This window comes from Oryzias latipes, chromosome 10 (assembly GCF_002234675.1).
Source record: "Oryzias latipes chromosome 10, ASM223467v1".
Classification (NCBI taxonomy): Eukaryota; Metazoa; Chordata; class Actinopteri; order Beloniformes; family Adrianichthyidae; genus Oryzias; species Oryzias latipes.
The window spans coordinates 17,626,455-17,737,680 of record NC_019868.2 but is presented as its reverse complement, the minus strand read 5'-3'; the positions used below and the strand labels follow the sequence as shown (position 1 = coordinate 17,737,680).

Genomic DNA, 111,226 nt, shown 5'->3' with positions numbered 1-111,226 from the left:
TACAACAATTTGGTAAAGACAGATTATCTCAATGTTCTATATGTCTTTTGCAGCATATTCCAAGTCATTAAATAGCTTACAGCATTTGTTGTAACAAAGATGTCTTAAAATGTTTTGCATTCATTTAAAATAAAAGCCATGTTCTTTTCTTATTCTTGTTTCAGAATCACACCAAAAGTTCCAACTGTGCACTGAAAGCCAATCACAACTTTACAGTGATGGCATTTCTAAAGAAAATGGAGAACTGTGTATCTGAAGCCCTAAATGAAACTGTCTACTGATGTCTGTATCTCCAAGTTAGATTTCAAATATTTAAGTATTATTATTTAAGTATTGCTATTTATTAATTTATGAAGTTTTTGTATTTAATGTCAAATAAAAAGGGCAACTATTTTGTTGTTATCCAAGTCTATTTAACAAGTCTTTTCTTGCCGCATTTGTTATCACTGTAAAACTGTTCGGCTGTGAGGGCAAATGTTCAGTTAGATGCTGAAATGGTTAAGAAACTTCAAAAGATCTCAAATCTGAGGCAGGAAAAGCAGTTGATTTTAAAGTCAGAAAAGTTGGGAAATGATTTATTTAGTAAAATCATAGGGTTCAGTAAACATTCAACATAGAGAATAATAGTCTTTAACAGAACTTAAACTTAAAAAAATCAAATTATGGCCACAAAAGTTCTATAATATTACAACACAGAGTTTGCTTGACATCTCAACTGAACAATAGTCAGGACATGTTTTGTTTTTAGTTTAGAAGCTGGCTGGCATGCATTCAACACTCAAAATGAATGCCAGATCAAAAAGTGTTGAAGTGGTCATAAAATTCAAACTTGATTTAGCCACACTTCCTTTCTCTATCTTGTTTTCCTCTTTACATCTGATATAAACAACGCAGCCTTTTGCTTTAATGATGAGTATCTTGGACTGGAAACAGACTTACTAAAGGGGCAGGCCAAACCTGACCTGTGATGTGGTAAATTTGAGCAACTTGACGTTTGTAGGACATGACCGCAGATCAAAATACATCCTGACTAATAATCTCCTTCAAGTTTTCTGTGAGCATAGTGATGCAGCAATCTGAAATATAGGTCAACTTTTCTTTTGACCACTTTTTCAAAGTGTTCTCCTTCCGTACGACAGGAACAGCTCTTTCACATTTAAAATCTCACATGACAAATGCAGCAAATCTGACAGTGTTCAAGCAAAAACCAGTCTAACAGGCTTTTAGAGAACATGAGAGTTGCAGAGAAAAGTGTCCTCCCCCTCCTCAACAGTCCTCATTGCAGAAGGGATTCGATCACAGCCTTTAGATTCACAGAGCTTTTCCTGTGTGGAGATGGGTGTAAGATAAATGTCAGCTTCAGGGAACTTTTAGCCACCTCATTTCTGAGAACAGCGGCATATCACACCAACGCTAAAAAAAATATCAGCATCTTAATTTCAACACTAGATTACATAAATATTTTACACAACCACAATAATTTTTTTGAAGGGGGAAAAAAATCAAAAAGATATTGAAAAATGAAATAAGACAGTCACGGTGAGGCCCGTCTTTCCATTCAAAAATATCCTTTAAAGTTTGACCAGATAAAATGACGCTATAAAAGAAAAAAAAAAATTTTATCCATTACAATGTTATGTACCTAGATGTTTTAACTTTTCAAAACTATTAACGCTGCGCTGCAAATTTTGAATCATTAAAATTTAAAATGACTGATTAAATGCTACAGTTGAGTATTAAGACCAGAACACTGAGCTGATTTTGATGAGTTTATAATTCAATTAAACAGTGATTTATTTGTAAAATCTTCATTCAAAATAAACATGATTTGGTCATGAAAAACATTTTTTTCATAATAAATAACCCGGACACAAAAAATGTAGAAGTTTTGTTCAAGAAATCATAATTGTTTTACATTTCAAATCAACCAAAAACCAAAATTCTAGGCACAGGGGGAACTCAGGATACTCAGGCTGCTCAGATGATGACACTCCGGCCAACAGAAGGACAGGGTTGACGGCACCTTCTGGGTTCTCTCTTCTTTAGCTTTTTATAATTAGTTCTCTTTTTTTGTGTTCGTTTTTGTGTATTTTATTATGAGGGGCTCATTTTATTCTATTATTGCTTGTGTAGGGATTGTTGTTTTTGCTTTCCTATTGGCTTTATGAACAGGCCTTTGAGCTGTTCTTTTTTCATGAAAGGTACTTTAGAAACAAAAATTAATTTGAATTTGAATTTAATGAAAGGATGGAGACTCCATTACTGCAACTGCAGTAATGGAGTCATTTTAGCAATCTAGAAACAACCACCAAGTTAAGGATACTGTTTAAAACACAGCCAAATGTAAAATAAAATGTAAGAATGCTCAGACAGCATAACAACAATTAGTAACATTCCTGTTAAATCCCAAGTAAAATATCTTGGTATTCACCTAGCCAAAGACTCCAAATCATTAGAGGATCTAAACTTTTGGACTACTCTAGATAAATGTAAATTAAACCTAAATTTGTGGTCCAATCAAGATATTTCTATTCTGGGTAGAGTTTTTCTATTAAAGATGGAATCTCTATCAAGATAAATCTACCAAGCATATTCTTTATCCTTCCCTAAATCTGCAATTAAAGACATAAATCAGATTAAGTTCATTTGGAAATACAAAACTCATTATATTAGAAAAAGTCTGTTTAAAACACAGCCAAATGTAAAATAAAATGCAAGAATGCTCAGACAGCAAAATCCACCCACAACCACTTTTCGTTCAATGGCATTCTTCTAAAATATAAATGTTAATAAATGTCCCCCCCGATGGTTAGTATGCTCTAAATTTGTAGCATTTGGGATGTAAAAAGACAAATGTTTTAGACTGAAATAAAATGAGAAAGGCCAAAATGATATTCGCACAGACTATGAAGCCTTTCAAACTGTTTTGGCATTGGCTATTAGCAAAATTTCTTTTTGATCTTTCTTTCTCTTTTGTTTTGTTTTACAAGCTTTTAACAAGGAGTTAAACCAAAATTATTTTTTTACACTTTTCTTTGACCTAATATGCAGCAAGCAGAGCTGTAAAAACAACTACAGTCACATAGATTTCAGCATCCAGAAACAAATTGAGGCTTACAATTGTTTTTTTCTCTAAACAAGTGAGTGTACAAACCTTTGCCTGCACAAACAAATATTAGCTGCATTGAGAATGTAGAAGAAAATAACAATCCGATACATGAATTCTACATTTTTTTATTTAAATAACCCAAAAAAACAGCAAAGAACTCACCATAATGTTAAACGTAATTCCCAGTTCAATGCAGAGATAAAATTCTTCCCGCTTTCCCAGGGCTGTTTCTCGCAGACAAGTAATACACTTTTTACATTTAAAAAGTTCAGAGTAAATATGGGATAACTTATGTACAAATTTATTCTAACAGTTCATTAGATAAGTTTAAACTAAATAATGTACATGCTGTAAAGTATTTTGAAGGTCCAACTCCAATCATCTTTTACGAATATGAAAACATTCCCAGTGGTCAAACGATTAGGATTTTTAGCCAAAGTAAAAATGAAAAACTGTCGTTTTTTCAAGAGCAGCAGAGCGGTTAATCATAAATTCGCCTCCGAGTTGTGGGTGGGACTGTTGATGCAGAGTAAGACTGCCCCGACTTCCCGTCATCCCTTAAACACAATCTCCCTCTAGCTTACAGCCCCTCACAACCCCGACTTTACATTACGGGTACAAAAAGAAAATGATGAACAATATTTGAGCTGTCCAGACGTACACTTTCGAGCCAGATGCCAGCTCAGAGGAGTAAAACAAAGACATTAATAGATTTATTTGTCTATTCATCTAAGGAGCTTGTGGCCAACCAAACATTTTCCAATGGTATTTTTTCCTAAATCAACATGGTTTGAATAAAGAAACATTCAGACCCAGTTTAAAGTGTAATCATCTTACTATACACCATGTCCTCCATGAGAAAAATGCAACAAGAACATGTGAAAAATACCAAAAACATAATTTTCGTTGAATTAGGTCTATAAATTATCCTTAAAGTGAAAATATCAATTTAAGCACAACCTAAGACAAGACATTGTATATTAAAACCTTACTCGATCATTCATTCATCTTCTAAACTCGTTTTGTCCCATTCGGGGTCGCAGGTCTTGTTTGATTATCATACACTAAAACAAAAAGAAGCAACAAGTTAGTGCAACAGCTGCAAAAGTAGATGGGGAAAACCTTTATTTTTATTTCATGTCAGGAAAGATGGTATTATTGTGTGACACTGGAATCATGAAGTTTCCCACTCCAACCTCTTTCTCCTTGAGAGTGTTTAAAACAGGACGTTTTATTTCCACAAGGAGGAGGGAGAAAAAAAGAGAATGACACATTACAGAACAACCTGAAATCTTCCATTGACTCTAGAAGTTGCAAGACAACTCATAAAGCTTTTTTAAAAAAAAGAAATCTTCCAGTAACACCAGGTAAATGTCCGTCAATAAGCATTGTACTAAAACTGTATGGGTGCATTGTGGCTTTGTGATTGGGCAAGAAATGCACAGAATAAGCAAGACATTGTTATACCAAGGTAGAGGACTTGGTAGATTTCTTTGTTGCAACAACTCCAAATAAAACTTGTCAAGCTGGCAATTTAATTCCCAGGACATGGCGCCACACATAAATGTGATAAGCATCACAGTTGAGTGTGACTCTTATAGAATCCTCTGTCACTGTTCTACTGTTGGTTCTTGTTTTGGAAGACTATTGTGTTCAAATTCAAAAACAACACACTTGTGTACAATGCAGAAATTGATTAAAAGAAGTCTTAGCAGTACGTGTGTCATTAGTAGGCGAGACAGACCCAGACGCTGGAACCCGGAAGGAAAACACAGGTTAGTAAGATGGTAAGTAATAGGGTTTATTTTGATCCGGCATGGTTAGGATTCGTGGCGTGACTGGAGGTCTTGGCGTTTTCAGGATTCGTGGCGTGGCTGGAGGTCTTGGCGTTTTCAGGATTCGTGGCGTGGCTGGAGGTGGTTTGTTTTTCTCAGGAGTTTCAGGATCGTATAGCGGCTGCTCATGGAGACATCTTACTCAGGTGACACTCGTGGTTTGGAGTCCAGAGGCAGGAGAACAAAGTTAGTGAGGAGCCAAAACATAGGAGCAAGACATGACTCTATAGACCAGACTAAGCACCATCAGGGGCAACGATGGAATAACGAATGCTGGTGAGGAATCCTCTTTAGTAGAGCTGGCAGGTGATGAGGTGAGTGGTCACAGCTGTGTAGAGTCAGGAGCAGAGCAGAGTTGGGAGGGGGAGGGGAGACTGCCAGAGGCACCATGACAACGTGGAAGAATTGCAAACAACTTTTTTAGTGTAAGAGGTTGCTGCTTTAGACCGTCACACTGGCTCCACTAAAGGATTTACTTTATCTTTGTTTTCCTCTAAATTCAACTGCCACATTGAAAATCTGGACCAAAGCTCTCAGATGGTCTCAATCCGGTTCTACATAACAACCAGGTCTCTTTCAATCTCCAGCTTGGGTTACCAGAAAAGAACAACCGAACGAACTGAACAGCACTAAAGCATGGGATCTTCTTGCAGAGGAAATTAAGGAATGGCTTTAAGGGGAAAACCCACAATAAATGTTTTTCACCAAGGATGCGTCATTTTTCAAAAAACGAAGTTGTCTTTTTTAGATATTAATCGCATTTATTGCCAAGGAGCATTGTGACAGGTTGCAAGGGTTGCAAAATACAACAGAAAATAGCCTTATTCATAAATGTGTTGTCATTTCTTAATGCACTAAAATATTTACATTTTTTTAAACTATTTACTTCTCCATAGAATTTATAAGAAAAACACCCCAATACTGTGGAACAAATATATCCCTTGCAACCGAAGACACACGTAGTAACACAGAGTAATAATATCTTTCACTGATTGCAACACAAGATCTAGCTTTAGGTTTGTGTCATCTTCCAGTCAGTGATATCTGATAAAGGCATGCAACAAATTTCATAAATGACACTTAAGCAGATGTAACTAACACCAGAAGTAAGCTGAATTTAAAAATGTAATGTTTTGTATGACCTGACTGTAGTTTTCCTTGCGCCTTGTTGCAAATCCATTAACAAAGAATTAAGTTTCAGAGCCCCAAATTTAAGCAAGAGGCTAATTATGAACTAGCTTTAAAGCTCATTAAATAATTGACATGCAATTCAGTTTTATGTGTTATTAGCTGCTGACAGTTGTTGTTTCCACTCGAGCAACAAAAAATGTGTGATGCTCTCTTTCTAGAAAATTTTGTTGTCATTTAAAAAAATAGATGAAGACTTCTGGTTTGCAGAACATAACATGTTCACTGTCAGTAAATTTCTTTGTGACATGAGTCAATTAAAAACTTCTTAATAAAAAAGGGGCACCGGTCAACATTTCTTTGTCTTCTTTTTGTCCAGTTGATTTACAAAAGCTGTAATGTAGTAATATATATATATATATACATATATTTATTTATTTTGTATCAACCAAATCATCATGTGTAAAAACAAAACCTGGAATTCTAAGAATCCCTCAAAACCCACACGAAATGAGAGACAAAGAGCAGCAAAGAGAATGTGACAGCAAAAAGCAGGTTAATACTAGAAGCACACTAAAAGAATCACATATTCTATTGTGACGAGAAAAAAGTAACAAAATGAGCACACATGAACTTGCTTCACTTTATTTTTAGTATGTCTAAAACTTAGGAATACCAGGGTAGTTTCTAAATTTGCACATTATTACACTTACGTTGGTGTGACAGCAGGGCCTATGAAGTGATGTCAAACTTTTGCCTGATAAAATTCCAAAGAACCGAATGCTGACTCATTCAAGCTGATAGACGATTTAACATCAACTAATTTGATGACAGATTTCAGGTTTCCAACCACAAATCAACCTCAAAAGTCATACTGATCTCACTTGGTGTCAATCATTTGGGGTGTAAAAAGTATCAGAATACCAGGATGTCTGTGTTTTTACCCAGAAAAAATGGGTGTGAATATGTGTGACGTCTGAGATTAGTGATTTGCTCATTTCTTTAGTGGTGTTTAGTAAAAATACAGGCAATGTGATTACTCTAAAATTACAGAATAATGATGGATTTTGAATATATAACTTAAACAAACCGTACGTGCTACTGTCACCAGAAGTGAATTTATCTTAGAAGTAAAGCTTTTAAGTGTTTTTAGTAGATTAAAATAAAATGAGAATGAAGTTTAGTTTACTAAAGTAAGTTTTGAAAAGAACAGTTGTTTTAAATATAGTCAACAATTTGAATACAAACTTCAATGAATGTGAAATAGGAATATTAAGAACATCTTAATCAATGATGTGATGCTATACGACTGCAAGGATGATGGAAAAGGCGTACTGGAACGCACCTCCAAAATGTTCATCTAAAACAGGAGTCTGCAAACTTCAACACATAAAGAGCCACTAGGGTTGATTTCTTACTCACTACAACCCATAAGAACCACAAAGTCTTACTTCACTCTTTTGAAGACTAAAATAAAACATTGGTTTGTATTTATGTCACTGCTGTTGTTTTTTTGGCATAAAGTAACATAAACCTAAAGAGAAAATTGTTTTTCATTTTCCAAAAGTTGAAATGGCTTCTAGCTTTTGACAGAGATTCATGTGACTTCCTTTCAAAATAAGACATCGTGGGCCACATGGGAGCATCTCAATGCAGCACGACTGCAGAACCCAAGTAAGATACAGACTTAGCTGGATAATATTTACTGTCTCTGTAGGGGGAGCAGTGAGGACACAAAACAAGAAAGGTTTATTAGCAACCACTCACAATAACACCAAGAAATGTCAAGGCAAAAGGGTTTGTTCATTAAGGAATCTCCAGACCAGGAGGAAGCATACGCAGGTCTTTTAGCTCAGGTAATCCAAATACAATGATGATCTGCATCCAACTCCAGTCCAAAAGGCAAAATCTAAATCCAGAAATACAAAAACAGTCAGGGCATAGGACAAAACTCATAGGTCAGGGCAGAGGAGAAGTCAGAAAACAGGTCAGAACATGTAAAAGGTGCATAAGCCTTAGCAGGCAGGAGGAAAAGGCTACATGCACTGTATACTCTGGCAGCAGGTGAAGTAAGAGAGCGGTTTAAGTAGAGGAAACCACTGGTTAAATAAGTGAAACAATGAGCAGAAACAGAGCGCAGACAACAGAGGAAGACATAGCAGCTGTTTAGGCATGACAAAATGTAGTGTAATGGCACCACTGGAATGGAGCGGACCAGGGTGCAGGTTGCTTGCTGATTGTAGCAAGTATGCTACTAATACAAGATTTTTCCAATTTTTCGTCCACTCCTGATTCACAACGATTTTACTAAAGAAATACTAAGAAATGCGATTTTTTACTTTCTTTGTATCCATGTTCTCTATCATGAGAAAAATTCTGTAAGAACATGTTAAAAACACCAAAAACATTATTTTCATTGTAGTGGTCCTTTAAATAGTAAGAATCATGGTTTTATCTGTGATCTTGATTTGTAATTCAAATGTAATCGCCACATAAGTAGAGATCCACATAGGCCTAGTCATTGTTCTGGTGTCTGGTTCCTACGCTTACTTCTCCTGGCTCTCCAGCTTCATCGTCACCTTCTTCCACCTTCTTAGATCCACTGCCCTCTGACCCAGAGATCTCTTCACCTAAGATTCAAAAAGCACAGATTTCTCTGAATATCTTCACTTTAAAATAAAAAGAAGCACCAGTGCTTTAGCCTCTTGTGTGTTGATTACATGCTTGATGATTGGCTTCTTACCCTCCTCCAGTTTATTTAAGGTTCTCAATCTCTTTCTGAAACTGTTGTATAAGAGCCTCTTTGGAATCCTCATTGATAATGGCTTTGTTTGTTTTTTATGTTTTTTGCCCTGTTAGCATAGCGCAGGGTACATATGGTCTCATCATAATTGTAGTCTGCGGGATCAATGTTTTTGCACTGGAGGAATGACAAACAACATTTATCAAAATTCATATTTGTTATTAGGCCTTTATTGTGTTGGTGAATTTTGACCTAACTTGTCAGTTTGCATTGTACAATGAAACAACCAATCTTCACCAATTGGATCAACTCCATCATCTTTTTTTTTACTTCAGCAGAACCATAATAGTCTTGGAGTTTCCTCTTAGTGAATCCGGAAGCAGATGGGTCAGCTTGAAATTCTGGAGGAAATATGGGTGCTCTTGCCATTTAGCAGGGCTGAGATGAGAGTGGAAAGGGAGAGGCTGATTTTTGTTGCCTCCATCTGACCTGTGGCTCCAGTTTTGCCCTTTCTCTGAACTCTGCGGGGACGGAAAGCAAATGTGGCAGATAAAGAAGCAGAAAACGAAAGGGAAGGTATCTGTTGAGATACTTATACAATTGACATCAGTGTCATCTCATTCTGAAAGATTTTTTTTTTCATATACATACCGCCAGATCAACCAGATGCAGCTTTCCCATTCGCACACATTTGTGTCCGTCCACCCCTTCTCACTTTACTCAATAGTGGCGGTGAAAATAGCATGAGAACTGGAGCTGTGTTTATTCATGTTTGTAGCACCAAGATACTAAATGTTGGAAAAAAAAAAGGTTAATAAAAATATAGAAACCTAAAACCTGTTAGATCATTGTGAGGAATAATCTATCACTTTTAACATTTTTTTTTCATGTAGAATAAGAAAGATCCCAAATGAGTTATTTAACTAAGGTACATACATATGTACTGTCAGTTTTTGTGCTTATGGCCCACTGTCATTATCCTGTCTATATTGTCAGCATTGTTCGCGATTTAGCTAGACAGGTCTTCGTCCATGGTGCTTGAAACCCTTCATCTTTTTCCTTTAGTTGAGTGGGCAACGTCTTACTAACACCTTGATGTTGTCATGGACTTCCTGCTTTTCAAGCCAATTGCTCTGGAAGAAAATGTATGAAGAAGTGACAAATGCAGAAGGGATACTGTGCAGAGACTATGGCAAACCTGATCAATGCCTTATTTTTATCATCAATATTCTGATTATTTAGTAAGAAACATTTCTATAAGAGGACTGGAATGAGGTCATTTAGCTACAACCACATCTAGCTCGATACTAACCCTGATGAACCGTTTGAACTGGTGAGAGGACTAGCTACCATTATCAGATTTGAGGTGGCAATCTGTGTCTGATGGGTTGCAAGGCAGGCACAAGGAAACAGAAATATGGCTTTATTTGACATGCATTGCAGTGCATTGAAACATTAGTATAAAAAAGACTTAGATGTTGTCACTCACAGCGGATGTTTTACATCCTAAGACACGAGTCTGCAACCTGAGAACCTCTGGAACCATACGTGTGTCATGACTTGTAGGATGGACAGACCCAGATGCTGAAACCCAGAATCAGCACACACATAGGTATGAGGTAAGTAAGAGTATTTATTTTCCTTCCAGGTGAGATGGTTGTGGCTTGGTATTAGTCTGATGATGAATGCGGCTTGAGGCGTGGCTGGAGGTAGTAACACGACTTGACAGAGCATGGTGTTTCCACCAGAATGCAGGAGGGCTCGATCTGACTTCCACACAGGTGACACTTGGAGGCAGGAATCCTGAGGCAGGGAGAATAACGTTAGTTCAAGGCAAGACTTGATTATACAAAACATGAGCGAGACTGAGACCAGGCATAGTCACCATAAGGGGCAACGAACTGGCACTGAATACTGTAGCTGGGTCTCCTTTTGGAGCTGCAGTAGGTGGTGAGGTGGATTGGTCACAGCTGGTGGAGTCAGGAGTAGAGCAGGAGGGGGAGGAAACTGACAGAGACACCATAACAATGTGGCCCCTTTCATCCCTCCGTTGTCACTTTTTGATATAAATAACAACAAATACACAAATATAAAAAAAGTCATTTACATTTAGAATTTTAACATGTCAGATAACAGAGAAAAAATATGGTAAGAGTGTATTATTGATGTAAGCTTAAAGCAGTAATAGATGAAAAAAAATGGATCTATGTTTATATGATAGTAAAATGAAAGAGAAAAATGAAGGTGCACCAAAGTCATAATTAAATAAATTCCACTTTGGATTTTGGTTTCCTGTAATTCTAATTTTAGTAAATATGCTGCAGCAGGAGGATCCTATTTGACACAAAAGGTGTATTTTATTTTCCTATTTGACACAAAAGGTGTATTTTATTTTGAAAAGAACTTGTGCGAGCTGCTGTGAAAAGCATCACATCTGAAATGGCTGTTTCCAGGCCTCTTCTGAGAACAGGACTTCTTCCTTCCTTGAGAATGATCCCTGGTCCATCTCTCCCCAGCTAGCTTTCAAAGTATTCTGTTCATTTCAGAAAGTTACACTACTGAACTCTAAGAGGTGAGGATGAGCAAATTTAGAAAGGCAAACTGTCAGGTCAAAAGTGGAAAAAATATAAAGTAAGCAAAAAACATTTTGAACTTGTTATCTTTGATCTCAACTTTCAATGGTTAACACACAGAGATTTAGAGATTAGAAACAAAGTGGAAAAAAATTCATTTATTTGCTGTGCTAAACAGATTGCACCCACTTCCTGCTGCAATTAAATGTGGTACTGACCCACTTAAGTTCAGTGACTTCTCATTTTGCTTGATATATTGTCGTCTGTAAGATACTTAAATATTCTAGTCAAATTGTCTAATTTATCACCTTTTTGATTGGTAATGCTCTAGTTAAAATCATATATTTCAACGGCATTTTCATACTCTTCGTGTGACGAAGCTGTCACATTATGGGGTTTGCAAAATCTATCTCATAATAGATCTCAAATGTCAGTATATTATTTCAGTCTCCCTGACTTCAAATTTCTATTTTTCCAATTTTCCTGAATGCTTGACAACTACAGTATTCTTGTACTTATATGTAGTAAAATTTGCTTCTTGTTCTCACATTTTAAATACTTTACCCCCAAAACTGCTACTGTCTTAGTTTTAACATTTATTAGGTGTGTAGTAGTTACAATTGGTAGGCTATTACAAAATTTTAATGGCAGAAATTGAACAAAAATGAGGTTTAACATTTTATATGCCAGCTCCTTTTAAATCAAACTGAACTTAAAGATCCACTTCAATGAAAATCATATTTTTGGTGTTTTTAACATGCTCTTGTGGCATTTTTCTGATGATTGGGGACATATAATAACCAAATGTTTAATCCATTTTATATAAATCATTGTGAATCAGGAGCAGCTGGAAAAAAAATGCAATCTTCTAAAAGCTTGTAGCTTTGACATACACTCTGTGGGCCACAAGATCCCTGCCACACTCCATTCTAATGCATACCATACACTTGCAGACAAATAGATCCACCTTTGACTAAATCCCCCTTGTCTGAGCTGGCTTCTCATTGAAAACGTTACGGCTCGATAGATCCAATATTGCTTGCAATTTTTGCTGCACCGGTAATTCTAGGTTGAGGGTGTGAGAGGCTATAGGCTAGCTGGAGAGAGAGTGTATAATCAAACGGATGGCAGGAAGTCAGGGTAGGATTACCCTGCGCCAATAGTCCCACCCACAACTCAGAGGAGAATTTCTAAAGAAGTACTGCCCCTCTGCAGAAATTATGTCCTACTTTTGGTCAAAATCATAATTAAAAGACCACTGGGAACGCTTTTAAAATAAATCAAAAGATTATTGGAGTTTAAGTTTAAAAAATATGCAGTAAAGATTTCTGATTTTCAGAGCTGCCAATTAACAAGTTCTTTGTGGTCCACATAAAAAATACCCAACTACAAATGGTTTGGAAGTATACTTTATGAACACGTAGGCGGTATAGATACTTTACCTCAAGATTCCTCTAGACATATTTAATACAAATAGTTTCCTTTGTAGGTTTTGACAAAGGCACTCAACACATGGTGTAACAGTTTTGGAACAAGAAACACTTATCTTAGAACAGAATATGTCACAACAACATTTGACAGAAGGGGTCACACATACTGAGGGACATTAAAACATCGCCAGTGAATTTACACACATTCGCATTGGCAGTCAGGACCAAAACAATGACCTTTCATTTATCTTTGGGCCTTAAACATCCAATTGTTCAGTTCTATCAAGTTGTTTGGCAGTTTGAATGCAAAGAATTGTGCAAATGTACATTATTACAAAAGAAATACACAGTCAGCTGAGCCTCTCAAGGCACTGAAGAACACCGCTGTGGAATACACCTGTCTGCCCAGTGCTCTCTTGAGTAAGAAGCACCCGGCCATCAGCTTGAGGCCTGTGTACGAGGACCATCTCTCCTTGAAGCAGGCTGATTTCAGAGTCTGTTTGGGCTAAATGTGTCGCGGTCATCCTGTGTCTGAAAGAAAAGAAATACTTAAAAGTCTGACTCATCTCTATTTAAATTTCAATCTAGGTCTAACACACAGATCCATCTCTGAGTATATTGATTTTAGTAGGAGAAATTATTTTTTTGTTTACTTGTTTATTGTATGTGTTTAAGTATGTGCATGACACACTTTGGTTAGGGGCATATGTTCAGCTCACCTGCTGGGACTGTACTGAAATGACAGGGCGGACAGTGGTGGCTGTGAAGGTAGTGGTTTTGTGTTTTTCACATCTGAAATGGCTGTTTCCAGGCCTCTTCTGAAAACAGGACTTCTTCCTTCCTTGAGAATGATCCCCGGTCCGTCTCTCCCCAAGGTGAGAGACGGGGCCCAAACTTCTAAAGGACGTGGCCCAGGACGGCCAATCTGGGTTCCGGACGACCATGAGGACGTACGACGTCTTGGGGGCGGGGAGTCTTCTTCTGTGACAAACCGCACTGATTTCTGAGGCTGTGAAAACACGATTGTTAAAACCCTCCATAGCAGGTATGACTAAGCAAAACTGAGGCATTTAAAGGAAATTGGAAGCATAATATTACCTTGTTGGAACTACACTTGTGTGTGTCCGGTTTAACCAGAATAGACTGAGGTGCAACTGTAGGCTGCCTGTAATGCTGAAATGTTGATTCATGGGAGGTAAATTCTCTATCTTTCAGCACTCCAGCAGCAGAGGGTGCTACAGGCTCAGTCATCCGACTCAAAGCTTTGATTGGGTTGGATAAGAGGCTGTTGTTCTTCTTCCTCTGCAGGGCGGGTGAGTAGCCTGATGCCTGGACCTGGGCAAAGTGTTGCGAGTTGGATGGGACGTTCAAAGTGGACAGCTGAGAGGCGTAGTTTGAGCCTGAAAAGGAGGTAAAAAATAAATACAGACATCAAACATTGTAAAATCTATAACACAATGAAAATCTGAATAGACAGCTGCCTTGGACTCACTTCTGTGCGGGTTAAATATACGCCTCACTGTGTCCCAACCTTGAGAGCTTCCATAAAAAGATGGCTTTGCATGCTGAGATCCATTTGCCACAGATGGAACTTGTCCCGCTGAGTACGATGCTCCATCACCATTCACCCTGTCAAATGCAAGGACCACAGCGGGATTGTTTGCAGCTGTGGGTTTCTTCCCAGTTGCTGGGTTGTACTGTAAGGATGCATTAGCTGTCTTGGTCTCCAGGAGTCTGGCCGAGGTTCTGTAGGTGAGCAAGCAGAAATATTAGCATAAAGGAGTCTCCATAGTATACTAAGACATTTTAATCAGTCACACTGTGATACTGCCACTTAGGGAGGAATTTTTAAAGTCCCACTCTGATCATCTTTTGATCTACTTTAAAAGTGTTCTCAGTGGTCTTTTAATTATCATTAATGCTGTTTTTAGCGATTATTACAAAAAACAACGTCTTCTAGGACATTGTTTTTGCAGAGTGGCAGTTGTTCATTAGAAATTTGCCTCTACGTTGTGGGCAGGACTAAATTAGCCTGCCCTGACTTCCCACCATCCCTTTGATTACACTCTCCCCAGCTAGCTTACAGCCCCTCACACCCCCAACCTAACATTAACAGTATGTCCTCTTTGGCCTGTTAGACCTAAACTGACATTTTTTTTCTTAATCCGCACTCACACACATCCCAGCCTCTCACCTGAGCACAGGTGTGACGTAGTTGCTAGGCAGAATGCCCACTTTGCCTGTTCTGAGCGACAACCCACGCAACCATCCCTCTTTGAACTTTCCGTACACCCCCACCATCTCTCCTTTCCTCAGCTCCAGTTCCTCTGCTCGTCTGGGTTTGTAGTTGTACAGGACGGCACACCTGTTGAGTCACACATTAGGTTCCCATCCGGTGAGTGGCTGTCACCTTTTGTGACCAAAACTTTCTTTCCATCCTTTTCTTACACATAAGATCTATTTTCACACCATTAATATAGTGTTAACAACCACTGTGACTCACACACTGATAGAGAGCTGCTGTGTGGAGGAGTTCTTGCTGTCTGTAGAGGCAGAGGTCATCTGAGGGTTCAACAGAGCCATGGTGATCGTGGGTGGGGTTTCACTGGTCATCTTTATCTCACTCTGAAATGCAAACAATTTGTAATTATCATGTAGAAAGCAAAGCACAAGGCATAGACATTAAATAAGCAAAACCACATCCAAGTATAGTTCATTTTGTGTGAATACATATAAGAAATGGCAATTGCTCAACCAGAATTAAGTCTAAACTACAGGTTACACCTCCTCCTTTTTTAAAAGTAGTCATGAATGTTTTTAGTTTCTTACATAGCTATAAAGGAATTTTGGTCCAATTTCCTGTATGAGTAATTCGCTTTATTGAGGTTCTTTGGCAGCCATGTATAAATGGAAAAAGAAACACAAACTCAGTCTTTTTCTAGCGGGACAATTCCAAACACCACAAAGCTCAGTTATTCAGGGTTTAGATGAACGATCAAATGAAGACTGCATTTACAGGTCATGTTTTCAGACCGTAACCCCAAACTAAGCTGATTTTTGGTCTAAAATTACTCATTTCAAACAATAGAGGAAACTATGTCACGGTTCATAAAAACTGCAATTACAAATGAGTTTTTTATAGGATTTTTTTTCTACATTGGTCCAAACATTAGCAATCTAGATGTAAAACAAACATCTTTTTCCATACTTTTTTTTTAAACTGCATAATTTGATTTCCTGGATTCTTTTTTTGTCTCTTACAGTTGAAGTGCATCTATGATCAATGTCACAAACCTCTCATGTTTTCAAGTTAGACAACTTACAGAATCTGTGACTATAGGGAGTCCCAGCCAAACTCCTTTACTTACTTGAAAAATAAAATAAAAAAATTTTATGTTTTGATTTACCTGGTTGGTTTCCTCTTAGGATCAAACAGCCTCGTCACACATAAAGCTTTCCTACAGATTTTCTTAAAAGGGTAAGAAATATCTTTGCTACAGCCCATTATTGTTGCCATGACGTTAGTTCATGCACTGCTATTCATAGCCCCACCACTCAAAGACTACTTCAAGTATTTATGCTTGCCCGTGGGCATGGTGTTCCCTTGATGCACTTTATGTGCCTGGTTCCTGCAGTCCTCCTGGTATTATGCTACCCTTCATTCTCACAAACCTTTAAGGGTATAGAGCAGTAATAAAAAAAGAAGTAACCAGCAATAGACGGCTGCAAAAAAAAAATGGAAAGGTTATGTTTCAGCAGCCATCCACCTTCCGTGAAAGAGAATTTAAAAGCATCAGATCCTGTTTTTGATTTTTTTTTTAAAAGTACAGTATAGAATTTTAGGCACAGATTTAACTGGGGGGTGAAAAAGCAGATTTATAAACTACCACAGCTTTTACAAAAAAAGTTCTGGCTTCTTGCAAAAAACATCAGTTGCTAGAAGAAAAAAAAACAGATATCTTCATATGTTAAATTATTTACTTGTTTTTTTCCCCCCACAACCTCTGTCCTTTCCGTAGTCTTTGCTTCTTTTTACAAAAAACACGAGTCACTCTCAGTCACGCAACGCCTAGGTGCTTCGAACAAGCACTAACCTAGCAGAGAGTGTAGAACAAAAACCTTTCATTTAAAAGATTAAACATCTGTTTAATATATTATAAAAAGAGACAATAATTACAATTATCTGCTATTTTTGTTGAACTGCTTGTAGACTGTATGGAGAAAAATACGATTGACAAACCAGTTAACAAAAAAATGTAAATATTAAACTTAAATCGTGAAGATGTTTAAAAACACATTTTGAAAAGTTTTTAAGACTAACTGTTGGTTCTTGTCTAAAGCACATTAACTTTTGATTCAGTTTTTTTTCCTCTTTTTTTTTTTGAAAACCAGTTTAAATTTGGGATTGAAATTTTGTTTTATACACCAAGTTTATAGATTTTGATATATTGTAAAAGCCTTCCAAGTGGTTTCTTAATTATGATTATGTCATTTTTAGCCTAAATCTAAACAACCTGTGTCATTTTCAAGGATATAGTTTCTGCAGAGTGACAGGAGTTTGTTTAGACATTTGCGTCTGAGTTGTGGGCGGGACTGTTGAAGCAGAAGTAAGCCTCCGCCGATACCCCATCATCCATCTATTTACACTCTTTTCCTCTGGCTTACAGCCCCTCACAACCCCACGCTAACATTAGCGGAGCAACAAAAATGGCGAGCAATATTGGAGATATCCAGCTGTAACTTTTTTAACCAGATGCCAGCTCAGACAGTGAAAGTGAAGACATACAGGTACATGGATCTATTTTGTCTGCAAGTGGATCCATCAGAATGGAGCGGAGAAGGGAGACTTTGGCTCCTCTGTTGCAGTTCCTGCGTCACAACTGAGAACTTTTTGAGACTGTATTTTTTAATCTGCACCTGATTGAATAAAGAAATACTCAGAAATAAAGTTTTATTCTTAAATTCTTTTGTATATGTTCTCCATGAGAAAAATCCTACAAGCACATGTTACAAAGACGAAAAACATGATTTTCATTGGGTATAGACGGCGCATCTGTCAGAAAATAGGGAGAATGAGGAAGTGGCTTCTTGTTTCTATGTGTAAAGTGATCAACACTCCATGCAAATCAGTCCTTGCATGAGAGTGAAAGGTCTGATCGGCAGAAGCACTTTAGAGTTCAGCTGTTTGCTCCAGACTCGAATACTGTGCTGTTGATTCTAAGTGATTGACCATTAACTGCACACACATGTTTGACCAAAACCTTCAAAACACACCAAGCTGAATGCTACAGACTATAACAGACAGTGTAGTGGAGGATGTTCTCATACACACACCCCTACCACACACACATACACTAGTCAGAACCTTACCTGTAAATGAAATCCATTTGTCTCTCCTTCTGGACAAAAATCGTAGTGACTTTAATATAAAAAGTGTCATGGTTTGGGTTTGTTGTCTTGTTTTTCGTCCTTGTTCTGTCTTGTTTGTTTCTGTTTCCTGTTTTATTTTGAAAGTTCCCCTGTCTCGTCTGTTTTCTTGAGTTTTACTTCCTTTGGTCCCCATCTGCCCTGATCGTGTTCACCTGTGTCTTGTCTGCCCTGTCTGTATTTAAGTCATGTCTTTGCCTTCCTCCTGTGCTGGTTCATTAGTCTTGTCATGGTTTTTCATGTCATGCTGTCTCTTGCCACGTTCCATGTTTCATGTTCCTCGCCACGTCAAGTAAGTTTTGTTTGTTCAGAAATCCTGCTCTGCAGCGCTTTGTGTTTGGTTTTTGTTTATTAAAACCCCTAGTCCCTGATCCTCGTGCCTCTGCCTCTCCTACTGGGTCCAACCGGCTCTCAAGCCACCCCACAACCGTGACAAAAAGTCCTCCTTTTCTTCTTTTAGTTATAAAATTCTCAATAAAGATGTGTTGTTCAGCATTGGTCATTCATTAATTATTACTTTATGTTTTGAATAAAAGTCCACCTTTGAATCATTTTTAATGAGTTTACATCTGCCATTTTTGCAGTCATTAAAAATTCCTACTCGGCTTAATTTTCTTGCACCACTTCATTGTGAGAGTTCTCCACATCCTCTGTCCCCAGCTCTTTTTTTGTGTTTCGGTTATCAGTTTAGTCATTTTAAAACAGTTCAGTCCTGTTTTTCATAGTTCTTCATTTAAATCCTACATCCAGCTTTCAGCTATAATTGTTAAAAAAGAAATGCTGCTGGTAACCCCTTTTATTTCCAGCTTACACTGGCTGTAACTGGTTGAGCGGTACCCAACAGGCATTTTGGTTGGACATTTTGTCTCTCATAAGTAACATGTTTTTGACAGACATGGACTTTTTTTTAATCATATAATAGTGAAGTGGAATGCATGCTGCTCCTTTTTAGGCTATTTTCCACAAGTGATCTGTGGGTACTCGATCAGCTGTAGTGGCTTATCAAAAAAAAGCAAATTTGCAGCTTAAAAAAGCAATTGGAGATCACAGGAGAGGCTGAGGAGACTGAGGTCCATCAGAGTTTGCAGGACTCTTAAAGAGCTTTTTATCATGCCGTTTTTGCTTCAACCCTCTTCTACAGTGTGAGCTGCTGGGTGAAGGATACACTGACAGGAACGGGAAGAGGATCAACAAACTGGTCCAGAGATCCAGCCCTGTTTTGGGATATCCCCTAGAGTCTGTGACTGTGGTGGGTGAGAGGAGGATGGACTGAGGAGCTCATTCAGTCAGAGACTTTAAAATCCTTGCTGCACGAAAGAGTGTTTTGGCAGATCTGTCTTCCTGTCAGATATAACACTTTCTGGCAAATTGTACAGACACTTAACAATATTTTTTGTTGTTATTAACACTTGGTAGTCTGAGGCCTTTTTGAGCATTTTTCTACTTTGCAATTTGCTAAAATATTTGATTTTAAAACAGTTTTTTATGGCAATGCTTGATATCAATCTTTTGAATACAACCCCAGCTTCTTTTTTTACTGGTATATTTTTGATTATATTACACTATAATTCCACAATGAACTTGAAACTGTCCAAAAAACGAAATTCAGAGTGGTACATTTAGTTTTTTCACTACAAATATCCCCAAAATTCAAATAATTTGTTTTCTCACAAAAGATCAAATATTTAGAGACAAAATAAAAATTAAAAATTAAAAAATGTCCAAACAATGTGAAAATATGCCTAAAAAACAGGGGGCGCTCCACTTAAATGTCAAATGATTTAATCCAAAAATATCACCATTATGTGTCATAACTTTTGCTATGTTTGTTTTAAACTAAAAATATCAAAGTTAAAAACTTTTTGAAACCTTTACATTCATTTTTTTATGAAAACTATGCTAAAAGATGGGTCAATGACCTATGCCAGTGTAAAAAGCCAATGTGATTGGCAAGACAAGTCTTTATAGAGAAAACTTCTTTACTGATTTAAAAATCAGTAAATTATCAAGAACCAAGTCACAACAACAGCTGTCTAAATCCTTCAAGTGCTGAAAAGAAGAAAGTTCTGTGTTTATTGTCAAGTCTTCTTTGGATAAAAAAACAGTTATTTTGTGGAAACAGATAACTCTGTTCAGTAATTCCTTAGAAAATAAAAGATTTTGCAAATGTTATCTTGGATAAAAGTATTTGTAAAGATGAAGCTGTTACGTCTGAAATAAAGTCTAACTAAAATTCCTTACCCTATTAACATTTTCCACAGCAGTTAAAGAGCCAGGAGGAGGTATTATTTTTAACTACTCTGCCAGCCCTCCCACACTATAATGACACATCATTTCAGTCATTAGGTGTGGGCTCCTCTAAAAAGCATGTTTAATTGCATCTGTTGTCTCCTTTAACATTTAGATTATTAATCAACATCTAATTTTGTTTTTTTTTTCAAAGAAATGACACAAATAAATAGCATTTTGTTCAATATTCATATATTCCAAGTAAACTGTTTTTTTGAACCGTTTATAAACTTTCGTAATCCTAACTTTCCTATGTGGAATAAAATGTGCATTCTGTCCAAAAAAGGATATTAATTAATCACTATTTTTTGTTTATAAATAACATTAAAAAATTACTTTAAATTTAAAAAGTGGAGTTTTTATCTTTTTTTGGCTTATAAGAAATATTATACCAAATACATTAAAATCCAGATTTTTCTTATTATTATTATTTTAAAGTTTTTAACATTAGTGACATTTTGACTTCTACCCATCATTTTTAACATTTAACAATGAATTTCAAATATTTTGAAAAAAATCCTGAATTCTTGTCAAGTGATGCCGTTGTGAGCGACCTCAACCAGCTTCAGTTTGGTCAGCAGCCACTGCAAAGAGCATTTTTGAGTTGAGTCTGCCAAACATTTCTGCACTCCTCTTTAGAAACTCAGGACAAGCCTGGCCAGTTAGTGTGTGACATTTTGATTCCTGTCCAGTTTGATCTTGAATCACTGTGACATCATGCCAGCATCATCTGCAGCTGCTGCTGCTGTTTTTTGTGGTCTCTCTCAAATGACTGTACATCCTCTGAGCATGAAGGGAAAATGTGTAACTTTCCCGTTCTTTAACTTGCCATCGAGCAAGGTGAGATTTCAAGTTTTCACTATTACTCTTTTTTTCCCCAATCATTAATCATTAAGCTAAATGAATTTACACATTTGGAATTGCCACTGAACCCATTTGCAGTACGCACATCCTAATTATATTCATTATTAAAGCTGACATTTTCTTGACACCAATTAGGCACTACTTACTATTTTGTCTTAATCCCATAACAATCCATGGTAACGTCAATGTAATAGAAGAACATCAGAAATGTGTTCTGTGAACCACTTCGTCTGTGGTTCCACATATTTCTCTTTTCAGGAAAAATTAGTCTGGGTTATAAGAACCCAGTCCATTTATATTTATAAAGAATATTTGGCTTAAAATTGTAGTTCTGAGTATTTCTTTATTCAAATTTTTGTGAATCAGGAGCACACAAAAAATGACATTTGAAAAAGCTTGGAGATGTGATGTAGAAGCTACTACGGCAAGCAACAAGCTCCTTGCTCCACTCCATTGTGATGGATTCACGTGCAAACAAAAAGATTCATGTACGCCTTCTTTTTCCTCTTCTGAGCTGGTTTCTGGTTCTGAACTGTTCAACTGGATAACTCCAATATTGCTCGCCATTTTTGTTGAACTAGTGATGTTAGGTTAAGGTTGTAAGTGGCTGTAAGCAGGAGAGAGTGTAAACAAATAGATGATGGGACGTAGTGGCAGGCTTACTCCGCAACCAAAAGTGCATAAATAGTCATGAATTTCTAATAAACTCCTGCCGAGCTGCAGAAACTATGTACTAAAAAAAACGACAGTTTTTTTATTTTGGCAAAAAATGGCATAATCATATTGAAAGACCACTGGGAACAATTAAACAAAAGATAATCAAAGTGGGACTTTAAGGTGCTACACAGTTATTTAGAAACCTCTAACCAATGAAAACCATTCATTTCAATTCATTCTAGACAACATAAAACTGAAAGCAGCAGAAAAAGGATGATGAGGAAGGATTCCCCCATGCACCACAGCATCAGTTAATACATTTTGTCAGCTACTGACATGAAAGCAGCTCCGGCATTTATGCCTGTGAACATCAGTGACTTTTTATAGAGGGACAAACTGTGCGGTGACATCTCCCGTTAGTCAGCGGTTGTAGCCATTTTTGATAAATGTGATGGCATTCAGCCTTGATTCTTCTCAATATTGACGAATAGCCTGATCAATAGAGGATTTGACAGTCATTCAAAAGGCAATACTTCAAAATCTCTTTCAATAAAATCTAAAAATAAATTGTTCACAAAACTGAAACTCAGAACAGTTATTACCAATTCAATTTCAGTCTAATTTATTTATAGCTGAGGTTTTAAGATGCTGACAGAGGTGTCAACTAAACTGCAAGTATATTTGCTTTTGTTAAAAAGTCACATGGTTAAAGTTAACAAGGACTAACTTTTTTGTGTCGCCAGCCACCTAGTGGCTTTTTTTTGCTTTGAATTTTAGTGAATTGACCTACCTTATGGTAGTTTTTGTTTACAAACCTTGCCAAAATGTTCAAATGCCTAAATGTATGACGCTTCTCTGTTCTTTTATGTAAGTTGAGCAAACAAAAATTAAATTCTATGTGCAGCTGGTGATTTATTTCCAGATCCCTTCTAAGCATTTTACTATATTTCTCTGTTTGTTGCGAACTATTTAATGGGAGCTATGAAGGCAAAGAAGCTTGTTTCCCCATGAATTAAGAAATATGCATGTAGTACCTGTTAAATAAACATTATTAAGTAATAACCGATTTATCAACGTGTCGGTTATAAATCAAAGACTTTACGAGTTTTGCTTTTGAAAATCAATTTTTTTTTTATGTTTCCATTTATTGTCAGACCAGAAGCATGGAACTTGCAGCTATTAATGCATTTTTAAAATTTCCTCGTTAAAGTTATTACTGAAAAAGAACAACAAAGTTAGAATTAAACTTTTATCCCACCCAAATGATAACCTCTTCCTAAAGCTGCTCCATAGAAATCCTTCATGCACCAGCAAACCATTTACCTTACCGTGTTGCCAAGCAGGATTTCTTTAAAGTCCTACTCCAATCATCTTTTAATCTCTTGTAAAAGACGTTCCCAGTGTTTTTTTTAATTATAATTATGTTGTTTTTAGCCAAAATTATAAAAACTTGTGTTGTTTTCTCTGACATAGTTTCTGTAGAGCTTTAGGAGTTCATTAGAAATTTACCTCTGGGGCGGCATTGTTGGCGCAGCAGAGTAAGTCCACCCCTTCCCATCATCCATCTGTTTACATGCTATCTTACAGCCCCTCATAACCCTAGCCTAACAGAATTGTTGAGCCATCCAGCCGTACAGTTTTGAGGCAGAGGTCAGCTCAGGCAAGGAAAAGAATGACATTAAATCTTCAATGTTTTTTTCTATTCAAGGTGATTTTCAGCGCCATTTATGTGACGTGTTTGTGATTTATTTTCAGCAATGTTAGAATCTAAACTTGGGGAACAATTTATGCTTTTTATTTTTGAAGTCAGTAACTTCTGTAAGAGACGGGAAATGTTTTTGTTTGTTGGGATTTTCAGCGTGTAAATTTACAGTTGTTGTTTTACCACTGTGTGTAGGGATATCATCGTTTGCACCACTACCAAGGCTTTCAAACGAGTTCATTAGTTTATTCGAATTCAAGATTAAAATAAGCGAAACAAGAAAGTTTAATGAAGAGGAAAGTTTAATAGTGAAAGCTCTACAGTGATGCTAAATTAAAATATGTCCTGTATTTAATGGTTTGCTGTTTATTAGCAACACACAGCAGGAGTGGAGGTTAAAGCAGCAAACTCAAGTCATTAGATGTAAATAAAAAATAATCCAACCCCATCTCAGTTTGTTAATTCTCTGATTTTCTCTGACATTTTTGAAACATGAAACTCATCACATAGATTTACGGACTGTTCTAAAAAAAAGTACATTTCTGTCTTTTTCTGCTGATTTCCACCTGAATTATCAGTTTTAAGATTAACAACAGCTAGACAGTTTGTTCAAAGAGTGAAGAATGACTCGGTACTGAACCGTTTTGGTTCTTCTCTTTCCTAAATGTTTTTTTTTCTTCTCTTACATAACCATGCCAATATTCACATGATGTGCATTATTTAAGCCACAGTGGGAGGGAAGCTGCAGCTCTCTGTCAAACAGCAGAGCCAGAGGTGAGAGCTGACGGAAAGTAATGCTAAGAATAACGCTGGCTTGGTCACTGGGAAGGCTCAGCATCAGCTTCAGGGACGCACGCCTTCAAAAAAAAACAGGAGTGTGTGGCTTGTCTGCCATAAGTTGCCCACTGATGTGCGAGTGTTACCTGCTTAGTGAAGGGGAAGGAGTTTGAAGGCAGGGGATAGGGCTCTGTTATGTAACCGACTTCACAAGTGACTCATCATCATCAGCATGAGAGAGATAAGTAGACACACAGAGGGACTGTTCTAGCCTCCCACTCCCTACATCTATTTCTCATTTGTCCTCCTCCTTCTTTCTCCCTCTTGTGTTTCGCATTTTTGTAGCCTGTAACTTTTAATTCTTTTCAACTCCAAGCCCTTTGTTCCCCCCTGTTTTCCCATTTTATCTCACCCATTTTGCCTTCCTTATCTTAAGTCTTAATTTCTTTTCTCCTAAACCTGCATGGTTGATGGGATTCTTTTGTCCTGACGTTCCTAAATGAACAGGAAAACTAAGAAATGCCAACAAAATCAAGGGACATTTTTAACGTCGCAGTTGTTGTTTTTTTAAATGAAGTAAAACAATGTCTTTGGGTAACATGTTTTGTTCATCACGATGCTTCTAATAACCAAAGTGGGAGGAAAAAATGTATCATTTTCCATCCAGTTCTTTTCCCGTCGACACAACCAGCTGGTCAAACCTGACTCAGAGGTTAAGACATAAAAGCTCTAAATCACAAGCAGAGACTTGTTTAACGTTATGATAAATGCAAAAGCTGGAACTTGGACATGTTTTAGAAAAAGTTTTAATCATGTTTTTACAAGGCTACAAAAAAGAAACACCAGCTGAGCTAATGACAGGAAAAGAAATGCACACACCCTTCTGGACGGTAACCAGATGAAAGAAAAACTTGGCTCCTTTTCTCAAGACTTGTATTAAAAAAAGGCCATTTCAAAGAAATAGTCAAACCTGCATCCCTTTTCTTTTGTTGCTTTACTGAGAATGTCTAATGACTAAGACAAGATGCTGAGGATTCCCTCCACACATATCATTGCTTGAAAAACCGGTTTGATTTTCACAAACTAAATGGCTTCAGTGAAGTCAGTCATTATTCTACGACAGAATCAAAGTACAGATGTCACCAAATCCTAGAGCAAAAGGAAGCCCAGCATGAAAGAGGGGCATGCCACTCACCTGTAAGTGCTGTCGATGCGAGTCGGAGTGCCGGCTTGATCGTCGAACACTCACTCTGGAGTGATGAGAGTGCCTCAGTTCAGCAGAGGGTAGCGGGAAGCGCTGAGGCTGACCCTGACGGCTGAAGCCATTGGAAGTGCTGATGTTTGTGTGATGGAAGTTGCTGCTGGCTGAAGGCTGTTTCCTCAGAGTGGGGAGAGTCGGAGTTTTTATAACGAGAGTCTTCACCAGGACTTGAGGGACTCCGTAATGGGAGGTCCGGTTAGGTGCATCAGTGGCCCTCTCAGTGTGATGCTGGGATTCTGCTGAGTCACTATCACTTCGAGTCCTCCTTTTTAGTAGCTTAGCAGCAGCAGAGTTCGGCTGGAAAACATCAATGCATTAAGCTCTGAGCTTTAGGGAAAATCCAATCACACATTCCTAACCGAGAACCGAGAAACTGAGAAAATCCCTTCTGAGTTTTTGTACCTGCCCATCGAATCTGCAGATCTCTGCTCCAGCTGATGAGCTATGCAGCTGTCCAAACACTCCCACTTCTAACTAAAACTTGTTGGTAAAACGGGCTGAGCCACACAGGCATGATAGGTACCAGTGGATGAGCAAAGTAACCAAACAGATAGGCAGGCTCAGGCAGGGTTAATGCTTTCACTCGGAACACGACACAAGGAGGGAAAAAAATGCTCTGAGATGAGGAGGAAGGTGGGGAAAAAAACCTGAGGTAACTAAGGTAGGGGTCTGCAACCTTTAATGCTTAAAGAACCATTTGGGTTCGTTTCTGTGTTTTTGTGATTATTAAACCTTTAATTTAGAAATACATAGTGTTTTATTATTTGCACTAATTGAATTATAAAAGTTTTTTATTTAGAAATTTTAATTTATTTATTTTTTGACAGCAGGTTAGACTTGGTTCACTTTCATCCTTTTTTTCTTTTACTATCAAATATTAACATGATAACATTGGTGTAGAATCCAATTTCTAAAAAATCTAGATGTGCTTTAAGCTTCTTCTAAGAATAAATCAATCTGATAATAGATTAAACCTTTTACTATCATTATGCTCAGTTTTCTGACATGTTAAATAAATAATGAATCATTATTAACTAAAAGAAATTAACCAAAACAACAACAAAAAAAACATTATTTATTTAAATCATTTGCATTTTTTGAAGAAAAAGAGCTATAATGGAGGGGTAAAAGAGCCGCACATTGCTCCAGAGTCTCAGGTTGCAAACCCCTGAACTAAGGCAAGACATACAAAGAAGTTTTTATGTGAAAACGTGAGAATGCACAAGTGTTCCAGTTAAAGAAAAGAAGAAACCAATAAAATACTGATTTGTGAGGTGAGTAAAAGAGAATGTGGAGCAACTGTGAGAGCAACAAACAACTCTCTCCCCTCCAGCATGCATGAAGTTAATTCCTTCAGGCAGAACACACTGAGTCAAACAAATGACAGCATGACAGCAGCCAGCTCAGCGAGCCTCGTAAACCTGAGTAAGCCACACAGTCACACGCTAATGAGCAGCTGCAGACACGGCAGGACTTCACAGACGGACTTTCTGCCTCGGTGCGTCGGAGGCACGCGTTCTTGGGTAAATCCCGTTGATGGAAGTCGAGGCTGCATCCATTACATCAGTGACATCAGCCGACATCATCTGTACAGTTTGATAAAAAAGGAAGGAACAGCTTACCTCTAAGAACTGCAGAGGACAATATCCAACTTTTTCCCCAAGCTTGGCTTCAACCCAGTGCTCATCCGCTTGTCTGAAAATAGTCAAAACGTCCCCCTGCAAACCAGAAATAAGTTAGAGGCGCACAAAAAACACCAGATGCTTGAAGTAGAGAGCGCTGGCTGAAGACAATGAGCACTCCGCAAAGAAACTCCGAGCCCCGTGTTTCTGACAACATGTGACATCAGCTCCCTCAGTGACTCCCAGGCTCTCTGAGGCCAGCCTCTCAAACCATTTGACCACCTGCATTAAGAGAGGACCGCAGGCTCATGTGTGCTTTCATGGAGAGCACACAAGAACAGAAACCCTTATGTAACAGTGATCCATCAGGGTAAGTAACAATCTCTGCAGCTCTGGCCTGAGCCTTCAGCTCAGTTTGTAGCTGAGAGTGAACAAAAAAGCTCTGACCGGCGCGTTTAAGCCAAAGGAATTTAGTTTATTTTAGCACAAACTACAGAAAACTCACAACCAATACTTGTGTGGGATTTCAGCTGGATGAAAACATAAGCTCTTACTGCAAATCATAATTTATATAACGTCTTTTTTTGTTTGTGCTCTTGATTATAATGGGATTTTCTACATTTAACTCTTTATGAAAGAATAGACCCTTTAAAAAATAGATTATTATGGAATAGTATATTCATTTTCATAATTCCATTCAAAAATTAAAACCTTCATAGAATCTATATTCTGGGCCTATTGTTTATTGATTTCAAGTATTTGCATTTATTTGTTTATTTTTACATAAATTGGAGTTGCAGCTCATAAAACCCACGAAAACAGAATTTCAGAAAATTACAATACTTCTGTTTTTGAAAAAAACATATAGGTTATGATCACATTAAACAGTCAAAAATAGCACTTCTAAATGTCTATATATAGAAATGAATACACTTTTACATTATATTCTATTTTTTGGAAAAGGGGTCTATAGTTCTTATTTAATTATTTAAAATGTTAAACTTAGATCAATAATCTTTCTCAACTGATCACATTTTTGTATATGCAAATTAGGGTTATTACATAAACCACATTTATGCCTGTTAAATAGTTGAGATTAAATATGAATTGTTAGATAATAAGAAGAGTCATAAAGTCATTTAAAACTCCAAAACAGGTTTAAGGATGAGATAAAGTCAGAAAAGGTTTGGAGAATGGCCCCTTTTTTAAATAAATCAGTCTACAGAACAAGAAAGAATAGCTTTTACATCCCATATTTAGCACCAATACTCCAAATCCAACTAGGAAAAACTTTAGGAAGAGCAACATCCCTGAAAGTTCCTGAAAGTAAGCACCATCTCTGTTTTTGGACAAACATCAAAGCCCAGAACATGCAAGAAGATCCAACAATTTTGCATCATAGAAGAAAAATGTGAACTTAAGAACAGAAAGACCGCAACCAGAAAGCGATTATGATTGATGACACTTTCTAAGATTTCTACTAGATTTTCTTCTCTTTCATACATCAAACATTCTTATCTGATTGCATGTACAAATACATTTCTGACACCTTCCATTTAAATTAGTCACATATTTTAGCAAAGCACTATCTCTTTGAATCACAAAATAAAAATGTGTGAGTTTTGCCTAACTTGTTTTAGGTTCCTTTTAAGAACAGAGTTTCATCTGCCTGATGGGACAGTCCAGATAACTGCCTAAGCTTTAGTATGTTTGAAGTATATGCACACAAAAAAAGTTCTTTTTTACTTCTGCAATAGCAATAATGTGAGGTGCAGACCTTGCAAAAGCTGAGACAGTATTTATTATCTTCCGCATTCATCTTTTCTGGAATGAAGTCGCACATCGCCCTGCAAAGAGGCGTGCTGCGCTCACTGAGGTCTGCATGTTGCCAGCTGTCGTCCTCTTTGTGGTTTGGACCGATGCATTTTGCAGGATTGACGTCCGTCTCTGCTGATGCATCATCTAGTTGGTTATGCATTGATGTTCTGTGAGCAGGCTGGGAAGTGAAAGAAAATTATTTTTGGTTAAGATGAGTGAGAATTAAGTAGGTTAACTGTATGTTAAAAGTCATAATCTTGGTTTACACAGTCTGCAAGGTATTGCAAGGTTGGTTTTGTTTTATTTCTTTTTATTGACAATGCTAAAAAAGTGGCTAACTCGCTAACTTTTTATCAATCAGGAAATTTAAAAAATAATAATAATTGTTAATGTCAAACCAACGGATAATCCAAAAACGCTTTAATGTCAAAGACAGATGTGTTGGAAAGAGGAATTTCTAAAACTAAAACCCCACATCTTGGATTTTATTAAAAATTAAGAACAGTAGAGGTGTTAAATAATCATGACAACCTTAATTTAAGTCTGTTTCCACTGGATAGAAAAAAAAACATAATCTTTGAAAATATCAACCTACAATCTTCATAAACATTAAGTGATTTTCATATCTTTATTCAAAAAACAACATTCTCTGCTTATGAAAAACATGTTTTAACATAACTAGTGATCACAACTGAACAAGGGAGGAAATTTCATTCAAAACAAAAACAAGAATTCTCACCATAAAAACAAAAAACAAAAAATCTCTTTATTGCCTCAAAATGTTTTAGTTGCTGAAAGGGAAATAGACCAAATATTTAACATACTTTTAAGATTAAGATTTCCTAATCAAATCTATTTAGGCAACTCAAAATCTTTCTACATAATATTTTACTCTAAAAATACATTTACAGTGTTCTGACATTTAAGAACAAACGTACTTGTATTTGTGTTTGAAATTGCTGGAGATGCCGCAGGGAGCATTAATGCTTTAAAAAAAGGCTAAAGACCCATCTTTTTAACCTGGCTTTACTTGTTTAGTTATTCATTTATTGATATTTATTTATTTGTCCATTTTATCTTGTTTTATGAACTTAAACTAGATTTTCAGCCCGTTATTTTAATTTACCTTATTTCAATGTTTTATTGTTTATTGCTTTTATCATAATGTTTAATTTTTCATTCTCATTTATATTTTACGGTAGGGGAGGGGATCCCTTTTTTTATTTTATTTTGTGCTTGTTTATTTTAATTTTCATGCTTGTTTTTATATTATTTTGTTTTGTTTCAATGTAAAGCACTTTGTGCTATGCTTTTATATTAAAAGTGCTTTATGAATAAAGTGTGATTGATTTATTTCTTGCTTGCTTGATTGATTGATGGAGCAGTAATGTAAAAATTGCACTGAATATCACTATATTACAATACTTTTTTTGTGTTTTTTGTTGCATAACTTTTGAGATATATTGCAAAACAATGAAACCCTGATAAGGTAACAATTTAAATAACTTCTTTTATTTATTTATTTTTTTTTTTTTTATTATTTTAACTTGTCCTGTCCAACAGCTGGGCAGACAGATGAGAGCTGAGGGCCTCTTGTGTTGGACATATTTTACTTTAACAAGAGGGGTTATTAATCTTCAGACAAACCAAAAGTATGTCTGAATAAACCCCTTTTGTAATTGAGGCCAGACTTTATTAATTTCAATCATGTCTGAAAATCTTTGGTGTTGGACCGGACGGAAAAGGTAAGAGGGGAAGAAGAGAGAGGGACGTTAGAGAGAGGGGGGGGGTAGGAGGGTGATAATAGGAGGGGAAGGGGGATAAGACCATGAAGCAGCATAAAGCAACAAGTTTACTGGTTGTTAATCATTATGGTAAGGTTCAAATGCAGTAAAAACAAAAAAACAAAACAAAAAAGGGGCGGAGCCTGTCCACACACACACTGAAATGTATTAAACACACCTGCTAGCTGCAAAAATGTCCACCTGTCGACATGTACACAAAACAGATAGTGTTTACACGCATACTTATGCCTTAAAACCAACTAGTGTGAAATATTTCAGTCATTCAGTCATGCAAACTGTTAGTGCAAAGGTGAGCTAACACCAGTGCTCAGGTGAGTGTTTATGTTCTTCTAAAATGGGTGGTGGAACGTGGAACGTGCCCAGCCATCCCCACCCCAAGACCCCCACCGCAGCAGCAGCGGCAGCCGGAATCCCCCCAACGCCACACGGGAACCGGCAGGGAACAACCGCCGCCCGGGCGACCAAGCCCGCCACCCAGGCCAGGGCCAGCAGGGCCGCCGCAAGGCCCCCAGAGCCAGAGGCCAGGGAGGCACGGAGGGAAAGAGAGCGCCGCCCCAGCCCAACAAGGAGAGCAGCCCCCCCGCCGCGCCGGGAGAACCCAACGCAGGGCCCCACCGGAGAAGGACGCCCACAGCCCCAAACGACCACCCCACCACCACCCAGGAGTTCCGGGCCTCCCCCCGCCCCAACCCCAGATACGAGCCAGGACCCCCCAAGGGAGACCCGCTCCGCACTCCAGGCAGCCATCCGCCCGGCCCACGGTTGGTCCAGGGAGGAGCGAGGCAGGGGCCCGCCGCCCCCGCCCAGGAGGGGGGAACCCCGGGGAAAAAAGAGGGCCCACAAGGGTTGTTGTAAATATGGCCCGACCAGGCTCGGCCACAGTTGGAAATTTGGCGGGGCCCAGCACTCAGGAGCGAGGACCAGAACCCACCCCCCAGGGACCAGACACCCCCGGCTCAGATGTAATGTGAACCCCCCCACCGCGCGGAGAGAGCACCGCCGGGCCCAGGAAGCCGGCACCCCGGGGACACGGCCGCCGTTGCAAAGGGGCCCGTACCCCCCACCAGGGAAGAGGCAGGGGACAGATGGACCCAGGTCCCACCTTCCTTGCAAAATGTGTGTGCGTGTATGTGTGTTTGAGAGGGTGTGTGTGTGCATGTGTGTGTGTGTTTATGTTGGGATGTATATATTGAGGGGGGAGGGGTGTGTGTACTAAGGGGGGTGCAGTTAAAATTGGCGGGTAGGGCACTAAGGGGACATCTCCTGATTACTCACAGTGACGTCCCCTCACCCTCCCCACCAAGGGGCCCTAAATGTCTAAGGTGCGGTTAAAATTGGCGGGTAGGGTGCTAGGAGGACATCCGCTGCTTGCTGGCAGTGATGTCCAAGCACCCCCCCTACCAAGGGCCCTACATGTCTAAGGTGCAAATAAAACCGAAAGAGGGGGGGCCCACTCCATACGGCAACCATAGGAGGGGGGCCACTGCCTAGTAAACCCCCCCCCCAAGGCTAAGCCCCCCACCCCCTCACCCTATTATGAAGTTATATGAGGAAGGGGGTAAGTTGGGGACAGCTGATAGACTGTCCCCCCGGTGGTCAAACAGCTGTCCCCCGACCCCCCCCCCAGCAAGGGGGCCAGGCCCACCCAGCCCAGGGGCCCCACCCCCGGAGGCGCCGACACCCCAGGCCCAGCACCCCCCCCCCCACACACACACACACAGAGAGAGAGAGAGGAGCCAGAAAGCGCCGCCCCCCCCGGAGCAAGTCCAGGCCCCCACCCCCAAACGCCGGCCCTAAAAGAGCTCTGGCCCGGCCTCGACGGGACCGAGGCAGCCAACCGGCCGGGGAAACCGCCGATGGCCTCAGCGGAGACCCCGACCCGTCAACCCCCCCTGCCCCGTACCAATAGCGCCCCTCCCCCAGAATGCCCCCCCACAGGACAAGGCCGACAAGACCCCCCACCCCACCAAAATAGCTTCTTTTAGAGAAAGGGATAAAGATGCATTGGTTGGGATTCATTAAAAAATAGGGAACCCTGCCTGGAATGTTGTGTAATTTTCCAGGTAACTGGTTTTGTATTGGACTGTTGCTAACAACTCATTTTAGTCAACTGGGAATAAACTCAGCAGCAGAGTTACAGCATCCAGCTGCACAACAATAACATTACCCTCACAAGTATTGTGGGATATTGATGTTTTTTTGGACCTTCTGGTGAAGTCACTCAGTGACTTCATCTTTTACTTTCTTTTTTTCTTCTTTTTTGAATGTTTAAAATCCTTTTGTGACCATGCATGAACAAAAAAATAATGACACACCTTCTAAATCCCCAACCTAATGTGTTCAATTAGACTTTTGTGAAACCAAAATGACTAATGAAAGCCTCATTGACTGACGCTGTGAGAGTCACATGATTGATTCTGTCCATGCTGATATGCCAGAGAGGTGGTATTTGAGAGCCAAAAGAGTTCCAGAACAAAAGAGAACGATTAAAGGTTGGATCTACTATGGTGTGTAGCACATAAGTCGCACATTAAAATGTGAACAGACATTAAGGATATGCATGCAGGACTCATAGAAGCAGGTTGTAAGGTTTAGTGTAGCGCAACCAGTGTAGTGTGTAGTAGTGGGGAACATGTTCTATGAAGGAATGAATCACAGTTCTCTCTTTGCAGCCAGATAGAACAATTCCTGTTTAGCTGCATTGCATTAATTGAACAGTATGGTGCAAGAATGATACTGGAATGAGGCAGGGTTTAACACTTTGGGCTCTTTACTTTCAGAGGAAATCTTGACACCTCGGGGACCTAATAACCTAGATAAATGAGATCTAGGAGATAAAAGATAATCTATGTAAGATAGTCAGTAAATACAAGGTCTTCAGTCAGTGACAACACAAACAAACAAGTGCACACACTCCTATGAGGTCATTTAGAGTGACCTACCAACCTATTATGACTATTCGAAGCTGAAGTGTCCTGAGAGAACCAATGCACACGGAGAGTATTCAAACAAATCCTCATCCTGGGATTACAACCAGGATGTCCAACTGTGAATGGTAGGATTAACACTACCTCCAATAAAAATAAGAAAACATTTGATTTGACAATTTTTTTTTTAAAGTCCTACTCAGATCATCTTTTGATCTATTTTCAAGACCTTCCCAGTGGTCTTTTAATTATAATTATATCGTTTTTAGTCAAAATAAAGAAAAGTGTGCTGTTTTCTTGGATAAAGCTTCGGCAGACTGGCAAGAGTTCATCAGAAGATCAACTCTGAGTTGATGAGGAGTAAGCCCGCTCCCACTTCCCGTCAACCGTCTTTATATGTGCTCTTCTGCTAGCTTACAACCCCAACCTAATATCACTGGTGCTACAAAAGTGGGGAGCAATATTGCAGACATCCAGCTGTACAGTTTTGAGTTAGATGCCAGCTCGGACGAGGAAAAGGAAGATCTACGTGGATACAATCGTCTACAAGTGGATGAATCAGAAGGGAGCACATTGTAGTTTGCATGAAACAAAAACAACTTTTTTACAAACTGCATTTTTGGTCTGCTACTGATTCACAGCTATTTGGAAAAAGAAATACTCAGAAATGCAATTTTAGTTTAATTCTCTTAATACATATCCTCCATCATGAGACAAATTTTACAAAAATGTGTTCAAAACACAAAAAAACACAATTTTTCTTGTAGCGGGTCTTAAAAGCTTGTACTTCTTTTTATTGAGGTTTTAGTGGGCACATGCATGATAAAGTAAACTACTGTATTTGCATTGGAAAACTCCAAAGCACTATTTTGGGGAGAAATCTTAATGTGAGAGAGTTATAGTAGCATAAAGACTGAAGGTTAACCCAGGAGAAACAGCAAAGGTCAGTCAGAGTTCCTGTCAGTTAAAAAGAAAACACAGAGTAAATGTGAGGGTCATGCACTGACCTCACTGTGTCCCTGACTATCTCCCAGCTGTTGATCTTCACTGCCTCTGGCTGAGGATGGCGGATGGTGGACTCTTTGCGAGTTTCTGGGAGTCTGCAGCCCCTGTAGGAGCTGCACCAGCAGGAGGTTTTCCGGGAGCTCCTGCACCGTCTTGACCGGCACAGGGGCGCCACACTCTGGGCAGAGCAGCTGCGCGTGCGCCGCCTCCTGCCTCTGCAGGCAGGACACGCAGAAGGTGTGCTGGCAGGGCAGGACCCTGGCTGAGGCGTCCAGCTTCTCCAAACAGAGGGGGCATTTTAACAAGGCCATTAGAGACAGCTGGTCCATTTTGGAAAGTAAATCCGTCATGCTGCAGGAGAGACAAGACGTTGTCAGAAATTTAGTTTATTACCCCTTAAAGTCTCCTAAAAAATAAATAAATAAAAATTACGTCAGATTCTTGTCATTTAATACGAATGAGGAGCGAGTTTTTCCCAACATCTGAGCCGCGAGTTACAGGTGTTGATTCACCTGATTCACCTGGCTGCATACGTCAGACAACAACAGGAAATACACGCGCATGCGAGCTGATGTTTGTCCGACTTTAAAAAAGAAAAAGTATCACATCTGATCTGTCAGTAACTTACTCATTTGCAGCTCTGTTGTCTGGTGGAGTGATCTCCTTAAACTCCACTTTTAGGAAATGCGGGACTGCGGTGTCGCCATGGCGCAGCGCGATCTCCCGAGGCGCGCTGGCGCGTTACAAGAAGTTGACCCGTGCATGATGACGACATACACCCGCATGGAAGCAGTCTGAAGAGTTAGGCAGAGGCAACCTGCATTCACCAGGAAGTGTCTCGAGTTTCACACATGAGCTTTAACCCTTTTGTGCTGCATTACAACATTCCAGCTTAGACTTGGAGGAAATCCAAAAACCTCCTCAAAAATCATTAAGAGTGAGCTCCTGAGGGGTATTAGTTTGAACACTTTATCCCTCTTTTCAATTTAACTGAGCCTTAAAAGTGTTTTTTGGTATATATATATTTTTTAAAGTAAACTTTAACTAAAAGTGAAAGGAAAGTTAGACAACCATTTGGCCTATTTAAGTCTTCTAGTTTGTGGGACATGATCGCCCCCTGCTGGTATCTTTTCAAATCATTGATCGATTTATTTCCAGCAATTAAAACAAAAGAACTTTATTAAAAAATGCATAAGAAGACAAAGTAGAGATATATATCTCTAAATAGATATAGAAAACCTAAGATGATTAGTAATTACTTAACTGGAAAATGAATAAGGAAAACTAAGGGATATATAGTTTATACATGCTCATGTAAATTATGCGATTATAATTACTAATCATACATTATATTGATTCAATAAATTAAATATTTAATCCATTAAATGTGAAGTTTATTTAATGAATTGCTTGAAAAGAAGTGGAAGGAAGCAAATCTATATAATCCCACCCTTATCATGCTTTAACTATTTTACTTTTTTTTTAAATTATTTATCATATTCTGGTCTGGAAATTCAAATTAAAGCCATAACATAATTACATAAATCATTATACATATAATAGGTCAAGTATCGAAACGGAGATTTTTATAGTAACAGATAAGTGCACATGGGTGTAACTATTCATTTTTAATACCGATTTGATTCATATCATATTTGTGGTTGATGATACGATTCATAGAGAATATTTGTTTTGATTTAATCCGATTCGCTGACCTAAAATCAATCCAGGGTATCTTTAGCAAAAAGTTCAACCAGTTTGACTCAAAGATAAAGACCTAAATAATGAACAGTGCAGGTGAAGTTTTCCAGATTCCTTGTATTTCTTCAAGATAATCAAGTGTAAATTAAATGTGTTCAAACAAATACGTAAAAAAGAATTAAGGGCAAATCCATTCACATTTTAGTTTCATAAAGTTGAGCCTACTGTTGTTTTTCCATATCAAAATAATACAAATGGAACATTATTGGAACATTCTACCACACTACGGTCACATGTCTTTGCTAAATTCAAAGTGTTTCCAAAAGTGGGACTGGAATGATGGCTTCATCATTTTTTGCTGTCATCTCGCATGTGTTGTCTGCTGTGATGCAGTTGATTGTTTTTACATTATAATAAAATAACCCTACAGTGTTTTTATCCAAACAGTATTTCCCAATATTGATATATTTTTAATAATTCATTCTGAAACGATTTTATGATTTAGGTCGATTGGATTTAGAGCTTGCATTTGATAGATTAGTCTGGTTGGACCATAAGAATATAAATCAATTAATTGATTAAGTCAATTAATCGTTACACTTTCGTTACACCAGAAATGATCATTACTTATTACAGTTCTAGTGTCAAAAGTCAAATTTCAAGTATCAACACAAATAAGTCAAAAATGAAATCACTGCTGCGCTTTTTTACCTTTCATGACACGATTGCAGGTTTTTAAGAGTATCCACATTTTACCTCCTCAATTCCCCAAACCTGATTACGTATATGAACACATTTAACCAGTTCTGTCTATTTGTGAAGATGTCAGCAGCTCATTTCTGATCCCAAGATCCCAGTCCAGCATCCCAAGGTTAAATAATTTACCCACGCCAACTTTACACCTTAAGTTTGGGACATCAGTTTGAATTTTTTAAACAAAGCATGAATCTTTCATGGGCCTCTTCGCGTCAGCAGAACGAAGAGAATTCTAAAAATGTACAGAAGACTTTTACGGAGAGACTGAGAGCAACAGCAAATGCCATGATTTATTTAAATGCTTACATCATCACTGATACCGGACCCTCATCAGAAGCCTCTCACTGTTTTTTTGTTTTGTTTTTTTTTTTGTACAAAGGGAAGCTTTGACAAAACTCTGTTTTTTTTTGTTGTTTTTTTTTTTACTTTAATGGTGATGCTTCAAAGTGAAGATGATGGATCATCTATGATGCCTTTGAGAGTCAAAAAGAGAAAAAGGGTTGCTTTTTGCAGGAAGTCAGTTTACAAGAGCTTGGCCAGACCCTTGGTGTTTGATTCTGATGTGCAGTCTGATGCAACAGTAAGGGTCCTCCAGGTTCCCTCTGGCCTGGCTGTGCAGCCTCCTACCATATCATGGCTTGCCCCACGTTTTTTTGCAAACAGAGAAGTACCTCCTTCACCAGCTTTCATGTTTTATTCAAAGTGCCGTCTTACTCAGAGTGCTGCTAACTCCTTGAATGGGATCTCTCTCAACTCTGCTCATGACTGTGTGTGTCTGTGTGTGTGTCTATGTGTGTGGAGGGGGGGCAGATGGAGGGTTTGGGGACTCTCTGCCCCTCTGTCTGCCTCCTTGTTTGATCATTTGTCTATTTTACAAGTGCAGATGGCCGACAGAAAGTATGAGGATGAGCTTTGGTGTGAACATGCTGTCGGTCATAGTGTTTAATCCTTCTGCAGCAGGTTGGTGGATTAGTCACAGAAGGAAGGGCGCATTAGGAAGGTGAAAGCCGCACATTAATTCTAAAGGTTGGAGCCTGTCATAATTCCAGATGTTTTTAGGTAATAATAATGTTTGTGTTTTTAGGTGTGTGTGCATGACAGCACTGACTTTTGTGCAGTCACAATTTGCCTCTTATTGTCAGGAGTGAGGCACAAAATCTTAGATTTTTGTGTAAAACTTTGATTGAAAGGCCATTTTTTGAGATATTTGTGAAGACAGACTAGGTAACTTCATAAGAATGTCTTTGCCTTTTTTCCCCAAAATGCTTAAGGTGAGGTTTACTTTGCAAACACTGGAGGAGAAACCAGAAGCTCCTGTCAAACTGGCCCAACTGGAACATCTGCAGCTTTTTGGATTTGGCGAGGCCTGTTTTTGTGTGCATGTAGACGTTATCCCCAGCATTTGTGTACATATTCCACTGTCGCTGCCTGACAAAAGCAGTCAACAACAGAATGGCACAAAAACACTGTGGACTGTTTTGTCTGTGAGAAACCATCAACTGTGTTTGCCTGAAAGCCTGGGAAAAACCTTGGAAATTTAACAGAAGCAAGTGCAGCAGGCTTCTTAATCACATTTATTTAAATATGCTTATAAAATAACTTTGCAAATGTTTCACTTGCAGTTTGTTCTATGTGCTCCTTCCCTACCAGCAGATTGAATCCTGTAAATATTTTAGATTTGATAAATAAATGAAGCTAAGTCTTTATTTTACTGGGTGGCGCACAAAGACACTCCCCTGTGTGCACAAGAGCGTATTAGAACAGCCTCGACATTTAAATCAAGCACTAAATAGGAATCGCATTGCAAAACCTGCAATACGTGTTTTCTTTCTGCTACAAAGAAACTGAGCGTGCATCATGAGTCCTAGTCATGCATCATGTGTGATGAGTTTGTGTTCATGTGTAAAAATAAAAGTCAGCATCACTGAAAACACAACCTGACGGGAAGACAGAAGGAGGGGAGGGATTTGAGATTTACAGCAGTTGAAACACCTGAGCCAGACTTAACTTTCAATCTCCTGTTGCATTGAAGCAGCACCATGAAGTTGATCTCACTATTATTTTTTATTTTGGTGTTCACGCGCTCTGGCAGTCGTTTCAGCTGGAGATGTGCATGGGGGGACACTAAAAATAGGATGCACATGTCTCTGAGCCAGCTGTCTCACTCTTCACTGCCACTGGGACTACCTCTGTAGCTCCCCTCTTTCAGCTCTCAATGCTTTTGTATTTCTTTCTCTTCGTTTTCCTCACTTTTTTATCCCTTGATCAAGGCTTTTGTGGTTGACCGGGCCTCTGCTGGCACTGAAGACCTGTAGAGAGACTCTGCATCCGCCCACTGCAGGACCAGTGTTTAAACTAAAGTAGAACTGTGTGACTTTGGACGATTGACTGTATATGACAACTGGACCGAGTCAGTGTGATGTCACCCATAGAAAATGCTTTGCTTCAAGGTTCAACTAAATTAAGTCAATTTAGTCGTTATTTTTTGGAGGTAGGGACGCCGCCATGTCGGAGCTGGTGGGTACTTCCTGTTTGGAACGCTAGGGAGGAGCAGTCACTCAGTCCAGTTCTCATTTACAGTCAATGCTTTGGACTGAACATAACATTGTTTATTTATCTTTTTTTTGCTTGAAAGACTTAATGCTAAAAACACATTTTTGACATGTTCCCACATAACAAATTTCTTATCTGAACTTTTCCCCTTTTATAGAAAAAACTATAGTCCTTTTTTAATCTCTAATTACCCTACTTCTTGTTTTATCACAAAAACACATCATTTTATGTGGTTTCTTTTCTGTTATAATCTTTTTTTTGTTTATATGTGTTGCTCTCTGGATGCGTTTGTTTTGGAGAAAAAAACGTTTAAAAAATTAAATAAAAACAGAAAAATATATCATAAATAATTAAATATTTAAAAAGGTTTCACTGACCTCCAAAAATATTCAGAATAAAATACCTCCTGCTTTCAAGGAACATCAAATTGTATTGGCTTTATTTTTTGTAAAGTGTAAAACAGGAAGTTGGAGGAAAGTATCAAACATATAAACATCAGAGCGTACACCATCTTGATGATTGCTGACGCAGATGCAATGCCTGTGATTTGATATGTATTCTCCTGTGTTTTTATCCTGACTTAGAGCTGTTTATTGAAATTTGCAGTTCCCAGCTGTTTCTTCTGCAAACAGCTGAGTTTTGAATATTCCATCTGAACAAACAATTTCATGCTGAGACTAAGAGGAGAAGTAGGAAAGAACTGAGAGGCGGAATAAAACTTCTGGCTTTTGTGCTTTTCTGCTGTTTTTTTTTTTTTTTTTTTTAACAACACAGCAGCTTTTATTCTTTAAAGGTAAGCAATAAACAATTAAACCTGTGTGCTGCTGTTTCTACAGAGCATCAGTGAAGCATCAGAAGCACATAAAGAAACCATGCAGTCTCAGTCCTCGTGGATGTACAAAACATTCTACAGAGCATGAATAAGAAAAGTGTGCCCCCTGTTTATCATCCCTCAGGACTCCGCAAACAGGAATATTCTCTTTGGCTAAGTAAACTCAGTAACACGATTGTTCTGGCCCGCTGTCTGTGCACGGATGATGAAAGTAATTCACATCTGCAGTCACTGGCTGGGTTTCTTTCACTCATCTGCTGTGGACCCCCCCCCCCCCCCCCCCCCCCCCAATCACAGCCTTTGATGTGCTTTTGTGTGAATCTAATTCCCATTCAGTAGGCAGATACATGTGTCACATAGTTAGCTCACTATCAGTTATGGAGGGAGTTGGAGCATTCAGAATGGTTTGTGCAAGCTCCCATTCTCTTCATTGTTATTCCTTCTTACTCTGTACAAACACAAATCCATATTCAGAGCTAAGACACAGGAGTTGCACATTAATAACCAGCAAAGCAATTTTGCACCGTTTGATGAGCAACATGACAGCTGAGGATTGGAGAAAGGCGGCGAGTTCATGCTTGAAAAATGTTTTTAAAAATTCCGGCGGAGTTAGTTAAAATGCACATGAAGTCTGACTGTTCTTTGACATTCTGTGATAAATAGTGGATGGTGTTACGTCAGTGATGAAAAGTGTGTCAGCGGTGATTAAGTTGACACTGAACCGCATCTAGAGGCCAGATCACGACTCCTGTTAAACCATGAATAAAACTTGTACGGCTCACAAAAAAAATCCAGAAATGTCACCAGTCCCCTGGAGGGGTTTGAACATTTGCTCAAGGCTTTCTCCCTTTCTTACACACACATTAACGCACACACATCACACCAACTAACAATCTCTGGGGTTTTTCGTCCTGCTTGAGGTGTTGAGATTTTACGATTTATTACTTGTAAAATCTTAGTAAATGCAAACTAACAGAAATAACATGAATTTGCAGTTAAATTATTGCAATTAATTTATACTTAGATTTTTTTTTAACAGTGTCAGTTCATATTTCTGGTTATGATAGCATTGAAGTCTCACTTCAATGATAATTGTGTTTTGGGGTTTTTGACGTGTTTTTGTGGCATTTTTCTCACGACACAGGACATATATTAAGAAAATTAAAATTGAAATATTTTCTGAACTGAGAAGATCCTATATGGTACAGGGTCTCTTATTTTGAAAGGAAGTTACGTGATCCTCCGTCAAAAGTAACAAACTATTTCATAGGTTCCAAAAAAAGGATATACTCTCTTTAAGTTTATGTTTTTGGGGCGGCCGTGGTGCAGCGGTAGGGCGGTCGACCCATGATCATAAGATTGCAGGTTCAATTCCCGCCTTGCACGCCCATGAGTCGAAGTGTCCTTGGGCAAGTCACTGAACCCCACCTTGCCTCTGGTGGTAGGTGGGCGCCTGTGTTTGGCAGCATAGCTGCCACCAGTGTGTGAATGTGTGTGTGACTGGGTGAATGGGTCTGTGACTGTAAAGCACTTTGTCCTTGTAGGAAGAAAGGCGCTATATAAGTATACGCCATTTACCATTTTATTTATGTAAAAAACAAAAGGCCCTTTAAATGTGTGAAGAATAGTTAGAAACTGCCTTTAACTTTTATTACACTAATGATTTAAACTTAATTCACTGAGCATGTATTGTCATCTCAAAATTATATTACATTTGAAGAAAGCACAGCCAAACTATTGTTCTAACAGTTTCTTCCCATACTCCCTCTTTTCTGTGCATGTTTTCTGCTGAGCAGGCCTCAGACTTATCTTCACTTTAGCCTTGGAGGTTCTCTCCAGCAGTAACCTGTGGGCGTGTTTTTCACACGAGGTCCATCGGACCATCTTCTGAATATGCAAATGCAGGGTTTTTATACCAAAGCCCATCCCTGAGCTCGTTGGTTCGGACTTTGAATGTACCATGTTCATATGTCTGTCCCCTTCGTGTTTGGACGAAGTAAAACCTCCACAAAAGCTAAGTTTTGTCTCTGAGTGATTATTCATTATTTCTGTGTGTAAGAAACTGACGGGGTTACGAACTAAAATTTAATACAGTCCTTTCTAGAAAATCCAGTTTCTTCACAAAATGTATAATTGTAACAATAACATAAATGCAAATCAGTGTCTTATTTTTTTAAGAATTTGAAGACTTTGTGGCTCCTTTGGGTTGTGGTCAGTAAGAAATCAGCTCTTTAACTGTTGCAGACCCCTGTTCTAAACCAGTTGCTAACTGCACATGAATGCAAATTTATATACGTGAACTGCAGATATATTATAACAGCACTAAAAGCTCCTAATCTACAGCTATGAATGGGATAAATTGGTTGTTTTGTCAACAATTATGTCCGTAACGGTTTGTTTATTTAATGCAATAAATATTTGCTCTACATTTTCAGTGAGCTTGACATGCATAACCGTTAGAAACCGGTGATGAATTAGTACCAGTTCTTTGCAGTGTGTCTCTCTTCATTTGTATGTAAGCCTTGACTCTATTTCCTGGAGGATCTCTGATTTGCTCAGCCTGCTCTGTAATCTCACAAAACAGACTTGTCTGACATCCAAACTGTAGGCTTATCGCACACAAACCCAGAAATACACACAAAGCAGTTCAGCAGTACCCGTCATTCTGACCTCACACCCTATGTTTTTCCACTTTCACCTCTCTAAGCTGGGCTATGGACCTTCTGTACTGTCAGCGATGACCGTCCAGATGTTGATATCTGTGCCAGAAAGACGGAGGCACCAGACAGATTTAATCAGCGATACTTTTGAAGCTAAGCCAGGGTTCAGATATATAAGTAGATTTCAGGTTCTGGCTAAGGGAAGCTTCCTGATTGTGGACTTTGATAACAAGTGTGCGGGTGTCGCATGCATGTGACTTATTAGGTACCGGTACACTCTTTTTGGAAAATCTGTCATTCATTTGGAGTAGAAGCCCATCTTTAAATTGATGCCACAATCAAAATCAAAGCCCAGGCTTTCAAATTCAGACAGATTTTTTTTTTATCATCTTGTTGCCATGGCAATCAAATTTGTCCCGTTGTAACATATCCAGAGTGTGGCGAAGGATTACATGGTGATGTCAGGGATCTATGTCAAATCCTTCTCCAGTTCATTTCAGCTGTTCGTCAAATGAAGTCCGTGCTCTAATCAGCTTGATTCTCATGTCTATAAGCCTGACCTCCACCCTGCTTACAGCATCCCAACTTTCCTTTCCTTTACCCTGAGGTGACATGGCCTTTGAGGTAAATACCATTTGTTTTGTGGCATTCCTGAGCTGGATAAATAATGGCCCTGAGAATGCTGCTAAATGAGAATCTGAGGCTGGAGATGGGAGTAATCTCGCCTTTCTTTCTAAGCCGTGACACAGGCAAATAGAGATTAATGAAAGTGCAAGGGTCCTCCGTGCTACATGGGGGGGGGGGGGGGGGTGCTGAGGTTTATGATGTTTAGACTTTCCCCACCATCATCAACAATTTTCTGGCTCTGCATAGTTATGGTGTATAAAAGAAGCTGTCAAGATTTTAAAAATTGTATGTGGGTTCTTGCTCAGTACACTCTTTCCGTTTGACATGTAGAATAAATGATATAAACAAACAAAAACACAATAATGAGTAAAAAAAAAAAGATGGCTGAGTAAGAGTGAGTTTTCGTCAAGCAGAAGTAAAAAATGTAGTGAAAAATACTTGTTATAAGTTACAGCTGCAGAAGTAATGGAATAACTATGCTTTAAAATTGTTTTTGGAGAAGGCTGTATGGGGCTGAATATTTGAAAAAATAGGCTGATAAAACCTTCAAACCCCTCAACACTAACATCAGCCGCAATCCCACCTGAACTCAAAACATACCAAAGAAGACCCCAGAGGAAAAGGTTTCCTCACAGTGAAACAGAAATTTGATGTGCCCTCCAAAGTTTTACAGTGACTACAAGTATACAGAGTAAAGTGTCCTTACCGGGTCGTTCTTGGCGTGTTGTCATGGTTGCATTGTTAAAAAAGAAAAGGGATAAAAAACAGCACCGAGCACCTCAGGTATGGACGTCCCCTGAGACGGAGGCATTCATCATACAACAGCCATCACCTGGACACAACATCATTAAGCACACAGAGAGCCAACACAGCCCTGCGTGCTTCAACCACAGACGTGCCATCACTAAAAAAATAGAAGTCCCTCAACGACACTTGGTGTGCACCTTACAATCTCAGTCTAACTGATTTATTTTTTTATTTTTTTAGAAGATGTCCCGGGAGCAAATGTGGCAAACTTTTGTGCTCTACTTATACAATTCTTGATATGAATTGCTGTTTACTGGTGTTTTTGCCTGTTTTCTCATAATAACGACATCTACTATCATGTTATCACGGGATAAGAAAATTTGTTGTCATGATAATGAAATAGCAAAGAATATACATTTGAATTTCTCTACAATCTGCAACAAAGCAAAGCAGTTTGTCAGAGAAAATGTCAAACACCAGAAGAACTGATCAATTTATAATTGAATACTTTGATCATAGTCTAACTCAGGTAGAGAATGTGCTGATGTCGTTGGTCATTAACAATGTCCAAATAAAAAAAATCAATCAAATAAAAAATAAAATAAAAAAACAATGTCCAAATTAGTCAACATAATTTGAGGAGAAGGTTTGCCCGGCTGCAGCTGCGCAGGCGGCTGCAGTTAAGTGAAGCTGTCAATTTAATGAGTTACCAGATGAGGCGACCAGGCTGTCTCCATGGTTACATGGTTGCATGAAAAGTGCAGGTTGAAAGGATTGCAGGGCTTTGTATTTTATAATGAGAAATAAACTTGTTTTCTCATGATAATGAGATAGTAGATGTTATCAGGAGAGAACTGAAGACAAAAAAAGGAAAGTCGGCCGTTCTCAGCTTCCGTACCACATGGGGGCCCAACAGTGTATAAAAAAACCTTTCAACTAAATTTGCAAATTTAAAAATTCTGCCAAATAAATCCAGACAACCAGTTAAAGACAAAATTTTAAGACATTCTGAGTCAGATTGATGGGATGATTTATCTTTAAAAAAATCCCCTGCAAACATGTTCTCAAGACAAACTCAGTCCCACAAAAGGCGACGTCGAGAACTGCATTAAAATTTCATGTTTGCATTGTTACTGGGCCTCAGAAGTTTATTATTTGATGTCTAAAACAGCCCTTCTTTTTTTTTTGCTCAACCCGATCACTTGAATATTCATCTGCAGTCCTCAATTTTACATTTCAGGTTCTGATGTGCTTTGAAGTCATCTGCATGGATATGATTAGAGTAGTGTTGATGTTTCCAGTTCAAAAGCAGTGGGTTTGTAGAGGTGGATGCAGCATCTGTGTGTAAGTCTAATCCGTGGAAGGATACATTTAGAATTGCACAGATAATATGAGCATTTCTTCCACACACTTTGTACAAGTTAAGCATTATATCACACCACAGCGACAAATAAAAGCCACCTTACAACCTTTCAATAGTAGGATAAAGTAAGATGATTACTTCAGAGAGTTGAATTTACTGAGGGTAACAATGAAACAGAAATACTTGGCATTGACACGTGACTTCTGCTGCAAAGCACTCAAAACCACATGCATTAAAACAATAAGAAACTTCTGGAAAAAAACTGGATTAGACCAAATAGAGAACCTCTTCTGCTTCAGTTTCATTTAATTGTCCTCAAAAAGCAACAGTAATCCATTTGCTGCGATGTGAAACTCAAAATTTTAATAAGCCACACATCTTTTTAAGACCAACCCATTGCGCTCACACAAATCATGCGGAAGGGTTTGTTTTAATTAGAACTGAGACTGCACCATCACCTCAGAGTCTGCATCAACACTCGGATTGAATTCCTCATACAGTAAGAAAGCTTTGTAATGAATTCAGAGCGGGACTTTTCCTTGGGTATTTGCTAAAAGGCGTGACAGAAATTAACGGTCGGCACAGTCTTTATCTTACTTGTGTATTAAAACTAAGATAAAAGTAGAACACATAAAATTCTTCTGTGGTAGTCTTAATTCTACCTACAAAAAAAACAATTCCAGTGATGGCCGATGCATTGAAGTGTAATTGCCCACCCCTTGGATAGTGTTGGAGAGAAATAAGACAAAACTTTTTTTATATGATTATTAAATGGGCTGTTAGAAAAGCCTAATTTTAGTAAATAAATTTGATTAAAAGCACATATTATTATGTCATTGGTAAGGTTGTTAGGAACCAAGCAAAAAGACACAAAAAAGATCCTAAAACAAGCAGCACCGGTCCTGTGAAATAGGTTAACATAACCTTACTATACTTCAAATCACAACAACAAATTAATTAATTAAATTTGAAGAATACATTTAAAATATATATTTATAGCAATACAATGCAAAAACATAACAAGTCACTATTGTTTTAAGCTTTTGAAATTCTTAACTACTGAGAACAAGAATTTAAGTAATATTTTTTAAACAAACTGGTATTAGAGAATAACCAAATAAAACATTCACAGAGGAGGAAAAAATTCAAGAATTAACTCAGTGGTGGACAAAATTGTTGGTACCCCTCAGTTAAAGAAAGAAAGTCCACAATGCTCACTGAAATTACTTCAAACGTTCAAAAGTAGCAATAAATGAAAATGTATTGAAAATAAAATAATCAAAATCAGCCATTACTTTTGAGTTTTTGATTAACAAAATTATTTAAAAAAACAAACAAATGAAATAGGGCTGGACAAAAACGATGGTACCTCCATAAAAGAAAAGAAAAGTAAGTAAATCTCTCCTCCAGGAGGACAGGTTTAGAGAGAAAACGCAAACACCTCGACCCAGAGCAGAATAACATCTTAGTATTGTTGTCTTCCATTCTTCACCCACAGTTGGAGCTGCAGAAACAGGGTGGGCCTCTTAAAGCTTGGGACTGCAAGCACTTTGATTACTTTTGCTCCAAAATCTCTTCGACATTTTTGCCACCAGGATTTCAAATGGATTTGAACTTTGTGCTGAGTAGACCACGTCCAAAAGAAATATTGAACTCCATGTCCACACAGAAGGTGCAGATAAAAACCGCAGTGCTGACACCGGGAGACGTGAATGATCATGTACCCACAGTTGGACTTTGGTTCAGGCGCCAGAGGAAAAAGCTGAGGCAGAAGACAGGGCGCCAGAAAGTGCAAAAGCAGACTCGCCATGGAGTCAATGGCTGCTGAAGTAAGCACTATTGGCTGACACCTGTCACCGCATTAGCCTGTGTGTCTGTGATCTTATGCATGCTCTTCCTCATAGACCGGAACATCACATGAAATGCTAAGAAGCCCGACCTAGGACAGAAGACCCACAAGACTTACAGTAGTTTTTTAGATCTGCGCTGATAAATGAGAATACATCATTACCACGCCTGAAATGAGGCTCCTTGACTGCTATTATGCTGTTTTGTCCTGATTGATCAAACTTTCTTCAAGCTGTGGTAAACCAAATATTTAAATACTTTTTAAATTTGTCATACTTCAGTACATTTTGCACACAGTCGTTTAAAAAGCCCAAGCTTGCTATATTGACACTTACAACAATAAAATCCAGCTTTGTGCAGGTCATGCATTGTTCCCTTTTTAACCTCTGTTAATAATATTTTACACTACAAATCCAGGGAAAGGATTCTGTGGAAAAGTTTGCTCTGATGGTCTGTTTCCCAAAGCGTTGCTTAAAAAGCAGTCAAGGTGTTGTCATAAATTACACAGGAAAAAATTGAACTACCAGTAAATGTTTCCAGGGGTTTTTAGTGGAATTGAAAATTATAGTTTGTTTAACACCCATGAAAACCAAATTTAGAAGATTGGCAAAATTATTTCAGATTTAAAGAAGAAAATACATTTTATTTTAATATATATACATTTTAGGCAATGTAAGAGATGTGTGTTTGCATTTGGTCATTTTTTTTTTTTTGTTCTTTAATGTGCTTCTTTTCTTTTTGCCTTTGCCTTTTGCATTGAACCTCTGTTTGGACCGGGTGGAACCCATTTGAACCTCTTCTATGAACCTACATGAAGTACTTCCCTGGGCTGCAGTCATAGCATTCACCTTTGTTTTGACACTTTTTGTTCTGGATTCATCAGACATGGACTCCACTGGTATCCCCACATGTTTGGCTTGACAGAATCAGGCTAAGCTGAGACCTCAAATGTACTCCTATATGTAGAATGACTCCATTTTCTTTGGTTACATCCCTGCAGGCTTGCAGTCAAACATCACAGTATAAAGGTTTTGCATAATTAAATAATTTGTCACAATGTAGCTCTTAAAGGACCACTGATCCCCTCAGCTGTCTAAATCAACTCTGAGATTTGTAGTTAAACCTTTTTCAATGGCTATTGATGAGGAAAGATCCTGCGTTTAAAATACTGAATGTTTTAAATGATTTTCCTGCTTTTATAAAAGAATTTCCGGTGTTCCAGAAAGAACAGAAGCATTTTAAAAGCCAGTTCAAGGCACTTGGATGACATCTGGAATTCCCCTTTTCCACTATCGCAATGGTATAATATGGAAATGACAAAAAAGGATCAGAGTAATGCAGCAGCTTTTTCATTCATTTCCCAAGTGTCCCTCAAAATCTGTCATGTCACTCATCTACAGTCGATTACTCAGAGAGACGAGCCAGTCCTGGATATTTTTGGAAACGCTCTGCAATGCAACGAGACCCCTCCCAGCAAGAAACTTTTTTTTTAAGGGGGATTAATTGATTTTTAAAGGGATTGATTGCACAATTTATTTTTCTTTTCGAGATTTCAAGCTTCTCAAAGATGAGCTGCTACCTGCTTTATTTCACAAAGGAAGAAATCATCCACGCTGTGGTAATTTCATCAAGCATTGTAACGGATAAGTGAATTATCACCTCTTTAGTGTCTTTAGATTCAAATTCTTGAAGTCTTCACATGAAAATTGAATTCAGTCTCCCTGGTTTTACATCTACTATTTCATATAATTCCCCGGAATCTGTGCAGGCTTTGGAATTATCGAATCTGAGGGCTATAATCACACTGTCAGACCTGTCTTTCTCTAGGACATGTCTGATGCACAATTACAAGGAAGCTCTGTTAGATAATTAAGTTTAGCTAACTGTGGCAACAATGTCCCATGATTGAAGATTTAATGTTACCAGTCATTCTTGAAGAAAATGTCAGTTCTGGAGTGTCTATGAAAGCTCTGGAGTGTCTGAGATCCTGAAAGGAAATCTCAGTGGTAAAGCCTGACTGCACTTCCCCCTGTAAAAACCAAAGTCATTGATTTTCTGCTGTGGTATTAGAATTTAGAGTGCGTTAAAATGTCGTCCGAGGCAGATCAGGTTTTTAAAGATGAAAAAAAGAGGGATTGGATGTCAAAGTGAGAGGCGTCATGCTGTGATCTTGTTAGATTGTGGCTGAAAGGAGGAAAAAAAGATGATGTTGTGGATAAAGTGCCTGACTTGTCCTTGGAAGATACAGTATGTTACACATTTCTTCTGGGTATTTGCTGTTTTATTTTTAGTTCAACTAATTAAAATCTGATGCACTTTTTCATTTCTAAATGGATAATCCTTAAAAGTGAAATTATTATTTTTTTCACTATTAGTTTGGCTTTGCATGCATCCCTCTGATGCTAAAGATATCAGCTGTCTACTGATTCTTTGACACTGGTAATCCAGTTATTGTTGGATGCATTTTTATGTATGGAGAAAACTCACCAAGTCCTGACACAGCTGTTTCCTTGGAACTTGTGCTGGAGGACACTCACTGCCCCAAGAGAGAGGCAGGTCCTCATTTATCATCACATGAGCTGCTTTTGGGGTTGCAGTGATACAAAGGCTGACCCCAGCTTCTTAGGAGTGCTGTGTGGGAACATGCAGATATCTGTTGGCTAAAAATAGGGCCAGCATTATGGCTGCTTTCCCATCGCCTTGAAGTCCTCACAAAAGGAAGAACACATGCTTACAAGCACACGTCTCTTTGATTTCTTAAAGTCCCACCCTGATCATCTTTTGATCTATTTTGAAAGCATTCCTAGTGGTCTTTCAATTATGTTTATGCCTTTTTAAGTCAAATAAAAAATCGTTTTCCACAACATAGTTTCTGCAGAACGGCAGGAGTTCATTAGAAGTTTGCCTCTGAGTTGTGGGCAGAACTGTTCCTGCAGAGTAAGCTCGTCCCATTTACCATAATCTGTCTGTTTACATCCTTTCCCACTAGCCTACAGCCCTGTACAAGCTCAACATAAAATTATCAGTGCAACACAAATGGCAAGCAATATTGTAGTTATACATCTGTACAGCCAGATTCCAGTTCAGACGAGGAAAACAAAGACGTACATGGATCTAGTCGTCTACAAGCGGATGCATCAGAATGGAGCGGAGCAGGGAGCTTGTGGCGTGCCATAGTAGCTTCTACATCACAGCTACAAGCTTTTTGCAATGGCTTTTTTTTGTCTGCTCTTGATTCGCAGTGATTTGGACAAAGACATACTCATGAATGCAGTTTTAAGCTTAATTGTCTTATTATATGTCCTCCATCATAAAAGAATGCAACAAAAACATGCTATAACACTAAACACAGTGTTTTCCTTGGAGTGGGTCTTTAAAGTCAACAAATTATTTGGGATGCCTTATTGGAACATGTCAAACTTCAGAAGCACAGAAAATAACAAAAGAACAGTTCAAAACATTTTCCTAAAGGTGGACTTTTTAGTGATGGATTAAGGTGCAGTTAATGTACACATAATATTAAATATTTCAGACATTTGGAAGGATTTAAATCATAATCTAAAGTATAACCCTGTAATGAAGTGTAATGCTGTAATAAAGAATCAGGTAGAAAGACCTGAACCGCTATGTGGGGGGAAAAACTGCATTAAAGGTTCCTGATTTCATAAGAGAAAGAGTGACAACCAGGGTATTATTCTGCAATATCAAGATTTCTGTTTGACTGAGATCTATCTGGCCGCCTCTGCAGGGACCTTTTCAAATGTGAAAATAAATCCGCAGAAACATGTAGAAAATGTGAGAGATTGAAGGCTGGAAATGCTGTCAGGCCAAAGATGGCAAAAGAAAATGTCTTACAGGGGTAGCAGGTGTCCCTGACTGATGAGTTGAGAGATACATCATTATAACGTGATAGAACGCTTTTCAAGTCACGAGGTGAATGGTGGGGAGAGGGAGTGGTAGGAGCAAGAAGGGGGCACGGTTTTTCTTCTTACCCACATGCATGTTTTTCTTGAAGGAATTGACTTTCTAAAGCTGGAAAAACCTCCTTGTTCTTCCCCCTGGTTGTGTGTTATCCTAACATGAAAAGATGGGTTGATGCTCTGCGAAACCTGATCCCAACACGACTTCAACTAAATTAATATAGAAGAGATAGAACCCAGCTTATTTTACATCTTCCTCATTGAACGGTTTGTCCCAGTTGAACTTGAAACCTTTTATTGTTTGTTTTGTTTTGTGGTTGCTTTCCAAATTTGAAACGTTTGTCAGAGTCTCTTTTTGTAAAATTCTCTGAGATGTTTGAAGTTTTTACAATTAAAAAAAACAGAACTTAGTGATGTACATCTTCGTGTGATGGGTTACTGATTCAAGTCCCAGAACCAGCAGGGTCAAAGCTGAATGGAAGAGACGTCCAACAATGTTTGTCCCACATCCTTGTTATCCCTCTGTGGCAAGCCTTTTGACCCCACCTCCTCCATTGGAGCTGCTGCGGTCATATTGATCTGCTCCCAGCTTTGAAACGCTCATGCTCTCTCTACCAAAGTAGCAGTCTGATGCTGCTTGTCAGTCAACAGAAAATTCAAATGCATGCATGTTCTCTGACATAGATTTGATGAAGCAGTGCAATTTAACGCCACTGGGAGGCAAATATCTCACAAAACAGCAACATTTTTTGCAGAAAATTAGATTACAAGCTCAACTTGTATAAAAAAAATCATAGTCAACATTTGAAAAAACTCTTTCTTTCTTTTTTTTAAATAAAATTATGTATCAAACCTGAGAACCCATTTATCCTATTTTTGCACCAGCTTCTTGCTGGCCATTTTAAATTGTCATCGGCAGAAAATTATGTGACAGTAAGCTATGAGGACTGCTTGACATTTTGTGTTTGATATCTGACACTCTAAAGCCATTCTGGAGTATTTGCTCATGAATACGACAAGGTCTTCTGAAGGGCCTTTGAGAGTAGGAAGCAGACAGCCACTGGACATCAAACCCTCTGCTCCAAAGCTCTTTTGGGATTTACTTTTCTATTATTTTTCCTTCATTGATCAGGTTAGACTGATCAAAATCACAAGACTGAGGTCTGTTTTAAAACAAGCCAAAGTGAAAACTAGCTCTGAAGCCCTTTCTTTTAGTTTCTTGACAAACACTTCACCACTTGATCACTTAATTTTAGGTTTGCTATACATTAAGTTAGACTGAATTTAACATTAGCATCCAATGACAAATTTTGCAGCACAAGAAACATGATTTCAACTACAAGCTCACTGATTTTAAACTTTTTTTTCCCTAAATGAGGTCAAATTAGTTTAAAAATACACAACAGATCATATACATCCCTTCTTGGTTATTTTGTGGTTGGGTTTAGGCAAAAATATTGACTAGAAAACGGTTAAAAATACACATTTGTAACTTTTTGGACTGTTTATGTATGGTTGAATTTGTAATTTTTTAATGCCTTAGTCACATGTACCTATACTGGGGTTGACCCTTACAGTGTTTTGGTTACTTCCACAGACATACAGTGGACACAGCTGCCATAGACAGGCGGGGCTGAATCTTAAGGGGAGTGCAGGTGTACCTTGCACTTCCTTTTAGGCTTGTGCGGCCACCATAAGAGAAGTTATAAAAATTGAGCATATGGTTGTCATGTGTGGTATAGGTGTCATGAAATATTTGTAAGGTTAATTGAAGTTACAATAGAAGAAACATGCACTGATGACGGAAGATGCTGTCGTACGGCGGCCTTTATGCAGCACTCCAGTCGTTAGTGAGGTGTTCTCACTGGTTCCTTAATGACACAGAGTGTGCATGCAATCCATAAGATGCCCAAACCACTTATGCTGTGATTGCCATGCGCAAGAAAAAGAAGAGAAAATAATCTTTAGGACGTGCCTGCGTTCTCCCTTATGTGTTGTTTAAGTATTCACTATAAGTTTGTCTATGAAGACTCTCATTCATCCAGGTAGATTCCATCATAGTAGTAGGTTTAAGGGTTGTCATCTGATGACAACCTTTAAACCTACTGCTATGATATTCAGTACAAGCTGACACCCACAGCATGCCCGTATACAAAAATCTGCATGAAAATTTTTGCCTCACCCTCATCATCCTCTACAAGCTTCAAATTTCCTCAGGCCACCTGCATGGTCCATACATTTTGCCAGTTTTTCACTCAAAGACAGCCAATATCCACCCGTAAGGGGCAGTTGTGAGGGGTACGTTTTGCTCAGGTCAAGATTATTGCTAAGAGCTAGTTTTAATTTAAGAGTAATTTTTTGTTCTTTTTGGGTTTTTGTAGTCGGTAGTTTGAACCCCAGGAAAAGTCTTCTCAGTCCAGAACCTGAACCCAATTTGAAGGTTGAAAAGAGTGACCAAGACCTGGAAAGATGTCAGACGCTCGTACCTGCAGCGAGGATATTTCTGAAGGTCACAAGAAGGCCCACATCACCAAATACAACTCTTACCCATTTATTTACTTTCTCTGAACATTCACAACCAAAGATTATTTCAATATTCAATGGTATTTCATAATTCTACCTACACAAAATTATCTAACCTATACATACTGACAAGTTCAGACAAATGTTCAAATGTGGCAAACAGATCAAGGCAGTGCTTCCCTCAATCCCTCCATCAGACAGAGAAGTGAAATTAAACTTTGTTTGATATTGCATTATTATGCTAAGGGTGAAATGACATGCAGTGCCATTACTGGAGCGTAGTAACATATGTGTGCTATCAGTGAAATTCATTGGGACTCCTTTGCTAACTCACCACACCATCTGGGTGCATCCGTTCCTAAAAACAACTGTGGGCGATTGCACATACAGTGGGTGAGGAGTATGTGAGCTGAAATGATGTTTCCCCTGAGGTTGCTTTGTTGTTAGTGATGCTCTAACCTGTATTATGGCTGCCTCTTAGCTCTCTCTGCATGCAGAGAGGTGGGTTTAATGTCTGTTTGATTTATACCTGTGCAGAATATACACAACAAATGTGCAAAGTTTAAGAATCCATGGTTCACACTGCTTTGCGTTTGGATGGGGTTTTTTTTCACGTTACAGTATGTGTCTAGGGATTGCAGTGTATTGCTTATATAATAAATACTATTTGTTGAGGGCTGGATGATAGACCTGTACCGTTTTTTTCTTTAGAGACGGTATTTTCTTAGGAGCTCTGATTGCCACATGTACTTCCTTTCCGGGAAGTGATCAGGAATTCTAATGCGGCGGAAGTCCTGGATGCATTTCTCTAGCTCCTGTTCAGGAGTCATCTTCTCCTTGTTCGCTTTCCTCTTTGCAGCCTCTCGTTCCCGAACACCAAAGGTTCTGACCCGGAGCATCTCTGTCTTGCGGCGCATGTCTGCCTGCTGCAGCATGTGGACCGGACCCTTGGGGAGGGAGCGGTCCAGTGTCTGGATGTTGGACTGCCGGCTGACGGGGCCGCGAATCACAGTCCCTTGAGGGGAACTGGCTTCGGACTGGGTCTCAGAGCAGGAGGTGGAAAGGTCGTTCAAAGAGGTGCCGCTCTCCCCTTCACGCTCGCTTTTGTGGCTCTTGCAGCAGCAGTCACAGTGAGACGAGGACCACCGAGAGGGCCCACCTACACAACAAAAAGCAACAAACACTTATTTATTTACTTGTTTTGATGCATTTTCCAGCACCGGTTATTTTTCATCTATCTTCATAGTCACATCAGAGGAAACAGTGATCAAGCAAATACACAGATATCAGATGAGTGCATGTGTAGGCATTTAGGAGGCTCGGCTGCAGAAGCATGTGAAGACAGTGGCATTTAAAAGCTAATCCAAAAAAGCTGCTGGGCTGTGCATATTGCTTCCTCTGATAAGGAGAACCCCAGAGCTCAGTGCGGCTCAGTGCAGCTCAGTGCGGCTCGGCACGGCATGCTAAAAGACCTTTCCTATTTCCCAAGGCAAAGCTTGTCTCTGACCCAAAGCAATCTTCTTTGCTGTCACAGTTCCTAATTAGAACTGTAACCTGACTGCCAAGACAGTGCTGTGTTAGTTTTGTGCTTCAGACCAGTCTCACCAGGCACTCGGTAAAGATGCCTTGAAGTAGAAAAAGCACATAAAATGATAAAAGAATAAAGGATCCTAACTGATGAGAAAAGTTGGGGGAGCGCGTACCTGCAGACCCATGAGGGTGTGATGTTTTGGAGATTGCTTTACCAGTCTTCCTCTTTTCCCTTGTACCTTTTTTTTCTTCTCTCATCTCACTTCCTCCTACACAGCTAATTATGAACAAGGAGTACTGTACAGTACAGCCTGCTGGCTTGTGTGGCGTTCGGCAGAACAGACACGGTAGCTGTCTCTCATTTCTAAAAATAATTGTGATCTGTGATCTCGAGTGGATGTTTTTACAAGGAAAAAAGGGTTAAAAACGGCTGCGCCCGCCATATGTAAACAGCGATAACAGAGAAACACATGAACTCTAAAACCCCTCTAATGGATTTCTCTAATGTGATGAGAGAGACTCTGTTGCAGGAATATCTCAGGGGGAGCAATGATTTGTCCATTGCATCCCAACAGCACATTCACCAATTTCAACTGCACAGAGTTCAAGGAGGATTTTAACCTCTCTCTGCAGGCTGCAATAATGACCTTATCTCTGGTGCAATGATTGAATGGAGTTGATAGGGAGAGAGTGGCTAACAGCTTTTTAATGGCTAATCCATGAGTAAAGAGGCCAATCAGCACGCCTATTCATATACACCCCCCTTACACACCCACACAGAAAATGTATCTCGTTGAATCCCGCAGACGAGCAGCGCCAGGCAAATGGATCCGGGTGCTTTAGTGAGGAGGATCAAAAAGACGAGGGAGCTGTGCATTGTTTCTAAATGGATGAAGGCTGCAGTCCGGAGGGGAAACCCATTTAGGAAAAAAAAACCAGATGAGAACCAAATATAGCAGCATGAGTTATTGGAGATGTTTTTGCAAAAATGCCTAATTTTAGTGAAACAAATGGTGTACAAGATTTTTTTTTATCAAGTCTGTACGACAGTGAATATCTGTGGAACATGAAAACACTTTATCTTTGCAAGTTAACAACACTAAAGGATCATTTCCAATTTGGAATCGTTCCCTTATGTTATTTTTGTTTAAGTCTGACAGCTTTTTGGTGAACTTGTTGATGCCAAACTCGGAAAATATGGCACTTTTATTCACAAACAAATGTAGTTAGTCTCAACCAGAAGCAGCAGCTTTGCGCTCCTCTAGGCAGCTGTCTAGTGCTCTAAAATGTGAATAATTTATGTCTACAAATCTGGAGAAGACTGTCAAGAGTATTTCAATTCCTTTAAGTTCCCTCAATCATAATATAATTATTTAATGACAATTCTACTGAACAAGGACAACGAGCCTCAGAAGTTTATAGTGCTTATGGGAAAAGAATTACAAAAGCTGCTTCATTCTCCAGACATGTGCACAAAAATATTATTAAATAATAATTGACAAGCAAACAACATAAAAAAGGCTTAAGACTTTTTTTTTTAAGTAAGGAAGACATGTCTTTTGAAGAACTTTGAGTGTTTTGAATCAAATGTTTTGAGCAGCTAAAGAGCTTTGCAGAGAAAACATATCCATTCATTGGTACATTTAAACAAGTGCTTGATCCTATCACTACTTTTTTTTTCAAGAAAAACGTATTGATTGCAATGTGTTTTACTCAGCTGGACGCTGCCTTTTAAAGAGATCATATTCCATTTAAAGGACTAGGGCCGGTCCTGCGAGCAGACTGAGGCTCCGCCAGCACTTCTCACAAATTACGTGGAGATGGATTGAGTTGCGTGTGGACTGGAGCACAGAGGCATGCCTACATGCCTCACAGGGTGTCCTCCAACTCCTCTTCACCTCCAGCAGCAGGGTGTTTGCACGCGCCCCAGAGAGATCAATTATATGATGATTAAAGGTGCTGCTTGTAGATCTTTGTAGGCTTTAAATAAGAAGGGAAAGTAGGACACACTGGTGGACCCAAAAAGGAGCTGTCAAAGAACTTGAAATGCAAAATCTAATTTGTTTTTTTAGGCAAAAGAAAATCTATTTTTCTTCTTTCAAACTGACTAATCAAAGGAATGGGCTGCTTTTAAGGTGCTGCAATTCATTTCTCTAGTCTGAGAAGGGCTTTGCACAACCACTTTAAGATGCAGCAAATAAAAAGAAAGATTTTACCTCTCAGATTTCACTTGGACTAGATGTCTGTGCCTTTTTTAGCTGTTTACTCAAATGGAACCTAACCATTTTAAGTATTCTGATGTCCTCATATTGCTTTCTGTTTTGGAAAGGTAACATTTTGTGATGCAACTCTTGCTATTAGCCAAGCACAGCAGGAGAAAAAAAATGTGCTGATAGATAGTGAAAGCCACCATTCATGTCTTTTATGTACATGTACATTTGAATTCAATCCAGTTTCACAAATATTTTTTGGTCCTCTGCCTTAGGAGCAGCATAGTTTACATGCTTGTTATCCGACAAATTTAGGCCAATATGTCCTTGTGGCAGAAAAATGAGTTTATCTTGCAAAAGGCTGCAGCTGTTCGAACAAAGTTTAATCCAATAAATCAAGTTTTATATGCTACAAAATGATCCCATCGGCTATCTGAACAAATCGATGTCTGCACATTTATCTTTCCGTGTAAAATAGAGAATACTTTTTTTATGAGTAGTCAACTCCACAAAGTACTTCAATAACAACTATTACCAGCATCATTGATGCGAAAAAGCTAATACATGAAGCCTTAACAAGCAGATGACGACCCAATTCAAGATTTTTGAGCTTGTTGTTTTCCACAAACACATCAGTTGCACTTCATGAAGGGAGCGGCAGCTCCACTGGCTGATTGTTGATGACAAGCGGGTGATGTCCCCTCCAGATTCACAGTATGGTCGTCCGCTGAGTGTCACCCTGACAGAGAGATGGACGAGCAGTGCAGGCGGATTGAGATGTTTATATCAGCCTGTCCGCTGACCCGGAGCCACGCCTTTCCTCTGCGCAAAAACCTGATTAAGCTGGATGAAGCCCGGGCGATGACAGAAGCTGTCTGGAGTGTTTGAATAGCTGTTGTCATCTTCTAAACGACGCCTCAAGAGACCGGAGGAGGCATGAGGCACTTCTTGAATCTTTTTCTCTGCCATTAACCAGAGAAGGCGCGCCTGTGTTGATGGCTCTGTAAATTCTTTACTTTAATAGGTCAGCTCAGTTTGATGTAGCATGAAAAAGATACTATTTGCAAAGGTCACTTTTTGCATCTCAGTGTAGAGATGCCACCACCCCCCCCCCCGTCTGCAGGAAACACTCAGCCGGCTCTCATTCAGCAGAATGTCTCTCTATAGAGTGTCAGATTTCAGAGGGAGAGCTTTCCTACTTTGTCTTGTAAAGGTTGACAGTGCAGGAGTGATGGACAGAGGAAACAGGGAGGGGAAAAATAACAGCTGTGAGTGTTTTTAGTGTCAAAACAGCTCCATTTCCCAAATGTCGTGTAGATATGTATATGTTTATCATCATCACCATCAAAACACTGTTCTTGTTCAAAAAAACATCTCCAAACTACACAGATGACTTTTATATTTAAGAAAAATCATAGAACACACAAAGAATATGCTTGGAAAGACATTTTTTATGTTGAATTGTGTTTCTATTAATTTGTCCACAGTTTGCTCTGTTACAGCAATCTTGTAGGCCATATTGACATTTTTTATGTAAATTTACAATCACTGGCCACTTTTTTAGGTACACCTGGTTAGTACTGGGTTGGACCTCTGTTTACCTTCAGAACTGCCTCAATCCTTCAAGGTACTGGAAACATCTCTCAGAGAGTTTGGTCCATATTGACATGACAGCATCACGTAGTTGCAGCAGATTTGTCGGCTGCACGTCCATGATGCCAATCTCCTGTTCCAAAGGTGTTCTATGGGTTGGGTCCAGTGAACTCATTGTCATGTTTAAGAACACAGTCTGAGATGATTCCAGCTTTATGTCCTGGCTCGTTCTGATTAGAAATTTGCATAAATGAGCAGTTAGACAGGTGTGCCTAATAAAGTGGCCAATGAGTGTCTACTTCTATGGTAACGGGGCTTTCGACATTAAAATCTAAATTCAACTGTACGCTTTACAAAAAGAGCCTTTTATTTTTATTTACTTAATTATTTATTGCTGATTTTTAGTAAAGCAAATCTTGACAAGAATTGACAAGACTGTAAAGCAGATATTTTGCTTTTGATAACAGTGTGGAGAAAAGAAAAGATGCCAAAAGCTCATCAGGTACCTTGCGCCTCCCTTTAAACCATTTTTCTGTCCAGGTGCTCTAAAAGATAAAAATGAGTTATTCATGGGAACACAATTCATCTTTTGTTGGCGATGCCAATCCAGACTTCAAGCGGACTCTGTGGGAGCTCAGCAACGGTCCAATTTCCAACTCCATTACACCCAAGCAATTGATTACTTTCCCCGTCTCTGCCTGCCATTTTGCAGCCATTGTTCAGAAACTAATATGACCAGGCATCCTCTCATTCACAGCCAAAATGAAGGCTGTAGAAATGTATTAGCTGCCACAACCAGAAGGCACCGCATCAACTATTTTTACTTGACAAGTCTGCTTTCTTGAATGTGCCCAACTGATGTCAAGGTGGGAGAGATGCTCGCACAGTTTCCTTATTTTTTTCCTGACTAAAAAGAAAAAATAAACATTTGAGGGACCAGACTGTATTCATAACAGTCAAGACTTCCTTTGTACTCTGGTTCTGACAGAGAGATGGAAAAATTTCACCTGAGACCAAATGTAACACATCAGACTTAGAGACACTGTGCTTCTAAACCCAGGATTATTTACAGTTCCTACATGGAAGTTACCAGATTCCCACCGTTCCAAAAATAGATTTTGCTTTAACCTTCAATACTAATGTTGAAGTACAGTTCTGGTCTGAAGTTTACATGGAGACCAACTAGACATGAATGTCAAACAGAGCTTTGAGCTGTTCTTCTTCTGCGATGGCACGAGGTCGAATCATTCAAAGAGAAATGATTAAAGAACTGGTTCAGAGAGTGACATTTATTTTGGGTGCATCTGCTGTTTGGCTGGATTTTACTGAGAATGTAGAAACCTGGGCAGATATACTTGGTGATACAAGCTTCGATCATTTTCTCTGGTAGTTTTTGTGGAATTTATTTACACCATTTTGCTGCTCTGTTTTCCAACTTTGACATTCACATATTTTTAATAGTATTGAGGTCAGTACAATATAATAGCCCACATAGTCTTGCACTGAAAAAAGCGTATCATTTTCACAAATTTCACCACACACATCCTCAAAAACACCACTGAAAATACATTTTTTCCATATTTAATGCCTCCATACCCCCCCCCCCCACACACACACACACACACTCACACACACAATAGAAAGGGGCAAAAATCTCTTTAAAATTTTTTCAAATTCAAGCAACGGAACCAAAACATGTGTCAGGAATATGCAAAGAAAGTTTCGAAATAATTATGAGGTGGCCTTCGGACCTATGGCGTGTCGGTGATGTTGTGTCAAAGTGTAGAATTTGGCCATTTCAAATTTTCACACAATATTGTTTCTTTGACCTTTAACCTCAGGCAGAGAAAGCCATCTTATTTTTCTATTAATCACCTTTAGTACCTTCATTAAATGTAAGCTCCTCCTAGGGATGTACAGTCGCCTGACTCAGAGCATCATTGCAAAGATACTTGGGGAAAAACATTGGAATTAGAAGTTGTAGAATTTTAATGGCATTATTGTGGTGAGCTCGCAAAAGTGGTGTACCACTATTGGTCTCACATCTTTTCCCAAAATACTATAAGAATTTTATGCATGAATCCCTGGCTCGAGCTTAACAAAATTATATATCATACGATATGAACACATTTGGAATGTGTGCGTGGTTAACATAAAAGCTCTGTTGCCAAGGAAATCCAAAAACTTACTTTTACCAATTCTTCTAAAAAGGACATAAAAGTGTTCCTCACACCCCTGCGACCAAAAACTAAAATGGTTGCTATGGAGATAATACCATAAGAAAAGCTCCCATTTTGAAAAAAGGTAGGGTTTTTTTTCCCCATGAATTGTGCAGCTCTAACAAGTGTGGCGGGTCAGAATGGGAGAATGAGGGTCGTGTAGCACCTGCTCAGCCAGTGAGGGCGGGTCAAAAGGGGCGCGACAAGGGTGAGGGCGGGTAGTTCCCACAGGTCATACAACACCACTTGCAACTTTTAATTTGATTTCATGTTTGCTGCATTAATTTATTCCATCCCAAACTTTGATGTGAACTGAATTGATACATTTGCTAGTTAGTGCAGTATTGTTTCAAAGCCACCAGAGCCATGCTTGGAAGTAAGTGAAACATTCTCGGGGCTGAACGCTTTTTCTAATTCTTAAATACAGACTTTTTTTTGTCTCACAATAAAGACTTGCTTTAGCCTGCTTTACTTCATTTTCTACCCAAAGTTTCAACTTTTTTTCTTTTCCTTGTGTGAGTGTTTGAACCCATCTCCTTAGATCTGATCTGATCTTTGTGAGTTTTCTCTTTGTACTCTCTGTGCATGGGTCAGTCCATTGACTGACGTCAGATAAACATCTTTCCAGAAGTTAGCACTTTATAAAATGTAAGAGGAGAGTTGGAGGTCTTCAAAAATGTCTGGAAACTTAAGTGAATCGTTTAGGTAAGGTCTTCAGAGTCATACTACAAGTTCCAGTGATTTTTTTTTCACAGTTTAGCTTTTAAGCACCAACTTATTTTGAGTGACACGCCCAAAATGCGAGATGCGAAATTATGAGATTCTCTATTTTTTGCCCTGATCACCTGTTGGCACTTTTTTTTTGTTTTTTGAGGTCAGTATTTTAACAAAATATTTTTGGATGAATATTAATTGTTTGTAAATGTGCAAACTTCTAATTACAATATATGAGAGTGATCAGCATTTTTGAGGTTTTATTTTTCTTTCAATATAAAGTTATTTCTTTGGTTGCTTCAAGAAAAACCACCTCGATGTTTTCAGGGCTGGAAAACAAAAGGTGTTTTTCAAAGAAGAAGAATACAAACTCCTCACATAACAAATAATGCCTTATATCTAAAAATAGATGTAAAATGCTGCACTGAAACAAAGAAAGCAAGGAAGCTAAACAAACTAACATTTGGATTTATTCACTAACATTCTTTGCTCAAGATTACCTGCTTAAGGCCAGCAGTGTCCCATATTCAGAATGAGGTTACAGTGTGGGTTTGAAACTGAATTTGAGCAGCTGTGCTGTCATGAAGCAGAGCTCTCAAGCTTGTCTTCTTTTGATGCATCTATCCATCATCCTGACAAAACCCACATCTCTTTATGTTTGTGATACATGATCGTTTACTTTCGTTCTCACCTCTGCTTTGTCTTCTTATGAAATCCATAATGCTCCCATCTCTTATTAACTCCAAACAACCCTGCCTCCTCTGAGAACTTTCCTGTCTGATCCTTACTTAAATCTATTTTTGTTTCCAACTCCCTCAGGCTCCTTTCTGCCTCGGTTCTCTCTTCGTGGCCAGGTCTCATGCAACTTTTACTCCCTGAATCCTCGTTTCCAGTGCCTGTCTCTTCCATCTCCTTGCCTACACTTCATTTAAGCTTGCATCCTTAAGCCCCCCCCCCCTCTATCTTCTCTTCGCACTTCTGCAGTTCCTTACATCTCTCGTTGCCACACTTTTGCCCCTCATCTTTCTGTCCCATAGCTGTGCTGGGCGGTGTCTGGGAATGGGAAAGGGGGGGAGAACCCCCACCATCTGCTGTGCTAAAGAACACGGAATGACCGAGGAAAATCCAGCCAGACAAGACGGTTTTAGATGCTACTTTCGATCTTTTTTGGTAATATTTATCCTCCTTTTGAAAAACAGATAAAAATTCAATTGAAAGTTCAACCACAAACATAGCTTCTCACTTTTACTTTTTTTTTTTTAAATAACACGTGATCCATTAGTCCTAAATGCAGAAGATCAACTTACATATTTGCTGCAAATTGTTTGCAGATGAATGTGCCTCCAGTTTTGACTAATTGCACATGATTTTTGCTTTTTATTTTTGCTACTCACTGGTGGTGTATTATTCATAACCCCTCAGCAGGCAGAATCTAAGCATTCAGATGTATTTTTGCATGATGCTCTGATGTGACTCAACTCTCCTGGGGCCTGAGGCAACTCTTTATTGGAGCCTAAACATAAGTTTGAAGTCAAACGCTGAAAGGAATGCGAAAGGATGATGCTGGAAAATGATTTTTTTTATCTTTTTCATATTCTTCCCCCTCTCTGTTTATTTTGGCAGTTGTGTGTTTATGTGAATCATTGCTCCTTCTGGTGGGTTAAAAACGACCCCAAAAAGTGGGAGAAAAGATCCACTTACGGTAAAAGATGTACTGTGAGTGATTGGACCAAGCCCTGTCATCCGTGTAATGACCCATGCTGGATGAAGTCAGGGACGTATTGCAGGCCACAATGTGAAAGCCGCACTCTGACAGCATGTCAAAAGCTCTCTCCAGGTGTTTGAATTTCAGATAAAACCTGCAGGTGTACCGGTCCGATGGTCTGTCTGCGTCCTTGTTCTCGTTCAGGGCGTCTCCAAACACCTCTTTGGCCAAACCAATCCTGCTGCTTATGAAGATTCTCGGCAACTTCTTGTTCTTGGTTTCAGTGTGACCTTCTCTGCTTCTTGCGGCGCAAGCTCCAATGAAAGTTACCGTGATGTAGCCGTACCTCCTGTCAAAGGAAAAGGAGGAGTAAAACCTCTCGCTGCACTGAGACGCATCTTCTAAATCGCTGCAGTACAAGTCATCCGGAAAGAGTTTGGACTCATCCGCCGACAAGAGTTTGACCAATTCCGGCAGCTGGAAGTGCTCTGCCTCCCGTTTCAATCTCCCCCTCTCCGGGAAATGGTCCGGGAGAACAACTTGTTTGTCTCTGAGGTAATCCAACACATAACGAAACAAGAAACCATCCCTATCGATGAAATATCGTCCCCTGAGGTCCCGGGATAAGTCGTTTAAAGACCCCTTCTTGTTAGAGAACAGCTTTCCAAGTAAGGAATTTGGAATACTTGTCAAAGTGGCATGGCGAGTGTAGTACACTTGGCCACCCACGTTCAGCTCAATGACGTCCGTTGGAGGGTTTTGCACCGTTCCCTGCTCTTTAGCTGGTTGCGTTTTGCAGTTTTCACTCAAAGCCATTTTTCAGTTCTTGCGCAAAGAAAATCCGATCACCGAGCGTAAAAGTCCCAGATGTTCACGTTTTATGCAGCTGCATGGTGCTCTGGCACTCAGGTCCTCTTGATTTCAAGCTGCAGTCATCACATCCACAGTCTCATGGCAGAGCAATCAAGGTGTGTCTATAATATTTCCTTTAATCCGCTGCGTAAACGCCCGTCCCCGCAGCTCATCTTTTGGAAATCGATTATCATAACCAGCATCATGTTACGCACATCCACTGCGATTGGCTCCTTAATGTGACTTCAAAGAACTCCAGTCATTTCTCTTCTTTTCAAAAGAAAATATGTATAAAGAAAAAAATAATAGTTTTCCTTTAAGAGCGTTTGCTCTTAGTTCCCACTTACTCCAAACAGAAGTTGAAAACCAGTGAAAGCTCCTGACTGTGATGCTGTAACATTCACAGTGAGGAGGACGGAATCGGGTCTCCGGCGCGCACAGATCTCTCCAAACTGCTGAGTGTGGAAACAGCTCAACCAGCAGGTTGGAGATAACGGCGCTCCAAGCTGTGCGATGAAGAGAGAAAGAGGGAGGGAGAGACATCAGCCCGTGAAGTTTGTCCTACATCATCTTAAAGGAAAATGCCATTTCCACTGGATCTGGATAAATACACCACTGACTGTCCGATTCGGGCGCAATCTGTTCACTTTATCGTGATTTTCTGCTCTGACCACGGGCTGTGAACAGCTGGCGTTGAGGATTCGGCGCTAATGCAGTCTGAACATCCCAACGTTGCGGATTTTAATTCCCCGATTCTTTACAGAGTCTTTGTGCTTTCACGTTCAAGGCTTTTAGCTGACACGCTGCTTCCCGGATCTAGGGGAAGGGCTGGGTGTCAAGATGTGACCAAAAACGACAACAACACAGCCGGTGATCTACATGGTCGCCCTTTCCCGTCCAGTATAGCGCTCGAAAATCGATAATGGTAACAAAAATAAAGGAGGCACTTGTCTCAGTGTGAATGTACTAGGTGTCACTTGTCTGGTCTAGGGCGCAGGGGCAGGATGTGAAAGGGGATCCCTCTGTTGTCGATTTGATGTGAACTAGACTCTTCTTTCCCTCTTTAGCAACTGTTAGAAAAATTCACCCCCTCAAAAAAAGCATGTTTTCCTGAGAGATGCTTGAGATTTTCTGCAGGACCTGTTTAAAGTCAGAGTCATGGATGCACACTAACTCTGAAATTCTGTAGGGGGGCGGGGGGCCTGTAGGATGTTTGAAATTCAAGGCTGAATTAAAGGATTTACAGTGCTTGTCATCATTTTGCAAATGCACTTATGTGGGTCACACACTGTAGTGCATATGGCACTATTGCTCCAAAGGTTCAGTACATCTGTAAATGAAAAGATAATGCAGTATTTTTGATTAATTCAGAACAATGGAATGCAATATCACTAAAAAAACACTAATTTTGTTAATAAGAGTGTCAAACACATAATAAATGCATTAAATGTCTATAAGTGGAGTTATTTTAACAGGCTTTTATTCTGTAGATTTTTTCTGTTGCGTCTTCTTTCAAGGGTACTAGCCTCAGGTTTTGTATGAATATAAAATTAAATAAAATGTAATTTTTCAAGTAAACAGCATTTTTTCCTATTTCTTATTTCATTGTGTATAAATACAATAAAATATTATTGTACATCAACGATTTAAAAATACAATACACAATTCTAATTTAGCAAGGAACACGACTCATAAAGAAACCAAGGCTTTGCAATGCTCCTTCCAACCTGTCAACCCATTTAGAGTCACTAATTTACCTGTGAAGCATGTTTTTGGACTGTGGAGGAAGCTGGAGTGAAAAAACCACACATGGAGAAGAACAACATGCAAACTCCATACAAAGTGATGAAGAAAACTTGCATAGATCATTCAAAATTGTTCCTTCTAAAGGTCATTCTATGACATGGACTTTGTTTTACTGAACACTGTTTATGGATTTTAGCTTTGTCAAATAAATAATGACACAGCATAGTATGTCAGAACATTTCCGTTAGTCTTTTTTCCATTATTGCATAAACTTAAAGACCCAATCTAGTGAAAATCCTCTTGGTGTTTTTAGCATGTTCTTGTGGATATATATAAAGAACTTTAAGCTTAAAATTGCAGTTCTGAGTACTCCTTTGTTCAAATCTTTGTGAATCAGGTGCAGACAAAAAGAATGCAGTTGGAAAAAGGTTGGAGTAGTGACACAGGCTAAAATTGGACACAAGCTCCCTGCTCCTCTGCGTTCTGATGCATCCACCTGCAGACAAAAAGAACCATGTATGTCTTTGTTTTCCTCTTCTGAGCTAGAATCTGGCTCAAAAACTGTACTGCTTAATAACTCCGAAAAGGCTCAGGGTTTGGGTTGTGAGGCGCTGCAAGCTAGTGGGAGAGAGTAAACAGAGTGATTATGGAAAATAGGGGCGGGCTTACTTCACGGCAACAGTTCTGCCCACAACTCAGAGGCGAATTTGAGATGAACTACTGCCACCCTGCAGAAACTATGTCCTACAAAACAACCGTTTTTGTTTTTGTTTTATTTTGGCTAAAAACAGCATACTCATAGTTAGTTCATAGATCAAAAGATGATTGGAGTGGGACTTTAAAGCACAAAGAGGGGTCCATTCCTTTGCATAATCTTGAATGACCTCAATCGAAAAGATCAGGACATTTATTCATGAAGTTACAATATGTGTTTTCCTTCAGTCTGCTGACCACCATGCAGTGTAAACGTGCCTCAAACTCTCTTGATTACATTGCAGCTTGCAGGACCTGTGTTAGAGTTGTGTTGAATCTCAGGGCTTTATTGCTTTGGTGCCGGGAGAAGGTGATGAAAGGAGAGCACCCTTGACTCACTGTTTTTGAGAGGCAGTGGTCACGCTTTTGACTGTTAATTCAGACTATATTGTGCTGTTGAGCGGTTGCTAAGCAGCCGCGGAGACTCAGACAGTAGGGATTTGGAGCAGTGGGCATGCTCACTGAATCCCTCTTTTTGTGCTGTTTTGCTAACCCTTCTAATGGTATTGTTGTGTCTTGTGGATTGAGAGACCATAATATTGAAGTATATACCATGCAGTATACATAAATGTTGCCTCTATTAGATTTATGTGGTTTTCTCATGCTAGTTAAGCTTGTATAATTCCAATTTGGGAATTTTTTTGATGGTTTGAGAGGTATTTGGTTGGGAATAACTCTTCTTAAAGATGTGCTGTGAAGCTTATTTCTTATTCATCTCACTCATCTTCCCCATCTTTCCATTAGAGACAATTTCCTTGCCTCATGTCTTCACTTTATTTCCTGCTCGTGGAAAGCTTCTGTCTTTTGGAACAGATTCAAATGCAACTTCAGCATAAATAATGTAAAGACAATGTGGTTGGGTTGTGGAGTACGAAATCTTTTGCATGCTGTGACATTTGTTTGTCAGCTGTGGTTTTGCAAACTCTCATACATATAGTAAAAATACCATGAAAACTTACCTGAAAAGGGGCTTGCTCTGTTTAGAAATAATGAATGGCTTTAAACGTGAGATCAAACTCTCAATAAACATTGTCATGGGGTGTTCAGACAACATGTGTTAGCTCCTCCACTGTATTGTGGAAATTTAATGTTTGGAGAACATAAAAAGAACAGAATAACACCAGTGTAGAACCTAGAAATCAACTAATAATTCTGTCTCAAAGCTATAACCCCTATATCCAAAATTACACAGCTTCTACTCAGTTTTATTTACTTATTTGCCTGGAGATAAGAGCCTAAGGTCACATCCATCTGTTTTCTATACTTGCCTATTCTTGTTCAGGCAGAAACAGGACAGTTGTCAGTCCATCACAGGGAAATGCCACATTTAAGGAAAAAATGCTATTCATGCACTTATCTTATTCTGGCCAAAGGTAGAAAAATATTATTACCGGCCCTGTTTTACAATAGGGATTTTCAACTGTTCATAAAATCTGTAGCTGCAGTTTTAGTATCCATCCATCTTCCAATCTTGTTTAGTCCTGTGCAGATTTATGCAGGCGGTGTGCAGCTACATATTCATTCAGACACAACTGCACATACATGCTGCAGTTACCAGTCTCCACCAGCAGGTGGCACGACTGTTCGGTGTAAACAGGTCAGCAATGGGACTGCCTTGCCTTGATCTCCATTTTGTATGTTTTTTTCGTTGAGGTTAGCGCCTACTTTTCTAATGGCCAGTTGCACAGCGTTACCCGTGTGAAATTCTGCATGACTTCTTGCAGCTGAATGAGCGAAAATAGCTGGAAACGGCCCAGACGACTGCATTTAGCAGTGGGATCTGACCATGTAGCGTTGAAATGACTGGAGACGAGTAGCGTCAACAGAGTCAGCGTATTGTGAACTGCCACTTTCAACCAAAACAATGTTGACTGGCAACCTATGGACACATATCAGCAACCAGCCATGTCAAGGGTAAATATGAATATTTCCTGATATTTCTGAGCTGGGGTCGAAAAGGATGTTCTCGTGCAATAATGAGCAAATATATGTGTTAGCCTGCAAGCTAACGTCATTGACATTCGGGTTAAACGTAGCTACTTTGACTGTTAGCTACGTTGCTGCGTAGTATGCTAGTAGGCTAACAGCTAGCGGCAGCAAAACTGAACCTTTTTGAGGTGGTATTTGGTGCATTTTGCCCCATGCGGGTTTGCTCTGATGCATGTGCAACGGAGGAGCGCGGCTGTGCAAGCATTCGTGTTTTTAGAGCTACTATAAGGAATAGGCGACGTCATATATACAGCCTGTTTCGGTTTAGCTAACTGTCAAGCGCGCTGGTGGAGGAGGGGCAGTGGTCTCTGCATGAGGATAATCATGGAAAGACTACTGAACGTGCTGAGTGGGCAGAGGCCCAGGGTCCTTAAGGATCTATAGGCCCATGTCTTTATTGACCTTTTTATTTGCAGTTTTTATTGACATTACTTTAAAAGCAAAGTTCGAGTTACAGAGTTGCAAGTAATCTAAACGAACTAATAATACCCTCTAAGTCGATAAAACAAATGCAGTCGGAAGTAAACATATTACCCTAAGGACTGCAAAGATAAGTGACTTTCAGAAAAACATTTGGCTGAATATTTTTTAGGTTACAGATATAGTGAGGTAGCGCCAATAAAGAGCATTCCAATGGGACCTCTATATCAAGTTCCCCCAGAGTATAGTTGTTTGCTTACAGCAAGGCTGTAACCTGAATGCAGAACTTTTGTGAGGTGCATCTGAGGCTATTGTCGAAAAATTCCTGCAGGGGTTATTATGTTTTAGTGGTAGAAGGACTGAGTGTCACTGCAAAAGAAAAATACAAAAACTGATGTGTTTTTCCACATTTTCATTGACTGCTAGACACATCAATAAATCTAGTTTATATTTTATTATTATTATTTTGTTTTTCAGATTTCTGTAGAAAGATTCACCTTTTTTTTGGTACAAAATGTGTTTTTTTTAATGACAGAGTATTAGAGCCACAATGATCATTAAAAAACAGATAAATTGACGAGCAGAAAGTCGCAATATTACGAGAATAAATTCTTAATTTTAAAGAAATAAAGTCATACAATTCGAAGAAAAAAGTTGTAATTTTTACAAGAATAAAGTTAAAAATTTTATGTGAACAAAGTAAAAATGTACAAAAATAAAGAAATAAAATTTTGAGAAAAAAGTTGTAATTTTACAAGAATAAAGTTAAAAAATTGTGTGAAATAAGTAAAACAAAATGTTAAAAAAGTCATAAAAGTTTGAGAAAAAAGTTGTATTTTTTTACAAGTATAAAGTAAAAAAAATTGTGAAATAAGTAAAAAAAAATGTACAAAAATAAAGAAATAAAATTTTGAGAAAAAAGTCATAATTTTTACTAAGGTAAAGTTGTAAAATAATGTAAAAAAAATTCAGTTGTAATTGTCTTAGCTTGTTTTCTTGAGATTGTGCTTTTTTAATGTAGTTGGAATGTGCTCTCCTTTTTATTGATTGGACTATGAGTCTAGAATAAATGAAATCTATCTATAAATTGAATAATCAATTCTATAAGTTTTGAATTTAGGAGATTAAAGTCATAAATTTATGAGGCAAAAGGCGGTTAACTAAGAAAACATAAACAACACCAAAAAAGAACCAATATGGTGTTTCTGTACGACACACGTATTGTAAGCGGTTACTTCAGCTTTGGCTTCACAAATAAGGAAGTAGTGTTTTAGCAAGTCAACATTGACTTTTTGTGCGAATAATGATATTGAATAGAATTTGCAGGAACTGGGTCTCTTCTGAAAAAGAGTTTTGACCTGCAAAAGAGATGATTTCTGGTGGGGCGCCATTTAAGCTGTCGGCTGCATAGTTGCAGAGGTCCAAATGCATTATGGCACATGGATGATAAACTAAAGCCTTATGGCATCACCATAAATGGCTGCATTTATGATTTAGTCAGAATATAATATGGATAGAAGTTTATTTTCCACTTTTACCTTGTAAAATTGTGACTTTTCTCATAATTTTCAAATTTATTCTCATAAATGTATTTTTTATTTCCTTTTTATAGTGGCCTTAATATTCTGTCGTAGTTTTGGCTCAACTAGAGATTTAAGATTAAAAAAATTGGAAAATTTGATCAATTTTATTTTAAAACCTAGCTCTAGTGTGTTTGTTTTTTATTCTTTTAACACTTCTTTTTTTTCTCTCCTCCCAATGAAAAAGATGGATCAAGGTGGAGTGAAGAAGATAACATACAGAAGAGATGACCATCTTAGCAAACTGGTCTACACTGAAAGTCCTGAGGAGGGAGGTCTTTTGAAAGTGGCTCCACACAGTGCCACGTCCATCAACTCTGCCACGTCTGTCGTTCTTCCGTCAAGCCCGTTAATGCAGCCGGGACAAGTGACGAACGGTCTCAGCAGCAGTCCCCTTCCAGAAGAGCTCACCCCTGCCCCTACCAGTATCGGCTTTTTGCTCGACACTCAAGAGCCCAAGGACACGACCAAAGCTCAAAGACCCCAGCAGGCATTTCAGACGCAGACATCCAACAGATTTGGGCAGCAACATTTACCCCAGTTAGAGACCAGTATAGCTGATTCGACAGAGTCCCCCATGGATTCTCTCATCGGAGGATCAGATCCCAACTTTTTTGCCATGAAGACTGAGGATTTTTCCATGGATAAAGTAGAGCAGGACCCCATTGATCTTGATAATGCGTTTGATAATATTGGCAAAGATGTGGAACTGAATCAGAAGTTGTTCAACGACACGACTCTGGACCTGCTACAAGACTTTGATCTTTCTGGATCTCCCTCCGATTTTTACGTTGGGCACGATGCTTTCCTGTCCCCGATGGAAAATGATCCCTTTCTCGTGGACGGGGACATTAGAGGGACATCAGAGAGAGACGTTAAACCATCTGTGGCTGAGAGTAATGCCGCCATTGGGGCAGTCTCTCTTGCCTCCAATGGTGCGAGCCTGACCAGTCCAGAGCAGTGCAGTCCAAGCCTGTCTACAGCTGCTTCCTTGGCCTCCTCAAACACTTTGCCTGCTTTGGTGAAAAAAGAAAAAGATTCTGACTTCATTCAGCTCTGCACCCCTGGTGTGATCAAACAGGAAAAGGCATCAGCGGGCCACAGTTATTGCCAAGTGAGCAGGACCTCTTCGGACACGCCAGGTACCACCCCCATCTCTATTTGTGGGGTAAGCACTTCAGGAGGACAGAGCTACCACTTTGGTGTCAACCCCAGAAAAACCGAAGCTCAGCAGAATGACCAGAAGCCAGTGACTGGCTTGTATCTCCCAATAACAACCATTGGTGGAGCCTGGATCAGGAACCAGGGTGCTGGGAACAACTCAATCCACAGGGCCAGTGAGGCTTTCTCAAGCTCTCCCAACTCCGCAAGCTTTGCAAGGTGAGTGATATTGCATTATCAGCTCTGACTTACCTTTCAGTCTGTTTATCTCCATTAAATAATAATCCGATTTTGTTTCATTTCATTTTATCCATTAGATATTCATTTAGAGTCACTGCAAATCCCCCAAATATCCAGCTATCATTATGCAGTTCTGTAATTAAGGAAGCCAGTGATACAAAAAAACAATACTTTGGGGTCATTTGTGAGGCCTATTGTCTAAATGCACATTTTTGTTGAAACAAAGGTGTCAAACGCCATCCCTCGAGGGCTACTCGCCTCCTTCCTTCTCAGCTATTTCCACCCTCAGTCCTCCACATAACTTGGGTCAGGTGTGTTCTGCCAATTAGAAGCTGGAAAGGCAGGGGCTGTTGTGAAAGAAAGGGCCAGGCTGGAGTTTGACACCCCTAAATTAGTTTTAGCAACAGGGCAGAACGGCTGGAACGGACCAGATTAAAGGGTTTGGAATGATGTGTTTGAAACACATGGCCTCAACAGAGTTGAAAGGCTGCGGTGGGACGTCAACACAGCTACATAAAGAGCTACATGATGTAATTGTTGCCGAATCTCCTTCTAGTTGCTCTAAAGTAGTGTGGGCGTGTGTGAGAAACGTGCTTATACTAATCTTACCTTTTATTCATTATGTTATATCTGTATGCAGAACAGACTTTTGGATGTAGATTTTCTTACTCTTTCCAAACTAAGGAAGCTTTTTTGTGAATTGTTGACAGGCAGAAGCGTTTTCTATCTGCTAATTGTTTGGCATTTAATGTAAACCAAATTGAGTTTGTCTGCTGGATAATAGTTTGATGCTGTGTTGTAAAAGGTTTATTAATAAGAACTTTGAAAGAACTATTTGGTCTTTTTTTTCATCCATCGTCATTCACAAAAGCAGTTGCCATCACTAAAACACGTTTAGTTTCATTTTCTGCTTATTTTTGTTTAGCATAAGAGGAAAGTAGACTTTTGTTTTGTGAGTTTTCAGTGCTTTTTGAACAGCTGCTGGCTGGATTTAACTTTTTATGAATAAACGCTCTTTACTTTTCCAGCTTAGGTAATTAATATATTTGATTTTATTGAAAACACAATTAAAATAAGCTCAGTTAATGTTTGTGTAACACTATAATTTATAATGTGATAAGAAGATTTGACTGAAGTAAATGAGTAGAAAAATGCATGGTCTCCCCTTTAAGACATATCACCTGCTTAGACTTGCTTTGGGATTCGTTTATTTTCATTAAGAGCTAAGATTGAGAAAAATGTCTTTATTCTTTTGGGGATTTCTCCTTGCGTGTCAACATTTGAACTTTTTGCTGAGCTGTTCATGTTTCCTTATCATAATCTTCAGCTGCAACAGCGGTTCCACGCGTGTCATTAACGGAGGTCTCTTTCCTCTACAAATTTATAAGCCTGGATGGTTTTACTGACCTTCAGATGCGGCTCAGGAGGCGTTTAATATCAGCTGCCTCGTGCCAAAATTAAACTTTTTTGCAGCTGTGGCCCCTTATAAACAGATGCGACTCCAGGAAATGGCAGAGGTGTCTATTTCCAAAGTGGAGGATACATAAAACATTAGCTTGACTTATTAGACATTCAGGATGTCACATTTGCATTTTAGGGAACAGCGCATTGTTCTGGTTCGTCGTTTTAAGCCCATATAGATGCTGTGATTTCCTGTGGGCGGCGTCGGTGTTTGCACAGCCTCACAAAATGCCTTTTGTGACTTTGTTGCTTTGCGCTTTGGAGAATGTCTTAGATCTAGCTTGGGACTGTGGCTCTAAGGCCCATTGGTGAACAGTGGCGTGAGAGGAATCAGCCATCTTAGAGGCTCTCTTGTTTGTGTTTCTTTAGCATTCACGCCTGTCTGATTTAGTATCCAACAGCTCAGAGTTTGGCAACGGTCAACAAGGACAACATTTGTGGTTGCGTTTTTATTGTGTGTGGAAAGATGTTTGCCTTGTGTTGAACATTTGCTCTTTTGTTTAGTGACCCCTAAACAGATGGGCAGAGCCAAAAATCACATTGTAATTTCACATAGATTTCTTTTCACCATGTCTTTGTGTTCTTAAAAGGTGTGTGTTTATTATAAGGATTATGTCTGCACATGTGGCCAGAGGGCAAATCATTTTGCTGGCTGTTTGGTCTGCCAAGCCTGTCAGAGTGGAGGTTTAGCATTTCTGGCTGTGTGGATCTGTCTGAGCGTGTGTAATGAGAGCCAGTTTGTTTTGGTGTGGTTCTTATTGTGCTTAACCTGTGTGACATAAGGGGCTTGAAATTCTGCTTTGGGCTGTTTTGGCTCTGTGGTTTGGATGGGATTTAAAGTGAGCTTTATTCAGTCTGTTCTGTTCTAACTCGAACCTGTTTTTCTATGCCGTAAAGTAAAATTTTCTGTCTTTTTGCACAGTGACTGATAACACAGGACTGATCATTTTAGACCACATGCACACATGTAACAGGTAATCACACCTAGTTTGGCTTTAAAAGTTTAAAACTAGCCATTTAACAACCAGAAAGCAAACCTGTCCTTGATGTGATTATAATCTCAGAGAAAATGAAACTCTTCAAGAAAAGAAATGCCTCTGGCAATTCTACTATAAAGATACCCAAAGGTTACACAACATTGTTTTACACAGAACTGTAAAAATGTTTTTAATGTGAAAAAGTGCTGTAAACAAAGAAGGGTTTCAGAAATATGTTGGTTTTTACTCCACATTGAATTTCCGATTTTAATTTTTTTCCCTCCCTCCCTTTAACAAATATTACAAATGACACAATAGATTTAACAAAAAGCTATTTTATTTTAACATTTCTATTGGAAGCTGGCCTAAACACAAAGTTCAACTAAACAGAAGCTGTAAAAATATTTGTAAAACAATCCAGCAGGTTTTTTGTGAGCTGTCGCTAGCTTGAGCGTCTCACAAAGAGAAACACTTCTCGCTCTCAACAGAGTGCCTCTGTTTCAGCTGTTGAAACAAAGTCATTGTGCTCCCAGTTTTGGTAGCAACAGCCTTCAAACTGATTTTTCAGCATGTAGTTTGCTGTCTGAAGTCACTAATTGAACCAGTTCTGCACAACTTTCCGTTTTGGGAACAAGCTCCTTTTTAACGTCTGTGCGTTGTGAAAAACGGGCGAGCTGGCCTTACTCCGAACGACGCACGCTCAAGAAAGCACAATGCTCTCAAATAAAATCCACATGTTTGCCAATTATAAATCTTATGAATTTATTGATAAAATCAATGTATCGCCCAACCCTACTACCAAGGTGACGCTGTAAAAGGTGGGTTCATGTATGTAAGATTGAGCACAGCAACAAGATGGAATGTGGTTGTTCTACTGCATCAGCAAACTCTGTCCCAGCAGACTGGTGTTTTTGTGCTTGAAGAAGCACAAAAACTGGTTAATATTAAGGATCGAAGACAGTTCAGCAGATGAAAAACACATCAATTTATTACTTGAAGTTAGTTACTTAATCAAAATATGAAAATCTAGTCCAGTAGTGTCAGAATGGTGAGAAACCAGTGAGAGCCAGGTACACCCATGTACACTCTAGAGAATTCTTCACGGAAGAGTTGCAGCCAAAAATCTCAGATGTGGAAACAAGTCTGAGACACTCAAATATGCAGGAAAACATAGAAACTAGGGTGTATATAAATAACAGCAGCCGCTCTGGACTTATGAGTCAAAAATTGAAATATTTGGCCATAGCAGAAGGCAGTATGGTTACCATAGGGCTGGAGAGGAAGTGAAGCATGGTGGAGGTTCTTGACTGTTGAGGACTGCCTGTCTGCAAATGGAGATTTGGTTAGGATTACTGGTCTTCTCAAAGCTTAGAGATGCATTTACCTGTCATGCTCGAATTGCATTCAACTGCAGGACAGAAGAAAATGAGAAAGCCTACAGTAGCCAAATCTACAGAAGATCTATGGTTGTTTGTCTGAGATGTTTGGAACAACCTACCATGAAAGTGTACCTAGAAGAACTGATGCTGTTTTGAGGGCAACGAGTGGTCAGACCAAGTATTAATTTGATTTGGATTTCTCTTTTGTTTATTCTCTCCTTTTTGTTAATTTACGGCTCTTTTTTTCCTACCTGCCTGAAACTATTGCACAAATGTGTTAGTTCAATAAAACCTTGTGTTGAAGTAAGATGCTTAATTAGGGAATTTTACTTCCTAAGATTGGCTGTGTAAAACTAGAGAAAAATACAGAAGAATGAATTAAATAATAAAGCTCAGATGTTATAGATTTAATAAACTTGTATCTTGTGGTCTAAAGTAGAACTGTTGCCCTTTTTTTATTAGCTGGCACCAGCTAAAAGGCTGAAATGTTGTGACATAGTTGACATGTTCTGGTCTAAATACCTGACATAGAGTAGCACAGTTCCCTTTTTAACCCTGAATTTCAAGGTCTTTTGAAACCAGCCCCTGTCGAGCAGGTTACTTGACTCCTCACCACGCTTCTCCTCAGCAGGGTGGGCAGGATCTGAGATTTCCTCCTCCACAGCCTTAAGCCGCTTTGAGAATTAAGCTGTTGATATACATAAAAAATTCTCAAATTCAATGTCCAAAAACATTTTCACCTAGTTTCACCATTGTCTGATTAAAAAAAAAAAAAACAAAGCAATAGACATGACATAAATGGAAATGTATTGGCATAGTCGTTTTAGTCTTTGGACTGACTTCTGCCTGCTTTCAGAACGTAGAGGGCACTTTATGTGTTTTTGATTATTTATTTATTGATACACCTTAATTACTCTGCTGAACATAAAATAAGCAAACACGTTGGGCAGATCGATCCTTTAAATCAGTGGTCCCCAACCTACGGACCGGTGCCAATATGTGGGGCATTAGGTTTAGGGCCACCAAGAAAAAAAAAAACACACACACACACCATTTTTTCCATTTTATTTAGAGTGGCTACGCCGCAAACCGCTAAATTGAAACCCTCAAGCTAGCAAAGTTAACAAAGATCAAACTTATTTGCAAAGCTTATTGGCACAGAAAAGATTCAGTGATGAAACGAAGAGCCTTTGACTTAATTCAGAAATCTGCATTTCACAGACAAAAATCAGGAATATTTATTTTAATTATGGATTCATACCAACATTTATTCACATACACCATTATAATAATAATGCATGATAGGAAAATGTCTGAAAATATTGTCTGACATGAAAGAGAGAATTTCTTTGTATTTAATTTTTGTGAATTAGGAGCAGACAAAAAATACAATTTAAAAAAGGTGGAGCTGTGATGTAAAATCTACAGTCGTCGGGCCACAAGCTGCTCCATTCCGATGCATCCACTTGCAGACGACTGTATCCACGTACATCTTCATTTTCCTCGTCTGAGCTGGCATCTTGCACAAAACTGTACGGCTGGACAGCTCCAATATTGCTCGCCATTTTGTTGCCCTGGTAAAGATAGCGTGGGGTTGTGAAGGACTGTGAGCTGGCAGAAAAGAGTGTACATATAGATGCTGGGAAGGAGGGGCGGGCTTACTCCATACCAACAATCCCACCCACAACTCATTGGCCAATCCCTATTGAAATACTGCCACTCTGCTCAAACAACACAGGTTTTATTATTTGATTGGGCAGCAAAATCATATTGGGAATTACAACAGATCAAAAGATGATCAGAGTAGGTCCTTAAACCGCTCAGTCGCCTAACAAAAAGGTTGAGGTTCACTGCTTTACATTCCTTGTCTTAATTTGAGTGTTTTGGAATTCAAGAATGGACAGAACTTCCATGTTGCGCATCATCGCCCAAACAATGAATCAATGTGAGTGCATTGTTTAGCCCAAGCCGTCACTCCACCCACCTCTTCACCATTGTTTACTTGCCCCCACCTCTGTCCCTCCGTCCCTGTCCGCGCTGCCTGAGAACAAGTGTCCAGAACGTCAGCAGGACCTGCCTCAAGTCCCCTTCATGGCGCATGCTCACGTGTGAGCACGTCTGTTTGATTTGTGTCCGTGCGTGTGGGTGTGTCACGGTGGCTGCTGCGCGCATGAAGGCGCACCACAGAGCGCTGGCATGAGGCGCTCACTCTTCTGACCTACTTTCTCTCCCGCCTCCCCACATCTGGCGCCGAATGGCTGCTCTGGATGAAATGCCGGCCATTCCAATAGCTTTCACAGCACTGCTTCATTCCTGTGTAATCACACTCTGAATTTTTTATTTTTATAAAAACAAAAGGATAGAGAGGATTTTTTTGAATTAAGGTTTGAAGTATCTACATTTTTTAAGCTCTTTTTATTTTTTTTTGTGTGGTACTTATTGTTGTGAGAAATTAACAAACTTTGCTTTATCTAGCTAAAGTTTAGGTTAGGAATGCACCATCACCTGTCGGTATTCAATGTGTTTTACAGGCTGGTAAGCAAACCTTTAGTTACATGGTCACTGGTGACTTTTATAAAATAAAAATAAAAAAGCAGGCACAGAAAATGAAATCTTTTACATTTGTTTTTATTACGATTAAAGTTTTATTTCTTCTGGTGGTTTTAAATGAGTTGCTTCTTTGGGCGATTAATGTTCTGAGCAGGTTCGTCAGTAAACCATAAAGGAAGAAATGCAGATGCTGCAGATGTCGTTGATATTGGACAATACTCTGTGTCGCACTCTGATCATCTTTTAAACAAATGTAAAAGCATAATTATGATCATTCCTGTGTCATTTTCTAGGACATAGTTTCTGCAGAGCGGCAATAGCTCATTAGAAATTCGCCTGAGTTGTGGGTGGGTACAGAGTAAGCCTGCCTGACTTCCCATCATCCCTCTGTTGACACTCTCCCGCTAGCTTACAGCCCCTCACAACTCTAACTAGGCCTGCACGATTTTAGAAAAATCTGCGATATGCGATATCAGTGTTTGAAACTGCGATGACGGTATGACTTGCGATAAATGGAAAAATAGAAAAGCAAAAATACCAATACATTTTGGTTTCAGTGTGAGTTTTATTCAAATAATTCAACACAACTTAAATTAACGTGCAAGTTTTATTCAAAAAGAAGAAAATATATTTACCATAGAACTTGCCAAAACTATGATGAATGATTACAAAAAATTTATATAGATGCCCAGGAATAAAATAGGTTGGTGTCTCCTACATTTCCATTTTACTGCAAGTGTTATTAAATAAGTCAACATAACTTAAAATCCAAGTCTTTTTCAAAAAGGAGAAAAAGTTAAGACCTATAGCTGTGGCCAAAACATAAATGAACAATGAAGAAAAAAGATAGAGGCCCACAACTTAAACGTGACCTAGTATGAACTAGGGCTGCACGATATGAGGAAAACTTGCGATATTAGTGATCAATATTGCGATAACGATATAATTTGCAGTAAATAAACAAATAGAAAAATAAACAAAAACATCATTACCATTTCATTGCAACAGTTTAAAAATTATACTCCAAATGACCCTCGTCGACACGGGGGACAAACATCTAACATAATAGGACTCCATCTGATTGGTCAACAATGGGAAGGCGTCCATCTGATTGGTCAAAGCATAAAGGGATTTATTTGATTCGTTAAATGCTTCAAGCTGCTAGAAGATTGTTTTAACACATTTTGGGTTTGCGATTTATTGCGATATTCGCCGTCTTTTGCGATATGCATATTGTAGAGCTGGATATTGCGATAACGATAAATTTGCGGTAAATTGTGCAGGCCTAACTCTAACCTAACATTAGCGGAGCAACAAAAAAGGGTGTACAATATTTGAGCTATTCAGCCGTAAAGTTTTTCTCCAGATGCCAGCTCGGAGGAGGAAAGCAAAGACGTACGTGGATCTATTTGTCTGCAAGTGAATGCATTGGAATGGAGCAGAGCAGGGACCCTATTAATCACTGATTTGTAGCAAATACGACTGTTTTTCAAACAGAAGTTTTCCTCGGCTCCTGATTCACAATTTGAATATAGACATACTTAGAAATGCAATTTTAAATTTAATTTCTTTTATTTATGTTGTCCGTCATGACAAAAATGCCACATGAACATGTTAAAAACACCGAAAACACAATTTTCATCAGAGTAGGTATTCAAAAGCATGCATTCTTTACAAAATCTACAACTCTGTATTTGTAGATTTCAAATACAGAGGGTACTTTCACTCATTTGTTACTTCTGCTTGCCTTCAGAGGAACATGCTGCACAGACATGAAGTGTCCTCACCACTGTGTTATTGGCTAAGAGCAAGAATTGCAGATGTTTGAGCGTGTGGCCCAGCAATGCCTCCCACCTCCAAACTTACAAAAAAAATGTGTGCGGATATTCTACATGCAAAGAAGAACCAGAGTGCACCGGACTGATCCCCTTTCTGTTATTGTTGTTTGGTCTTTGGGGAAAGGAGCGTTTTGCTTACCCTCTACCCCTGCTTCCCTCTTCAAGCCCTCTGAGTTTTAATAAAGAGGCGTCTGTGCAGCAAAAGTCTCAACTTTTAGTAGGGTGACCAAAGAAGAAGTCGATCTATTAGTCCTGAAATCTGATGTGAATGTGCAAACCAGTGGTCGCTTGGAGGGGGGGAAAAAAAACAACACAAAACATCGGTTTGGTGTAGAAGTAGAAAATGTGCTGGTCTTTACGGGCGACGTGCCTTGTAAGTTGCTTGTGACGTTTAGAGCTGAAAGAGGATTATGAGTTGGTAAGTAGGGCAGTGGGATACAGGCATTGTTGTTGTTGCTGTGTGACATGCCTTTCCTCATTTAAAAACCCCTGGCTGAGGTTCCTTTACTGGTGCTGGGGTTCAACTCCCAAGCCCCATTCCAGAGTGTTAGTAGGTTTGTGTCAGTGCTGAGCTCTGACCAGCAGTAAACTCTTGGGGGAATGTGAGAGCTTCCTGTTGACAACACGCAGTCCCTCACAGATGGTTCCATGAAGAGGAAACTTTGTCTTCTCACACTGCTTTTGCTGCTCTTTTGCCCTGTAATGCAAAAGCAGAGATTTGTAGCTGTTCTTGTAGCGTTGGTGCAATCCCACGAGCAGCTTCACTTTCCAGTGCTTCTCATAGCTGCACCATCTGCGGTAATGTAATGCAGTAATTATTTGTGCTGCATGGTAAAATCATTACGGATGTCCTTCTGATGCTGCATCAATGACCTTGGGAGGAACAAAACGCCGAAGCTTTTCTTTTTCTCTGGTCTCATTTGTCAGATTTAATAGCTTCCTTTGTTTGATATTTTTTGTCATAGCAACACAAACCCTCCATTTCTCAACTTTTTTAAGGCATTGTGAGATATTTAGATTATTTCATGAAGATGCTTCATTGTGTTACTGCGAATCGTGCTCCTCATCAGTCTACTTCAAAGTGTAGAAGTTCTGCCTACAAAACATGTGAAAAGAGATTAAGAACAAGAAGAACAAAACGCCTCAAAATGAATGGCATGGCGTCCGTTCAGCCATGGCTCCTAATCCACTCGACAACTGTTGCCTGATTTGCTTGGAACGAAAAGCCTCCCAAGTATGTGGTAAACATGTTTGCAACTTTTCCCATTTTTGATGTCTTTTCATTTTAACTTTTAGTCTGTCAAATCTTTTTATTTTTCTTTATTTGGATGACTAAACGGAAACTTTGTTTTATTTTTATGAAGAAGGTTCATGTTTGTTGCAGCAACTATTTGTAGACAGTGCAGGAATTTTACAGCTAAAAAAGAGAATTAATTCCATTTTGTTTTCCAAGTTCATGACTAGATTTTCCATTAAATATCAGTTATTTTTTAAATGATTATGAACAGCAATCAATAAATCACTTTTAAGGAGAATGTGTGTGTTGAATCAACATAGCATTTTTCAGATGGGACGGATGAAGGATAAAGAATTCAACGGATTTAGTGATTTAAAAGGAAATGAGTTTAGTTGACTTGTTAGCATGCTCTTTATGGTTATCTGAATAATTGTTCATATGTTGCACTAATAAACTAGATTTCTTCTTCCTGTTTATGAAGCTAAATAAGCATCAATGTGCTACGGTAGTGAAGCGTGCATAAATCGCATCTTTTATTGTTATCTATTTCGTTATTATGATAGGCTTTTCAAGATGAAGTGGTGGTTCCTTATTTTATTAAATAAATTTATCTCAAAAGTTTCTTATGCTTTGGAGAGACTCATTGTCTCAAAAATACAGTCAGTTAGATGAACATGATCAAACGTGGAGAGCTTAGTGCACTTTGTATTGTCAGCTTTTTGCATTAAGTATAGAAAAACAGCTCCTCTCCGTAGCTTGGAACTGTTTTGCAGCCGTCGGGACCTGGACACTGAGGAGTCACCGAGTCCACCATGAACTCCTTTTGTATCACCAAGTGTCCCGGGGTCAAATGTCATGCCATCTGTCCTTCAGCTAAAGCTTCCACCAAACTGGGTCATGTAGCACCAATGATCCCGAGCAGGCCAGCTAATCTACAGCAAAAGAAGAGGAATGGAGGTGTTTGAATGAGCCACCACAAACAAGTCCACAACTCTCTCTGAATTGATTAGATGGGATCAGCAGCTCTCGATGAAATTAAAATGAAAGTCAAATAGAAAAGGATTGAAACTGTGCTGCTAAAGGCCGTCACTGTTTTTTTTGTTTGTCTTAGTGTATATTATGATACGTTTAATATTCCGTTGTTGGTGATCTGAGGTTGTTTTTCACTTTAATTAAAGGGCATCCAATTTATCCGAAAATGTACAACCTCAGTTTTGTTTAGTGGCACAGAAACCCCTCTCCTCTGCATGGAAATGCTTTAATGTTGTATGCAAGTTTTCCCATCCTTTTCCTTCCAACTGGTGGGAAAGTGTGCATCTTCCATATACTACTAGCATGTTGCATATTTGAACGTCTGGTTAAAATGTTTGAGAAGCTTTCATACAGTAAAACTGTTTTCCCTGAAGCGGCGCATGTGTACACAAACATACAGGCAGCCGTGTCTCCAACACCATATCCTCTCATTGTAGCTGTTGTTTTTGTTGTGGCCACTGGGCTGGAAAGGGGGTGTCCATGTTTGGCGCAGTGATGCAGCAAAGTGGGAGCTCCTCTAGTGGTAATTTACAGGAACTGCAAGCTTTTAAGGGCTTTTGATCTGGAAGTGATTGTAGTTTAATTGAAGGAGGTGGTGGTGGTGAGGATTATTTTAGGTCACTTAAGTAAACTTTTATAAAATGTATTCAGGATGTGGTGGAGAGGCTTTTAAGATTTAAAAGAGTCAAATTAAACAATGCGAAAATGAAAAATCTTCTTAAATGGGAAATATCCTCATTATTTCTCTTGATCATCTCCGTTTTTGTCCTGCAGTTCCACATCCAGGTCAGAAGGAGGCACTCCCACATCCACAGGAAAGACAGGGACTCATAAAATCTGCCTGGTCTGCTCTGATGAGGCGTCCGGCTGTCACTACGGCGTCCTAACCTGCGGCAGCTGCAAAGTCTTCTTCAAGAGAGCAGTGGAAGGTGAGAATCTCCGAGAGATCAGTCGTTAGTTATTTGTGTTTGCTGTATGACCTGAATCGTCCGTGTGTGTTTTAGGCCAGCATAATTACCTGTGCGCTGGAAGGAACGACTGCATTATAGACAAGATCCGGCGGAAAAACTGCCCAGCATGCCGCTTCCGCAAGTGTCTGATGGCCGGCATGAACCTGGAAGGTGAAACGCAGAGATCGACCTTCATCTGTGTTTTGTTCTTGAGCGATTGACTTTACCGTTTCCTGTTTCCTTTTTCTTCCGAAGCTCGCAAAACCAAGAAGTTGAACCGTTTGAAGGGCTGCCAGAACAGCAACCCGCCAGAGATGATCCCTTCACCTCCAGTGGAGGCCCGCTCACTTGTTCCCAAATGCATGCCGCAGCTGGTCCCCACCATGCTATCCCTGCTGAAAGCCATAGAGCCGGACACTCTCTACGCCGGCTATGACAGCACCCTGCCTGACACCTCCACCCGCCTCATGACCTCTCTGAATAGGCTGGGCGGGCGACAGGTCATCTCTGCTGTGAAGTGGGCCAAGGCTCTTCCAGGTTAGCAACAGATAAAGATCACATCTTCTGGAAACCTATTAAGTAACACTGATAGTCGTCACCCTGTTGACTCTTGTTTTAGAAAATAAATCAGTCTTCTGGGTTGTCTGCTTCTCCTCAGGGTTCAGAAACCTGCACCTGGATGACCAGATGACCCTGCTGCAGTGCTCATGGCTTTTCCTCATGACTTTCGGTTTGGGCTGGAGGTCTTACCAACAGTGCAACGGCAACATGCTGTGCTTTGCTCCAGACCTCGTCGTAAATGAGTAAGTGGTGTAAATGTAGATTCTAATTCTGAGGGTTTTGCACCGAAACAAGGATTAAAAAGGAGTTTTCCTTCTTGTAAATGTAAAGCCTCATTTCTTAGTCTTTTTGCTGGTATCAAAGACTATATTGATTTTTAAGTCTAATTAAAGACCCGCTCCAATGAAAATCGTGTATTTGGTTGTTTTTAACATGTTCTTTGCAGTTTTCTTGCAATGGAGGACAAATATAAAGTAATTTAAGCTTAAAATTGCATTTCTTAGTATTTCTTTATTCAAATCGTTGGGAATCAGGAGCAGATTCAAAAATGGCCTTTGAAAAAGAGCGTTTTTGTGACGTAGGTAAAACGCTGGGCGGGCCACAAGCTCCCTGCTCCGCTCCATTCCGATGCATCCACTGTCAGACAAATGGATCCATCCATGTATGTCTTCGTTTTCCTCGTCTGAGCGGGAATCTGGATCAAAACTGTATGACTGGATAGCTCAAATATTGCTCCCCGTTTTTGTTGCACTGACGGGCTGGAGTGACGGGCTGTAAGCTAGTGGGAGAGCGTGTAAACTCCAACAGGTTTTCCAATTAACCTCCCATTGAAGATCCAGGTACTCAAGAGCAGATAAGGCAGAATTACTGGAAAATCCGCCCTCGAGGCCTGGAGTTTGACACCCCTGGTGTAAACAGAGAGCTCTCATCAATGGGAACGGACAGGGGGGCCGAGGTTACTCCATATGAAAGGTCCCGCCCACAACTCAGTGTTGACTTCATAATGAGCCACTGCTGCTTTGTGGAAACTATGTCCTAGAAATGGTCACAGGTTTTTAGATTTGGGCTGAAAACTGGGAGCCCTTTTAAAATAGATAGAAAGATGATCACAGTGGGACTTCAAATGATTTCTGATCATCTGTCTGATGCCACTTCTCGTTTGAACCCACAGGGAGCGGATGAAGCTGCCCTTTATGGCTGACCAGTTTGAGCAAATGCTGAAGATTTCCAACGAGTTTGTGCGGCTCCAGGTTTCCCATGAGGAGTACCTGTGCATGAAGGTTCTGCTGCTGCTCAGCACAGGTCTGATTCCCTCTACTCTACCGCCACGTTTTCTCACCCCAGTGTTGTTTAATCAACATTTCCTTTTCTGCTATGGTCCAAATCTGGAACCTGCATAGCAATAAGATTTGGTGTCGTCATATCAAACCCTGACGAGGTCTGCTTTCTCTCCTGCAGTGCCAAAGGACGGCCTGAAAAGCCAGGCGGTGTTTGATGAGCTCCGCATGTCCTACATCAAAGAGCTGGGAAAAGCAATTGTGAAGCGGGAGGAGAACTCCAGCCAGAACTGGCAACGTTTCTACCAGCTCACCAAGTTGTTGGACTCCATGCATGAGGTACAGTTCCCACAAGCTCTATTTTTAACCATTTTGTGGCTCACGGGCAATTCATAAAATGATTTTATATTGCCTATGTTTTTTAAGATTGGATAAAGTATTTTTTGACTTAAAAGTATAAAGACCGTGGCATGAAAGAGAAAACCTGTCTAGATGACCAGATGCTTTCTTTACAAAGTTTTTGCTCCCAAATTCAAAGGTTCCTGCATTTACTGGAAAGTCTTTTTATTTCTCTATTTTTCCGGACAAATCAATATGCTGGAGATCGTCAGTGGTTTTCAAAGCTTTATGGTGTTTGTAGTTGAAAATGACAAAAGATTTCCTTGTGCCCCCTTGTGGTTCGTCTGCAGATGGCGGGAGGATTGCTCAGCTTCTGCTTCTACACCTTCGTGAACAAATCCCTGAGTGTGGAGTTTCCAGAGATGCTGGCAGAGATCATCAGCAACCAGTTACCAAAATTCAAAGCCGGGAGCGTCAAGCCTTTGCTCTTCCACCAGAGGTGACTGATTCATGCGACACAATGCCTTAAAATCCCACCACAACACCTCAGCAGCCCAACAAAACTCCCCCGTTGAAGAGGAAGAAGCGTCAACTAAAGGACCTGCCGTTTAAGCTAAGAGAGAATGGAGTTTTTGGAAACGAGTATGCAACTTTTGGGTGGAAAAAAAAAAAAGAAAAGCGATGTTTATGTATAAAAAAAACCTCGACTATGAGCATGAAAGGTTTTGTTTGTGGAACAGTCTAAGATGTAGTGTGTAAGATCCAAGTAGGAAGTCTTTGTCACAGGTTATTGCAAATAGAAATAGGCTAACATTGCTGTTGTCTCAGGTGTCTTACCTCAAAATTCAGAGCGATATCTGAAGCAGATATTTACAGAACAGAACAAATATCTATGTACAGATTCTAATAGTATTTTCTACATTTTCACATTAAGACAGTTTATACAATATTTCCAGGTCGTAGTTACCTGAGAAGGTAGCAAAGCTTAATATCACACTCTTAAGGTAAGCTTTTTATTTTTAGTTTTTATAGGCTAAGAGAGCTGAGAATCTTTATGATTATTATTATTTTTTTTTTGGTTTAACAGGGGAAACAAACGTCTGTTTTCTAATGATTTTAAGAAGCTTATGTCTTTGCGTCGATTAACTTTGGACATTAGCAGTCAGTCCACTTGTTAAAGAATGATTTCTCCCACACGCCAACCTTTTCCAGGTTTACATGTCAGTTACAAAAGGGAAAAAGATGTGCCTTTTTTTGCTTCAAATAGCCATTTTCTTCCTGCTGTACTTCTACCTGTTCATGTCATAGTTGATTGTACTTTTTTATATTCCACACAGTCGCAGCTTTCTGTTTTTTGATGGCTGTTAGTCTTTAGAAGAGGCAGCTCGGTGCGTAGAAAAAGGATCCTCGTGACTCGGAAATATCACCCCGCCTGCTCTCCTCCCTTGTGATCTTTCGCACACTCTGCTGCACAAGTGCATTTTCCAGCACTTCTTTTTTTTCTTTTTTTTCGTTACGCGAAAGGCTTTAAAAAAGACTGTGAAGAAAGACTGTTAATCCGTGCTGGTCTTTCATACGAGACTTTGCGTAGAAGTTACAACTTTTTCTAAGAGGGGAAACGGCCTCACACTCCTGTCCAAGCAGTGGAGTACTAAAACCTAGACACAAACGAGGGGGTTTGCTTCATTTATGATCATTCAGGAATATTGAAGTGGTTTTAACAGGACTCAAACCCTCTGTGTTTGTTTGTTTTTTTTACAGTGGTTTTGGTAAAATAAAAGAAAACAAACAAAAAAAAATGTAATATTTTCACCCGTGACTCTCTTTGCTCTCAGTTGGCATCTTATTTTTTTGAGTAATGTGTCCATCGGTAGCCGACGTATTAATCGTTTCAATGTTGAATAAATAGTTGAACAATTTGGGAACGAAGTCACTGAAGTGTTTGGAGAGCTGAGAATCTTGATGCCACTGTCATAGATGTGTGTGTGTGTGAACGTGAAGCTGGGGGTGAGTTTTAAAGACGCCGTCTCTTTGGCGCCTCGCCTTTCAAGGCGGACTATTTCTCGGCTGAGATTATAGTTAATCCTGAAGCTTCCTCGATTTATGCGGCTGGTGAGTCGTGTTGCATTTCCCCGTGAAAGAACAGATTTGTCACTTATTTTATTTTTTGGAATTATTTTGTGGCTCTTAATTGGATCCTAGAAAAAGATTGAAACTCATGTGTAGAGGTTTTTCGGAGCGACTGTTTTTTGTCTCTTTCTGGTAAATTTTTACCCTCCGAAACAAATGAAATACGAGTGTTTTCCTAAATGTCCGTGCATTTCTCTCCAACCCATCAGTTTGTACGATAGATGGCTTGTGTGTACAGTACTCTGGTGTCAGGTCCTGTCAGATTGGTGATCCCCGAAAGCCTCCCACAGCTCCTTGTAACCCTAAAAGTCTTGCTACCTTAATGCCCCGTATGCAACCTACCCAAATGTCTGTGTCTTAATCGGCGTTGCATGTTTGATTGTCTACTGCGTGGTCGTGGCCCCGGCGTTTGAGCGTACTGCACACGGATCACGGTGGAAGCGCAGCGTTTTCTTTTTGGGAGGCCGGCAGTCAGAATGGATCCTTTTAACTCGGGGAACCTTTTGGGTGTCAAACTCCCACAGCAGCGGCGTTTTCTCTTTTTTTTCCTCGCCGATGCTGGAAGTTGCAGTATTCGCAAGAGGAAGCGGGCGTTCTCGGTGGAAGGAAGTGTTCTTACGAGTGCAGGGATGGGAGGAGTCTGGAGCCGCCGGCGCCTCGGCCTGACAGTATCTCTAGTTTGGGGTTCGGATCGGAACGTCTTTTCTTATCAGGTCTGCATAGCTTGTCTCGAGTGCGTTTCATAACCTCAACATGTTATTGTTTAAACACAAGGTTTTAACATGAATGTGATACTTAAAGAGATATTCAGATAGTTTAACAGAAGTATATATTGGCTGGTGAAAGTTAGTGAGCTGCCTGGAATACAAATATATATATAAATATATATATTATTAGATTAATATTTCAAGTAAGTGCTCACTTATATATTTAAATATGTCATAGGTTGTTTTTATGTGTGTCCCAACAACAGAGAAGAGCATCAATATTACTATAAAATACACTGCTTCCAAGCTCAGGTTTAAAAAAAAAGATATGGTCTTATTCAAACTTTTTTGTTTTGTTTTAAAGTTCCAAGAAAAGCCAAAAACAGTTTTCTGGACAAGTTGGATCTCCCAAATGTTGTCTGCTTTTTGTGTTTCATGATGTTTTGTGTGTTGGGGAAATATTTTAGTTGGTAGGATGTGTAAAGTTTGATGGGTAAGCTGCCGCCGCCGCCGCTGCCATTCTTGATAGATTGGCTCAGACAGACAATGGATCCTTTTTTTTCTTCTTTTTTTTGTTGGTGTTTGTAAAAGTCAAAACAAAAAAACACCGTCATCACCTGTAAAAGGGTTACTTTCACATTCAGTCTATCCAAGACTCTGCTGCTGCTGCTGCTGCTGCTGCTGCTGTTCCTTTATACAGGCGTATATTAACACACGGATAGATAAAACTGTTGGTACCCCTCTGATAATGGAAAAACAAATACACAATCACTGAAACAACTTGACGAAAAGGAATTAAAAGTTCAGCAATAAAAATTGCTTTTAAATTTTTGCACAACATACTTCTAGAAGTGAGCATTTTTGCAATATCAGAGGAGTACAAACACATTTTATATATGTGTGTGTACATTCTATATGATCTCAAAGTTGCCTCTTCTTGCTCAAAAATGTCTCCTGTTTACTTTCTTTGACATTTCTGAAGAGAAACCTGAATATGCAATAGAAAAGACAAACAATCATCATGATGCAGCATAGTGCTCTTTTCTTTTTTCTGTTTTTTTTTTTTTTTAAACAATATAAGCTACTCCCAGGAGATGCATTTAAATGTTATCTCTGCAGGTCAGATTTTTAGGACGTTCAGGACAGTAGTCACCAGTTGACCCGGACTGCTCTCACGTTGATCTCTTGACTACAAGGCGACCAAAGCTAACACAGACTCATTTTAACTCCGCCTTTTAAAAAAAAAAAAAAAAAAAGGAAATGCGGGCTCCACGGTGACAAATGTACAGGTTTTTTTTTTTTTTTTAAATAAACACTTTGAATATTTTTTAACACATCATAGCTTTGGTCAAATCATGTAATACTGTGAATAGAATAGAACCATGTTTTTTTTTTTTTTTTTTTCATACACAAACTGTTTGTGAAAGTAATCTACCAGCTTGAATCAAAAAAGATTTTAAAAAAACAACAACTTTTGCACTACCCAAATATTGTTTGAATATCTATTTTGTATAAAACATATGCAGACTTTAAGAATAACAAAGGGCGGATCATGTTTCACTGGTGTGTTCTTTCTCTACAAAGCGCTTTGTTTTTTTGTTTTTGCTTCAAACAAGTTGGATCTGTACATAGAATCCATTGTAAAGAAACTGCGGTGTATTTGTCTCCAGATAAGTTTTACAGTACCATGCCCCCCCTCCCTGTATTTTTCTCCTCTATAGTGTGACTCTCGTTGATCTTTTGCGTCATTGATTAAAGTTTGAACTGTATGTGTTTTGTGTGGTACTTTTTCAGCATAAGGAACTGTAAACTGGTGTTTTTTCTTAATACTAACTCGTGATTCTGAACGGTGGACGTGGGAAGCTCAATGTAAGCTACTTCTCCATCTTTGCAGCACTTGTTCATCAAATAAAACTTTTTTTTTCCCATTCTGACCTTGTTGTCTTTAAAACCGACTGTAAAAAAACTGGACGATAAGCCAGAAGTGGGAGGAGCAAAGAATAAAGTGGGTCAAAATAAAAAAAAAACAATGAAAGGAAAGGTGTTATTAGTGCGGTAAACATGAACTGACTTCCTGATAGTCTGAAGAAGCCTCTCCATTTGCCAAGCTAGAGAAATCTCCAAATGGAAGACAGTAAGGAGCACTTTGTCCTGAACACTGCTGTAAACATCTGCTGTTGACATCAGGCTTTCAGCACCATCTTTCCTCTCGTCTCCATCACTGCTGGGAAAGCCATCTCTCCGTTTAATTAAAGGAGAGTTGCTCTCATCCTCTCTGAAACAAAGATGACTTTGTGTTGCATTTGATGGTGCAGCGGGAGGGCGGTTGACCTCTGATTGGAATATTGCAGGTTCGATTCCCGCCTTGTCTGACCAAATGTCGAAGTGTCCTTGGGCAAGACACTGAACCCCACCTTGCCTCAGGTGTAAGGTTGGTACCAGTGTTGAACCATCAGTGGTTGAATGGGACTGTGACTGTTAAGCACTTTGGGCCTTTGAGGAAGGTAGAAAAGTGTTTTACAAGTATACACCTTTACACAATCATTTAGAAATGTCAACACACATTTCCCCCCTAAAAAGTTTTATATTGTTGTAGACTTTGTATGTTATCTATTTAAAATTCCTGATCTCTACGGCCTTACGCTTTTATGTAACATTAAATGAAATTTAGTTTTTCAATTTGAACATGACACTTTTATAACCCTTGTGCTATCCTAGGCACTTTAACATTGGGAGTTGGGTCATCTAGACCCCACAAGACAGTGTGCTGAACCTTTTTTCTTCAATGATTTGTGATCCTCACTGGTGTCCATGGATTACATGAAATCTTTCCACCTTTATCCACCTTTGTCATGGTAGGGAGAACATGTCAATGCAAGGGGGGGGGGGGGGTCATAGGATAGCACAAGGGATATATATGCTGCACAACCGTGTCTAGTTGTTGTTCAGAGGCTCTCATAGGACATAATTGAATTTATATGTATAGATTTAACCCTTGTGCTATCTTAGATGACCCCACCCTTACTTTGACGTGTTATTTCTACCATGACAAAGATGGATAAAGGTGGAAAGATTTCATGTAATCCATGGACACCAGTGAGGTTCACAAATCATTGAAGAAAAAAGGTTCAGCGCACTGTCTAGTGGGTCTAGATGACCCAACTCCCAACGTTAAAGTGCCTAGGATAGCACAAGGGTTAAAAACACCAATATTTTCATGTTTATTTTTGACAGGAAGATAAATAAAAATGATAAAGATGCACCTAAGTCATAATGACTGAAAATGGGATGTTTGACTTAGGTTTCTTGCTTTTTTAATTTAAGTAAATCTGTTGCAGCAGTTGGATTTGATTTGACACAACGTGTATTTTATTTTGAAAGGAACTCGGATGTGCTGTTATTCAAAGAAAAAATATCCGACTTTTGAAACTCAATTATTGTGAACATTTAAAAACAAAGGAATTACTTTAAACACTGAGTATTTTCTGAAATGTTCAGTGGGTCAGTAAGACCAAATGGCCCTCTTAAGGTCAAAGAAGCAGACCCCAGGTACAGTTGAATGTGTTTGCCTAAAAACAATACTTTTTAGTTTAAGAGGCATAAAACCCGACAAGCATCCGGTTATTTAGGAAAATAAAGATAACGGAGTTAGAAGAAAAGCTTTTATATTAATCTGATTGTTTATGAGCTTGACACGGGGGCGCGCTTTGGTATCGGTGCTCGTTCGCGATCGGAGATCCCCCTTACCCCACTCCCTCCTCTTCGGTGAAACCCCCGCACGCAGCGTGACGTAGCCGACTTTTCCTCAGCAGCATGGCGGATGCGGAGATGACCGCAGAGCTGGGTCAGTCCGCGGACGGCGGCCCGCCTCTGCTGGACTACCGGCGGCCGACCCGCCTCTACTGCCGGAACGGCGGACATCACCTGCAGATCCCGCCCGACGGGACGGTGCGGGGCGAGCGGGATGAGCGGGACGCTCACAGTAAGACCGCAGGCCGCAGCATGACGCAGTCACTTCCGCAGGTGTGTCGGGCTGACTGGACCCGCAGAGGTTTAAACGCCGTGCGGGGAACGAACCCATGAGCAAGCGTGGGTATTTGTTGCTGGCATGCTGGGAGTGGGAGGGGGGACTGTTAAAGCTTCACCAAAAGTTACTCAAAAAAAGTATTACAATTAGTTAAAAATCCCAATAAACTTATTTTAAAATCTGTTGGACAAGTTTGAGAAATTGCAAAAATACTCGTTAGTGCCTTTTTGGGAATCTCCTAAAATTTCTAGTTTCCCTAAAGGGGTTACCTCCGACAAACTCCAGTCACAAACACAAACATCTATCTTTTATGATCTGATAAATGTTTACAAGCCAATTTAATCTGGTTTATCAAATTTTGCTAATTTTGTTCCTAAAACAAGGCTAAGTTTCTTTTAGAAAACCCTCAACATTTTCAGTACATGCCACTCCCACTACCGTGCTTCACAGTGGTGATGGGATTTGTTTGATATTTGGTGCAGATTTTCCATTATACATCAGTGAAAACAAGTTAGATCTGTACAGAAGATATATATATATATATATATATATATATATATATATATATATATATATATATATATATATATACATATATATATATATATATATATATATATATATATATATATATATATATATATATATATATATATATATATATATATATTAAAAAAGCCCCTCTCACCCTCGGGTGGTTTCTCCTCCAAGCTCGGGTCCTCTACCAGAGGCCTGGGAGCTTGAGGGTCCTGCAGTATCTTAGCTGTTCCTAGCACTGCGCTTTTCTGGACTGAGAGGTCTGAGGTCTTTCCAGGTATCTGTTGTAGCCACTCCTCCAGCTTGGGGGTTACTGCCCCGAGTGCTCCAATTACCACAGGCACCACTGTCACCTTCACTTTCCAGGCTTTCTCCAGTTCTTCTCTGAGTCCCTGGTATTTCTCCAGTTTCTCATGTTCCTTCTTCCTGATGTTCCCATCGCTTGGCACTGCCACATCCACCACAACGGCTTTCCTCTGTTCTTTATCCACCACTACAATGTCTGGTTGGTTTGCCATTACCATCCTATCAGTCTGGATCTGGAAGTCCCACAGGATCTTTGCCCTCTCATTCTCTACCACCTTAGGAGGTGTTTCCCATTTTGACCTTGGGGTTTCCAGTTCATATTCTGCAGACATGTTCCTGTATATTATTCAAGCCACTTGATTGTGATGCTCCATGTATGCTTTCCCTGCCAGCATCTTACATCCTGCAGTTATGTGCTGGATTGTTTCAGGCGCCTCTTTGCACAGCCTACACCTTGGGTCTTGTCTGGTGTGGTAGATCTGAGCCTCTATCGCTCTGGTGCTCAGGGCTTGTTCCTGAGCTGCAAGGATGAGCGCTTCAGTACTGTCCTGTAGGCCAGCCCTCTCTAGCCATTGGTAGGACTTCTTGATATCAGCCACTTCAGTTATGGTCCGGTGGTACATCCCATGCAGGGGTTTGTCCTCCCATGAGGATCTGTCCTCCAGCACTGTATCCTCTGCTCTCCATTGCCTGAGACATTCACTGAGCACACTGTCATTTGGGGCCTTGAGCTTGATGTACTCATGCATCTTGGATGTTTCATCCTGGATAGTGGCTTCTATGCTCACTAGTCCTCGGCCTCCTTCCTTGCAGCTAGCATACAGTCTCAGGGTGCTGGATTTGGGATGGAACCCTCCATGCATGGTGAGGAGCTTTCATGTCTTAACATCCGTGGTCTGTATCTCTTCCTTTGGCCATCTTATTATTCCTGAAGGGTATCTGATCACTGGCAGTGCGTAGCTGTTTATTGTCCGGGTCTTATTTTTGCCATTGAGCTGGCTTCTCAGGACTTGCCTCACTCGTTGGAGGTATTTAGCTGTTGCAGCTTTCTTTGTTGCCTGCTCCAGGTTGCCATTTGCCTGCGGAATTCCAAGGTACTTCCAACTGTCCTCGATGTCTGCTACTGTTCCTTCTGGGAGTGAGACCCCTCCTGTGTGGACTACCTTGCCTCTCTTTGTCACCATCCGGCTGCATTTCTCGAGCCCGAATGACATCCCAATGTCAGTACTGTAGATCCTGGTGGTGTGGATCAGGGAGTCAATGTCCCATATCATCATCATCATCATCATCATTGACTCCCTGATTTTTTTTATATATATATATATATATATATATATATATATATATATATATATATATATATATATATATATATATGTGTGTGTGTGTGTGTGTGTATGTATATATGTGTGTGTGTATGTATTCTTGCACATCTACAATATTTTGAAAGTTAACAGACTCAGGGATGGCTTCTAAGAACATAAGAACAAAAGAGAAACAGATCTTGACAGTTACCAAATTACGAAAAATATAATTTACCGTAAGGAGTTCCTTTAAAAACTCAATTACATTTTATGACTCTAAGCAGCTTTTTAAGAAGGTCTGAAGGGCTGCACGGTGGCGCAGTGGTTAGCGCTCTTGCCTCACAGCAAGAAGACCCCTGGTTCAAGTCCTGGCTGGGGGACATGAAAAATACATCAATTGGGGACCTTTCTGTGTGGAGTTTGCATGTTCTCCCCGTGTATGCGTGGGTTCTCTCCAGGATCTCCGGCTTCCTCCCACTGTTCAAAAACATGCTTCATAGGTTAATTGGCAACTCTAAATTGTCCATAGGTGTGAGTGTGAGAGTGCATGGGTGTGTGATTGTGGACATTCTACCCTGCGACAGACTGGCGACCAGTCCAGGGTGTCCCCTGCCTACGCCCAAGTAGCCGGGATAGGCTCCGGCAGCCCCGTGAAAGGGACAAAGCGGTACAGAAAATGAATGAATGAATGAAGTGTCTGCTGCTAGAACTCTGTGTGCCATTGACCTGCTCTCTAATCTGAGCTGCTGTTAACCTGCCAATTCTGAGGCTGGTGACTCGGATGGACTTATCCTCCACAGCAGAGGTGACTCTTGGTCTTCCTTTCCTCGGGTGGTCCGCATGTGAGGCAGTTTCTTTGTAGCGCTTGATGGTTTTCGTGACTGCACTTGGGGACACCTTTTCCCAATTTTTCGGACTGACTGACCTTCATTTCTTAAAGTAATGATGGCCACTTGTTTTTCTGGATCTAGCTGCTTTTTTTCTTGCCATAATACAAATTCTAACAGTCTATTCAGTAGGACTATCAGCTGTTTATCCACCTGACTTCTGCACGACACAACTGATGGTCCCAACCCCATTTATAAGGCAAGAAATCACACTTATGAAACCGGACAGGGCACACCTGTGAAGTGAAAAATATTTCAGGTGACCACCACTTGAAGCTCATCAAGAGAATGCCAAGAGTGTTCAAAGCAGTAATAAAAACAAAAGGTGGCTGCTTGGAAGAACCTTCAATATGACATATTTACAGTTGTTTCACAATTTTTTTATGTATATAATTCCACATGTGTTAATTCACCATTTTGATGCCTTCAGTGTGAATATACAATTTTCATGGTAATGAAAATAAAGAAAACTCTTTGAATGGGAATGTGTGTCCAAACTTTTGGTCTGTACTGTATGTCTTCGTCTGAGCTGGCATCTGGCTCAAAACTGTGCAGCTGGACAGCTCAAGTATTGCTCACCATTTTTGTTGCTCCGCTAATGTTAGGTCAGGGTTGTGAGGGGCTGTAAGCTGGTGGGAGAGAGTGTAAACAAAGGAATGATGGGAAATCAGTGGTGGCTACTTCTCCACCAACAGTCAACTCGCTCTGCAGAAACTATGTCCTTGAAAAGGACACAGGGGTTTGGATTTTGGCTAAATGCTGTATCATTAAAAGAGCACTGCATGGAAGCACTTCAAATAGATCAAAAGGGGATTAGAGTGGGACTTTGAAACCTTAAAAAGTAGGATTTCTGGAGGTGTGCTTTGAAGCAATAATTAGTAAATATCATAATCCAAATAATTCCACCTAAATTTTGTTAAATTAATAATGACATGGCATTTTTAAAGAAATCTAGGGTTTAATTGGGGGCATACTAAAAGCAAATTATTAGCTTTAAAAGTTTTTCAATTACTCTTTAAGACAGGTTCATAAAAATGTGACTTTTTTTTTTGGATAATGTCTCCTTAGATTTGTTATATTTAAAAACCCAAACAGAACAGATGTTAGACGTCTTTGTGTGGTAATCTGATATTATAATCTGTGGTCTGTTTGGCGGGTTTCATTGCTTCTAACCAGTTTGTCCTCTCAGTCGTTTTAAAGCTGAAGGCTGTGGACAGAGGTGTCGTCATCATCCAAGGAACTGAATCCCAGCGATACTTGGCCATGAATGATGAAGGACGGCTGTACAGTTCCGTGAGTATTCAAAGCCCACTCTCTTCAAACTCTGTCGTTTGTAAATCCACATGTTTTGTGTTTTTCTTTCAGCCTGCAGTAACTGATGAGTGTTTCTTTCTGGAGAACCTGGAGGAGAATTTCTACAACACATACCGAGCACAGAAATATCAGGACAACAACTGGTTTGTAGGCCTTAAAAAGAACGGGAAGCCTAAGCTGGGTCCGAGAACCCACATCGGACAGAAGGCGGTCTTCTTTCTTCCCAGACAGCTAGAAGACAAGTCCGACTGAACTTCTGTTAAAATACTCAGCCGGGTCAGGAGAGATGGATCTAATCCAGAACCGGGTTCTGTCCAGCTCAAATTAGTTTAAACTATAAGATATAAGGACTAGGACACTAATAATGAACAAAATAGTGACATTTTTTGTTTATCCATATAATCGTTTATGAAGAAAAAGTGAAGGAAAAGGATCAATGTAATCAACAGATTAAGAAATTTAGAGATTAATAGTAAATAATTTATTCTTGATGAGATTATAATATATTTTGTGAACACTAACGCAGAAAAGTAGCTTCGGAGTATCTTAAAGCCATAAATTCCCTGGCCTTTTCTGTCATATATGCAATACTCAGATCATAATATCGCAGTATAAAAATGTATATATATCATTGACTGAATATAGAAATGCCCAAACCTGCCTGATAACAGAAAAACAAGTCATTTCCATACTTGGGTGCTCCAGTCGGGGGATGAATTCTTTCCACCACGCTGGAGGCTTTTCAGTTCTGTTTGCTTTAAAAGCAGCAGGTTCTCTTCAGACACTGTGCAAGAAAAGGTTTAAGGTTGGTCGCTTGGAATTGAAAGAGGCCCAACCGCATTTCATCAAGGTCTTCTTGAAGTGATCACACTGAAAATGTTAGTGAAATTCCTGATACTCAAAAATGAGGAGAAACTCACAGCTGTCTAGAGAGAAAAGATCAGTTTAGGAACCACAGAGTTACCTAAAGTACCAATCAAAGAAGATCATTTGAAAGGCTTAGTCTTACTTTTATAGCAGAGTGTCACACAATTAAATGTACGGTAGTTTTTTACCAGTCAATGAAAAGAGGAAAAACCATTTTTTGTTTTAGATTTTTCTCGGCTACTCTAAAACCTTCATTTTTTTTAATTTTACTTCACTGGTGGGATTGTGTTTGTATTATTCGTAATTTCAGCAACCACATTTTGACAGAGTATAACACTGTTTTTATCCATTGTGATAAAATGGGATGGCAGCTTTAGTTTGCAGGAAAATGATTTTTAGAATTCTTTCACATCTTCTATTTTTCTCCACATGTAAATATCTGGGTCTCTGGATTATTTAGGCTGCTTTTGCTTCTCAATCCAAATTTTTTTTTTAAAGTCTTTATTTTGAAATATTTATTTTTAAATATTAAATGTGTTTGATGATTTAAATCTTGAGACAAAATAGGAAAAATAAATGAAGTAAATCCTTTGCAGTACTGTAGCTATAAATAACAGATTTATGTTGCCGTGTTTGGTTTGTTAACTGATAGATTTCTATTTTTACAGCATTAGATGGATCAGTGTTGTGGTGCTTTATTAACCTGTAAAGCAGAAATGAAAACTCTTAGTGTGGCATGTGGGATGTTTATATTATCTCAGGACAGCACTGGGATCAATAGCACTGCAATAAACAACAGACAACCAAGAGGCGCATTTAAATTTGACATTTATTTAATACTAAACATTTTATGTACAGTTTCATATCCATAAAATCCAACGATGCTGCTCGACATCACATGGAAACAAGCAGAACTGATATGAAGTCAAGCTGAAGCAGAAGTAAGAAAATGGTGAGAATAAACAGTTTGGGGGGTTTTCAATCGTCATTTTTTAAGTTATTTTAAGCATTTACTATCCACAATACCAATTTTTTCCAACACCTGGAGGAATTGCTTTTGGGAGAATAATGCCATGATAAAAAATATAAGCTATTTTGATTTAAATGGAGCAAAGATGTTTTCCATCTAGGCAGATTTCAAAGGAAAATTGAACCGTTCTGGATTTGAGTCTGGAAATGAGAGCTAACCTGGTAAACTCAGCTGAGAATACAAGGAGGATCTGCTTGTAGCCTCTTTAGGTTTGTCTACTTATACCTGATTTTATGACAAAATATGAAAAGTCCTTTTTGTCACAAAGTTTAATCAAATGCTGCTTTTGTATTGTGCATCAAGTTCCATTAACATAATCTATTAACTAAAAACCAGAGAAGAAGAAAAAACACTGTCCCCTTGTGGCTTTAAAATGACTGACACCCTTTGGAGCAGAGGGAGTTTTTCCTCAGCAGCTTTGCCTTGTGGATATCATTTGAATCTAAAAAACCGCAGAGTCGTTGAACCAAAATGTGTTGCATGCTATGGAGTTTCTACAGTGCTTCACTAATTTATATCTATGGCTTCAAGTGTCGCCAACATGAAACTCTTCCTAGTTATTGACCTCAAGAGCAGAAGCATGCTACCACCCAATGATATAAGGCATTACGTTACATACAGAGGCAACATTTGCCACTAATGAGTACAAGATAGGTGATATTACATTTAGCCAGGGTTTCAATAATAAAGGTGGAAAAGAGCAGAGGTGATATCTATATATCTCCTGATTTCTGTCGTCTTCATCTGATTGGGTTCTGAATGATTTTTTTCATATCCCACGTGAAACGGGAGCGTGTCCTCTACCAGGCTGCATCTGTCATGGAGGGGGAGGGAGAGATTTTCACAAATTACACTTTCTGTTAAGTACAACTGGACTTTTTCATTTGTAAACGTGTTCAGATTTGGTTATAAAAAAAAGCCATTTTGAGGACAAAAAGCTGCAATTTGTGAGTAAAATGTAATGCAGACTTAAAAAGACAGACGAGCACCGCAAGCCTCTAACAGAAAGGGGCATTTATGAGAGCTGCATGCCAAGTAAGGGGGCAACAATACCTGAATTTTTTTTTTTTGTCATTTATTACAGCTGGGAAAAATTCATCCTGTTTGCAGTGACAGGACCAATCAAGCTGATTTGATGCTTTCATTCAAAATTATTGACTGAAAATAAATGTATTTAGCCATAAATTAGTCAGTATTCAAAACCGTAACTGTCATAGAACTAATAATTGGCTGGTTATATAAATGACACTCATCAACGATGAGGGAAACTCTAGTAGAGCTCTCCACTGAATGATTACGGTGATTTCTTCACGTCAGAGTAATGTGTGCAGCATTGTGGTTTTTGCTCACATGATCCCCATGACTGATGAGCACAGCTTACCTCTAGTAGATAAAAAGTACCCTTGTTCTGGGAAGGGTGCCGTAAGCGGGATCGACCAGTTTACGCACTCTGGAGTAGTTCACAAAACCTCGGATGAACAGCATGAAGCCTGCAAGAGAAAAGGTCAGTTTCAACAAGAGGAACTGCAGATCCAATCACGCCGACGGCGGGTACTGATGCTCGTCGAGCATCTGTCTGGAACCACTACAGTAACTGCTATATTCAGGAGGCAATTTTCATTTATAAAAAGACAATAGCAGGGTGGCAAACTTAAAAATAGTATCAGAATCTTTAGAGCGGTGCCTGCTTTTCCAGCTGCTCCAATCACTGCTGATGAACCCGATCAGGTGATTCAGGTGAGGTTTTGATCGACAGACAAACGCCTGATCCGGGTAATCAGCAGCAGGTAGAAAATGGATGTTTGAGAAACCAAGGATGTCGAGGATTAAAACCCTCCAGAACATGTGTGAAACAGCGCAGTGATTTCCTAATAAACAACAAAACAACCGTTTGGTTTCAACTGTACTAGAGAGCATAATAATTTACGTAGAGGTTAATGGCCGACAAAGTGTGCATTGTCAGAAATTAATGCACGCCTAATGCATAGTTCGAAGGCCATTCACCTGCTAATACCATGGTCACTTACAAAAATATATAGTCAATCAGTATTTAGTACTTTATTCTAAGTATTTTTTCGGTTCGGATCACTTTTTGTGCAAAAGCGGACTATTAGCCGGCTCATGTGCAGCGGCAAAGGAAAGTGATATACATGCTGGTCGACACGATGGGTTGAATAAAACATCAGTTCAGAGAGAAAGTTCCCCTCTTACCGCTTGTTTTTGTCCAGATGATGAAGCTAAAGTTTGTTTTAAAAAGGCCAGCGCAGTGAGACAAAAAATTGAAGCTATGAAACAGAACTTCTTTTTTAGGCGTGCATCATCACTGTGCATTATCACTTTTTAATCCACACCCAGCAGCCAATCAGAATTGAGAATTCACCCCGGCAATGGTATAATACAATATAAATGCAATAGAAAAATAACATCTCACTCACCCAGAGCCAGGAAGACCCACCACAACCAGTACTGCCCATCAAAATAACCCGGGAAATAGGTAGAAAACTGCAAACAGAAGACCTCAATTCATGTCAACGGACTCCAAAACTCCACCGGGACGTCAGTTAAACTACAGCAGCACGGTTATGGAACCGCCCCTTACCCTGACGATGAGAACCCATTTGATGAGGGACAAGCCAAAGCCTGAGATGGCTCCATACCGACCAGCAGCGGACGTGGTCAAGCAGAACGACAGAAAGAAACCGATCCAGTTGAAGAGGAATGCCACTGGTAACAGAAAAAACATTTTTCAACATTAAAAAGGGAGAAGAAGAAAAAGGGTAGAGAGACTTTTTAAAGTTTTTCATACTCCGTTTTAGTTTTGCTTGAGGAAGTGACTTTTATGCAAGACTTATAAAGAAGATGCACATAAAAAAAGGTTTGTGTCTTCAAATCATAGCATTCTTGATCTATTCTTCAAAAAAAATAAAAAAATAAAGGGATTATATCCATTGGATCTACAGATTCTTGTGTTTTCCGTCACTTCCTACTTAAAACGCTGAAAGTTGCCTTTTCAGCGAGTTTTCAGGAAGGAAAAAAAACAGGTCAGCACCCTCAGCTAGAAAATAGCATCTGTGGTCGTCCTGGATTTGTCTGGATACATTTACCAGTAAAGTACTTTTGTGCCTATAAGGGTTAGACTAAAAGAGATTGATATTTGAAGATTAAAAAAGATCTTAGTATTAGACTTTAGCAGAATCAGATTAACATGCTACTAATTTGATTAGTTTCATGTTTGATAGAAATCAAAACTGCATAAAAAAAAAAAAAAACCCAGGGCTCCAGACTAACTTTTTTCACTAGGACCACTGTGGCCCCCAACTGAAAATTTTAGGGGCACAACCAGAAAATTTAGGGGCGCATACCGTAAATCAACATTCTAACCAATTCTACTAATTTCCACTGTATTACTAATAAATGCTTTAATAATAGATGCAGAAATTAAAATGTGCTGTTTCAAATTCAGTGTCACATTTTAATCTGCACTTTTGAAGATGCAGCAACAAGGTAAGCTGACAGCACCGTCGCTGTCATGACAGTACAAATAGTAAAAAAAAATACCATGCATTTAGAATTAAAAAAAAGTTTTAAGTAACAAAGTGATTACCGTAGTAACCTTTCGGTCATTTCACAGTTACAAACAATACTTAAATGTATGTAAACATTAGGGGATGGAAAATTCATGTTGGCGACACCAAATAGGTGCAGCCAAGATGCACAATAAGCATGTTTGAGATCACCCAGATGGACGCAACGCTGCACAGATCACCTGGTGTGAGACATATTTTTGTTTTTGCTCCAACATCACCTGTCAATCATCACAAAAATATCACGAGAAAGGGGTGGGAGCAAGGCGCCAACCTACACGAACACAGCTGGAAATTTAGTACTGAACTGACTGAAAGCTGCCCTACAGACTACAAAACAATGCATTATGGGACATGTGTCCTGATGGGTTTTTGTAGTTCAGTGATCAATTAAAATAATTTAATATGCCAACTGATTAAAAAAAGGCTACATACATTACAAAACATTAAAATAATTATAAAAGATATAATATCACAAATCACAGATCATACTAAGGGGAAGAGGCATATTAAAAGTAAATTGAATGTTAAGGACTACAACTTCCTGTTCTCCTTAAGTCTTGCTGCAGCTTCGCCTCCCCCCCCCCCCCCCCCCCCGGTCACCCCAACTATCCAGGCGCGGCGCTGGTTCATCTTAGACACGTCTATCGTTGCATTTTCCCCACATGTTTTAAATGTGATTAAGACTAAATCGTGTTGTCGCTCACACGTGTTTAATGTTAGAGCCCCGTTAGCTGTCACGCATGCAGGTGTGGGCCATTTATGCTCCTCAGCTGACCATCTCCCGCGGAAGCGGTGTGCTGCCGTTCGTGCATGAGAACCGTGGTTTGCTTCGCGAGTTTGAGACCCCTGCTGTACACTCTGGCACTGTTACACCGGCTGCAGGTCGGAAGAACAAATCAATAGTTCGCTTATTCATAGCTCAGACGCACATATCAGGTTGTGATGATATTTGTCTCCGTTTCCTTCCCACAGATGTTTACGCGCGCTCGATTATCTCTAGGCCCCTCCCCCTCCACGCATTTAGCCACTTACAGTGACCTTCCTTATTCTTCTCACACGCAGTGGCCGCCTCACAGACGGGCATCACGCGGTCTGTGCTCGCGTTTCATGAGTATGTATGCGAGTGTGTGTGTTTGCGTGCGTGTGCGCTCGCGTCTCATTGATTATTACATTGATCATTGACGTGCCCCTTCCATGTTTAATGTATAAAAAATACGGAGGGTGGGGGAGGCAAATTTACTGGTAGCACATGTGCGACTGGATGTAAAATTCAGTCGCACACTCTCAAATTTTGGTCGCAAAATGCGACCATTTAGTCGCAGTCTGGAGCCCTGCAACCTCCATGTTCTTTGCTACCATGAGAAAGAAGCTATGCAATGAAGCTGAAACGAGTTACAGGTACATAATTAACATATTGATTTACCACAGCTGTTATCCAAACACCTTCTAGCCAATGGCATACTTAAAAAAAAAAGGTTCTTACTGAAAAAGGTAAGCATGAAAATGCCATCATTTCCTATGCGCAGCTGGTCAGCATCTTCAAAGTCATCTCTGGCCACAAAGTCTTCCTCCTGCAGGGCGATAAAGATGCATCTACTGAGAAAACAGACTGCATCTACTGAGACCAAGTCAATGTATTTACAAAGAGAAACCTAAGTTACCGAGACTCTCCCAGTGACCAGAGGGACGGCGTCCTCTGCTTTGCTCCTCTCCGCTTCATCATAGGAAGGTAAGGTGGTGGCAACGTTGTATGGTGGAGGATTTGGAAATCTTCCACCATCTTCCTTGTTTTCAAAGAAAGCTGTGGGTGTGAAGAGCACACACACTGAACATCCAAGTGCGTTTCATTTCACTTAAACAGGAAATATGCCTAAAAGCACAAGGGACTATGAATAAAGTCATCCTCTGACATTTACCTTTAACTCCACAAACTATTACTGAACAGGTTTAAGCACAAAAAGGATTTATTTACCTTTCTGTGCAACGAGTTAGACATGAACCATTGATGTCATCGTCTTTAATAATAATGTTCTACTGAGGCTGTAGGAGGATGTACACATTTTAAAGCAGTTCTTTCTCTTTCTGATTTATTAAAAGGCAATTTTATATAAACTCACAAAAAACAAGTAAAAACACAAAATACCTTTTTAAACAGAAATTTATTTTTTTAAATATCTTTTCATTTTTGTGTAAATGTTGAAGACTGATGTGATCTCAACATTGATAGATTTCACACAAAAATAAACATTTATGTTTATTTGGTATGATACAACCTTTTTTTCAATGGGTCTGTTGGTCACTTGACCTTTTAATTATGTTTCTTTTATTTTGTTATTACTTGTTTTGTTTTTATGAGATGGGACTTTGAATTTGTCCTTCAATACAGACTATAAGAAAGCAGCTGCTTCAGTTCAAAAGCTGACTTGGCATAAGGAAGTGAGGACAATAACCACGTCTGAATGGTTCGATCGATGACCTAAATGATTAAGCCTCTAAAAAAGGACCGGCAGAGACAGCTGAAGAGGTCACATTTTCCACAATGAGAGCGATTGGATAATGTTGCAGCAAAACAGCATCAGTACAGTCATTTGTATTAAAGTGTCTCGAATTGAAATCAAATAAATACAATTAAAACTTGTATTTTATGATCGTTCATATTAGTACTCAGTGTGAAGCCTGATTTCTGCCATTAGTAAATATTTTTTAGACCAATTAGGTGAAATTAAATAATATGAATGTTTTAACTCACAACTTAAATTACTTGAAGCTACAATAAATAAATAAACACACATGAAAACCACCAGCAGCAGCATTACAGAAAGCACAAGCCATATGAAGTCGCTGTGGTGAAGGGCTTACAGCAGATACACAAAAGCAGATGCCGAGACACTAACAGCAGCAGCTCAGATCCGCCCTTTCCTCCTGGACTCGCTCCAGGGTGCAACCATTGATGCAATATGTTGAACTATGTTCTCTGAAGAAGCCAGGTTAGAAACATGAAACCCCACTGGCACTCAGGCTACTCTGCTAAACAACGCACTGTCCGTGGCTAGCATTTTAGGACAAGCCATTAGAGCTCATCTGCAGATAATGAGGCAGTGAATCGCATTTGAGTTGTGGAGACACCACGGGCAAAACTGCAGAATCAAACTGTCATTTCTGTCTTGTTTTACATATTTTCAGATGAGTATAGAGGATTTGTCTTTGTTTTTCTTAGAGCACAGTTTTGGATGCAAACCTCATGAGGCCATAAAAGCTGACATTAACATACCTAAGTAATGAATTCTCCTGTGGGAGCCACCCCTGCAGAAAAACACTGCAGGCTGAGGCAAGAATTGTCTTGTCCAATAATAATATACGCACACAGGTATTGTGTAAAAAGCTGCGACTACAAAAGATTGTTTTATTTTTTACGTTTTAGCTGTTTTTCATTGGAAAACTTTCATTTTGTTTGATTGGGATTAGCGGGTTTTATCACAGTAACTTTGAGGTTTAGCTAATCCGGACAATCATTTCACAATCGTGGCCTTGCTGACCTGCATTTGCCGCAGCAATGCTGCTGTAGGGTGGTGGTGCATCCGGGGCAGGAGTCTCCTGGGAAGGCTGGGGTGGCTCCTCCTCATTCACCAGCTTTTAAATGGAGAATTGTTTAAAATAAACTTGTTGCATCCTCTTTAAACACTCTACAAATATAGTATTTTATGCAATAAAAGTTATAGGATTAATCAAGTATAGTAAAAGAAATGACAGAAACTTATTTTAGCACTTTTTAAGCAATCATATTGTTTAAAAAATGCCAGCCATCTATTACAAGTATATAAGTATTCTAAGGCAAGGCAAGGCAAGGCAAGTTTATTTGTATAGCACAATTCGTACACAAAGTAATTCAAGGTGCTTCACAAAACAGAAAAATGCATTAAAATCACAATACATCATAGAAATAATCAACATAAAATTTACTTTAAAAGAAAAGAAAGAAAAAAAAAAAGATTTAAAAAGAAAGGAAGGAAAGAAAGGTGCAGATAGGACCTTTCAGTCATATACACGGCTAAATCCCCCCCCCCCCCCTTCAGATACTTCCTAACATACAGGAGACCTCAACTCTAAGCAAAAACGACAACTTAAAATACACTTTATACTGCAAATAATGCATGCAAACATTACATTCTGCTCAATAAATAATTAATAATCTAAGAATATGTATTCTGATGTGATCAAAGGTAAATCTGGAATAACGGTGAAATGGAATGAATGCATTTGCTTGGGGGAAAAGTGAAACTAAAATTGTTCTCATTTAACCTGTCACACAGGTTCTAGACTTTATTACAGCAAATGTGCAAATGACTGACATGATGACATCCCTCCCTACACCACAATATTAAAGGACACGTTTTAGCTCTGGAACGAAAAAGTCACTGAATAAATCGCAGCTCCTTTAGTTGTGTGCTGTCAGGCTGGCGGCCCTCTAAAGTTGATATTCGAGCTACTAGTGAGCTCGACACGTAGCAATTTGTCCGGCAAACTCACAACTGGTACGAATCGAATGTTTATAGCTTGACACATTACATCAAAAATTCAGTGCAACATATTTACACGTCCTTGTACCGGGAAATCGTGGGCAAGTTGGTGTAAACCAGCTAAGGACATGTCGGGCCCACCCATAAACAAATGTCGGCGGGCTAGTGTTTGCTAACCAGACGTTAGCCACCTCGTCTCTTAGCCAGCAACCTGTTACCTACCTCCTGATATCTGACGTTGCTGTTTGGTTCCGCCATCATGAAACAGGAACTAAAAGTTTTTAAAAAGGTTCGTCCTTCGATTTCAGTCGTGAATTTGACGAGACTTAAAGTAATATCACCAACGAAGCGGATGTCTGCTATTCGGCCATCTCCTTCCTTCTCTTTCTATTTGCTCGAGTAGACCTCTGGTGGTACGTTCAGGAGCCGTCGACGACTTCAGTTAAATACCTCAAAACTTAATCGAATCATATTTTCAATTATGTACTTCACTTTAAATTAACGAAAGTAATTATATTTCATTGTATTCAACGAATCATTAAAAACTACGTAAACCAGTAATTACAATATTTGTCTGGGGTATTTTAATACTTTCGTCTCTTGAACGTCTGTAGCCTTTTACTTTCTAGTATTTGAAAGTCCATTTGAGAAATTATAGGCAATGTTGAAAATATTTCATTGCAAATAATCAATTTTAATATTCATGTATGTATATTCTGAAGTCAAATACCTATATAAGCAATGAGTTATATCACTAGAGGAGACATCACGTGATTCCTCATGGGAGGAGAGCACCGCCATCTTGGTGAGGTCAAGTTACTGCTGCAGTCAATGCATGTGAACACATTTTTTGCATAATACCAGTTCATTGTTTGGGTTTCAACTGCCAAAATCAGAGAACTGAGTCCATGAAGGAGGAAGGTATATCATTTCACAGGTAAGTACTATATTTTTTTTCTTTTGATGCTGCAGGGGCTTCATTAATCATATCATGCATGATGCTGCAGGGCTATTATCAACATGCTGCATGATGAACGTATAATATGCTGTCGACATAAATGTACATTTTATTTTGCTAAACTTGTATACAGCATACTAGGCTATTATAGTAATATAGATTTATACATTTCTGACTCAGTGACTGAACTTTTCTTGCAGGTTTCCAATGGATTCAGACTGAAGGAAAAAGTGAATCTTAGCAATAAAAAGAGCTAACCCAGATGGATCACTGTGGTACCAACTAGCAATACAGTCTGGATATGTTCAAAACATTTGTGGAAACACATTTAGATAAGATGCCAGACTGTTTGCTTGAAACCCGGCACCATAACATCTGTGTTACACAAATTGATCACTCACATGAATTAGTATAAATCTATTGTTTTTCTTTGTTGTTGTTGTTTTTTTTAGGGTAAATCTATTGTTCACTTTTGGACTTCTTTTGAATATTTTACTATTATTATTATTAATATTTATAGACTTATTATTTATTATTTATTGACTTATTATTTGTGTTGTTATTATTTATTGACTTATTATTTATGTATTGTTATTATTTATTGTTTGTATTGACTTTCTATTGATTTATTATTATTATTATTATTATTATTATAGACTTATTGTTGGGTTTTTCTAAATAATTTAAATTACATGTCAAAGAGGTCTAAAACTCCTAAATGTTTACAAATTATTTTATTTTAATTCTTAATAATTTTTTTATTTGTAAGAAGTCCTGCAACACTGCATTTTCATTAAAGTCTGAGCTTTTAAGGCTGACTGTTTCTCTTCTTTAACAACAACAAATGATGTATCTATATATATATATTATATATATAAATATAATATATTTACATATATGTATAAATATTTATAAATGTAAAAATTTATATAGTATATAAAAGCTACTTATGGGCATTGTCGACCTCACCAAGATGGCGTCGCGCTCCGCCACCGTCGACCAGGCTTCTAAAACGGGCGTGTCTCCTCTAGTGATATAACTCATTGTATATAAAAGTCTCTTATAGTGCCAGCATATGGAAACTTAATTCATTTTAAAAGTCATCTTTTAATCCAAAAAAAATTCAAAGCGAACTGAAAGGCAACATGATTTACTCTGTGTTCTTGCGAGATTTCTTTGTAAATGGATGTTATGTTTTTTTGTGTGTTATGTTGTTTCTTTTCTTCTTAATACTTGGAGTTGGATTCATTTATTCTTTATGTTATATATATATTATATATATATATATATCTTCTTTCTCTTTGGGCTTTTCCCATCAGGGGTCGCCACAGCGAATCATCCTTTTCCACCTCACTCTATCATGGACATCTTCTACCCTAACATTAGCCAACTTCATGTCCTCTGTTAAGACATCCATGTATCTCCTCTTTGGCCGTCCTCTTGCCCTCCTGCCAGGCAGCTCCATCTCCAACATCCTTCTACCAATATATCCACTATCCCTCCTCTGAACATGTCCAAACCATCTCAGTCTGGCTTCTCTGACTTTGTCGCCAACACAGGCAACATGAGCCGTCCCTCTGATGTACTCGTTCCTTATCCTGTCTAACCTGGTCACTCCTAAGGAGAACCTCAACATCTTCATCTCCGCTACCTCCATCTCAGCCTCTTGTCTCTGTCTCACTGCTACCGTCTCTAACCCATAGAGCAGAGCTGGTCTCACCACTGTCTTGTACACCTTTCCTTTGAGTCTTGCTGGCACTCTTCTGTCACACAACACTCCTGACACTTTCCTCCACCCGCTCCAACCTGCCTGCACTCGCCTCTTCACCTCTTTTCCACACTCCCCATCACACTGAACTGTTGACCCCAAGTACTTAAACTCCTGCACCTTCTTCACCTCAGCCCCCTGTAACCTAACGCTTCTACCTTGATCCCTCTCGTTCAGACACATGTATTCTGTCTTACTACGACTGACCTTCATGCCTCTTCTTTCCAGAGCAAACCTCCACCTCTCTAGCTGTTCCTCCACCTGCTCTCTACTCTCACTGCAAATTACAATGTCATCCGCAAACATCATTGTCCAGGGAGATTCCTGTCTTACCTCGTCTGTCAGCCTGTCCATCAGCATAGCAAACAAAAAAGGACTCAAAGCTGATCCTTGGTGTAGTCCCACCTCCACCTTGAACTCCTCTGTCTGACCTACAGCACATCTCACCACCGTCATACTTCTCTCATACATG

At 39.3% G+C, this 111,226-nt stretch overlaps 5 protein-coding genes and 1 long non-coding RNA gene across 8 annotated transcripts; 2 read left to right on the top strand and 4 right to left on the bottom strand.

The window, feature by feature from the left end:
- Positions 1 to 12,780: 12,780 nt before the first annotated feature.
- Positions 12,781 to 35,779, bottom strand: LOC101161900 (E3 ubiquitin-protein ligase SH3RF1). 2 transcript variants are annotated; one of them, XM_011480284.3, is made up of 11 exons: positions 35,601 to 35,779; positions 34,975 to 35,323; positions 29,195 to 29,413; positions 27,418 to 27,513; positions 25,730 to 26,092; positions 15,322 to 15,443; positions 15,013 to 15,183; positions 14,311 to 14,564; positions 13,917 to 14,218; positions 13,538 to 13,827; positions 12,781 to 13,349 (listed from the first exon to the last, which is right to left on the bottom strand). In XM_011480284.3, the coding sequence occupies exons 2-11, from the start codon at positions 35,320 to 35,322 to the stop codon at positions 13,169 to 13,171; spliced, it is 2,346 nt and encodes a 781-aa protein (XP_011478586.1). In that variant the 5' UTR covers position 35,323; positions 35,601 to 35,779; the 3' UTR covers positions 12,781 to 13,168. The 2 variants fall into 2 exon arrangements, with proteins under 2 accessions (XP_011478586.1, XP_023815015.1); XM_023959247.1 differs by lacking the exon at positions 29,195 to 29,413 and having other exon boundaries at positions 35,601 to 35,776.
- An 18,735-nt stretch (positions 35,780 to 54,514) lies between these two features.
- LOC101167549 (BTB/POZ domain-containing protein KCTD16) lies at positions 54,515 to 66,777 on the bottom strand. The gene is made up of 2 exons (XM_004073344.4): positions 64,470 to 66,777; positions 54,515 to 55,661 (listed from the first exon to the last, which is right to left on the bottom strand). The coding sequence occupies exons 1-2, from the start codon at positions 65,287 to 65,289 to the stop codon at positions 55,210 to 55,212; spliced, it is 1,272 nt and encodes a 423-aa protein (XP_004073392.1). The 5' UTR covers positions 65,290 to 66,777; the 3' UTR covers positions 54,515 to 55,209.
- Positions 66,778 to 69,434: 2,657 nt separating this feature from the next.
- Positions 69,435 to 91,581, top strand: LOC100302444 (glucocorticoid receptor). 2 transcript variants are annotated; one of them, XM_023958951.1, is made up of 9 exons: positions 69,435 to 69,738; positions 72,001 to 73,193; positions 84,463 to 84,617; positions 84,693 to 84,809; positions 84,894 to 85,175; positions 85,297 to 85,441; positions 86,371 to 86,501; positions 86,658 to 86,815; positions 87,166 to 91,581. In XM_023958951.1, the coding sequence occupies exons 1-9, from the start codon at positions 69,706 to 69,708 to the stop codon at positions 87,316 to 87,318; spliced, it is 2,367 nt and encodes a 788-aa protein (XP_023814719.1). In that variant the 5' UTR covers positions 69,435 to 69,705; the 3' UTR covers positions 87,319 to 91,581.
- On the bottom strand, positions 78,082 to 79,864 carry LOC110015760. The gene is made up of 2 exons (XR_002291012.1): positions 79,044 to 79,864; positions 78,082 to 78,605 (listed from the first exon to the last, which is right to left on the bottom strand). It is a non-coding gene; the product is annotated as an uncharacterized LOC110015760 (long non-coding RNA).
- Positions 91,582 to 93,375: 1,794 nt separating the features above from the next.
- On the top strand, positions 93,376 to 99,701 carry LOC101161650 (putative fibroblast growth factor 1). Its single transcript, XM_004073494.4, has 3 exons — positions 93,376 to 93,634; positions 97,903 to 98,006; positions 98,079 to 99,701. Exons 1-3 carry the CDS (start codon positions 93,466 to 93,468, stop codon positions 98,277 to 98,279), a joined length of 474 nt encoding a protein of 157 aa, XP_004073542.1. The 5' UTR covers positions 93,376 to 93,465; the 3' UTR covers positions 98,280 to 99,701.
- A 4-nt stretch (positions 99,702 to 99,705) lies between these two features.
- Positions 99,706 to 108,442, bottom strand: LOC101167301 (NEDD4 family-interacting protein 1-like). The gene is made up of 8 exons (XM_004073343.3): positions 108,251 to 108,442; positions 107,048 to 107,141; positions 105,173 to 105,312; positions 104,995 to 105,082; positions 102,524 to 102,648; positions 102,360 to 102,426; positions 101,306 to 101,414; positions 99,706 to 100,738 (listed from the first exon to the last, which is right to left on the bottom strand). Exons 1-7 carry the CDS (start codon positions 108,287 to 108,289, stop codon positions 101,308 to 101,310), a joined length of 660 nt encoding a protein of 219 aa, XP_004073391.1. The 5' UTR covers positions 108,290 to 108,442; the 3' UTR covers positions 99,706 to 100,738; positions 101,306 to 101,307.
- Positions 108,443 to 111,226: the final 2,784 nt, after the last annotated feature.

What these genes read in the sequence shown, in the direction of transcription:
- LOC101161900 (XM_011480284.3), bottom strand. Translation starts at nt 35,322, where the DNA reads ATGACGGATTTACTTTCCAAAATGGACCAGCTGTCTCTAATGGCCTTG. An exon ending in ATAGTCAGGGACACAGTGAG is followed by an intron (nt 29,414 to 34,974) that starts GTCAGTGCATGA and finishes TTCACTTCCCAG; the next exon opens with CCTGCTCACAGAACATCAAT. An exon ending in TATATTTAACCCGCACAGAA is followed by an intron (nt 14,219 to 14,310) that starts GTGAGTCCAAGG and finishes CCTCCTTTTCAG; the next exon opens with GCTCAAACTACGCCTCTCAG.
- LOC101167549 (XM_004073344.4), bottom strand. Translation starts at nt 65,289, where the DNA reads ATGGCTTTGAGTGAAAACTGCAAAACGCAACCAGCTAAAGAGCAGGGA. An exon ending in CTCACAGTACATCTTTTACC is followed by an intron (nt 55,662 to 64,469) that starts GTAAGTGGATCT and finishes TTTGTTGTGTAG; the next exon opens with GTGGGCCCTCTCGGTGGTCC.
- LOC100302444 (XM_023958951.1), top strand. Translation starts at nt 69,706, where the DNA reads ATGGACACATATCAGCAACCAGCCATGTCAAGG. An exon ending in CTTCAAGAGAGCAGTGGAAG is followed by an intron (nt 84,618 to 84,692) that starts GTGAGAATCTCC and finishes TGTGTGTTTTAG; the next exon opens with GCCAGCATAATTACCTGTGC. An exon ending in GTGGGCCAAGGCTCTTCCAG is followed by an intron (nt 85,176 to 85,296) that starts GTTAGCAACAGA and finishes GCTTCTCCTCAG; the next exon opens with GGTTCAGAAACCTGCACCTG.
- LOC101161650 (XM_004073494.4), top strand. Translation starts at nt 93,466, where the DNA reads ATGGCGGATGCGGAGATGACCGCAGAGCTGGGTCAGTCCGCGGACGGC. An exon ending in GGATGAGCGGGACGCTCACA is followed by an intron (nt 93,635 to 97,902) that starts GTAAGACCGCAG and finishes TTGTCCTCTCAG; the next exon opens with TCGTTTTAAAGCTGAAGGCT. An exon ending in AAGGACGGCTGTACAGTTCC is followed by an intron (nt 98,007 to 98,078) that starts GTGAGTATTCAA and finishes TTTTTCTTTCAG; the next exon opens with CCTGCAGTAACTGATGAGTG.
- LOC101167301 (XM_004073343.3), bottom strand. Translation starts at nt 108,289, where the DNA reads ATGATGGCGGAACCAAACAGCAACGTCAGATATCAGGAG. An exon ending in CATTGCTGCGGCAAATGCAG is followed by an intron (nt 105,313 to 107,047) that starts GTCAGCAAGGCC and finishes TCACACCCACAG; the next exon opens with CTTTCTTTGAAAACAAGGAA. An exon ending in GTGGGTCTTCCTGGCTCTGG is followed by an intron (nt 101,415 to 102,359) that starts GTGAGTGAGATG and finishes TTTCTCTTGCAG; the next exon opens with GCTTCATGCTGTTCATCCGA.